Here is a 144,179-nt window from a genome sequence, read left to right as displayed (position 1 = left end):
GGCATACTCTAGTGACACGTAGAGAAGCAGATGCAATGCCAGGCAGGGCTGAAAGGAAGAGCTCGTGAAGCATCCATGACTAGGGAAGTCCAACAGTGACCAAACTATTAGCTATTTCCTTTTTGTCCCTGAATTTGTATACCGCCGTGTGCCTTCCTCACTGACTGAGTTCATCCCGAGGATAGAGCTTAATAGAATCTCTGTTTACTATGTTGATTACTCAGATATTTTTAAACATTCACTTATTTTTATTGGAAAGTCAGATATACAGAATGGAAGAGAGACAGAGTAGAAGATCTGCCATCCGCTGATTCACTCCCTAAGTGGCCTCCATGGCCAGAATTGAGCCAATGTGAAGCCAGGAGCCAGGGACTTCTTCTGGGTCTCCCACAAGGGTGCAGGGTCCCAAGGCTTTGGACCATCCTCGACTGCTTTCCCAGGCCACAAGCAGGGAGCTGGATGGGAAGTGGGGTCTCCGAGACATGAACTGGAGATCATATGGGATCCTGTTGTGTGCAAGGTGAGAATTTTAGCCGCTAGGCTACCACTGGGCCGCACTCAGATGTTTGATCCAGATTTCAGAAAGATGAAAATTGAATGCTTGAGATAAAAATTCTAAGGAGAAGTAAAATAATCTTACTAGGGAACAGCTCATGGTATTTGGATCTCCCAAATGCCTTGGAAATTGAGGGTAGAATATATGGCTATATGCAAGTGGATCGATGTGACGTTTTGTTGGAAGACTATAGGTAAGCCAGGTGTGGCAAGATAACTACAGTTTCTTTGAATCCCACCCCAATATCAAGATTCCTTCTCCACAGAAAATGAAACCAAAGAACATAAACTCTGGGATCCACAAGAGATGGGTAGCATACAAAACTACATATGAAAAAGATGGCAGGTAGGTGAATGTGTTAGTACCGTACACCCCATGTGTTAAGATGAATCATTACATCAAGGATTCTGGGGACAACGGTAAAACAAATATTCTAATTCGGAAGGTAGTGTGGGAGAGAGTAGGTTATAAACAATGTTAATTTTAAGTTACTATGATAAAGGAGCACTCAATCCAAATTTTCAGGAAAAAAGTAACAAACTTAAAATTCTGTATTTGGCAAAAGTAACACTTAAAGTTTGGGAGTCTTGAAGAAATGTTCAGGCATGAAAAGTTCAAAATACTTAGATTTCATATGCTTTTTATCAGCAGATTGCTGGAGAATTCGCTGTATCTAAACAATGAAGTAATCCATGGCCCTGGGATCTAGCACAGCAGAGAGTGTAAGGGATTCCAGGGTTGACGGCAGATGAATTCCATGGAGACAGAAGGGAACTCAACCAGTCCTGGCAGGAGAAGAATAAACGATGCTCTTGTGGAGTCATTTGTAAGAAAGAAGAAACTGGTGTTATTGACCATAATAATCGATGCTTTATAGCTTTTCACAATAAATGAAAGCAAAGTGATTTCCACACATTAAAAAAAAAAAAAGAATCGAACAAACAATTCAATGTTAGTTTATTGAAAACTAAAACAAACAAAAAGCCACACTGCTTATTTATGTATGCATGTTTGTTTCTTTATTTGAAAGGCGGAGTTCCAGAGAGAGAGAGAGAAGGAACAACAGAGAGATCTCCCATCCACTGCTTCAATCTCCAGACGGCCGAGAAAGCCAGAGTGGGGCTGGTTCGAAGCCAGGAGCCAGGAGCTTCTGGCAGGACTTCCATGTGAGCGCAGGGGCCCAAGTATTTCACCGAAGTTCCACTGTTTCCCTGGCACATTGTCAGGGACTTGGATTGGAAGTGGAGCAGCCAGGACTTGAACCATGACTAATATGAAGGAACAAAGAAGAAACCAACAAACAAACAACTGGAAAGCATCCATGAAAGGACAATAAGGGGCTGGCGCAGAGGTCCGTGAGGCCAATCCTCCGCCCTGTGGCTCCTCCGCCCTGTGGCTCCTCCGCCCTGTGGCTCCTCCGCCCTGTGGTTCCGGCATTCTCTATGGGCCTGGCTTGTGTTTTGGCTGTTCCGTTTCGGATTCTGCTCTCTGCTATGTCCTGGGAAAGCAGAGGATGATGATCCAAGTTCTTGAGATCCTGCATCCATATGGGAGTCCCAGAAGAAGCTCCTGGCTCTCTCACTTGGGATCAGTTCTGTTCTGGTTCTTGCAGCCATTTGGGGAGTGAATCAGTAGATGGAAGATCTTTTCTATTTCTCCTCTCTCTGTAAAAATCTGCATTTTTTTCAGGTAAAAATCAATAAATCTTAAAAGAAGAAGAAGAAAGGACTTGGTGTTGAGGTAGAGTAGGTTAAGCTGACACTTGATGCTAGCATTCCTTCTCAAAGTGCAGATTTAGTACTACTCTGCTTTTGATCCAACTCACTGCCTATGTACCAAGGAAGGCAGCAGAAGATGGATCAGGCAATCGGGCCCTGGAAGCCCACCTTGGAGACCTGGAAGGTGCTCCCGGCTCCTGTCTTCAGTCTGGCTGTTATGCTCATTTGACAAGTCAGCTGTGAATGGGAGATGGCTTTCTCTGTATTTCTCTTCTCTGTCTCTGAAATACGTATTTTGTAAAAAGAAAGAACATTAACTCATGAAAAGTGCTTAGCTTAATAGTGTATTCTTTTACACAGCCATAATTAAGCAATCCCTAGTTACTAAACAAATCAAAATTCTGACACACATTGGGAGAATTAGAACTGGTGGGTGTGGAGGCAGCAGGTAAAAATATTGAGTCTTCAACTTCCTTCATCAGGCAGTCAAAAAATAAGTAAGGTGCTAATTGGGTGCCTCGCTTTTACACATTGTTTATGATACGCTGCATTTTGCTTGTTTTCCAGGCAAAACTCCTTCCCACGTGATTTGGAGCAACGTGACCCCGCGCACAGCTCCAGGGGCAGCTTCATGTATTACGTAGTACATCATTTGCTTATGCATGTAGGTATTCGCCAAGGAAAAAGCGTTACGAATTTTGGACTCCTGAGATCAAAATAGTGTCTGGAATATGGTGTGCCTTTGGGAACACTTCGGATGCTGAATGAATGAGCAATTGCATATCTACCTTAAGGAAATCATGAAAAGGATGAGAGGAAAAAAGGCATTTTCCATTTGAATAAATGTGTTCTTACAAAGTTTTGCTCTATTGACTCTAGTGAGAGTTATTTGCTCATTTATTCTTAGGCTGTAAGTTAAAATCACCAAAAGGTGAAATACTTCGAAGGCAGAATTAGAGAATTAATTTGATGTTTCCTTTTTCAGAATTTTAACAATTTTGAAGAAAAAAAATTATGTAAAATTTTTCTTTAAATGTCTACTTTCCATATATATGTATATATTCACAAAGAAAGGCAATATATGTATTGCCTAAAACTTTTTCTTTATTTGGGAGATAACGGCAATTCTTTGTACCTAAAAAGTGTTTTTACTTTGGAATAAAATTGGTGTTAGTTATCTCTAAATTGTGATTTTTTTTTCTAAAGAATTACAGCAACCACTGAGGGGAAATGAGTACCTACGTAGTTTAATGCAGGAACACTGCAGCGGTCATCAAGAAAAACACCATGTTTGATGTCAAAGAGAAATTAGAGAGGACCCGGCAAAGGATGGCATCTTGGTACCAAAGTGGTAGGATGGTAATGTTGGAGAACGCATGGTGCCTACGGGGGGGTTCACTGAATATTCCGTATGCAGTCAGCAAGTGTATTCTATTGTTAATTGTTAATACATTCATTGTTAATGGTAATCGTCAAGAAGCAGGAAAGCAGCAGATGCAATAGCCTAGTGGCTAAAGATTTCACCATGCACGTGTGGGATCCAATGCGGATGCTGGTTTGTTTCCCCGTGGCCCCGCTTCCCATCCAGCTCCCTGATTGTGGCCTAGGAAAGCAGTCGAGGAGGGCCCAAACCCTTGGGGACTTACACCTGCATAGGGGATCCAGAAGAAGCATCTGGCTCCTGGATTCAGATGGGCTCAGCTGTGGCTCTTGCAGCCACTTGGGGAGTGAATCAGAGGATGCAAGATTCTTTCTGTCCCTCCTTAAAGTTTTAAAAAGAGAGGAGAGAGAAAAAGAGAGAGAAGCAGGGAAGGACTCTGTACGTTGTGCTCTTTGCCTATAATACAGAAAATTACACTTGCTGTAAACCACCCCTTTTGGAAACACATAATGGCAAATATGACAGAGGCAACATGTAATTCTGAGGTCCTATATGATTCATTGGCCAGCACCAGGCTTTTCCGTATTTGCGCACCCTTTGAAGTAAATTCGTTCAGTGCTATTGCAAAAATACTTATTCTGCTGATTATAACAGAACGTACATCCTTGATTGTAGGAATGACAGATTAAGAATAGTATTTGCATTTTTATGGTCTATTTCTGGTTAATATTTCCTCTAAAACCAAAGCTTCATAATTTTCTATTATCCTCTCTTTACAGTACTTATGATAGCAGAGTCATTTGCATCTGCTTTCATGATATATCTTGTGGATTTTCTCAGGTAAACTGTGCTTCATTGCAGGTTAGCATTCTTTGAGGACTAATGATGTGGTCGTTTCACACAGTTTTCCACTAAAAGCATTCTGGTTGGAGCAGATACGTGGAGGTCAGACCTGTCACAGCTAGCTCTTCAATCGTATGAACGAATGATGAGAGTCAGTGAAGGCTGAATCCTGCGTCAAGACCTGCAATGAGACACTGCACAGCAGGTGGCAAGGCAGGAGACCCCAGTCCCAACTAAATTAGGATCCAAGTAAGTGACTAAGATACTTAAGCCAAAGCATAGAAGCAGCAATCTCAGGACAATACAGTAGGAAGACACTAGACTCTGAACCCATACATTCAGGCCTTCCTTCCATGCTGTGTCCAGGGATTATAGATTCTAAACGCTGTATATATTTTCTACACTGATGGAATAACTAGGTTGTAGATTCTAGGAGTACACAAGGACTCAATCGAATTTCAATAGGAAGTTAAAACTTATTTTATTCTAGGATCTTTAAGGGGGAAAAAATGAAGAATTATAAGTAGAGAATATGACAGAGAAGTGAGCACTTATTTAAGAAAAGAAAGCCCAGCAATCATTGGATTTCTGCAGCGCTGGCCTCTGGGAGCTGCTTCCCCTACGCGTCCCCCGACCCACATTTCCATAGGCAGTCTCTGAGAAATTCTTGCCTGGGGACTGTTGCTGTTTAGAAATTGGCTTTCTTCCCGCCTTCGGCTACCGTACACCTCTCGGGCTGTCTCCTAACACTTACAGAGGCCCTGAAAAGTGAGGCACACTGGCACTTCAGCTCCATCAGCTTCCAGGAAAATGTGCCTCTGGGAAGGTTGATGCTAGTCAAAGGAGTTACACGTTCTCGAGAAAGGGAGAGTGAAGCATGCTCACAGAGCACCCCCCCAAAATCACAGAAGGCATCACTGAACAAGGATGCTTGAGCATAATACATATCATTCTGGTATTACCTTTGGGAACAAGTATGTCATAGCAACGAGCTTTCGTAAAACATACCAGGAAGTCGGAATACAGACACCACAAATGTCGGCTAGTGACCCTGCCGCCTGGTGACTCATGGCCCAGACAGTTGTGTCCCAATCATTTCCAAGGCTCATAAAACATCTGTTAAAGGCATCCTCAGACTGCTGCTGTGCTCCCTGGCTCTCTCTCTGCTAGTCTGGCATTCTCTTGAGACGTTGAACTTGGCTGAGTTTAGTCTTTACATCTGACATCATTTTGCTAGGTACCGGGGCTTCACAACACACATCTGCCCTAGGGAAGGTTCCGTAGACCCATGCTAAGACGACGAACACATACAATAGCGTTTACAAAATGGTACCAAGACAGAAGTTAAACTTCTTATCCCTTCCCACAGTTAAATAAGAAGTCAGGGGAGTAACAACCTTCAGTCAGCTGTTATCCATCCTTTCTGATTCCCCTGCCAAATACCTAGCTTTTGTTTGGGAAGAACTCGATTTCTCTGTGTAGAAGGTGGGTTAGTTAAGTTTTCTCCTATGGGATTTTGCTTGAAAGGATTACATCAAAAGCACTCCCTTGGCAGACGATTCTCTTCAAATTACAGCTTTTTCAAATTATAGCATTTTAGAAGAAAATGGCGGGGCCTACGGGGCCATAAGCCTCTCACCCATAAAACAGCTTCAGCTTGGCGGTAACTTGTTCCCTCTCAAGTTAGCAACGCCTCTCTGATGTCTGTAAAAAAAAAGGCCCAAGGAGCACAGGCCGCAGTGCTTCCTTCTCGGTGCCTTCCACATGACCTTTTGGGTCCCTGAGGTTTGTGCCCCTTTGTAAAGTTTTCAACTTACACTCATGCTCCAGTGCTAAAAGCAACGGGCTCTCAGATTCCACCTGTCTCCCAGACCTCACGTTTGCAGGCAGGTTTTCCATTTCACTGACTACAAGTCTCCTTTGTGAAACTCCAGTTTCTTCCCACACTCACCCCACCCCCAAATGACCTCTCCTGGGCATTTCAACTCTCCACTGATGGTTGCTCTTTCTAGCAGTTTTCTCATCCTTGCTGCCACTTACTCCTTCTCCAGGTTAGCACAAGTGTTGCCCAACCTTTACTTCTCATTCACTCAACACACATACACCAGATAAATATTTTATGACACTGTGTTCTTTTTTAAACTCACGTTCAAATCATGCTGGGTGTGCATTTAAAACCTATCCAGGAACCGACTCCTTTTAATTGTTACCAATCTGGTTGAAGCCGTAATCATGTGTCTTCTGGATGCTACCGCAGCATCCAAACTGATCTGCATGCCTCACCTTTTATCTTCCCCACAACCCTCCCATCTAACCTGGCAGCTAGACTCTGTAATCCCTTTCCAAACCCATCTTCAGGTCATGCCAATGCTCTGATTAAAACCATCCATGTGGCTTTTCAATTCCTTCAGAGTAAAGGAGCAGGTTGTTAGCAGGCCCTCTCATTACCACCTCATCTTACCTGCTTCGATCTACCCTGCTTGCTATCTTGGGTTTTCTTGCTTTTCTTATCCACAATTTTTGAATGTTAATGGCCTCTCTCTCTATATTTTTAAAATTTGTTGTGTTTTCTGCTCACAGGCCAGGCAACAGAGAGAAGGAATGATAAAAAGAGAAAGAGATATTTTCCTCTGTTGCTTCTCTCTCTAATGATCATAGAAGCCAGGGAATAGGCAAGGATGGTTTTCAGGCACTAGCTCTCCCATGCGGGTGAGCAGGGGCTGGCCCGAATGCTTAGTCCTCCCCCACGGTTTTTCCACCTTGGATGGGACGTGGAATAGCCAGGACTCTAAATAGGCTCTCTGGTATGTAACGGCAGGAGCTGTAAGTGGCAGCTTAACCGGCTGCACTGTAACATCACCACATTCGTTGGCTTCACACAACACCCCACACACATTCTGGCCTCAGCATCCTTGAGCTCAGTGTGTCTCAGTTTCCGCACACAGCATGGCTTGTTTGTTCTCTCACCATCTTCAGTGTTGTCTTCCCAGTAATTCCTCCAAAGAACTCACTAAACGTTTAGCATACCCCTTTCCTTCCTGGACTGTCCCAGTTACCTGTTCAGATTTCTTCTTCTCTACATCACAAATTACTCTTATGTTTAAGATCCATCACCTGAGAGTAAAGGTTCTGTAAAAATACCGTCGTTTGCTTGGTTGCCACCAATGTATCTGCTTTTGCTAAGGTTACAAATAGTGCTTAGGATAGTGACGCAGCTCGTGTTTTCCAATGGACAAACGTATGAATACATAGGATGCTGTGCCAGTTACTCAGTACACAAAATGAAAATGACCCGGATCCTGCCCTCATAAACAAACTGGCTTCTAAAAGTTGTCACAAAAGAAAGGGATTTACTGAAGGAATCAGAGCATGATGCAGCCATATAACCTGGTCCTGTACTCCAAGTTTGACTTCCCGTGGGAGGTAGCATCTGAGCTGCCTAGAACATGTTTGTCAGCTCATTTTAGACAGAATTAACACGAACAAAGGCATGGCAGCTGGGGAACTGCCTTGCAGGTTTTGAGCATGCCCGGTTCTCAAAGTCAACCAAGGGCTGCTGTGCCTGTGAGCACTGCAGACTGGGAAGGCCTTGAAATTGAGTATTTTCCATCCCATGAATCAGTGGCTGCTTGGTGTTGGTCGAATAGAGACTCCAAATTCTCTGGCTTCTTTCAGGATATTTTGGAGTGGTGTATTTTACACCAAATTCGTTGGATTAAATTCATTATAATGAATTTATCCATTCCTGGCTGTACTCCCCTTTCTGTTTAACTTGACATTCATTTACCCCTGACTCCTCACAAACATTTGTTCTAGATTCTTGGCTCAGCGATGGTTTCTGGAGGAGCCCAACAGAATACAATGATTCTTACCCAAACTCTAAAGAATAAATACAATGAGGAATTTTATCTGCTTTGGGAGATAATCAAGCAAACAAAATTTGTTTGATACGAGAGCTTAGTTTGATCACAGAGGAATTTGAATTCTAGGTTAAAGGATTTGGATTGTTATCTGTGTGGTCTTTGAGCTTGGGGAGAAAATAACAAAAATAGGATATTTTGAATGCAGCTGTGGCTTATATATTAGTACTACTGTCCCATTGGCTTGGAAAAGTGAGCACTTAGCTAACAGTTATAGTATCATTGGAGTATATTCACGGTTTCCATGAAAGGACCGTAAGCAGAGGGAGTAGCTGGAGACAAAATGTCAAAGGAAACAATGCAAAGGTTTGACTCTAACCCTCTGACTTGATGGTGTGTGTGTGTGTGTGTGTGTGTGTGTGTGTGTGTGTGTGTGTGTGTGTGTGTGTCTGGGGACCAGCACTATCACTAAGGGAGATTAGGATGTCCTCGGTGGGATAAAGACTGGATGAGTTAGACATGTAGAGCTTATGCCAGTGGAACATTCAAGTAGAAATGTGTAGCAGATGGCTGGAAATATAAGGTGGCAGGAAGGATCTGGTTTCAAAACCGTGGAACGTTCAGTCTATAACAGAAGCAACTGTCTGTTTTGACAATTTCAAAGATGCACTTGCTTTAGACAAGCCTCATTGTCCTGACTATCAGAGCAACCTGCAGTTAACTGGTGGGTTTTGCACTTTGAGCACTTACCCTTTTCAGTGTCCAGAGGGGCAAGAGAGCATGTGAGAAGTCACAGACCTCAGCTGTGGCCATCCAAGTCATGGAAAGTTCCAGAAAACCAGAGAAGCAAGGAGTCCAGTTCATAGAGTTTGGCAGAATGTGGCTGGGAATTCTGGAGGCTGAAATTAGGCCAAAAGACCAGCCATTTCTAGCAGAGGCTGCTGTGCTGGTCACTCGTTCAGTTTTTCTTCTTTAGATGAGCTAAATCTTGTTTCATCTTTGCACAGGTCAGACTTTCCATTTCTTTAATTACTTGTTCCAAACTTATTCCAGTTTTCCTCTTCTGAAAAAACAACTTTCAAAGCACAGTTCTTGGAATAGGAAACAATTCTTTCTGCAAAACGTCACCTCCTGGACATATATACAGGTATATGTATACAGTTTTTCCCAGCTGCTAATGCTCTCATATTTTGATTTCATGTTAATTTCTGGCAAAATGTTGTAACAGCAGAATATATCTTTTTCAAAAATGGCCTGGTTTAACGTCATAGACTCTAACTTGGAAGGGTCGTTGGCTCAAGTAATTCTCCCGCCTTTCATTTGAGGCACAAGATTCCAGAATGTTCTCAGGCTGATCATCCTTCTTCCATAAAGTAGCTCAGGTTGTGAAATGAATGAGACAGCACTGTAAAACCTTCGCCCCAATTTCTGTGTTTCACCCCTTTTTGCTTCAACAGATTCAACTCCGGGGCTACCAAAAAAATGTGAAAAGTCACACAGAAAGGGATTTGTTTAGAACTTAGTCAAAAGCTAAGCAGTCGGGGACGCGCCCCAAGGAGCTCCGGAGATGGCCCAGACTCCTGCCCTGGGAGTACTTTTCCATGTGGGCTAGTGGCAGCCGTTGTAAGGCACAGTCCCAGGTTACACACGCTGGGCTCCGATTCCGCAGGATTTAAATGCCTCATTACTGGAAAGAGTCTCCGGTTCTCCTGGCACTGAGCGGTGGAGGAGAAGTGTTCAGCGGACAATAAAAACTTGGGACTTACAGGGTGGGATAAAAACATGGCCTTGATTTTTTTTTTTTTTTTCTTGACAGGGCGCTAAAACCTTCTCCCTTTGAAATAACAGACGGCGAGACAAACAATTCCGCCGCAGGGTCTGGCGGGGCCGCACCCAAGCCAGGGCAGTGGCGGATCTGCAGGCACTCAGGGTGGAGGCGCAGGAGGACGCAGGTCCAAAGGGGACCGAGTTCTCATCCTCCCCCAGCTGCTGATGGGAGCCGGGACGCAGACGGGAGCACCGCCCGCCCTCCCCTTTCCCGGCCGCTCCTCCTCCTCCCACTCCCAAACCCAAGTACAGCCTGCCCTGTTCCACCCAGAAGCGCTGCGTGAGCCTCTACACGTAGCCGCAGACAGCTCCTTAAATAGGGTAGCGGAGGTGAGCAAGAAAGCCCAGACTTGAGGCGGCCCCGGGCGGCGAGCGCGGCGGGCGGCAGGGGCGCACGCAGGGGCGCACGCAGCGGCGGCGGGTCAGCAGGCGGCCAATAGCCAGGGCGCGGCCCGCCCCGTCGCCTCCCCTTTCGGGGGAGCCTATAAGTCACCCCGCTCCACGCCTTCGCCTGCAGCCGGTCCCGCGCCCACCTCAGCCGTGTGTGTGCCGCCTGCTGGCGCCTTTTCCCCCTCGGGTGGATCTGGAGGGGGATCCCTGCGCTCTCGCGAGAAGTGACGGAGGGGGTGCCGGAGCCGGCGCCGGCCCTCCCGGGGTCGAAGATGCGTTGGGACGCGCTCAGGTCCGTGCTGCTGCTGCTGCTGGCTCTCGTCGTCCTCCAGCCGTGGAGTCCCCGCGCGAGGGCGAGCGCCGAGAACCCCTCCAGCATCCCTCCAGGTGAGCACGGGGCGCGATTCATTCATCCGCCGGCCCTAGGGGCGCTGCCCACGGAGCCCGGGGCGGCCGGTGTAGTGCCTGGACCGCCGGGCTCTCCACCCCGCGGCGCTGCGCTGCGCTCAGACCCCGGGACGAGTGGGAGCCCCCTCGGCGGCCTCGGCTGCACCGGCGCTCCCGGGTTTCCCTTCCGAACGAGTTTCGGGGGGTTTCCTTTCGATACTGCAGGTTCCTCGCAGCGCTGCGTTCTTCTCCTTTCCGGGAGTTGGCACGGTTTATCCGCGTCAGTGCTCTGCCCCTGTGACCTAAACACGGGGGGGGCTCAGTGCACTTTCTGATGAATGGTGACAACATTCCTGCCAGGGCCCCGGGAAGCAGCCGGTAGAACACCTATCTCGAGCCAACAACAACCTCAGAAACCTTGTTTTCAGTAGGGCTCCTGGTTACTCGGGCAGCCCAGACAGAACTTTTCGTCCCCTGGGACTTCCTCTACAGCTTCCCTCTGGGCCACCCTTTTCCTAAGCCCGGTGCTGCTGTTGGCTTTCAGAAGCTGGAACTGCACACAGGGTTTAGTCAAGTTCCTGTAAAACAAACTTTCTACATTTAGCCAGATTAAAGAGAGTCTCACCACATGTTTGCCCAAACAAACTCTGTTTGCCAGTTGCTGCTCAAGAGAACTCCTGGGGATTCTGTGCGTCTGTGCTTTGTTCCCGACTCTGAAACTGAATCTCCTATTTAATTCACTGCTTCTCTCGTATTCTCTCTCTTCCCTCTCCTTCCCTCCCTCCCTCTGGCTTCCCCCCCTTCCCCTTTTTCCTCCCCACCACTTCTGCATCTTCCTCACTGTTCTCTCTCCACGCCCCTCTCTCTTCTCTTCTTTCATTAGCATCATTTTGCTATGCTTTCTTTTTATCCTGTAAATTGCGTGTTTTTTTTTTCTTGAACTTGAGTTGAGCAGAAGCTTCTATTGCAAAGTGCATTCAGAAGGTGCTGAGTCCTGAGAATGCATGCGGTAGTAGTTTGTCCTCCTTGTTAAGTGTTTTCCAGGGAACCGTGCACAGGACAGCTGCCTATCTTGGGCACGTTTCTGCCAACAATGCTTGCTTTGTTACCTTGAGACGCCTGGGCTGCGGATGCGCTCCTGGCAGTCATTCCACGCTTGCCTTTCTTTCAGGTATCCTCGATGACTTAATGGAACCCTGAGCCTGTGTGTCTAAATGTGAACCCCTTTTAAAAAGTCGTTTAGAAATCTTGTAGCATCAAGCAAGTAGACTAGTAAATGCCTTAAGCCTATTTGAGAATGTAAGCCTTAAAAAAAAAAAAAGTTTCTCGTGAAAGTGCCCCTGTTGAAACTCCCAAGGAAACGTTGATTGTAAGTGAGCTAATTTAAGGCTTCCGCAGTTTCGGAAGGGACTCTCCAATGTACATGTGTTTGTGTGTTTTATTCTCCTTTCCATGGAGTTCTTGCAAATGTTTTTACATTTACCGCCAAAAGTTCTTGTTTCCCCTCTGACTTTTACATTTCATGGAGCTGAATAGCAAACTTTAAATGAAGTGTGGTGTCAGCGAAAGGGACTTTCAGATATAAATGTTTTCCTCGGAAGACCCTATTAAACCTACCTTTGGAATCTCAGGACACCTCTGGCAGGTGGGCGAGGGCGATTCCTGAATGTGCCACTGTGTGTGTCTGCTTGGTGGAGGTGAGTGTTAGTAGGCTCTCTGATGGGCTAGCCGGGGGAAAGGCGTGCACAGCGACAACGTGGCCAGACTCAGAAAGTATGATTTGCTTCATCCCATAGGAGACTGCTTCAGCAAGCTCATGGGAAAATGGAGTTAAAACAGGACGTGCCTCTTCTATGAACTTTTTGCAGTCCTTGTATTATGACTGACAGTGTCTACTTGAGATTGTTTTATTTATTTATATAAAGTTCTATAGGGCTCTGAAGAAGATGTCGAGCGTAAGAGATTTTGACCGTCTCTTACTGCTTGTGTTCGTCAGCCAGTCCCTGCTAGCTACAAATAAATGCATTAGATTAGAAGCTCTTGGGTTGACATTTCAGTTGTTGTTGGGGGTTGTTCTGTGCATTGGATGATGTTTAGCAGTGTCCTCAATGTACAGTCAGTTAAGAGGCCTGTACCACTGCTGGGAATGAAAAATGAGGAAATGTTCCATGATGGGTAGAATTGCCCGTTGTCGAAAACCAGTGAATGAGACAAACCTCTGTATATGCTAGAAGCACTGGCACGTTCTAAAAGGGCATTGCAGAATTTCCGGCAAAACGCTGTTGGAAGATGCTTGCCTAGGCGCGTGCGTTTTTTTGAAGTATCTACGTTGTAGTGCTCGCGTCGGCAGCACATACACTGGAATTGGAACGATACAGTGAAGTCTGTACATTGTTTTTCCATGATGCACAGTTGGAGTCGGCTCAGCAGTAATTTTGGATTAATAGCAACTCTGTTGAAAACAAGTCACTTTAGTGAGTTTCCATCTTTCCCCTGTGGTGGGGAATGTGCTGTTTGAATCTCGCCCAGTGAGTTTGGAGTGCCGTTTTTCCTAGCTTTGGTGCTGCGTGTTGAGACCCCAGTTTTTCCTAGCTTTGGTGCTGCGTGTTGAGACCCTTGTATTTTGTCACATTCCTCAGAGTTCTGCTGTGGAGCTGGGTTGATTCTTTTCTGCTTGTTACTTTATGCTTAGTATAGAAAGAAACCAGCAGAATCTCAGTTTAAAAAAAATGCCTTTTTTTCCCCTCCTAGACTCATACATATTAATTGGATTTGAAAATTACATCTTTATGGAAGCTTTTACAGACAGAACCCTGTTAGTCAGTGTCATGAAATCAGATCTGTAGCTTGAAGTTACTCTCTGTTCTCTAGATCAAAGTGGTAAGGCCTAGCTCTCTGTATTTCTGCCAGTACTTTTTTTTTTTTGTAAGGTTTATTTATTTTTATTGGAAAGTCATATTTATAGAGATGAGGAGAGAGCAAAAGATCTTCTGTCTGCTGGTTCATTCCCCAGGTAGTTGCAACAACCGGAGCTGAGCTGGAGCCGGGATCCAGGAGCCTCTTTCAGTGTCTCCCTTGCCGGTGCAGGGTAACAAAGCCTTGGGCCATCCTTGACTGCTTTCCCAGGCCACAGGCAGGGAGCAGGATGGGAAGTGGAGCTGCCAGGGCACAAACCAGTGCTTGTGTGGGATCCTGATGCACGCACGGCGGCGAGGACTTTAGCCACTAGGGCCTCGTGCTGGTACTTTGTCAGCTGGTGGTGCTTCAGACCTGGCTCTACAACTGTAGATCTATTTTCCTTGGTGCTTTGAATGTACAGTGATCTAAACTGAGCAGAAACCCAGATTTGGCAAAGGTGAAGGAAATGGTTTCAAATGTTTCTTTCAAGACCCGTATTTTTTAACCATGTTCCTTTTTCAACTCTTTAATTTACTGTGGTGCATGTAAGGAGAAAAGGAAAGATTTATCGCTGTCTGCTGGTGCAAACCAACAATTTTCAGGGTGGAGAAGGAAGGAGCAAGATGCTGGAGAAACCGTTAGATGGGAAGAGAGAGGGGCTTGTCTGCATTTTCTCTGTCCTGTGCCAAGCTACCCTGGCTGGCATATTCATCCACAGCAACGTCTATATGAAATCAGGCATCAGAGCAACTCTAGACTGGCAAGGAATGAATCTTGAACATGGTTTTGCTTCTGTCACATGGGGCAAAGCATGCAGAAGGTTTAATGCTGGTCCTATCAAATGGCATGAAGATGATCTCTCAAGCTGCAGTGGAAGTGCAGTGTCTTTGGAGGGCCAATTTGATAATGTTTAGCGGAACTTAGAAGACACAGATCCTGTAATTCTGAGAAAATGGTGAATAAATGTTTTTCATTGTTTAAATCTCTTCAGACTTTCTTCCCTTTGTTTTCTTTTGTTTGGCTTTCTAGTTTTTTAATGCAGTTGTTTTAGGCAAATCATGCTTGCTTTGCATTGTGGGCTTTTGTGTTTAATACATTATAAATTATTTGAAGGAAAAGGCTGAGTTTTATTTATTTTCATCTTCTCCATGGTGCCTACCCTGTTTTCCTTGTTGATGTTTGTTTGTTTGTTTGTTAGACATTTGTTTGAAAGCACAATGACAAAGAGATGGAGAAGCACAGAGAGAAAGAAGTTTCCCATCCTTAGTTTATTTGCTTAATGGCACAGCCACCCCCTCTGGGCCAGGCTGAAGGCAGGGGCAGGAGGGTCTTTATTCTGGTCTCTCACATGGGTGGCAGGGGCTAACACATTGTGCCATCTGCTGCTCTCCAAGACCCAAGAGAGAGGAGCTGGATCCGAAGCAGGGTGGCTGGGTGTCGATCCAGCACCCTGACACGGAATGTCAGTCTCCCAAATTCTGGGTTAACTTGCTGTCTGTGGTGGCAACCCAGACCCCATTTCTTGCCACAAAGAGATTCTCTATGCTGCATTTGACCTACTTTTAGAAGTAATGAAAATTGGCGTGCAGTCAGTCAGTGAGTGTACTAGTTGCTCTTCTTGTCATGACTGTGGGTACATTCCCTTGAGCTCTGTAACAATCACTTCCTCTGTGTGACCTGGTGAGTTATCGGTCAGGAAAGGCCTTGATTGTGAACTTCACTTGGCAGCCGTTCCCCTCCGGTGATAGTTCCCGCCTGCTCACTTGGCTGGTATAAAGCATCCCTTTCACTTTTACTGTCAGGTGATTTTGTGCCGTAGTTCTTTTGCAGTGCCACGTGGAGATAATTTGCCTAAGGTCAAACAGAAAGCACCAGAGGAGGGCAGTAAGCTCTGGCTTCCAGTTTTCAGAATATTTTTCTTAACGTCATTGTTAGGATGTTGAATTTCTGAGTCCTGTATGAAAGAAACAGAACGGGCAACCATGACATAAAGGAGCAAAACAACAAGAACTATTTCTGCTAAAAGCAGAAAAAACACACTTTTAGGCTTGTATGAATGAAAAGAAAATGATTAGTCACAGACTGAAGGAAAGCTGGGCCCAAGGTTAGGGTTATTGACTGTGTATGGCCCTTGTGCCAAGTCCAGTAAGCCGAAGCCAGCTACATGTTTTTCTTTTTTTATATGGTCTATGAGCAGGCAGGTTTTTTTTTTGTTTTGAAAGTTTCAGTGGTTAGGAAAAACAAATAATGTGTCATGATCCCTGACCGTGATGTGAAATGATAAGGTCTGCTGAGTTACTGATTCCTTCATTGCTTCATGTATTGCCTACGGCCACTTTGACACAGAAGGTAGAATCGAGTAGCTGCCACACAGACTAACGTGCAAGGCATTTACTCTGAGGCCTCGTACAGAAAGCTTCGCTGATCCTTGCCTTAGGAGTTGGCATTCCCACTTAGGCCGTGGCTCACGCTGATCTTCTAGAAGGAGCCAGATCGCGGACAGTAGCAGCTGGCTCTGCGCATTACAGCAGCCTGGTTCTCATTTTAGACTTTGTCAAAGATTACTCTGGTATTCTGGATTCGAGCGTCAGGCATCTCTGTTACAGCTTTTAGAACCCGGCATTTAAAGCTAATAAGTTGTGTTCTTTGGTGTAAATAGTGTTATTATCAGACATTATTCAACTCTGAAAAGAGATGCTTCTTCAGAGCTTATGTAGCAACGGTACTTTATGGAAAAGAATAAAATTCATTTTAATGCAAATACATTTTGAAATCTCTGCATTGTATGTTTTCCATAATAATGAAACTTTTTGAAAATCCCTTGCGGTATAGTAATTTGCTCTGGAAATTATCAGTCCTTTTATCAGTTAATATTTTTATTCACCTTCGAACATTGTTTTAAAATTGTCAAAATTGAGGAACTGGTGGCTTTTAAGCAGCACATATTTTAAAACAATTTTTTTGAGTTATTTGAGAAATGAATGGTAGAAGGGGGAAGGGCTGGAGAGAAAGAACAGAGAGAGAGAGAGAGAGAGATGAATGAGTCCTCCTGTGCACTGGTTTGCTTCTTGGATGCTGTCAGGGACCGGGCTGGGCCAGTACTGGGTGGAGCTGGCAGTTGGAAACTCAAGCCAGATCTCCTATATGGGTGGCGGGAACCTGCGTCCTTGCACCACCATTGCTGTCTCCATGATTTGCAATAACATGACGTCACAACCTGAAATCCCGGCCTCCCACGTGCTGTTGGTAGTCTCAGCTGTCCTGTTTATTGCTAGACTAAATGACGGCCTCTCTCTATGTATATGTTTTGCTTTCTATTTTAATGGTTTGCATTCGCTTTGGAGTGTTTCCCTCACCGTGCTAAACTTTTTAGAGCTAGTTTCCAAAGCTATTCAATTTGTAGTCAGCCAAGAAATATTTATTTTTTAGATCTTCATTTTACATGATCATTTTAAAATTTATATGAAGTAGATTTCATGTTTTTCGTAATACAGACTTGAAAGCACAGGAGTTCCTCTTTTCATTTCTCCTCCTTGTTTTTATCCCAAATTATTATGATCACATGGTCATTTGCTTCATGATAACAAGCTCAACTTCCTGATATAGAAAGTATAGTGACATAGCAAGTATAGGACAAAGAAAGAACGCAGGATTAAAGATATAATAAGAAGCAGAAATCCTACCGTTACTTAGGAATTGAGAAGCATGCATACAATGGCAATTTATTCCCAGTGTGCTAATTTCAATCACAATGACCAGGTTTACCGTGCTCTGTGTATTAATTGTCACAGATCAGAGAGAAGTTATGTGATCTTTTTCTTTCTGAGACTGATTCATTTTGCTAAGCATAGTGGTTTCCAGCTGGGTTCATTTTCTTGCACATAATTAGATTTCATTCTTGTTTATGGCTGAGCAGTAGTCCATAGTGTATGTGAACTACAGTGGATGGGCATATGGGTTGCTTCTGTATCTTGGGCATTGTGAATTGCACTGCTCTAAGCATGGGCTTAGAGGAACCCTCCTCACATGCAGATTTCATTTCCTTTGGATTTATTCCCAGGAGTGGTATGACTGGTTTGTGTGGCAGATCTGTTTTCAGATATCTGAGAAGTCTGCCTGCTGTCTTCCACAGTGGTTGGCCTGGTTTGCCGCCTTTGCAGCAGTGGCATCCAGGTACTGTTTCGTCCAACATCCTTGACAAGAGTGGAGGAACAGGTGGTTCAGTGAGTTTTTCTACTCCCTTTGCTCCTGTGGGCCTGCATGTGTTGCAGGGTGTATCTGAGAAGGAACCGCTATGAATGATTCTGCAGTACAGGAGTGATCGCTCCCATCACAAGGCTTCCTCTTCAGAAATATTCTTTATGATTTCAAAGAACAGTACGTTCAAGTAAGCTTTGATGTTTTCCACTTCGGAAAAATAAGGAGCAAAGATTTATTATTTTTCAAGACTTCTGTAAGAATTTGATCATATATTTTTGTGTGTATTTAGAGAGGGGATCTGCTTTTATTAAATGCTCATTTAATATTTTTTAAAAAAAATCTCATTTTAAAAAGTAATTTAGATTAATGTTTTTACATATTTGGCAACTAATAATTGACTTGTTTTTTTCCCCATTGTGTTAGTGGCACTTTGTAGCAGTTTGGGGAAGACAGTGCTTTTTTATTATTATTATTATTTTGTGAACATGTGTATCTAGCGTCAGTTAATGCAGATAGAGATGGTTAATTTCTCGTCTATTCTGCCGCAAAGTTTTAGTTTAAAATTTAGTTTGTATAGGTTTAAATTCTTTCCAACCGGGGGAAATATTTGAGTTGCAAGCGGTCAAACTTTTCTAAGTCATTTGAAGAGCAGTCAACGCTTCAATCTCTTTTCCTTTTTGGATTGTTACTTTTCTTGTTAAGTTTCTGGTTGATTCCATAGGCTTCCGAGGGACTGACATTGACATCAGCAAGTCTTTCTATAGATCTATAGACTGGCGACTTTGTTTATGAAGCACTACTGTGCTTATAATCAAAATAGTCTCTAGAAATGAAAAACAAATTCAATTTGAATATGATTTAAAAACATGGCGATTACTGTGTACTTAAGAAACTTTTATTTAAAATAGAATTTTGTGAACATGCAATAAAATAAACGGGTAAATGAAGAGAAAAAGGGCAGGAAAATTGAAAATATGCCAAGGTTAAAATTAAATCGTATTTGTAATATTGTACTTTTAATTTTAATATTTCTTTGCCTTGAATGCATAAAGCATTTTAATGTTTTATTACATTAAGTGTCCCACCCTCTGATTTGATTTTACGTTTGCAAATATTTTAAGTGGTATTTCCCCATTTGCTTTCTAGCAACTGTTAACTCATTTTGGATTTCCTTCCAGAAGTTAGGGGACAGCGAGTGTTTGTTTTTTTCTCTCATATAAGTGCTCAGCACAGCAGAATGAGACAAAACAATTGCAATTTGCTTTTAATCCTTATTTCATTTTCTTAGAGAGAGAGAAAGTAGGAGATATCTTCCATCTCCTGGTTCACTCCCTAAGTGTTTGCAGCAGCCAGGACTGGACCGGGCTGAAACTAGAAGCCAGAACTTTCTGCAGATCTCCCACATAGGTGATAAGAACCCAGCAGTTAAGTTACTGTCTGCTATCCCCTCCCCCCGAATCAGGGTACACATTAACAAGGGGTTTTCATTGAAAATGGAGTGCTGGAACTTGAACCAGCCACTCTGATGTCCAATGAAGGCATATCAAGTGGAGTTAACCATTGCACCAAACACCCCAACCCATGCGTGCAGTTGATGTTGTCTTCATCAGTACTGTGGGTCAGTTTCAGACACTCCAGTGCACTAAGTAAGGAGATACTTAACACACAGCTTGCTACACAGGTTGGTCCTCCCAGCAGCAAGTAGAAAGAGGTATTGAGAGCCTGCCAATCTTAGCTTCCTATTACTGGGACATCATTCTGGCCTAGAGGACGCAAAGCCAAGAAGCAGTACTGCATTCCAGCCTCAGTGAGCAGTGTCTCGTTGGCAAAGCGAGGCCATGGATGAGTCTGTTGGACTGGTCTGATGCCACAGGTTTTATGGAGCCCTAGGGAGCTACTTAGAAGCGCTACCCACAAGGGGGCCAGTTACTTTTACTTTTAGACACTTTCAGGTTCGTTTTCTAAATCTTTCCTTCTTGCTTCTTGCAACATATGAAACATTAGCAGCTATTTTTATTTACTTAAAAAGTCCTGTATATATAGGATTTACGTTTCCTAAAAGAAGTAAACTGGAAAACAAACAAACAAAAAAAAAAAAGAGAGAAAAGAAACTGGCTAAGAGTTTTGCTGGCAAACTTGAATGACCACCCTGATTCAGTCGTCTGGCAACATTTTACAAGGAGGTTACACAGAGGTTTTTGGAGATGATTTTCCAGTTGTTTCTAAGCAAGCACTGGGGGCCTGGTACTCCCAAGATCCTCTTCTCCCTCCCAGACTGCTGGCTTTCCCCTGGCCTCTGACGGGCAACACAACTGTGAACGGCTGCTCTGTGCGTCTGGCCTCCGCGCATTCCTGCGGGCCACGGCTGGAGGAGCACAGCCCTCTCTTTCTTCGTGGTGGAGTTTAGACAAGGTTGGAATTTTTTGAGCAGTGACTTTACTAGGTAACCAAGAACAAAACAAAACAGAATTCCAAACCGGAAAATCACCAAAGCAAAGAAATGAACACTCTTAAAGAGTGGTGATCTAGACTTGTTAGTCTATTTTGACTTGAATATAGCGCAGTTCCCAAATACCTGGCACATTCTCGGAGATTTGTAAATTCTGTGCCCATATTCAGCTTTTCTTTTCAATTTGATTTTGTCAAGGCATGTTTTAATTTACTTACAGTGATTGTACATGTTTATTAATTGTACATATTATATTTATAATATTTACATACATATTTATGTATTACATGTATAATTCAATATATGTATGTAATGTGAAATGACCAAACTAGGATGGTTAACTTTCTGCCTCCTGCAGTATTTTCTTTACCTACCTACCTGCCTTTCTTTCTTTCTTTCTTTCTCTCTCTCTTTCTTTCTTTCTTTCTTTCTTTCTTTCTTTCTTTCTTTCTTTCTTTCTTTCTCTCTCTCTCTCTCTCTCTCTCCCTTCTTTCCTTCCTTCCATCCTTCATTCCTCCCTCCCTCTTTCCCTTCCCCCTTCCCTCCTTCTGCTTTTTTTCCTTCTTTCTTTTTGTGTGTGTGTGTGTGTGTGTGTGTGCTTGGATGCCTCAAACTGCTCTTTTGGCTTTAAAAAAGTTATGCTAAATGCTCAACTTCAGTCACCCTAATGTGTTGTAGAAGTTACTTATTCCCTCTAAGTGTATTTTTAGACTTGTTATCTTGTATTCTTTTAATTCTTTTATTTCTCTTCTCTACCTTTGATAACCTCTAATGATCACTACTCTATATTTTGCTCTTATACTCTCGTAGTTTCTACAAATGAACAAGAACATGTGGTGCTTTTTGTTTTTTTGCATATTACACTGAACACGATGCCTTCATTTTCGTTCTTATTGCTCCATTCTTTTTTACGGCCAAGTAATATTCCATTTTGGCTTATATACCACATTTTCCTTATTTGTTCAAACACTGATAGCCACCTGGGTTGATTCCATGTCTGCTCTGTTGTGAATATTATTGTAGAAAATGTGGGAACACAGGCGTTTCTTTGGAATACTAAATCATTTCCTTTGGAAACGTATCCAGAAGTGGAATAACTATATCATGTGATAGATCTGGTTTTATTTTTGCGAGGAACTTCCATGACGTTTTCCATTACGTTTGTACCATTTTACACGTGGACCACCAGCAATGTGTAGGAGTGCCCTTTTCTCTGCATGCTTGCCAGCATTGCTCTTTTTGTCTTTTTAATGAAAATTGTTCTCACGTGGGCCAGGTGGTATCACATCATGGTTTTGAATTCTGTTTCCGTTGAGCATTTTTGCCAGTGATATCTTTTTCCACTTTTCTCCATTCATTACCACTTTTTTTTTTTTTAAATGTAGATAGTGCTTTTCCATGGTTGGACCTGATAGGGAGCTTGTGTAGCTTGAAAGTCTGAAATATTTTAATTGATTGACTTAAGAGGCAGAAAGGTGGAGAAACAGAGAGAGATGGCCTGAGAGAGGTCTTCTGTATGCTGATTCATGTCCCCAAAGGCCTGCGACTCCTGGGGCTTTGCCAGGCCGGAACCAGGAGCCCAGAGCTCACTCCAGTTCCCCACAAAAAAGTAGTGAGGCCCCAAGTGCATGAACCATTGCTCACTGCATCTCATGTCCCATTTATGCGTGAAGACAGGTCAGAAGCAGAGCCAGGATTCATTCCCAGGCACTCCGCATGTGATCTGCCGTTAGACACGTTACAGGTGAAAGTGCTCATATTTCTGTATTGCCTTCATTGTTGGTTTCAAGTTGTAATTTGCATTTGCTTTTGTGAGTGGCATATTATAATACATCTTCATTTCCGTAATTAGGTAAGTCTCAAGATTTGATCCTTCATGCACTTTCCCTGGTGGCATTAACCAGAGTGTATCTTAACAGATATAAATGTATGCCAGGAATAACTCATTGTGTAATATTAAAAATGTGACAATATTTCAAGATATAATGCATTTATTGAACGACTCTGTGCTCTGTTGTCTTATGTGGAAGAAAAATAGAAAACGAAAATAAACTGATTATGCCTGGCCCTATAGCCTGGTGGCTAAGTTATCACTTTACACACTCCGGGGTCCCATATAAGTACTGTTTTATGTCCCAGTTGTTCCACTTCCGTCCAGCTTCCTGCTTGTGGCCTGGGAAGGCAGTAGAAGACGGGCCAAGGCCTTGGGACCCTGTACTCCCATTGGGGATCTGGAGGAAGCTTCTGGCTTCTGGCTTCAGATCAGCTCAGCTTTTAGCCATTGCTGTTGCTTGAGGAGTGAACCAGCGGATGGAAGGACTTTCTCTCTGTAAATCTTCCTTTACAAGAAAAAAAAGTATTTTTAAAAGAAAATAAGATGAATAATTAAAAAAAGTAACATTTGGTGCCTTTTTCTTTACTGTAATGAAGTTTTTATGTCCTAATAGAGTTAAAATATAGGTAACACTGAAGAAATTGAAGATGTGGGTAGGAGAAGCAGCCTGAACTCTGGGGAGGAGCCCAAACAGCTGTCGTCCGGGGCACTGCACCTGAAGTTCAAGTCTCCACTCACCAACCTGAGCCGTTTAATGAGCCTCTCTCTACTTGGGTTATGTCACACTTTTCGGATTGTAAGTGTTAGGATGAATGACAAACACATGGTGCTGAAGTCATCCGAAAAGAGACCTCAAGGAAACTTAGCCTGCATATATTGATTAGGCCAAAAGAGGCATGAAGGCAAGACAATTTGTATTTTTGAATGCTAATTTTGTTTTAGAAGTTAAACGTGGCCAGAACTTGATACTACTTTTTTCCCAATTTGCTTTTGATTTAAAGATCATCAAGTAGGGCCAAGAATAATTAGAATTAAATTTCGATTCCAGTTGTTTTTAACGTGAGAAGAGAAGCGTGTTGTTTATATGAAGCGATCTTCTTCTGAGGAATCCTATTCTCTTCACGTTGTTAAATGTTGCAAACTTTGTAAAAGTAAATTTGTTTCTCTGCTTGATACTGTTTAATTCAGTGTATTTCTTTTTGAAAGGCAGAGCAACTGAGAGAGATGGAACCATGGAGATAGAGGTAGGGGAAGGGAGGGAAGGAGGGAGGGAGGGAGAGGGAGGGAGGGAGAGAGGGAGAGAGAGAAAGAAAAGCAGTTCTGAGCACCTGGCCACCACCTGCTGCCTCAGACCCCTCAACAAGAAGCTGGCTTGGAAGGACTTTATCCCAGACACTCCAGCATGGAGCATGTATGTCCCAGGTGGTCTAACCACTGTAATGCCTGCCTTCTGTTCTTGATTGCTGAAGTCATATAGATTAACAGAAGTCATTCCAATAAGTCTGGGAGTTTTATTTTGTTTTGAAAAAAAAAAAAAAACCTTTGTGATATGTGCTACTGAAAAGTTGCTTACGCTCTCTCAGGGTTGGCGCTGTAGCTGGCTAAGCCCGCAGCTGTGGCATCAGCATTCTATATGACCACTGTTTGTTTTAATAAAATTAAAAACATATCAAAGGCTCCTCTTTAGCACATTATTGAAATAGCTGTCAATCTTCTGAATGTGTCTTTCAGATTTATGAATGTCTTTAAAGTACGATTGAATCATTGCAAGTTAAAATGAAGTTAACTTGAGGAAGCGTTTATGTGTGTTCAGAGGTATTTTGTAGTCACACAGATTATGCTTTTAACATGAAGAACTTGAACTCTTTTTGGCTAGTTTATTGGGCCATTGTTACCATAGCAGACATTTTTTCCCGTTTGTGTCTCTGGAGTTGAGCACAGGTAGTGATTAGCATGGTCTTAGGCCTGGTTATTGAAGGAAGACGGTGCTATCTGATAGGAAATTATGCATATAAGATTTGAATGATTTAGATCAATAACTGGGAGAAATCCAGCAATAGAAGACATTTGCAAGTGTTTGCTAAGGGGACGTTTCCTAATGTAGAATTGGACACTTCATTCTTTCCCAGGCAGAAGAAGTACAATATGGATAGTAAATTTGTCTGAGCGGTGCTAATTTTAGTGGTAGCGTTTCATCTTCTGCAAAGGGGCTGTACCAACTGTTCTTGCACTGCCAAGCCTCCCAGCCTGTGGTGCCGTCTTTCCTTTTCAGTTGGTTGTAAGAAGTCCGCTGGTTGCTTTGGTGACTGACAGATGTTCTGGAACGAGGCTGTTCCCTCTAGCTCCCTGCTGCCATGATGATGTGTTTCATTGCAGGAGGAGCCTTCTCATCCCTTGGTATTCCTGAGAAGTTGAGGTGCATTTTGTGTGCGTGTAGAGAGCCGTGCGTTTCCACTTTCATTCTGATTAAGCATATCGTAAAGCCATTCAGGATGATGCTACTTAAGTTTTAAGTATTGGGCAAGTACAAATAAGAATGTTTGCTTTCCGGGAATAGCAAGAGGCGGGTCACTGTGCAGGAAGGGAGGACTGTATATGTGTATGATGTTGCTTGGCTTACTGGAAGCCATGCTTTATTTTAAGCCTGAATAGTTGTAAACTGCTTGCATGCTAATTATGAGAGGTGACCCGTGGGAGACAAGTTTCGTCTAATTGTTAAGAGTTTGAAATACTCGGCCTAAATTTAAACCCCATCTCTACTGCCTATTTGCAGATTGTCAGATTGAGTAATTTAACTTCTGTTAGTTTCTCTGCCATAGTGATTGCCTGGTAAGATTGAACTTCAAGATTGAATGTGATAATCGCTAGCATAGTGCCTGCAAAGAGAAATTGCTCAACAAAGGCTGCTAGAATACGTGCAATCAATGACTGTGTTGTGATAACGGGAAGAAAAATGTAGACGTTCAGCGAATTGTGGAAATAAGCCGTAGCAAGGTCAAATGTGCATCTTTTGTTATAAAATTTATAGGAAGTGCCTAACGAAGCCAGTGGTGCAGTTGTAGTTGCTTTGCCGACGCTCTTGGACTACTTACTCAAATTCAGATAGTTAAAGTCTTTTTTGTTACTTCCTCTCATTCTTGATCATCGGATATGTTGTCAGCCATTTGGTCACTATTTCATTTATTATGGAGAACAAATATGTGTATCAACCGTTAAATTTCTCGAACAGAATTCTTTGGTATTTAATCTTTTTTCTCTTAAATATTTATTTATTTGAGAGAGTTACAGGGGTGGGGAACTGAATAAAAGAGAGAGAGAGAGTGCGAGGGAGAGAGATCTTGCGTCCATTACTTCAATCTCTAAATGTCTGCAACAGCTGGGGGGAGGCTGGCCAAAGCTGGGAGCCAGGAACTCCATCTGGGTCTCTCATGTGAGTGACAGGGACCCAAGAACGTGGGTCATCGTCCACGGCTTTCCCAAGCGCGTTCAGCACGTAACTGGACGTGAAGTGGAGCAGCTGGAACAAGCAGTGTCCATATGGTATGCTGGTGTCACAGCGGCAGCTTAACAGGCTGTACCGTGACACTTGCCCAGAATATACTGTTAATACTGTGACCGCACTCAGAGTGACTCATTAATGTCGCTTAATATGTCCAAATTCACTGTTGCTCACTCGATTTAGAAATGTCTTGTGGCGGTTGGCTGATTTGATTGGGATCTATTCATTTCTCCCAAGTGCGCTGTCAAGCTGCCCTCGTGGCAGTTTCAGGACTCTGGCAGCCTGAAGGATAAATCCAGTTTGCTTGTCATGTTTCAGGAGACTCGATTTCAGGCTCTTAAGAACAGAACATTGACACGAAAATCAATGTTTTGTTCCCTTGGATGAAAAGAAAAGGCAAGCCTGGCAGCCCGAAATTTGCTTCTCACGTGGTGGCAGCAGCCGGGGGGCCCTGGGGCTGCTGTCCTGTAAGTGGTGTTTGTGTTCCTCTGGCTGCTACAGCCCCCACCTTGCCCCTTCACCGATGAGCCATGTGACCCCTGGCCTGGGTGTGAGCTGAATATTATTACTTCCTGGATTATTTCTCTTAGTTCCTCAGGGTAGATGCTGCTAGCATCCTGAACAGCCAGCCTCCAGAGCTGCTGAAACACCTTGCACCGCACTGCGTGTCCACCACCAGGAAGAGAGATCGAGCCTCATGTCAGCTGGGATGGGGAGGCAGCCTCTGTCTGAATGCGTCTCTCTGATTTTGCTGCGCTACTTCCTGTGCTTTGTCCATTTCCAAGCGTGTTTATGATTATCTTCAAATCGGTCACTTCCCCAAGTCTTTACTGTCACAATCCTACACACCATTTTCACGATGTCCTTTCAGCCCATTCATGAAATCATTGTAAGGCTAATTTCTCATAGTACTTAAAAATTTATTCTATTAGAACCAAACATTTCTTTAGGAACTACTTTAACCTTTTTCTTTATCTCAGTCCCTGTGTCTTCATTCCTGGAGGCAGAGTTGGAAGGAATTTGAATATTTGAGCTTTTTCTTATCCTGACTTTTTTCCTGCTCTTTTGTTCTCTCCTCCCTGCTGGCCCCTACAATATTTTGTGGTAATACATAATCTCTGATTTCCTTAGGGATATACTAGGATCTTCTCAGTATTTTCCTGGGAATTAGCCTCCTATTCTTGGCTGGATTTTAATTGGAAGAAGGCAGAGGCAGCATGTCTTATTGCTGGATAAGAAGCCTGTGTGTACTGCTCTGCTTCAAGGAGATTCTGGAAGCTTCAGTCAGGTCACTGCAGTCACTGCTTTTGAGAAGTGTGAGAACCCGCATCAGTCAGGTCTCCATTTAGGAACAGGGATCCGTGTTAGGTAGGTTGCACAGAATGAGATTTAACAAAAGTGAGCACAGGCTTATAGAGAAGGCTTGTAAAAGAGAAGGTTTTCAGCTGAACCTGTAGCAGCAGCTTACACAGTAGTAGAGAGAGCTGCCCGAATGAGGAGGCCACAGTCTCTGCCCCAGTAGTGTGGAAGCCATCCCAGAGGCCACCATTAGAGTTGCTGAATTCACAAATAAGTGTCCTTCGTGGCTCAGGATCCTGACGCCATGGACTGTGTAGACTCAGCAGGTTGTTGATTGACTGGTCTCCAGTCTGCCTGTGGTTTGTATTTATCTGTTTCTCTTCTTGCTCTGCCTTGCTCTGCCCTTTGCCTTATCATTCACAAACTGAGAGACTGACCCTGGAAAACGGATGGAGGAGAACCTGGCATCTATCTGACTCTTGTTACCTATAAGAATAACCCAAATCGGGCAGGGGTCAGATGCCTTTCACATCTCAGGAAGATAGGTTAAAAGGGGGCAGCATTGTTATCCAGACGCTCGGCTCCAATAACTGTTGTAGAATCTCAACAAATGACTAAGTCACTTTTGAATTTTATGGACGACACTTAGAATTTTATGGAGAGGCCCCGGTAGGAACTCAGCGCTGTATGCAAAGCCTATGCTACTTGTGAACTTGGACCTGTTGCGTTAAGTACTGATATTGAATGCTTTGTCAAGTTTTAGAACAATTGCTGAGGAAAACAGTCAAGTAAAAGTGTAAAATAAAAGCAGCTAACTTAGAGATTTCTATCTCCTCACCCCCCACTTTTATGCCAGTGGATCATAACTTATGTGAGGGAAAGTTTGGTGCGGCTTATCCCCCACTACAATCTTACAATGTTTGTTTGACTTTGCAACTGTTTACTCATTGTGTTGTTATCTGGTGCTCTCATCAAATACAGTGTCCTGTTAACTTTCACTAACTACTCAGCTGAGGAAAGTCGCTTTTCTGAGATGAAACAACTGGGGCTTGCTGCAGGCTCTGGGATTTCAAGAGATAACAGAGGAAAATTAGGATCCTTTAAAAGGAAGGCTTTCATTGGACTCAGCTTGTTAAGTATTCATGAGAGCAAAACTACAAAGACATACACTGAGAAATACCGTTGAAGGTACTGTGTAATGATAGATTGGTTCTTAATGATTTTTATTTGAGAATTTGCTTTTCATGTAACTGGCTTTTTTACTGTTGCAGTGTCTTTGTTCCTAGCGGAGGCTATCATTCGGCTTGAGGCTGAAACTCCTGCTGAGCGGCTCTGTAGAGGAGCAACTTGCCTTAGAATTCTGGTTTGTCCTCCCAGCATTGGGGGTCGGCCTTTGCCGCTGTGCCTTTCTTTTGTTTGGCTCTTCTGGCTTCCTCCAGCCTGCTCCGCGGGGCGTTTATGTTAAAGTTCTCGTTTATTTTGCTTGCTGTTATGACAGTTCCAGGTGGCTGGCAGATATGCTTCAGTGTTAAAATGAACACACGGAACTAGTTTGGGGATGCACTGGATGAAAACATTCCAATATAGGTTTGGTATGTTGCCATGGAAATTTCTAGTTCTGTGGTTTGTGTGTGTGTGTGTGTGTGTGTGTGTGTGTATGCATTTTAAAATAAACATCTGAAAAATGTTTACTTTCAGCTTGATGAAGATAAAAACAGATATTTGATGAGTCTGGGTTTATTTTGAAAACATGTGTCTGATAGGCCAACATGTACTCCATAAGTAGTTTCCATTCATAAATCGTTCTGAAGGCTCTGGTTGGAAATGACAGAGCTCTTGCAAGAAGTTTTGAAGTACAAGTAGGAGTTCATGACAAAGATATATTAGTTTTAATAAAGATGCTATGATTTCATTTAAAAATTATTTTTTTGGATATATAGCTAAATATGAAGACATGAGATAAATGAATCTCGTCCATGTGCCCACCCTCAACAAGTGAACCGTGTAAAAACATTGTGATATTTTCCTTTTGTTCCTATAGCCTCATGTGTGTTCAGCATAAAATTATTGCAGGCGTGCTGTTGACGTTTGTGAAAATGAAGCTCTGTATTCTCCTTTATTCAAAACACATTATATTATAAACATTTTTATGGCATTCAACACTCTTGTAGTTGTAAAGCAGCCTTTCAATATCTATCAAAGGATGATACTGTCATTTGTAAATCAGTTCCAGACTATTGATTATTAAATGTATTACTTTGCACTGGCAGAAATACTGTGAAGATACTGTTGAAACTAAAATTTGCATTTTATTTTTACTTATCTTAATATGATATATTAGGAAGGAAAATACATCAAGGAAAATGAACTCTTGAGTATCTCTTGTTCATTATTATCATGTTGCTGTCAGAAGATTGTATTGGTGTCTGTACCAGTAGCGTACAAGATGATCTGTTGGTGAAATTGCGTTTTAAATGTATATGCTTCAGTGTGTAGGGGTGAATCATGTGTGTCGCTTTGTTTCTTAATTTTACAGTTTTGCTTTACTTATTCATTTACTTGCTAATATATATATATATATAAGCAAACAAATACATACAATATATGTACATGTAAATACATATACACATGTGTTTTATCCATCACCGTGTCCACTACACGGAAAATGGCCTGTTGATCCTCCTCTTTTGCCACCACCATTTCCACTACTTGGCAAGTTGCACATTTTAGTGGAGTAAGTTACGTGAAGAAAAATAAAGCGATGTTAGGGCAAGCGTGCTGAGATCAGGCCACGTTCTCTTGGGGAGAGTGATTCTCCTTTATCTGGAATTTCATTTTCCAAGTTATCAGTTACTGGCTGTGAACCACAGTCCAAAGCTGTTCCATGGAAAATTCCAGCAGTAGATATTCATAAGTTTAAAACTGTGTACACTTCTCAGACGCATGATGAAATCTTGCCACGGGCAGCTGGGACATGAATCACCCCTTTGTCCAGCTTATCCACGCTGTATATGTGGGTCTTGCGCTTGTGTTTTGGACCGATTCTCATGATACTGTGGTGATTGCATTGAAGTCACTGCTGTCTGTATAATAATGATCTGCAAGTGTGTGAGCGGCGGTGCTGGCGATTCTGATACTTCAAAGAGATGATTCAAAGGCGATGGTTCTCAGCCTCATAAGGAAAAGAAAAAAAAATTGTATTGTTTCCTAAAATTTACAGTAAGCATTGATTTTCTGTCCATGAAATCATGCAGACGCATGAAGAAATTTGAGCTTGCTGTGCTGTCTCATACAGGTTGCGGAAGTTGTGGCCACATTATGTGAGATGTCCTTATTTGCATATCTTCCTGCATCTTGTGACATAGGCATTTTCTTACGTCATCACAAGGAATCTGATTCAGTACTGTGAGATATTTGAGGAGAACATGTTCACTACAAACACTGATTATAGAATAATTGTTTTATTGCTAGTCTTATATCATGCTGAATTAATAAGTTAATCTTTATTGTAGCTATCCATGTATAGCTTCTTTCTCTCCCTCTCTTTTTTTAATCCATATGAAAGCAGAATTACAGAGATAAAAGGAGAGACATTTGCTGTTTAACTCCCTAAACAGCTGAAGCAACAGGGCCTGGGCCAGGCCAGAGCCAGGGGCCAGGTGTCTCTTCCAGGTCTTCCATGTGGGTGGTAGGAGCCCAAGGACTGGGATCATCATCTGCCACCCCCCTCAGGCACACCAGCAGGGAGCTAGGTCGTGTGCCCACATAGGGTGCTGGAACCACTGTCCACAGCCTAACCTGCTGTGCCACAGCACCGGTCACCTGCCAGAAATCACAGACAAGGTTAGATACTGTCCAGCATTCTGGGCTTCCATTAGGCATCTTGCAATGTATTCCAGTGGACAAAGGGGTCTGGGAAGGCAATGGTCCTGTTTTCTGGGGACAGCTTTTCACATGTGGTAATATCTGAACAGGACTTGATGGACGAGTAGCTTCTGGGAGAGAAGGGTCGTAGGCAACAGGAACCACACTTGCAGAGACTCTGAGTGAAGGATGTGTTTGATGTGTCTGCTGTGCAGCCAGGAGCCTAGTGTACTTGGAATGGGGACAGGGAGCTGGCAGCAACTGCAGAGATCTGACTGATGTTTAAATCATATGACTTTTAGTGGATATGGTAACGTGTGTTGAAGACAAGAAGGAACAGCTGTTGGAAACATTCACATCCACAAGAGAAGATCTGTTCTGCCAGCCAGAATTAGTTACCCAACGTATGGTTGGAGAACATAGTTAAGGCTAAACTTCAGCTCCATTCTGCCTACTGATGGGTGGTTCTGTGCAATGCAGTTACGAAACCCTGAAGAGTCATGGCTGTAGCCATCCCATTCTTGCAGCAGCGTGAAGAATACATGGAAGAGGGCAGGGATGAATGTGTGGAGAGCCTATAGGACATGATTTCAGCGGTCCCGAGGAGAAATGGTGGTACCCTGGTTTTATTTTTAAAGATTTGTTTATTTGAAAAGTAGAGTGAGAGTGAGATGGACAATGATCTTCTTCTGGTTGGTTCATTCTCCAAATGGCTGCAGTGACAGGCTGGCCATCCTGAAGCCACTAGCCGAGAAACCCCATCCGGGCCTGCCATGTGGGGATAACGGGTTATCTTCACTGCTTTCACAGCCATGTTAGCAGGAAGCTGGATCAGAAGGAGATCAGCTAGGACTCCAACGGGTACTTGTATGAGATGTCGGCATACAGGCAGAGCCTTAACACTCTGGGCCATAACACCATATTCCAGTAGGTAAGTTTAAGCCACACACAAAAAAAGGAGTCAGGATAGGGTAGATTTTTCCAATATTGATAAATTTCCAAACATTGGTTGGTAAGTGTGAAAGGAACATAGGAGTTAAGAAAGACCCCAAGGCCTGGTGCAATGGCTCAATGCTAAATGCTCACCTTGCAACTGGGATCACATAGGGACACTGGCTCATGCCCCAGCTGCTTCACTTCCTATCTAGCTCCCTGCTTCTTGCTTGGGAAAGCAAATAGAGGATCGCGCAAAGCTGTGGGACACTGCATCTACACTGAAGACTCGGAGGAGGCTCCTGGCTTTGAATCAGCTCAGCTCCAGCAGTTGTAACCATTTGGGGAGTGAAACAACAGATGTGAGATCTTTCCCTTTGCCTCTCCTCTTTAAAACTGACCTGCCTTTTCAATAAAAATAAATAAATCTTTAAACAAATAGAACTCCAAAATTTGTTCAAGACATTTTGCATGTTATGAATCTGCAACAATTAAGGGGATATACTATGCTTATTGTTTTGTATATATTCTTACAAGTTTCAATTGGACACATTTTTAAAAAGATTTATTTATTTTTATTGCAAAATCAGATATATAGAGAGGAGGAGAGAGAGAGAGAGGAAGATCTTCCGTCGAAGACTCACTTCCCAAGTGAGTGCAACGACTGATGTTGCATCAATCCGAAGCCAGGAGCCAGAAACTTCCTCCAGGTCTCCCTCATGGGTGCAGGGTCCCAAGGCTTTGGGCTATCCTCGACTGCTTTCTCAGGCCACAAGCAGGGAGCTGGATGGGAAGTGGGGCTGCTGGGATTAGAACCGGCAAAATGGGCACATTTTTGAGAGCTTTTGATGACTATTTTACAGATTTCGTTAACCACTGAAGTTACATTTAGTCTGCTGTATGAGTCTTAAGGGTTCTAAATGAAAAACAGGTCCCTGCAGCAGAAATTTTGCAAAAGAGGTTGCAGCATCCGAACTTTGGAAGAGTGCCAAAACAGCTGTGATGATTCATTGAGCTGTGAATTTGGGAGAGAGCCTACTGCAAAATGTTAGCTGTAGTGCTGAAAAATTACAGAGCAGTTTGACACAGATTTCCTAGTTTCCCAGAAATTGTCTTGTAATCCAGTCAAGACGATGGGGAGAAATGGAGGAGCTCTCTGGCTGCAGGCCTGAGGTCACTGCGTGGGCAGGGGACCTGAGTCAGCTGTGGTTGGTGCCAAGGCATCAAGTGGATTCAATCTGACAGGAGGTTGGAATGTGCTGATGATGCTTCTCCTAAAATAATCCAATCAGTATATTGGTTAAAAAGGCTTAGTTGTTGTTTATCGTTATTTACTGTGCTTAAATTGTGTTTAAAGCCAAGGACTGTGAGGTTTATATTCCTGGAAAATATTGCTCGCTCACCCCACTTTGTATTTAGGTACCAAAAAAGTTCTGCCTGAAATTGAAGAGGTTCGGGTGTGGTGGTGCTCTGATTGATGTCTTTCACATAAAAACACAGTGTCCCTGGGGTTGGAAGGGGCTCCCTAATGCTTGTGTCACATGAGGTCTTTTGAGTTTTCAGAAGCCTGTGAAGGAACAAAAGCTGGGAAAAAGCCCTAGGATGAGTGTTCAAGGAGATGACACCAAAGGGAGCACGGGTCCACGCAGCTGGCGATTTGGCACGGCACCTTCTTTTTTCTTGCTTGCACATGGAAATTTGTCGGGTTACATAATTTTCTCTTTACTAGAAAGAAATGAGACAATATTTTTCCTGGTTGCTCAAAAATTAATGACTTAATAAAGAAAATTAGGTAACAGTAGACAGTAATTTCAGTTTTTTGGAGACACTTTCATAGGAAGAAGTCATTTTTTCATCACCTTTTTCAAAGTATGGGATGATGTTAAATTGTGACTTGGCGTTTGCTTCTCTGGCTGGACAGTGTGCTGATCGGGCAGACAGCCAGGCATGTTATCACCAATCGTCTCACCTTCTCGGGACAGACGTGGGGGTCCTGAGACACCAACATTACTGGCCTAGAATCTCATCTGCTTACATGCAAATTTCTTCACTTGCTGAGTATGTGTTTTCCTTCAGTGTTAGTGTTAACTCCTGAGTATTCTTTCCTAGTCTTTTCAGATGAAAACCACTTCCTCTGTAACAATCCCTCACTTTGCTTTTATTTTCAAATCAGACTTTATCAATTTCCATTTTACGTGGTGCAATTATTCACTTGCCACGTGCCATCCTCCCGTGAACGTAAGGTCTGTGAAGACAGGGCTTGATCATTCCAAAAATGCTTGCTGAGCTCCTCCTGTGTGTCCACTAGAAAGAGGGGATGGAATAGAAATGATATCCCGTATTCCAGTCCCTGACTCATGTCATGGAATGCTCCCCTTCCCATACAGATTCCTGCTAAAGTGCCAAGGCAGCAGATGGTGGCCTTAGTACTTGAGTCCCTGCCTCCCAGAAGGAGTTCCTGGATCCTGTCTTGAGAACCTGGCCTTATTCTGGCACTGCAGGCATTCGGAGACTGTAGCAAAATGAAGAGCTTTCTTTCCACCTGCCCCGATTGCCTGTTGTTGAAATACATGCATATGTACGCGAACCCTATGTTCTCTTGGGATGTAATACTTTGTTTACCATTGACTTCAGCATATGCTGTAGTCCTGACTCACAGTGAACATCGATACGTGTTTGGTAGAAGGGCGAAGTTGAAAGCTGCTTGGGGATTGGTTGTGCAGCTGAAGGACGGAGCAGAGGCAGGAGATAAATCCGCAGGAGAGGAATGCCAACTTCACCCCCTGGTGCAGACTCTCTGCTAGCATTTCCGAATGTCTTATCCAGGCTCATCTCTTCTGCGGGTGGAGCTTTCTCTCATCTCAGTGGTCTTCCTGTCTGAAAAGGGAAAGTCATTTAGCTTAGACATGCTGAAGAAGTCATTTCTGGGAGGAAAGTCCTGGACAGCTGTACTGAAAACATTTTCTGTATGCGTTTAGTCCATCATTTGACAAAAGAGAGAAGAGTATGGAGTTTGTATGTAGAGCTTCCTTGGATGTTTCTGGTTTTGTTTTGGCAGATCAAGTTATATTTAGGGCGTGGATGTGTGTATGTGCTCGCGTTTGTATCTCCAGAAGAAATTTTGCATTTTCCTGTGCTTTTCTGTTTGTCAAGGCAGAACCATTTTTGAACAGACACGGTGAATACCCAAGATTTTTCACTTCTTTCTGGAAGGGTTTTAGGTCAGCTTGACTCTTTTTATTTATTTATTTTTTTCTGTTTTTAAACTAGAAGCTCTCTATTGTAAGAAACGTAAGTTGCGTTTGGTATAGCATATGAAATATTGCTGAACGTTTGTGGAATACAGTGGTTTTTAATGCTGATTCAATTAACTTGCTGCTTTCTTTGCTATCGTCAATCTAAATATCCCAGTAGTTTTCAAATTGAACTCATGATTAAAAATAGACAAACCGCAGATTGGCGTTAAGCCACAGTGTAAACAAGTGAGTTTTCTACCGCTTCATGCATAATATAAAAATTGTAATGGAGCAGAGAATGAAGAACGCTGCTTATAGAAGCAGGCTGACTGACACTCAGACATGGAAACAGGACCAAGAAATTAATAATCTGAAGCCATATGTGAAACAACGTTCTGTTTGGGCTGTCTTTGAGATAAACAGTTCTGTGGAATTGGGTGTGTTCCAGGGGATTGGTGTTTCACTGGAAAGCACAGGAGGAAGTGTGTTTGTTGGTGTTTGCCATTCCTGACTTACAATACTTTACAGAACGGCTTATATTACAGAGTGTTTAGTGGTAGAGCAAAGGCAGTAACTGCACTGGCATATGACTTAAAATTCAAAGTAATATGTGAATTTGAGAAGCCCTGTCCCTATTTTCGGCCATATTGGCTATTCATGCAGTAAACACACACATCATAGTTTAGTTTAGAATCATCTTTACAATGATAGAATAGTTCGTGAAGTTGCTGTGAGTTCCCTTCTGTTCGGAGAGATGTTGAGATAGTGAGGGAGAGTACTGGGAGAAGTCACTGATGCTGAGAACATCCGGAATGTTTATTGCTCTGTCTAGGTCACGATGAATTGAAAATTCCCCGGGGAGCGTTTCTGTGATGAGTAGGGCCCTGTGTCCTCTGAAAGGTGGGCCTGTCTGCTTGCTCCGTAGGACACAGGAGTGCTGGAGAACTTGGAGTTTTGGAGGATTCCTCGGAGGAACTGGTCCACGAGGGCACCTGTCTGAGCCTTGCAGGGAGGCAGGCTTCATCGCTTGCTGTGTAACTTCCCTGCGTCGCTGCTCTTGCAGATACAACCTGAGCCAGTTCCCAGGAACAGCCTGCCCTCTGCGGCGTTGTACTGCCGAGATCAGATGGCGTTCCCAAGAGCTGTGCTGTGAACATCTGCTTTACATGTGTGTCTTGGTTTGGACTCCGATTAGTGCCTTGCAGTGTTTTTTTTTTTTTTTGTGGCGTTGTCGTAAGGGTTGAAGAGAAGTTGTAATGTGTTGCAAGTAGGAATTGATTGAATGTGAGTGTGTAATCACAGCGACAGGCTAAGGGGGGGATAGGAAGGCGTGGGAGAAGGACTGTGTCATCTCGTTCACAATGCCCCATCCCGGAGTGCCCTCCCTCTGCCTGGCAGCAGCTAATGCTTCTTTCTCATAGTTGCCTTTCCAAATACACATTCTAATCCTTGTAAAAAAATTTCTTAGTGGCCTGGCGGCGTGGCCTAGCGGCTAAAAGTCCTTGCCTTGAATGTGCCGGGATCCCATATGGGCACCGGTTCTAATCCCAGCAGCTCCACTTCCCATCGAGCTCCCTGCTTGTGGCCTGGGAACGCAGTCGAGGACGGCCCAAAGCCTTGGGATCATGCACCCATGTGGGAGACCCGGAAGAAGTTCCTGGATCCTGGCTTCGGATCGGCATAGCATCGGCCGTTGCGCTCACTTGGGGAGTGAATCATCAGAGGGAAGCTCTTCCTCTCTGTCTCTCCTCCTCTCTGTATATCTGACTTTCCAATAAATAAATCTTCAAAAAAAAAAAATTTCTTGCTAGTAACATAATGAGATGCTATTTACATAGAAATGTGCTATTGCTTGCCTACTCTACAAATTTGTTAGATAAAAAGTTTCTACATATAGATTTCTGCTTAACTCCGTTTAAAAACCTGGATACAGTATTGTGAAATGTAGAAAGCTTCACACACTAGGATTAACTCAGTCATTTTTCTGTTTTAGACGTTATAATAAAACACTTAATATCATAGTTAGATTGTCTGCGAGTTGATGTCCATAACTTTCTCAAGAAAAAAATGCACATCAATATTACAGAGGCTGCGTTCAACTTCAGTGTCAGGCAGGGATACGGTGTTTGCCTTTCTTAATGAGACTCACAATACTCATTGTTAATTTAAGCATATACTTATCTGAATGTTATGCTTCTAGCAGACTTGCCATTCACAATTAGTCATCTTAAGACTCCTTCCTTTACTGCTATTTTTTGAAAGGTTCGTGAAGTCAGTTTTGTTTATTCCTTTTGAAACGTATCCAAATTGATGATCTTAACCTTCAGTGCTACCCCGTTGCCCACATCAGTGTTGTCTCTAGTTTTGCCCTTGACTATTTTTTGGTGTTAGCAACCAAAGAAATCCTGTGAAACCTGAGCCGGTTATGGGACAGATGATTGCCCAGAACTCAGCAGCATGGACCCTGGAGCTCGTTCAAATCTGGGCCCTGCCATTGAAAATATATTGAACCGTAGACAACTTGCTGAAATAGGAGGTTGAAAGAGCAATAGTGTTTGAGCATTTCTGTGGCAGATGTCGTGGTTGTTATGATCTTGCCTGTTCTTTGCTGAACATTCTGTCATAGTTTCCTGTTGCACTCGAAGTAAAGCCCCAGTCTTTGCAGTGACCTACTAACAGCACGGACAGTCGCTGCCCGTGACCTCTGCCTTGGTGTTTTCTCGTTGAGCCTCAGCTGGGGCTCTGCGTGCCTGTGGTGTCCTCGCCTTGCTTCTCGGCCAACACATGAGGCCTGGGAGTTATTCTCATTCTTTGTGTCTGCTGTTCCTCTCACTGGAAGGCTTTCCCCAGATATTTGCATAGCTCACTTCTCCGCCTCCAGGCCTCCCTTTTACTAAAGCCTGGTTATGAGACTGGAAATTCTGATACAGCCACGACTCCTTGCTTCTCTCTCTCTCTCTCTCTCTGTTTCCACCTCTTGTTTAGTCCTATTAGATGAAACTACTTTGTTTGGCTTTTATTCCCCAGTGTTAGAATACACATTTCGTGTACACATTTTTGTTTCATTTGTTCACTGCAATACTGAGCCTTCACTCCTCTCTGACATGCAGTAGGGATGCAAGAAGTATGGAAGGAATGAGTGACGTTACAGCAGTTTCAGGATGTTCAAAACCTCACATGGCAGCATCTTCCTTACTGATCCCACCCTCTTTGCTATGATCTCTGCGGTTTGGCTCTCCTGGGTTTCAGTCCACTCCCTCACAATTCTACATGGGGATTTGGAATGATTTCTTGTCTGAATGCTGAAATGACTGTTTTCCCCATTCCATTTCTGAATAGCTACATCTAACCCTTTGGGAGCCACTTGAATTTTTTTCTTTCTGTAATATTACCCCAAATAGCAAATTTGTCTTCTCTGTTTCACTTCCTGGTTGATCTGTAATCAAGGAATGGAAGATAGTTACTTGTGTATATTTCTTGGTGTACCTGGGAGAGCAGTTCCTAGGAGGTGGTCCCTGTCCGGCACCATGAGATCTTCTCAGGCTCACGTTGGATGCCTCTCTTCCCCAGAAGCTCCTCACACATATGACATCAGAAATTCTGAGGATGAGATCTAGCAATCTGAGTTTTAACAAGTCTTTATGTAAGTTTGGCAATGTTTTGGAGCTACTGAATGATGGGATAGCCATGTGACATTAAGGGTCTAACTGAGGCCTCCTGGTCCAGTAACTCTAAAGGATGGGGGGAAGTGAAGTAGGAGTGGGGGGCCAATGTTGGAATGTTACATGAAGGAGTAAATGAAATGTGTGCAAAGTTTGTCACACACTGGGGAACATGCCCAAGGGCAGGAGTTATTAAAATGGAGATGTTAGTTAATGCTCAAGTCTGTGATTCAGATTCGCTTTTTCTGAGTACAATTTGAGTAGCAGATGGTTGGGAGAGGCCTGGGGAGCTGTGAAGATTCACCTTGGGTCACTGTTGGGCATGATGAGCTGTGGGCTAAGGAAGGGAGTGTCTGTACTCTGTCCTGGACGGCAAGTGTTTGAGGTACTCATTCCAACACTGGAATTAAGCAGTGAGTCTGAAAATCAGAGCCCGGTCCTTTTTTGAAAGAAGGTGGCATGAAAATGATCTGAACATTGCCGGAGAAAAAGGGAAGGAAGAGCCACAAAGCAATTCAACAAAGATGTACATCTCCCTAGAGCAGCCTGAAATCGGAAGAACGCAAATTCTAGGAACAGGGTCAGTGTGTCCTCCTGAACACGGTTAGAAGACCTAAGGTGCAGTGATCAGAGGCACGAAATGGTTAGGTTATGGCGTGTAATCAACAGTCAGTTTTCTTTTGTACGGTACATATTTGATGAAATATTTTACTAAAGGCAGGTTTTGTATCTATAATAGGCTACTCTATCTTTTTGGTGCCTAAAGATCATAGATTAAATGTCAACACTTGAGTCATAATGTCTTTTTTACATGTACGTAACTGTTTTATTCTTCTCTGTGTATATAACAGGTATTACCGCTTGACATTTCCGCCCTTAACTGTGGATTTGACAGCAAGTGTACTTTCCAGACTCTCTAGATGTGCCTTACATCTTCTGAGCCCCTTGTTGAGGTGCCAGGCTTTAGTAGCCCGTGCCCTCTCCAGCTCATGGGATTGGCTTAGCTCTGGAACTGTAGTCCAACCAGTGCTGGAGTGACGTAGGCTGTAATCTCAAAGTCTAGAGGTCATCAGAAATAAGACAGACTTGGTTAACAATAAGTTGTTTTTGGGAATACTCCATGAGAATGTTTGAATGTCTGACTTGACTCAGGTTTCAAGGGAATGTTTGTTATCTATTAAGGGAGGAAACACAAATGGAAGAAAATCAGGCATTTTAGTGAGGGGGGTCATTATTTTTCAGAAGTTAGACCTATTTGTTCAATCAGGGTAGTGCTAGTTTGCCTCAATTTAAGAGGAAAAACAAATAGGATTGTATTTTTTTTTAGTGCTTTTAGAATGTGTATCTTTTAAGACGTCTAAAATACATTTTGGTTAATTCTGTTTTTTCATTTTAAAAGTTTTTTTAATAGGTGTTTTTATTTGTAGTTGAAATGCAGAAACAGAGATCTCTGATCTCTAGAAGCTTCTTCTGGGTGTCCCTAGGGAGTTCAAGGACCTAAGGACATGGGCCACCCTCTGTAGGCTTTCCAGGCTTGATCGGAAATGGAGTAGCCAGAGCTTGAACCAGTGCCCACATGGGATTCTGGTGCTAAGCCAGTGTGCCAGCCCCCAATTTTCATTGTTGTTTTTAACTGCACGTCATCTTGAATGTGGTGGAAATAAGCAATGTTGCTCATTAAAAATATTCACATGGTAATGTGAAATTCAGAGCAATGTTTAAGTACTTCATTGCTTGGAGTGATACACGTAAAGCTTTGGCAAATTCAAAACTTACATTGATCAGGTGTAGGGTATGAAAACGAGACCATCAAAATACTAGAGGGGAATCAAGCAAAACCATTTCACAGAGCATGTGGAGAGTCTCAAGTGTGAGGCATAGAATCCAGAAGAACAATTAAAGACTAAAAACAATACATTACCAAGAAGCAAGTCACAGAGAAGAAAGCAAATCAGTCTTGTTTAGAAATCTGTATTTTGAAACTTTAGCTGGGGACAACACACACTAGAGGATTCCAGTGTTTTCTGGAATTACTCCAAAAGAAGACAAAACATCTTACATGAAATGAGCATTTATGACATATTATAATAGAAAATGATGTCATGTTTTTTTTCATCTTATAATAACTCATAGCGATTACATTCGGAGTTGGTTCCAATCATCTACATTTAATTTCATGTTCAAAAAGGATCTAGTAATACTGATTCAATTTCAAAAAAAATTGATACCTTACGGTAGTTTTAGTTTGTTGAATAGTACAAAGAGCTACCAAATTTGGGAGGAAGGATTCTGAGTTGCCAAAATTTATGACGTCGAAATTTCGAGGCTGTGTGGGGGATAGGCTTTCCCTAGTTTCAATGTACTCATTTTGCATGAGGTAGGTAGAATAGAAAGCCCTCTATAGTACATGTTGTCGTAATGCTTAATGGTGGCGTGGAGTGGAAGAAGCAGGTCTCCGACTGTAAGTGAAGATGACAGTGGAAAGGTTTAACTTTTCTTCTCTCTCGTTGCCATTTCCGTCATCCTGTATTTATCAGATCTTGCATTCTATCCTGTATTATAATTCCTTTAGATTGGGCAGATTTGGAATTTTTTAGTTTCATTCTCTCTTGTGGAGAAGTAAAGGTTATCTGGTTCAAGCACTGTATCTTTCCAGCGTTTCTCTTAGAGTAGCTTGCCCAAGCACAGATCTCACTCAGTGTGGCCTTTGCTCCAAGGACCTTTTGCTTTTAAGATTTGCTTTATTTATTTGAAAGGCAGAGTGAGGGGAAAATGAGAAACAAAGAGATGTTCCATCTGCTGGTTCACTTCCCCAATGGCCACAACAGCTGGTGCTAGACCAAGCTAAGCCGGGAGCCACCTTAGTGACAAGGTGACAAGGTCACAAGGTCTTGGACCTTCTTCCACTGCTTTCCCAGACTTATTAGCTTTGAGTTGGATGAAAAGTGGAGCAGCCTGAATTCAAACTGGTGCTCATGGGATGCCCGTATCACTTCCATGGCTTAACCCCTGCACAGCAGTGGCCACGAAGGGGACAATTCTTGTTATGCAGGAATTAGAAAAACTAGATTACTTCAACTTCTGCAAATTTGTCCTTGTTCCTAACTTGACTTTGATATCAGTTGCATAGTCATCTAGGCACTATTTTTAGTACCAGTGAAAAAAGGGGGAAAAAAGACTAACAGATTAAATGTGTTTCAAAAAAATGACGTGACCTTAGTGCCAGATTTCTGGCAAGCTGTTCTGCTAGTTTCTGATATAGCATTTGGTCAGCAGATGGGTCAGCTGATCCGATTCGCAGGAGATTTTCATTACTGTACATCTTTCTTTTTTGAAAGTTGTTGAAACCGTTGAACTTTGGGAATTCCACAGATTGCTGTCTACTTTGTCTGTGAAGGCGACAGATCTTTTCTCCTTTGGCGTTAAAATTCTATCTAATGTGTACATTGATGACGTTTGAGTAGAGAAGATGTTCTTTCCAAGTCATGCGTACTGAAAAGTAATCGCATACCGCTTCGTTTTGACATTTGTAAAGCTAAGAAGCCTAATGCATTTTCAAGATAGTCCTTTCTTCATTTTTATACATTTGATTGTGCTCATTTAACGTTTCTGACCCTACACCAGGCAGAAATAATATTAATGGACATTTAAAATTTGAAATGTGATGGATCACTTTTTCAAGTGGGAAGATCCCAATCATTTAGCCATTTATATTTCGTATGTATTTAACATGTTCATACTCATTACCTGTATGTATTTAACATGTTCATACTCAGTACATGTGTGACTTCCAGACCTCTCAGCATGGTGTTCTGATGCCATGTCTATCCACATTCCCCATAAGGTAGCATATCAAATGGCTCCTGATTTTTCCACGCATGGGCTAAACAGCTTACAGTGAGGTCGTCCTTTCTCTTGTTAGGACTGCCTTTGTCTTTGGCCTGCTGTCTCAGATATTGGCTCATTTGTGAGCTCCTATAGAGATATGGTGCAAAGGGCTCCATGTTTCTTAAAAATTTTAAGTCAGCTTTTACTTTTACTTTTCTTGATTAAAGTGTTTTTTGACACAGCCATTTTTTTTTTTTTTTTGATGTTTGCGTTTTACTTCCCCTTCTGATCTCTGGAACGTATTTGCTGGCACTCAGTGTGTACTTCTTGGCTGACATCCAGTTTTTACATTTTTTTTTTTTTGTCTCCATGCTTACAGAAAGGAATTGGCATGGATGTAGAGGAGTGAGTCTCTTTTGTGTTTCTTTTTATTGTTTAATGCATTTTGACTGAGTTCTTCATATTCAGGTCCTGGGCATTTGTTTAGATTATGTGAAAGGGTGGAGTGGCTCTAAAAGAGAGTTTACCCAGGAATTCTGAATCAAATGTTGTTTACATAATGAATGAATGATATGGTTTACACCACACTAGCTTTCTCTTTAAAAAAAAAATGATTGATTTATTTGAAAGGTAGAGTTAGAGAGAGGAAGAGACAGAGATACTGCATCTGCTGGTTGCTGCAGCATCCGCCAGGCCAAAGCCACAAGGCAGCAGCTTCTTCCAGAATTTCCACGTGAGTGCAGAGGGCTGACGTTCTTGAGTCATCTGCCTTGGCCTTTGCAAACACATCAGCTGGGCACAGTGAGGGCCATATGGTCTGGCTGCATCACAGATAATAGCTTTACATTCTGTGCAACAGTGCTGCTTCTGATAGGTTAATGAGTGGTTGGCGGTTATCATTCTTTTTTTCCAGAAATTTTAATTTTTGATGATATTTTACATAGTTGATCAAGGTGAGAAGGATTGAGGGTTGGGAGAAAGTGGGTGAGTTGTTTCCAAATTTTCAAAGCCATACCCAGCCTTCCAAACACCCAAGTACCCAGGGATGGGGAATGACTACCCGATACCAACCCGGGGTACCCCATGTGGAGCACATTCTGAGGGTCCCCTGTTTGGAGCACACTCTGAGGGTTCCCCTGTGTGGAGCACATTCTGAGGGTCTCCCGTGTGGAGCTCACTCTGAGGGTCCCCAGTGCGGAGCATACTCTGAGGGTCCCCCGTGCGGAGCATACTCTGAGGGTCCCCCATGCGGAGCGTACTCTGAGGGTCCCCCGTGTGGAGCATGCTCCAAGGGTTCTGCTTCAGTGGTTTCAGTGGTTCTGAAATGCTGTCAGTCTTGTGGATTCAAGGATAGGGAAATCCTTTCAATGTCATTGGCTGACAAAGTCCACCTTAAAGTTTTCATTTGCCCAAATATTTGCTGTCATCGCTTGGTGAGGGTAGTTGTCCAATTTGTTCTGCTCTCCTGCCTCTGCTCTGGTACCAGATGTCCTCTGCAGGCCCCAGTGGACTGCCATATCCTCCATGTGTATCTGGGCCTGCCATCCACTGTTACATCTTTTCCACTGAGGAGGGTGCCTACGCCTGTCCAACCAGGGTCCCTGCAGACCCCCATTCCGTGGATCACAGACCTGGCATTCACTGTGTGGTGAGCCTAAGGATCCAGGCCAGGCAACCAGGGCCCTGCTGGAACCCCTATCTTCAGGGCTCATGGACCCAGCACCTCTCTGCCACCCCCCCTTTATTTTTAGAAAAAAAATATTTATTCTGCATTCTATATGTATACAGAATAGGCTAGGTAACTATGCTGGCACACTGGTATGGTTACCGCAGATTTGGCATTAACCAGGCCCAGGATGTATGCCAGCTGTTAGCTGCTTTTCTCCCGGTTTGTAACACCTGCCTAGGTACAGGCAATCTAGGCCATTGACCCACAGCTGGGGATCATTTCTCTTTAATCATTTATTTTCCTTTTAGAAAAAAAAAGGAGCACCCAAGGCATCTCCAGTATCCTTTTTAGGTTTTCTTCTTTGTTGCAATTGTGACAGGGATTGTTCTTGAACAACTTTGTCTCTTGGGTTTCTTTCAGTAATTCCACAAAATCAAGCTAGTTTGCTAGCTACCTAGACTCTTCGGATTCAGTTTGTCAGAATGTTTGGGTGAGTCAGTATAAACAGCAACAAAAGTGTACATAAACCGAGGAAGTCAAATTTTCTGGTGATTAGAAATCATGAAATAGTCCCGGATGGCTTGTTCCTTAGCCACCTACAGGAGCCTGGAAAAGTCTTGGTTTATCGCCAGATCCTAGTTTCATCTTTCACAAATGACTGTCTTCAAGTTCAGTTTACAAAGAGATGTGTCTCCCTTAGTGGAGGGCATGAGTGCATTCTGTACCACTACGTACGTTCTCTGCTGGAATCTCTTGAGAATCTTTTCTAGGTTTTCCTGGTGTAGCTCCCACTCCTATTTCAGCATCTGTACCTAGCCCTGTATCACACACATGACCTCTTAGCCCCCAAGTACTTCTTTCAAATACGCTTACTGCTTAGAAGAAGTGTAATATTTCAAGCGTCTCCAAGAACACACCCAGGTTCAGTGACTCACTAGAGCTGGCAGGATTTCGCACATGGTTATATTTATCTCTATTACAACAACAGGCTGTGAAGACAAAATAAAAATTAAAAGAAGAAAGACACATGAGTAAGGTCTGGGCCAATAAAACAAACTTTCAGCTGTCCTTTCCTGCCAATATCATGCAGGATTTTAATTCCCTCCGAAATTGATTGTGTCAACACATATTGAGGGAATCTCATCGAGGACTCAATACTCAAATTTTTCTTTTTTTTGCACATAGACAACTTCTGTACCCAAATTCCAGGCTTCTGAAAGGAAGGAATGCTCATGGTTGGAATAGGCCTCATTGTCTGACTTAGGCACCATGAGCCATTCTTATCGTGGAGTGATGGGAACTTTTCTCATTGGAAAGCCATCTGGGAACTATCTGGAAGTCCAGATGCCCACCTGGGACCAGCCCTGCCATCAGGCCTTTCAGAGGAAGGGGCTTACTGCTTGTTGTCTTGTTTTCTGTGTATGTGGCAAGCCTCAGCGTTGGCTTTTGGTGTTTTGACCTCTTGCCATCCTGTGAGGCCATATGAGACACTGGAAGAAAAACATGGACTTTACAGAATACCTCTGAAGTTTCAGTGTTGGCTTCAGTTGTTAGGTAACTTCAAGTATGTTGTTGAAAAGATTTAAATGGCACTTTCTTCACCAGCGAAGTTTACGTAATAATGGTTAACTACATAAGAATTTTGCTAGACACGTGGCATGGCTTGTCCTTGAATCCACTCATTTGATAACATATAAAATGTGCATTAAGATATTAGTATATGCTACATGCTGTGCAAAACTCCTGAAAGTCTAATGTTGAGCAAAAGAATGTCCTGCTTTTCTTGGGTTTAGAGTATCTGGGATGAGACTTTAATTTCAAGTAGTAACTGGACAAATTAGCCTGTGGTTACAGTTGATGGGAAGTGCTCTGAAAGAGAAGCAGAGTTCACTGGCTCGCCTGTCGAGCACATCAGAGTGCCTCCTTGAACAAATGTGATGTATAGGCAGTGGTTAGATCAGGAGGTCGGGGAGGGACATTACATAATGGTCTGGTTAAGCTAATTTACTCTATGTAATCATTGTTTAAAAATTAAAACTAAACAAATCCGTGATTCAGAGATCCAAGCAACACATGATGATAATGGAGCTCGGACAGTATCCTACAAACCGTGGAAAACCATTTAGGAGCAGTTCGTGGTGAGGGAACAGGGTCAGATAGCTAAGTGTTTTTGAAAAGGTTACCCTGGCTGCTCTGTAAAGATATAAATAGTGAGCAGAGTGAACTTAGGAGGCTAATGCAGAGACCTGTGCTAGTGATGACTCGGAAGTAGGGATACATATTGCAGTGTATCTTCACATCTGCATATGGTAGTCTGTATTACTCCATCTCTATGCGTTCCCTTAAATGAGAAGCCATGAAATAAAGTCAACAACCGGTATGAAGTTAAAGCAACACCAACAACACGAAATAATCACAGCACCATAGAGTTGAAAAAACACACCACTGAATAACCAACGCATGGGCGACGAAAAGAAAGCACAAAAGCTTAATTTGCATGATGGTTTCCTTGATTAAGGGACATATTGGTATTTTGATCCTTATGGATTGCTAATTTCACTGATGAAATGTCACTAGTTGGTACCACTAATTTCAAGTGGTATGATTTCATTCTTTTAATGCTGAGTAATATTCCACGGAGAAGATTACACAGTTTCTTTAACCACTCTCTTTGGATGGCCATCTGGATTGCTTCCATGTCTTTGCTATTGTAGATTGTGCTGCTGTAAATATGTCTGTTAGCCATATGAAAATATCTGTTCTTTTGAAAAATATCATTTTTTTCAAAAATGTCTTTAAACTCATGGTTTATTTTTGAAAAGACATTAAAAATAAATGATTTTTGATATTTGATCCAAATACCAATGGTTATTTTGAGGAAAAAGAAACTATGTTTAGTAGTACAACCTTCTTTTTGACACCAGAAATGTACATTTTTTACTAAAGTTTTTTACTAAGGGAGAATATAGCATATTTTGGGCATTCTAATTAAATTTACTATTACATTTTTGGCGAAACTCTAATATTCATGGAATTCTCACTGATAGTAAAGACGCATTACCACTTACTGTATTGCTTGGTATTTTGGCAGACTATGCAAGAATGAATATACAAGCTTTATTTTGATTTTTATCATACAGTGACTCTCATTTGATAAGTGGCTACTGAATCTACCATACCATATAGTGTATTATGTATTTCTTATTCATGTCAATATTATTCATTTGTTTTTTAATAGAATGACTAGGTAGCAGGAGTTGTTACATGTGATTGCAGTTGAGCCTCTGCTTCTTTGTAGCATGATGTCATGCAAAGTAATCTTCCTGTAACCCAGAAGGTAATGACATGGTCTCCACGCTTGTAGATTGGTTCTAGTAGCAGCCAGTTGGTGTCTATTTTTGCACCCACATCTCCTAGCTTTCTGGCACTGTTGTATAGCAGGCTGATCCTCTGCATGCAGTGTTGGCATCCCATGCAGGGTGCTTTTTCACATCCCAGGCTGCTTTGCTTCTGACCCAGGTCCCTGCTTATGACCTGCAAAGGCAGCAGAGAAGGCCCAAATCCTTGGCCCCTCCAGGCATGTGAGAGACCCAGGGAGATGTTGGTTCTATGCTTTGGACTGGCTCAGCTCTGGCCATTGTGGACATTTAGGGGGTGAACCAGAAGATAGAAGACCTCCCTGTCTGTCTCTAGTTTTCTCTCTAAAATGCATACTTCAAATAAAAGCCAATTAATATTTGGTAAGAGTATATGGCTTAAGGTGCTAATTGTAGCTATTCGAGTCATAATTGATTATTAAATCTACTTTATGTTTTTATTTATAAGATTGAGAAGAGATAACAGTATTCACTAATTTTCTGTCATGGCTTTGTAAAGTTAGAGATGTTGCATAAAATTGGACTCTCTGTTGATCACAAGAGTTTTCAGACATGTTCAAAATCCATCTGGTTTCAGCAGTCATACGTATTCCTGTGGCCAGTTCTCCTTCATTGCCTCCCATCTTCCTCGAGTAACTGAAGCAATACTTCAGTAATATGTCCTTAAGTATAAGGGATCTTTTAAAACCAGCTTATTGCCATTAGCATGCTAAAAATTAATTCATTTCTTTTTTTTTTAAGATTTATTTCTATTGCAAAGTCAGATATACAGAGAGGAGGAGAGACAGGGAGGAAGATCTTCCGTTCCATGATTTACTCCCCAAATGAACGGCTGGTGCTGTGCTGATCCGAAGCCGGGAGCCAGGAACTTCCTCCCGGTTTCCCACACAGCTGCAGGATCCCAAGGCTTTGGGCCGTCCTCCACTGCTTTCCCAGGCCACAAGCAGGGAGCTGGATGGGAAGCGGAGCTGCTGGGATTAGAGCCGGTGCCCATATGGGATCCTGGGGCGCGTTCAAGGTTATTTGTCCTGTAAAATTTCAAAAGTCCTGGATTTTACTGATGATCTGTCTTTTCCTTCATATGTTCTTTTATTTGTGATTTAATTTGTCATGAAATTGTTCATAAACTGTAGATTAAATTTCTCTGAGATGCATTTTTGAAATTTGCTTTTAAGAAAGTTGGATTCTTGAATTATGTGGCACAAAGTTGTTAGTGGTATATGTTGGCTATTTCTTTTGCTTTCTTTAAAATTGCTTTTCATCACAGTAATGCTGAGGCATGCTAGGTTAAAATGGGCAGCTATTTATACGTCATGTCACTGAGCATTATTTTCAACAAAATGTCTATTCAGGTTTGGTTTATTTGGTGTTAGACTCAACTACCATACTGAGATAACGTGAGTCCCATTTTTGGCATGAGACATTATGAGAATACACATTTTCAAGTTTTAATTTCTGAGTCTGGATTCCATCACCTTTTTATCTCAAGTTCTGGCCAGCATTAATTTTGTTATTAAGGGCAATGAAATATTTTGCTGTTAATTTTATACTCGAAGTCTTAAATGTTGAATCCTTATAGTCCCAATCTAAGTCTATAGTTAATTCTTCAGTTTATGTAGGAAAATTAAGTGAGAAAGTGAACTTTAAATGGTCATTTTATTACAGAGAAAAGATTTTAAAATATCTTATGCTTATATGGTAAAATCTAGTAGTACTTGCTTTGGAAATTATTATGGAAGTTAAACATTTTATTTAAGCAATTAAGTCCCGTTTTAAACCATAACAAGACTTAAAAAAAAAAGAATAGCTAATTTAAAAACTACATAAAATACATTTGCTTAAACCTTGATAGCTTTAATAAAGATGACTTTATTTTTCTATAATATTTTCCTCATACTAAAAATTATGATTATTACATAAATTTTTGGAGAAATCATCTTGAAAAAGATACATAAGAGTGTTAATATTTGCCTTTAGGGAATTTTTTTTTTCTTACTTTGGTTTGATGGATAAATTTTAATCTATTTTTTATGTGTACGGACAGTTTAAGCTTTATTATTTGAGTTTTTGTGAAAATGGGATCTTGGTTCTTATGAAATTATTGTGAACTGAGACTCAGTTTTGTTGAGGCTGTGCCCAGTGACGATTGCTTTGGTGACACTTTTTACTACTTTCTTGATAATGATGGATGAGAACAAAATGATTAAGGATGTCTCAATAAAATTTGCAGGAGTATGAAAAGATAAATTGAGTTTGATACCCAGAACATCTGAGATCCTTGAAGTTTTTTTTTTTTTTATGCTGTGCCTTTACTATGGTTTTTTTCTTCAAGTCTTATTTATTTGAAAGAATCTTCCAGAGAGATGGGGAGGGAGAAGAAAAGAGATTGTCTTGTTAATTTCTCAGGTGGCCACAATGTCCAAGGGCTCTCCCTGGGGCATTTGCATTGTGGCAGGGGTTCAAATACGCGGACCATCTTCCCCTGCTTTCCTAAGCCATGAACAGGGAGCTGGATTGAAAGTTGAACAGCCGGGACTTGAACTGATAACTGTATGAAACGCTGGCACTGTAGGCTTTATGCCACAGTACCGGCCCCTCCTGTGCCTTTTTGAAGAATGTATGTACATATGTAATTTACTCCTAGCTGAACATCTTTTAGCTCCATTTTCCAAGAGACAGTTTGAAGTGTCCTCATGTCACTGAGTGTTCAAAATACTGAAAATCTTTGTGCCAGAATAAAAGGTCCCACCCCTTTATCATTGGCTGATGTACTTATTTTTATGAATTCTCTAGGATGCCCGTTCCTAAGACGCAGTATCCCTAATGGTTTCCATACATAATTGGAACTGATTCTAAAGTCTAGTCAATTTCTACTCAGAGGATACTTTATAATGGTTTGAAAAGCACAGTTTATCCTAAAACGGTAACTGACATCTGGTGATCTGCTGGGGCAGCATGCGTTTTGATTCCATTCCTTTTTAAAGTAAAATGAAAGACTGAATAAATGAATGATATTAACACCAATGGTCTCCAAAAGTTTATGGAAATACACATTTAAAAAATATACATTAATTCTAAAAAAATCAAAATATACAACAATTAATGCTATCTTTTCATGAAAGCTGAAGGTGGTGGCTTTTCCCACTATGTCACAGTGCCACCTCTTGATAAGTCAATTGAGAGAGAGGAAGGGAACATGGAATGGAGAGAAAGAGAGAGAGAGAGAGAGAGAGAGAGAGATCTGACCTACTGGTTCACTGTGCGTCTGTGTAACGGTCAGGGCCGAGACAGGCCGAGGCCATCAGCTGGAAACTACCCAGACCTCAGTGGGTGTCCAGCAGCTTTCTCCTTGAGTAATTACTACTCAAGGCGCACATTGAATGGAACCAGGACCTGGAAATAGAGCCAGGCGTTGAACTCAGACACTGTGATAGGGGTGGAGGCCCCCATCCGGCCATGCAACAAACGCGGCAAATGCTCACCCTAATTCCTTGAATGTAGAGTGATGTACAACCTCACTTGTGACAATAGGGAGGAGGGTGTTCATCTTTATAGCTTAAAAACGTGCATTTTGTAAAAGGTTTTTTTTTTTTTTTTTTTTTTTTTTTTTTAATCAGGAAGTCAGATATACGGAGAGGAGGAGAGACAGAGAAAGACTTTCCATCTGTTCATTCACTCCCCAAGTGGCTGCAATAACCAGAGCTGAGCCAATCTGAAGCCAGGAGCCTGGAGCCCACACGGGTGCACGGTCCCAAGGCTTTGGGCCATCCTCCACCGCTTTCTCACGCCACAAGCAGGGAGCTGAATGGGAAGTGGGGCTGCAGGGATTAGAACCAGCACCCACATGGGATCCTGATGTGTGCAGGGCGAGGACTTTAGCCACTACGCTACTGCGCTGGGCCGGCAAAAGCTTTTTAAAATGAAATTGATATACTCCAGGCGGGACATGATATTCCCTTAGAGGTTAATGTTTTTTTGTAAACTTTGTATTCAATGGTTCATGATTTTGCGGTAATCGGTTTGAACTAATTTTTTTTTTTCCCCAGCAGCATTTTGTTAAAATTTTATGTAGATTACCAAACAGGAACATTCTTCTGGATTTAATGCAGAATGAGTTGTAAACTGTTCAACGTTCTCAAGTTATTTCTTTCTGTCTTTGCAGATAAATTATTAGTCATAACTGTAGCAACCAAAGAAAATGATGGATTCCATCAATTTATGCAATCTGCCAAATATTTCAATTATACTGTGAAGGTATGATTATTTTTTGATTTCTGGAGATGTTAGAAATATTAGAATGAGCACCTAAATACAAGTTTCATAATAGTGCCTATATGGTCTGCATTGCACACAAGGGCGATAAGATGTGGCTGTATTAGTTGTAGTTAATTTACTGTTTATTTTAGCATTGGCCATGGACTTAGCCACTGAGACACTTTTCTGATGTTTGTTGATGCTTTATGTGCTCATCTGGGGGCTCATGTAGTAACGTAATACAACTGAAGTTTACCAGTAAACATTTTTCCCTGACTTGAATGATTTTTCACAGCTTTACCTGTCATGGAGTCCCTTTGTTCATGGAAACTTCTAAATGTGACTGTGATGGATGTGTCGTTTGCTCTGCCATTACAGATTGCTTCCACTCTTTCCTGATGGTTAGAGGAACTTGTGGATGTGTAAAAGGGTTTTAGAGGAGTTAGCAAGAGAGGTCATCTCATTGATAAGTCATGAGAGGAAACTTGGGGAAGTGGGGAGAACTACTAAGCTAAACTATGAAAGGCCTGCCTGCATCATTTAATTCTTGTTTTAAGTAGAATGATGAGGCATGTAGGTAGCAAATTAATGTAAAAATGTCAAGCAGGAATAAGATTGCTTCCTGCCAGGGAAAAAATTGGATGTCCTAGTATATAATATAGAAAAAAAAGTTAATGTTTGTTATATACCCACTGGAAGATTAGGTACAGATATTAAAATAGGGAAGCTATTAAGGAGGCTGAAATTTGCTTGGGGAGAGATCTAACAGAAACAAGTAGCTATTTAATTTGAGAGAAATGAAATCTATATTAGATTTCTGTTAAGGCAGGTAGCAAACTTAAACAGCCTGCCCTGATGGGAGATACTACGGAAGCGATGGGCAAATCAGGATAAAGAAATGCTGAAGCCTGTGGGGAGAATCTTCGGGATCAAGCCGAGGAGAGAGAGCAGCTGCTTTGTAGGAGCTTGAGCTGTGCGGTGCTGTGACTCGTGAACCATGTAAAGCAGTTAATACTTCGTTCATGGGCGAGGAAAGCTTGTCTTGGGGGACACAGCCACACGCTGTCAGATATGGGACCCCAGTTCCGTTTGATTGAGGTCCTGATCCCCCTCCTGTCTTCCTGCTGTTTAATGTGCTGGCTTTTAAATCACCAAATCAAAATCCCCCACCACTGCATCACCTGGAACTGCATAAAACACTAAGGTTTGACACCCCTACTGTGGTGTGAGGTCTGCAAAGTGCAACCTTCCAGATGTGCCCAGGACTGGGGGTTCTGGAAGGGCTCTGGGACAAATCACAAAGCTAGAGGATACCACATTTTAGGACAGAACTATAGAATTCTACTAGATGAGCCCCAGTTGAATTTCCTGGAAGATTGTGTATCTTGGAACCCTCAATCTAGACAGCGATGAAGCAAAAGCAGGCGAGCGTTCAGGCTGGGAGCCGCACGGGCATTGCTGGACAGATTTGGATTTGGATCAGCACTGTTTAGTTTCTAAATTGCTTTTATCCTTTCCTTTGGCATTTTCTTTTTAGTTTTGTTCCCCCTTGCTTCCTCCAGATCTCCTAGTGCATAACTGTTATGAGTATTTCAGTCTCGTGTTTTGCTAAAGCCAAGATGAAAGTCAGGTGGAGCGGGCGTTGCATGTATTACATGTACTTCCTGTTTGCTTAGAGCAGGTGTGTCAACAGCGTATTTCTGACTTAGGTGGCATCTGCTCAGCTAAGGCAAATCAGATAATGCAGACACGGGGACACAAGTTTGTTACTTGCACTGATAAATTTTTAAGCGGATTTTTCTGAACTTGTTCCCCTCTGCATGCCCCTAATCAATTCAAATTTGCTTCAGGGCCCGATTCAAAAATCACTGAGCTGCCAGGGGTTTCAGTGCTCATCACACAGAGTTCCTGCCAGATTGAGGTGAAAAATTGTTAAAGGTTTTTTTTTTTCCTTGTTCACTTTAGTCTGCACAAATAGAAATTTGATAATTAACTATGATAAATGCTGAGTCCATGTACATGCATTACACTCAACTTTTAAAGTGATAAAATAAAGATAGAGGTGGAGTAACAATTTAATGACACAGGAAAAGAGTGCTTGTGATACATTATTTAGACTTTCAGGAGTTTATGACACCATTAATTTGAATTTTGCTCAGTATGAAATGTTGATTTCATTTATAGGTGCTTGGTCAAGGAGAAGCGTGGAGAGGTGGTGGTGGAATTAATAGTATTGGAGGGGGCCAAAAAGTGAGGTTAATGAAAGAAGCCATGCGACATTATGCCAGTCAAGAGGATCTCATTATCTTGTTTACAGAATGGTAAGCAAAATATCTGGTGGTCTTTTATGTCTCGTTTGAATTCGTTTTTAAAGGAGCTGGAATTTACACCTGCAAGTTATGTGTTAAATTGCTGTATTCACAAGAGATCATTGTTTAAAAAAAACGATTTGCTCATTGTTGTAAACCATAGTCTGATATAAAGCTGTGATCTGATGCAAATGGATGAACTGGCATAAACACAGTCAAGGGAAAATATGGGCTGAGATACGCTTTCACATTGAGGTGAGATAAACACCACATCGAGTTTTTCTGTTGAGAAGGATAACTCAGTGGATTCTGGTCAATATAGGGACAATGACGGTGTAAAAATGGCACTACAGAGGGGACAAATCCTGGGAGAGATAAAAATAATAAAGAAGAGCCTGTTTTTTAATGTGCAAATTGCTTTTGGTAAGCTGTTTTCCTGTCTTTCTCAAAGTTAACCACATATGAGCCAAGAATGTCTTTAGAATCTCAAACATCCCTTGGGGTTTTAGGAAAACGAATTTTCTCTACCCTTAATCGATGCCCCGTGAGTTGGTCCAGTCTGTGACGAGAGAGATATGGGTGTTGGGAGATACTTGAAAGTTTCAATGGAAGATCTAATGTCCTCTAGGTACTATTAGTACCTGGATATATTAGTGGTTACATTTCTACAAATCTTCTTAAGGTTTCCTTTTGTTTATCCCAAAGGAAGAGAGGCAAAGAGCAAGGGAGAGTCAGAGAGAAAGGTTTCCTGCCCTTACTCATTTCAAACATGACCACAGGTGCCTGGGCTTGGCCGAGGAGCCTGGGACATCACCTGGTCCTGGCAGGGGCGCAGGTGCTTGGGCTGTCTCCCACTGCTCGCCCCGGAGCTTCAGCAATGGGTTGGATCAGAAGCGGAGGCCTGGAACGTGGCTGCTTGGACAGTGGAGGTGTGGGACCAGTGGCGGCTTCACTTACTGACTCTTGTGCCAGTAACAGAAACAATTTCCCTGACGCTTTCTCCTGCAAAAAAACCAGACATTCGAAAGCGTGAATTACAACTCAGCGAAGTCAGCGCTCCATATTAGGCATGAATGTTTTCTCCATTGTCACCCACAGTGACTAGGGAAAAACCCATAGGGAAAAAACCCAGGGATGGTGAGGAACTAAGACGTGGAGCCACGGGGGCCTTGTCTCATCTCATCCTGCTGGTTTTTTTTTTTAAGACTACGCTTTTTTTTTTTTTGTATGTCTGAGGATTAAATATGGTTAAAAATTTTTTCTCTGTCACCATTCTCAAACAATGGCACTGCTCTTGCTTCTAATTTTCGCCTAAGTCTTCCCAAGTCTAAAAGAATCTATGTTTTTAAAACAATATACTTACTGCAAACTTGTGGCATATAGAAACCTTCCTGTTTGTTAACATATTCGTTTAAATATGGTTATGACTTTGAGGATAATATAAGGAATTGTATAATTTCATCTGAAGATAACAGTAAGTAAAATTAAAGTTAGTAAGAACTAGAATGGTATCCATTATCTCTGTAGAAAATTTGATAGGGATACCTGAAAACATAAAGGAAAGTCTTAAAAAAATTTTTTTAGCAGTTTTGTAGGTGTTTATGCTCTCAGAGTTGGTACAAGATTAATACACATTGACAAGAAAAATGGAGCCATTTCAACCCACAGATCCATGCTGCTGTCAGTGTGACTGGTCCCATTGCCTGTGCATGGCGGACTCCTCCAGTTACAGACTGAAACTGTGTGTTCTGGAGCCTGATGCGGTAACCTAGTGGCTAAGGCCCTCGCCTTGCACATGCCAGGATCCCTTTTGAGCGCCGGTCCTAATCTTGACAGCCCCGCTTCGCATCCAGCTCCCTGCTTGTGGCCTGGGAAAGCAGTTTAGGATGGCCCGTAGCCTTGGGACCCTGCACCCGTGTGGGAGGCCCGGAAGAAGTGCCTGGCTCCTGGCTTTAGATCAGATCAGCTTGGGCCGTTGTGGCTGCCTGGGGAGTGAATGAGTGAATGGAAGATCTTCCTCTCTGTCCCTCCTCCTCTCTGTATATCTGACTTTCCAAAAAAAACAAAACAAACAAACAAACAAAACCTTAAAAAAAACTTAAAATGAAAAAGAAAGAAAGAAAGAACCTGTGTGTCTCACACATTGGAGCTGAGTGGTGCTGGACCTAACCCATATTCAAAGTAAAATAACAAGGAATACCTAGTTGTTAAGGGTAAATTCTATATCAGGGAGAAGCACACCTTGCCAGGGGGAGATTTATGGTGGATGTTTTGAAATTATTTTCCAAACTTATTTTGTTCCTTGGGAGTAATAAAATGGCTTCTTGGGAAATATCTAATTTTCTTTTGGAGATCAAAGGTTGAAGTTATTTAAAAATGGAATTTTGAACATCGGATTGGGCTGTGAGTACCATAATGTGCCTTCCGATTGTTCATGCACCTGCCGATGTCTGTTTCTTCTGCCTTCTAGTTGAACATTATTTGGCTGCAAATGGAAGCTCCGGGAGCGAGCTTTTCACCTTGTGTTTATTGAGCACAGGATGCGTTGCAGCCATTGAACTAAGCACTGTGGACAAAGAGAGGAGCACATCTCACCCTTTAGGGTTTCGAACTTATGTCACACCGACTCTATAAGCAAAACACTGCACAAAACTAATACAGAAGAAGAAGGCACATCTTCCAAGAAACTTGAATGCTGGTGTAATTTCTTTAGAACAGTTTATTTCCCCATGATTATGAAAGGGCATATCAGATTAGATCACTTTGCTAACGATTCATAAAAACAATGTTTTAATTTTGTTTTTTTGTGTTGCAAAAATGCAATTCACATGCAGTGTTCTACAGATGAGCGGATCCTAGGCTATTTGTAGCTCACGAAATAAACATCTTCCATCTCGCGATTGCGATTGCCTACCCGGTATTCTTGCCTTTTATATTGTCTTAACATACTTTCACAGATGACAGACTAAGCATTTCCTGAAAGCAGAGCTTTCCAAATACGACATCTATAATTTGACCTTGCAGTGGCAGGTTTATTTGTCGGTCTCCTCCTCCCTGGCGATGATGGCAGTTTGAGTGGGCCGACGCAGGGAACGTAGTCATTAACCACAGACAACATTTCATTATTTGGGGGTGAAGGAAAGCCAAAACATATCATGCTTCCTTGCTTCTATACCATCTCTTTCTTGCTTGCTTTTTTTTTTTAATTTTGTTTTTTGAAGATAAGATTGACATTCTTAGCTGTCGCTTAAATGTAACGCACTGCTCGGCAGCTCATCCAACCTCACGCACAGTGGAGGGATTCAGCCCAGAATAAGGGATTTTTTTGTTTTTCTGGTTTCAAATTGTTCACGTTTTCTTGTTGGGATTTACTGTTAGTAGAAGCGTTGGAATGCAGGTGAGGAAGGCGACACACACAGGAAGTGATGGGTGTTCATGTCTGTCTTACACGGATTGATGTCCGTATGTGGCGCCTGTGGGATTTCCTTGGCCGTGTTCCTGTGTATTCCCAAGTGAGACTGTCTGCTCCTTGCATCTCACTCTTTGGTTAGCGAACGCATTATTAATTATGTGTTACACGCAGGATGTGATATCAGCTGCTGTGGTCGGTGGCCGACTAGGACAGAAACCTTGCCCTCTGAACACATTTGCTTTTCAGCTGTGCTGGATATGTTTTATCTGCCAAAGCTGACCTTCATCGTAATGCTAGCCATTAAAAAAGTTATTTCGCCATTGCTTAGATTAATACTTGTGCAAAAGTGTGTCCAAGCGCTGACAGATCTTATATTGAAGAGACAAACATAACTGTCCTTTTAGAATTTGAGAAAAAAAATTTATTTTTTAAAAGACATTTAGTTTTATTGGGAAGGAAGGCAGATTTACAGAGAAGAAGAGAGACAGAGAGAAAGATCTTTTTTTTTTTAAGATTTATTTTTATATTTTTTTATTGGAAAGGCGGATATACAGAGAGGAGAGACAGAGAGGAAGATCTTCCGTCTGATGATTCACTCCCCAAGTGAGCGCAACGGCCGATACTATGCCGATCTGAAGCCAGGAGCCTCTTCCAGGTCTCCCACACGGGTGCAGGTTCCCAAAGCTTTGGGCCATCCTTGACTGCTTTCCTGGGCCACAGGCAGGGAGCTGGAAGGGAAACGGGGCTGCCGGGATAGAACCGGTGCCCATATGGGATCCTGGGAGTGCAAGGTGAGGACCTTAACCACTGCGCCACCGCGCCGGGCCCAACAGAGAGAAAGATCTTGAATCTGCTGGTTCACTCTCCAAGTGGCTGCAATAGACATAGCTGAGTTGGTCTAAAACCAGGAGCCAGGAGCCAGGAGCTTCTTCCGGATCTCCCACGTGGATGCAGGGTTCCAAGACTTTGGGCCATCTACTGCTTTTCCAGGCCACAAACAGGGCCCTGGATGGAAAGTGGGGTCACTGGGATTAGAACCAGTGCCCATATGGGATTCTGGTCTGTACAAGGCGAGGGCTTTAACCACTTAGGCTACCGTGCTGGGCCCAATTTTATTCAATTAATATCATTTCACAACTACAGAGGCTGACTGGCTGAGAAACAGATGCCAATTCCTGGCACAGTGGATAATGAGGTGTGCCCTCCTCCATCTCTGCTGCTTGCACTCTTGCTGTACTAGTGTTTCAGCACTTTGGCTTCCATGAGAAAATGGTCTGGAGGAAATGAGCCATAACTGCCCAGTACTCATTGGCTCTTCCCGTGCACAGTCTCAGCAGGTGGAATCAGATGCCAGGCAGAGGAAATCCCCGAAGTCATGCTTAGCTCCCAACATCGTATCTATGTGATGCCAGAGAACTCGTTGAACAATTCCCCATAAATTCCTAAAAATAAGCTTAGTCATTTCCACTGTGATATTATTGTCATCTAATCCATTTGATGACGAAATGACTTGAAGTTTCTTTTGCTTATTTTTTCATTTGGTTTTTTTTTTTTTTTTTTTTTCTGATGGTTTCCTTGTGTGAGAAGTGATAACCCTGTCCAGCATCACGGGGAGATGATGTGACGAATGAATTATGGGGGGGGGATGCGACTTCTCTTCTTCTCTTTTGCGAGACTTCATTCAAGCGTTCAGAAGCCAGCATTGTTTATTTAATTACAGTCGTTTGCTCCAGTGTTTGGAACGCGCTGGAAGAAACAACAAACTAGGGCACTCTTGTGGCACTTTGTTTATTGGCTCCTCGGTAGCTTTGGCTTCATGCGGAGGCTTGGGATGATTCATGCACTCGATTCACTCATTTGTTCAACAAATATTTAGTGACCGATTTCAAAATACAAAAAAGATGAATCAAGACGTGAACCCGCCTAGGAGAGGGATAAACAAACACTCTAGTAAAAGATTGACACGTTGCATGAAGAGCAGCCAGAGGGATGTTTGGTTGAATTCGGAGGAAGGAAGTGACCTGTTCCTGTGATGCCGATCCACCAGGAGTTTGGCGAGAAGGACACGTTGGAAATGGGCCTGGGTGACAGATGCTGGGGACCCAATTAGAAAAAGATGTGTTAAGCAACGGTGACTTCACTAGTAAAGAAGGCATGGATGGCAAATCTGTTTTGGCTTTAGATCCCGTTATTTAATGGAAGCGTATTAATGCCAGGCTGACTCACTAAAGCTTTATTTTGCAGGATTGGGGTCAGTAGCTGTTGCCAAGCCCACTGTCTGATCTTGGTGAATGGTTTTGTAGGAACCCATCTCTGCTCATTTGTTTACATACTGTCTGTGGCTGCTTTTGCACCGCAGGGGTGGAGTTGAATCCATGCAACAGAAACTATCTGTGCCTCTAAACTGAAAAGAGTTGTTTTAAAAAGGGCAGAGGGCTCAGCGCCATAGCCTAAAGTGTAAAGACCTCACTCGTACACGCCAGGATCCCATATGGGTGCTGGTTCTAATCCTGGCTGCTCTGCTTCCCATTCAGCTCCCCACCTGTGGCCTCGGACAGCAGTCAAGCACGGCTCAAAGCCTTGAGTCCCTGCACCCATATGGGAGACCCAGAGGAGTTCCTTGCTCCTGGGTTCAAATTGGCGCAGCATTGGCCGTTGTAGCCCCTTGGGGAGTGAGCCAGTAGACAGAAGATCTTTCTCTCTCTCTCTCCTCCTCTTTGTAAATCTGACTTTTCCAGGAAAATAAAAGAAGTTTTTTTTTTTTTTTTTTTTTTTAAACATAGAGAGTAAAGGTTTATTGAATGTTTAGACCCGTGTTGGAAACCTGAAGATTCAGTGATGGATATAGCATGTCCGAAAGTCTCAATGAGATGCGGTGAGGGGCTGGATCGTGCAGGGGCCTTGTCGGGTTTCCCAGTGAACCCGGTACAGGAATCTAGTGACTGGAAAGGATGTGGATGCTAAATAGATTTAGTGGGTGGAATCAATAGAATTTGACAACATATTTGCTGAGAGAGGTGATGGAAAAGAAAGCCTGAGAAGCTGAATGACAGATGTTTCAGCTGATGGACGGCTCGCTTGATGGCGCCCCCACAACAGAACGCAGCAGGACGAGCGTTTGGCACACATCCCAGTGACCTGTTGGGGCAGGAACGCTGGTGAGTCTGGCAGAAGACTCAGTAGGATCACATAAGGTCTAATCTTGTGGCTTTTGGGGAGCCCAGGAAAACTTACCACAGCAAAATGTGGAAAATTTTATTTTACACTTAGTGTTTAAATGTACTGAATTCCTATGAGAATTATTTTTATAACCCTTCTGCATATTTTCAATTGGCTATTAGAGCTTTGGTAGCCAAAATAATTTTAAGTAGAAAAACTTGCTTGCCCTTTGAGAACTTTTAACTTAAGTTCAGAAGACTTTTTAAAAATACTTAAACATTGGGTCTGGTGTGGTGACCTAATGGCTAAAGTCCTCGCCTTGAACGCGCCAGGATCCCATATGGGCGCCGGTTCTAATCCTAGCAGCCCCGCTTCCCATCCAGCTCCCTGCTTGTGGCCTGGGAAAGCAGTCGAGGATGGCCCAAACCTTGGAACCCTGCACATGCATGGGAGACCGGAAGGAAGCTCTTGGCTTCTGGTTTCGGATAGGCTCAGCTCCAGGCATTGCGCTCACTTGGGGAGTGAACCATCAGATGGAAAAATCTTCCTCTCTGTCTCTTCTCCTCTCTGTATATTTGCCTTTCCAATAGAAATAAATATATCTTTCAAAAACATACTTAAACATAGATATAGCAATGGTACTAGAATGGAATGGAAAACCTTACAGTAACCTTAGGATGGTATTCAAAGTCAAAATCTTTTTTATTTCTAGATGTATCTATTTATTTGAAAGAGTTACAGGGGAGGGGAGAAATGGGACATGAGGGGGAGAGAATCTTTCATGTACTGATTCACTTCCTAATCGCCAAAATGGCAAGACGATGAAAACATGAGCCAGGAGTTTCATCTAGGTGGCCTACGTGAATGACAGGGGCAAAGAAATGTTCTTGGCCCATCCTCCGCTGCTTTCCCCAGGCCATAGGCAGGGAGCTGTACTGGAAATGGAGCAGCTGGGACATGAACCCCTGGAGGGCTCAATTTGTGAATAAATGCAGTGCATGTAATAAGTGTAATGCATGCTTTACACATATTATACTTTTAATGTAAAACTTGCCACTAACATGTCTTTTTCAAACTACTGACTTGTTTATTAGTTGTTTACGATATACCATATATTTATGTATGTGTGTGTGTGTGTGTATGTGTATATATGAATGAATGAATCTTATGCTCAGGTTGAATTTTGAATATACTATGCTTCCTGCAAGCTTCTGAAATCAACAGCGGTTTGTTTCCATGGCAAATTCTGCGACATAAATACGCTCTTTTACCCATAAATGGACATTGCACTTGGGGAATCTCTGAAGCTGGTGTTGAGAGTCTCTGAGAATTTGGTTTATTTGTCTCGTCTCCCATGGCTCATTTACCCAGTAGAATAGCCATTTGTCCTATTGTGTAATATCAAAGAAATTGTCAACAAACTAATACTCTGGAGGGAAAAATGCTTCTATAGAAGAAAAGAAACTTGCTGATGCTTTACATTGTTAGTTTAATACAACGTTTAATAGATGTGAAAGTTGGTTTGGAGTTGCAACAGTTTTATTCTTTCTGAAGGTTTTTCCTTTGAAAATAATTCGGCTAAAAATAAAATTATTTTAGCTACCATACTGGCTTATAATAGCGTGTTATCCTTTCCTTTCTTGTATTCAGTCCTCGTTGATAATCCTAGTTTTTGTTAACTTTGTTGGTTGTAAACAATGATAGGTGCTGTGAATTTTTAATTATTATAATAATATTTTGATATTATTCCCTCCTATTTTTTTTTAAAAAAAACTTTTATTTATTTGCAAAACAGAGTTACAGGGCCTCCCCAGTTTACAAAGAAACCGAACTCTATCAGGATTAACTAGTCTCAGGTTATCGTTGTAACAAGTGGCAGAACTGGAGTTTGACAGCTAATTGACAGACTTCAAATAATGGGCTGTGCATAACTTTTAGGATTATGTTACAATTTCTAACTATTGGTTGTAGGAGGAGAAAGATAAAACCAAGTAGCCACATCTGTCTGCCTGTTTAGGTATAAAATTATGGATATGTTTTGATTGCAAATTATTTTTTGTAATTGAAATGAAAATAAAGGATGAAGTTTAAATCCACTGAAGTCCAGAGCAATGTGAAATAAAGGATTAGTCTATCTCTTACTGATTTGAACTCCATTTTTGCCAACCTTTTTTTTAACTTTTATTTTTACCAACCTTAAAAAATAGTTTTTGCAATTACAAAGTTTAGCTGTTTGGCATTAACCTTGTACCAGTGTGTTTTTTTAGAAAAGATTTTTTTAATTGTAAAGGCAAGGTTAGAGGAAGACTCTCTCCTTCTCTCTCTTTCTCCCTCTCTCTCACACACACACAGAGAAGTGGGGGGAGAGAGAGAGTTATTTTTCATCTGCTGGTTTACTTCCCAGATGGTGCAACAGGTAGAACCATTGTGTTGTTTTGCTAGGTCCCTCGGTGGAGATATGGCTCATAAGTAGAAGAGCTGGGATTTGAACCAGTGCTCACAGGCAGTGACTTACGTCACAGGATGAGCACACTGACCCCGGTTCTTGTGTGTGTGTCTGTGTGTATGCGTGTAACTCGGAAATGTCCTATATGATGAGAGCATAAACTCTCCTTCACCATGCAGAGGGGAGGGAGGAAGTGGAGAGCAGGTAACTTTGTGACTATAGGTTGCTGTACCTTACTCTGCTCAGGTTTTCTTGAACAGTACTAAGCCTGCCTTACCTGTAGCTCCAGAGCAGCCCTGTGCCTGCCTACGTGGCAGTGATTCCGTTATCAACGATGAGAGAACTGACTGGGCATGTATCTGCATCACTGCCCCAAGTCTGAATAGTAACAGCAGAGATGAGCAATAATGTGTTTCATTTTGATAAATTAATTGATATAAAGAAAGGTAGTGAATCCTGCTTGGTGTTTGATAACTGGCCTGGCATACTAACTACCTCCTTGGGAGTGAATTAACTTCTCTAGTCAGAAATCATAGCAATATATCCAAAGTTTTGTCTCTAAGAACTTGGGTGGGGGGATTGTCAAGAGCTTTAGTTTAGTTAATACTTATCATCTGGAATATTAAATCTTTGAGTGGTTTTCTCTGTAAACCTTGGCCTTTAGGTACACAGAAGTGAACAAAAAAAAAAAAAGTAAAAGAGTTTGTGATTGTAATAAATAGAGGACTTATTACCAATTGGAAACTTCTCTGATGGTGCTTTTTAACTTCACATTTTGTTAAATCATTGTAATTTTATGATGAACAAAGCCTGCAGAAAAATCAGTGGCACGAAAATGATACAATTCTAGTGTTAATTTCTGCGTTTTTCAGTTTATTGATCTTTTAAAAGGTACAGTTTTCTGAACACATGTTCTTATTTTTTAATTGCAGGCTGAATGGTGATTTATGTACTGAATGTAAATTGATGACATTTAGTAGCTAAAAACATTTTTGTCAAAGATAATAAAATCTTAAGAAATTATAATGAATTAACTTGAGTTGAAATCTAATATAGTTTTGATGGGAGCTTCTGCAAATGACTGTGTTTGAATTACTAAATTATATTAGCAATAATTGTACCTTGCATAAACTATGTTGGCTACAATACTGCTACTTTACACACATTGGTGCAATTATATAGCAAACAATTAAATTTCTAATACTTAAGCATTGTTTTAGAATATCTATCTTAACGATAAGTGATCATTTTATAAAATTAAGATTGACAATAAAATTTTATTTGGACTTCGTTTGCTAATATAAATACTAATAGCTCAATACAACTGATACAACTCAAGTGGAGTGAAGTTTGTCTAACGTAGTATGTATTTAGTAATATAAATCTTGTCATGGATTCTAAATTCTGGCTTTTACTAGCGTTCTTTTCTTGGTTTATGTGCCTAAATTCTGATAACTCTATTTTTAAACTTCTTCTTCTATTGTTATGTTCAATAGCTTCCATGTCATATTTGCTGGTGGTCCTGAAGAAATTTTAAAAAAATTCCAAAAGACAAACCACAAAGTGGTGTTTGCAGCAGACGGACTTCTGTGGCCTGATAAGAGATTGGCTGAGAAGTATCCCATTGTGCACAGCGGGAAACCCTACCTGAATTCAGCAGGTGGGTAAGGTGCTCACTGAGACTTTGTGCCGTTCTAATGTAGGGCCACTAATGGGAAGACCTTCCCAGCAGAAGTAAAAAGCTGCCAATTCAAATCAACTTTAAATGTATTCTATTTCAGCCAGGGGAGGGGATGTAATATCTTTCATAGCAAGCTTTTTAATGTGGCAAGGATACCAGAAAATTTTGATCTAATGATTGATTTTTGTTATATTTTTATTTTGTCTTGCATTTTCTTGGACCTATTTGTTTTACTTCTTCTCCTAGGAAAAAAAAGTTTGATTTTCTTTTCCATTCGCAGGAGTAATACTGGCCCAAATTTGAATAGTATTGAATATCAATGGAGCATTGTAAACGGGCTGCTTTTCTTAAATGTAGAGGACAACTCGACAGGAAAAACGATCTTGTTGCATGCCTGTTTATAGACCGTTATTGGCCGACTTGATGCTTGAGCTCTAATGCCAAAAGGAACACTCCAATTTTAGACTTCCCTTTTCCAGACTATGACTTACAGAACCTAGCCAGAAAATGGTTTAGCAGGCACAGTAATGACTGCTTCAAGTAATGGAAAAAATTCCCGAAATATCCCGGATGTAGGATGTGTTTGGGATGTTTGCAGGCAGTGACAAATCCGACATTCCTGAGATGAACCTCTTCGGCATGGACGTGAAAACCACAGTGTTAAGGATTTTCTTTCAGAAATAGTGAATCTTCCGTGTAGGATCCCAAAAGAGCATTCCAGATCAGAGGGGGGAAATTCTTCATTTTACTTTCTTTCTTAGTCAGTCTTTTTCTCTTAGGAATGTTGGAAAGAATACATTTGTCTTTTAGGTCCAAGTTAGGAATATGCTTTTTTTTTTTTTTTTCTTAAGGAGTCTCTGAGTGTTTCTGTGTTCAAGTTTGTAATAACACTCACTCCGTACAGCTTATTCAGAAAACAAAAGGCAACCAATAACTTCTTTCACAATGAACTCTGAAATCTCTAAGGGAGGAAAGAGTCTCAACTTGAGATGAGTGCAATTCATTAGAGCTGGACTTTGGTCTGTGAATTCTACATGTTTTTTTGACACTCTCTCTCCCTGCTTCGTTGCAGGATTTATTGGCTATGCTCCATATATCAACCGAATAGTGCAACAGTGGGCTCTCCAAGATAACGATGATGATCAGCTCTTTTATACTAAAATTTACATCGATCCTTTGAAAAGGGTAACAGCAAATGCTTTCTAACGATTTGATTGTTTGCGCCGCTGTTCTTTTGTATTATGTTAATGTGAAATTATTCAGAACAAAGTATTTCAGTGGTAATTGAAGGGTGATAGGATTTCTTACAAAGGTGTTTGGCCTGGCAGTTTAGATGCTATTTGAAATGCTCAAATTATGCATCTTTGCACAGGATGTTCCAGCCCTTGCATCTGTATTGTGGTTAGCTGGGAGATAGAATAGTAGACATCATGTCTCTGTCTAGAAAATTCTTATTGCTTCCTCATGCATTTTTTGAAAAAAGTATGTTGATGTGACTACAAGGATTATTTTGTCTTTTATTTTAAACATACAATAGAAGAATATTGAGGATTTGAGTTATGCTATTTAGGGGAGAATGTTGGGGACGGTAATCATTTGCCCCATTCCTGGAACTGATTCACTTGAAATTTTGGAAAAATGTTAAACAAAATTTTCAGATTTGATGGAAATTTTATCTATCTACAATACGTTGTTTCATAGTTTACTATGACAGACACTGTTGTACAATTTTTTAAAATTATGTATTAAGCGATGTTTTACCGTGCTTTGAAATTCGCTAGACTTGTGTCTTATCTAAATACTTCAGTCATTTAATTATTTTCATTAGACACTTAACATATAAGATTTTTAATCTTTTTTTTTAACCATGAAGAAGAGAGTTTATTTCAAATGGTCAAAAATTAGTCACTCAATTTAAAGCAAAATCATCTATACAATAGTTTACCTTAATGTAGGAATGTAAGAGGTTACATAACGCCCAACACACACACTAGGATACACATGCCTTAATTGAATTAATATAAATTAGAATAAATTACACCCATTTTCTCCTTTTTTCTAAAGAAATGATGCATGGAATTTAAAATACTAATAAATGTTTAGAACAAGTGTCATTTCATTAGCAGTATGTTGAACTTTTTTTGTTTTTCTTATTGTTTTTATTTTTATATTTTTGTGTGAATGATTATTTAGTATTATCACCATTTTGTGATGCAGTTCCATAGACCCTGGAATTTCCCCTGTCCCCTCCCTAAGTTCCTTGTCCCCCTCCCCTATATTATTACTATTTATAGTTCTTCATAAATAGTCAAATGCCCATCATTGCGGGCATGGACAATGGCAGAGACCAACATCCTATTGTCAAGATATAGTAAATAGTTTCATTGAGAATCGAGCTTTGGATTTTTAAACTTTAAATTCCTTTAAAGAACAAAACGTATTGTCATGATAGTGGTAAGTGTTTTTGTTATTTTGTCCTTTTCAATATTATCTCCATTCTTATTTTTGTAGGAATCTTTTAACATCACATTGGATCACAAATGTAAAATTTTCCAGACTTTAAATGGAGCTGTAGGTATGTGCTTTCAGTATGGGGGTTGCTGATATCCATAATCATTACCTGTGTTTTCAGCTGCTTTTCCTTTGTTATATTCAGTTTGGATGTATGGTAAGGTTACAGGATAGATATTGCAATCCTTGAACTAGCATTGATCTTGAGTTGAACTTAATATAGTTTAGTATAATCAGTCAAAATCATTTGATATTAAAACTATTTTGGAAATGATATCCCTCTTGCCTTAAAGTCTAGTGTCTTCACCACTTGTGGTTATAGATAATACATATGTGTTGCACAGTTTTCAAGGTGAGGTGCTTGTATTGAGAATTACCGAGGAAGAGTGGATCCCGTTGAAAGGTGTAACAGTGTAGGCCAGCAAGAAATACCTGGTAATGAAGTTCTTGTCTTCGCTGCAAGAATTTATGAGCGAATCAGAAGAGTGAATAAGAAGCAGAAAAACATTTCATTGAGAAAATGAACAGAACACATTCCAGAGGGAGAGTGTGGCTTCATCTTCAGTGAATATTGTATGGACTGTTCAATGAAAGAGGAGACACATATGTGTAGGAGGAAATAGTATTCAGAATTTTTTCTGGAAAGTAGATGGAAATTTCTCAGACTCTAACCACCCTCTGGTTTTTGTCCCTATGTGGTCTAATGTGTCCTGTTATGGTGGCTGGCGGGTGTGTTGCTTAGTGTACAAATATGTTACAATGAGTATGCAGTGAGCTGTGGGTAATTGTACGTCACTCTTACCCTATGCTGGCATGAGCCTGGTTTAGGCACTGGGTCTGTTTATCTCCAGAGCAGCAAGAGGATCCAGACCCATATTCTGCAGGTTCTGTGTATATTTCCCTTTCGCTCTGTGTCTCAGTGCCAACTAGACAGGTAGACTCTGAAATTGTGCATATGTATGTGTGTATGTGTTCGTGTGCACACTGGCAGTGTATATATGCATGTGTGCTTGTGCGTGTTTTTGCAGAGTTACATTGCACACATATATTTTTAAAAGATCTAAATTATTTATTTGGAAGATGATGTTGTAGAGATAGAGAGAGAGGGAGTTGGTATGGGGAGCCCTCCCATCCTCTTGTTCAGTTCCCAAAGGGCCTCGGCAGCCAGGGCTTCATCACAGTGTCCAGTGTGGGTGCAGGAGCCCAGGGACTTGGACCATCTTCTGCTGCTTTACCAGGCAGATGAGTGGGGAGCTGGACTGGAAATGGAACAGCTAGAGTTTGTACTAGTACCCATGTGGGATGCCAGCATTGCAGACAACATAAGCCGTTACACCACAATGCCTACCCTAAGATACACATATCTTGATAAAGCAAATTAGCATACAAAACACTATTAGAAGATCTTAATTCATTAATCCCTTGAAAATTAAAAATATATTGAAATTCAATACTGTTTGGTACAGTTCATATGATAAAGTGACTCTCAGAATGAAAAACATTTATTTGAGCGCCAAGGAAATATGAACAAAGGAACCTGGGAAGAAAAAAAATAAATTCTCAGAATTTTGTGTTTCTGAACAATTGGAGCATGTCCGAATTTTGGAAAAGATGTGTGTGTTTATTTGCTTTATAGGGACAGAGAGAGGGAGAGAGAGAGAGAACACAGGTTTCCATCTGTTGGTTCACCACTCAAATGCCTGGACAGGGTCTGGCTGAAGCCGGGAGCCTCTTACAAGTCCCCTACATGGATGCGGGGGTCCTCACACTTGGACCATCCTCCAGTTGCTTTCCCAGGTCATTGCAGCAAGGCAGATCAGAAGTTCATTGGCCAGGATTTGAACTGGCATGTATAAAGGATAATGGCATCACAGTTTGAAACTTAACCTGCTACACACTGTCCCGTAGCATTTCAGCTATATCGTGTGGTGTAGCCTCAATAGAACTGGCACTTCTGTCGTTGTAGCCAATTGTGGGAACCCTGCCTAGACCAAGCAGTGTTCTATTTACTGGACATGCATTGCTGCTGTCTTCCTAATAACCTGGCAATGTAGACACCAGTAGACCTACAGATGAGAAGGTTCAAACAACACTGTAATGTCTGTGCATCAATTTACTGTCAACGAAGAGAAGATGGGTTCCTCGTACCTGCCAGTGCATGGGTGGCACCGGGTGGGATGCATGGGGGAGGCATTCTCCAGTCAATTTCGGTGTCTGTGTCACCGCCAGGGTTCCGGTTCATAATGGCTATCTGCTGACTTGGAGAGGACAAACATTCCCCAGATACAGAGTATAACCACTCTCACGCATGCGTGTTGAAGTTTTTTTCTTTTGAACCTAGATGAAGTTGTTTTAAAATTTGAAAATAACAGAACCCGAGTCAAGAACACATTTTATGAAACATTACCAGTGCTGCTTAATGGAAATGGACCCACCAAGGTGAGTCATAGTCACTGCTTGCCTAGCCGTGCATTTCTGAGAAATACACTCTACACAATGTTGTCTTTCATTATTATTTTGTGAGAATTGACGAAAAATGCTTTCCTTTGTTCCAGTTACTTATTGACTTTTTTTTTTTAACAGCGTAACGTCTGGTTTAATATTAATTAATCACACTGATGATTTTTGCTCACCGGAGTACATAACACATTATTTTTCACCTTGGCAAATTATTTAATAACAGCTGCTAATGCGAGAGCCACATTTTCCTTATGTAGGACACTTTCTCTGATCATTTTGAATGTTTTTCCGTGTCATACCTCTCTGTCCCTTCCTCCCCTCCCCTGCCCGTCTCTCTCTGTGGTTGAGCTTGGTTCAAGTGTTACTGACTGGAAAATTTACAGATGAAACACTTGCCTTTTGCTCCTCGGGTCTCCGGGTACTTGTGTAGCTTTCTGGCCTTCATCGTGATGAGATTTAGTTGCTTATCCTGTCGGTCTCCCTAATCAGGCCTTCAGCCCAGAAACAGTAAAGCAGCCGTGGTGAGGTTTCTATTTGCGTTTTGCCTATGACATCATCATTACAGGGAGGCAAAGGATGCTCCATGCAGAACTTCCCGTGACAAGGCACTGTGCTCCTCCTCCCTGGGAATGTGAGGATTGAATCACATTTGAATTTGTGTGTAAGGAGAGTGGAAGTGATGTCGGTGAGACGTGATGATGAGCAATTTCAGTGGGATTATCTTGAAAGTTTCCAGGATGATGTTGACTGAAGATTTATGTGAGAAATTACAGAGGTGATCACGAGGAGCCCTCATCTTGAAGAATTCACAAAGACCTGCAACAACAGAATTTTCAAATATAGAAAGTATTTTACTTTAAGCTATCACTGTTTCTGGTGTTCTAGGCTCTGACAGCCCATTTTATCCCAAAGCACTGACATGATTCTGACTAGTCCGCGTTCTTATGATTATATTTCATAATAAAATAGAAGTAAATTTCAGACATAATTGGGATAATATAAAATTCTGAGGAAATTACAGAAACATTTAACTAAAACTATTTTTTCATAGTAATACATTAAAATTCAATACATTGGGGTAGCTGGCCTAATAGCTCCTCCTGTAAGTTCTGGCATGCCATGGCTGCTATGTGTCCTGGCTGCTCCACTTCCATCCAGCTCCCTGCTTCTGGTCTGGGAAAGTAGTGGAAGATGGCCCAAAGCCTTGGGACCCTGCATTTGCATAGGAGCCCTGGAAGAGGCTCCTGGCTTCTGAGTTTGGATGGGTTCAGCTCTGGCCATCGTGGCCACCTGAGGAATGAATTAGAGGATGGAAGATCTTTCTTTCTCTCCACCTCTCTGTAAATCTGACTTTCCAATAAAAATAAATCTTAAAAAAAAAATCCTTGTACTTAAGTCACTGTGACCCTGAAAACTTGGATGGTTTTTAAAAAGCAAGGAAAAAAGAAGGAAAATGGTTGGAAAGTTTCCCTGCCAGTAAAAGTGGCAGCAATGTTGGAAACATTTGGTACTGTGAAAGAATCAGTAAAGTACCACTGCCTATAAGCTGGGGCGCCTGCAGAATGGCGTCAACACACAGCTCTTTGCACCTGCTAATGCTGCCAGCAGAGGTGTCTGCAGTCATAATGGAGGAAACAGATGTGGATGGAGGGTGGAGAGAATAGATAACCTCTGTGTGGAGAGATCTAGAGGAGGGAGGTTTCCAGTCACAAGTAATGCTCCAAAAATGTTAACTACCTGCGAAACAAATTGAGTAAGAAGCAGAAAGTAGCAATGGTACAGACTCAAGGTTTCAACTGAAGACTGAGAGTAATGCCTTGGTGTGCTCTACTTTTAAAGGGATGAGCCTTTTCATATGTTTGTAGGGATTTTAAAGAGATTAATGAATAATTCATAAAATAATTATTATATATCTTACACTTTCTAAAATGGGGAGGTTTTCATTGTGTGTGTGATGATGATTTTATACGTGATCTGCTGCTTAAGCTATTTGTTTCATTTCTTATTATAAAAATCTTGCCCAGAATATTTTGAACAAAACATTTCATGATTGCAGTCGTATTTCTCTTTGAAATATTTAAAATGAGGGACCCCTGTATAGATATCTGTCTTTGCTTAAAAAAAGGATATACTTTGAAGAATATTAATGGCTAGTTAATATTCGTGCTTTTCTTTTGATAAGAAATAGTGACACTCCTCCTAAATTTCAGAACTGCAAAAGGCATAATACTTTACTCTTTGTAAGTTTGTTTGTTTACCGGCAAAGGAGAGCAACAGGAGACAGAGAGAGAGATGTCTTCTGTCCACTGCCTCAGTCCTCAGATGTCCACAACAGCCTTCTCTTGCCCGGAATGAAGCGTGGAGCCAGGAACTTTGGAAGTTTGCCATGGGCTCCTCCATGAGTGGCAGGTGCCCACGCACTTGGCCCATCCTCTGCCGCTTTCCTAGGCTCGTTGGTAGCAAAGCAGCCATGGTCCAAACTGGCATTTGTACATGGGATGCCAACATTATTGGCTTTCCCTGAACACCAGTTATTTTATTTATTTATTTTTTAATCAACAAATCTTTTTTCAAAATTTCAAACTCTGGGTGGGTAAAGATTTTCTTGGATTTGGAGGAAATCTTAGTGTGTTTACTCATCTTCCCCATCACCTTCCTCTCACCAGGCTGGCACTCAGAGTGGAATACAGTCCACTACAGACAAAATGCATGTCTCTTGATGCACAAGGGAGGAGGTGATGGGTTATAAAGAGGTTGGGAGGCCTGAACGGCATGATGGGAAAGCAGTATTTCCCAATAGGCCAGGTTTTTGTTGGTGTTATTATTTGAAGGACGGACATCTTGCATCCATGATTCACTCCCCTAAAGTTCAAATGGTACGAACCGTGCCAGGTCAAGGCAGAAACTCGGAAAGCCATTTGTGTCTCCCATATTGTTGCTGCCACAGAGTACACCCTGTTAGAGAGCTTTGTGGGAAGAGGAGGCGGGCCGCACACCAGGCACTGTGACAGGAATCTGTGTTGCAGGCACAGTCCTAGCTTGTGGTGTCAAATACTTGGCAGAGCTGACTGATGGGAGGATTTGAGTAACTGTAATTAGGAGCGGCACTCTGTCTTACTGAATCATTGCTGAGAACTCTACGGTAGCCTAATTCTGGGGGGAGAACTCGGTGTCATTTCATGATCAAGTTTAATCAGTGTTTGGTGCTGAGCATAGTTGCTGAGAGATTACATGCTCTGCTCTCCCGCCCCATCCCCGAGGAGCATAGGGTCTTAAAAGTATATTAGGTTTGGGCCCTGCGCAGTGGCGCAATGGTTAAGGTCCTCGCCTTGCACGCCCGGGACCCCATATGGGCACCGGTTCTATCCCGGCAGCCCCGCTTCCCATCCAGCTCCCTGCCTGTGGCCCGGGAAAGCAGTCGAGGACGGCCCAAGGCTTTGGGACCCTGCACCCACGTGGGAGACCCGGAAGAGGCTCCTGGCTTCGAATCGGCACAGCATCAGCTGTTGCGCTCACTTGGGGAGTGAATCATCGGACGGAAGATCTTCCTCTCTGTCTCTCCTCTCTGTATATTTGCCTTTCCAATAAAAAAATATAAAAATAAATCTTTAAAAAAAAGTGTATTAGGTTTTACGATTATATGATGTAGATCATGAGCAGTCTGACTCACATCGATTGTTGGTCCGTTGGTTACATCACAATATCTTATTGCATGAGATACAGGCTGTTTGGAGTGGAAATAATATTACAGTTTACAGGTACTGTTTTTTGGAGTGATGTCATTTCATGTTAAATTAAGGCAAACCTGTGTTATCTAACCTTTTGGAATGGGCTCATTTCCCTCAGCATCATGATGCATTGTCATTCCCTCATTTCTCTTGGTGTCTGGACTGGGCCTATAAACATGCTTATTAACCCATGATTATTCACATGGCATCCATTTGGCTCTTGTGCTTGCTAATCAATTTCGTTTGTTCCTTTAAAGCTGTGTTTCACCGACGTGTTTCTTGTTGACTTTTCTAGTATTATTTCTTACGAGATGAAATGTGACCTTTAAGATCTGTAAGAACCGTTTTGACTTGTGTAGACACAGTTTATTCAACTTTCTAACATGAAGTCTGGGGCGCTGTATTCAGTCAGTATCGCCATATGAAAGGGAGTATGAGACCTAGCAAAGGAGTGCACATCATGCAGAAAATACAGTCCCCAGTTGGATGAGCCAAGACCAAGAGCTCCACGACATGAGGGCTTTCCCTTGTTCACACTCTGTTCCTCCTTTACCAGATTGTCCTGAATTATTTTGGGAACTACGTGCCTAATCTGTGGACACAGAGCACCGGCTGCTTGCTTTGCGAAGCTGATACAATTGACTTGTCTTCAGTGAATGTGAGTAAAAATGTCAGGAAATGCAGTGATGCATGAAAAAAAAATGTCAAATTATTTTTATAGCGTTAACTGTAATGGATTGATTTATAGTATAATGACATATAACTCAAAACTGTTAGATTTGTGTATGTCTGAACTGTTTTTGGAAACAGAGTAGCTGATAATTGAGCCTAGTTATTAGCCTTGGTTATTAATATTTAATAGCTTGCTATCGCTGGGTTGTTTTGTTGTTCTTCCCTGCTGACTTGGCCGGATTGCTAAGCACAAATTCTTTTGGTGCTTCAGTATTTTATTGGATAATGTTATCTGTGTTTGATTTTTTAAAAAATTAGATGATTGAAAAATAATATTTGATTGTATAAGGACTGTTCTAAATTCTACATATATAGTAATAACCTATGACTCAGTTGTAGAGGTGAGTAAATGGAGGGTCCATAACTTCCTTAAAGTTATACAACTTTCAATTATTTGGCAGGACTTGATTTCAGATCATGTGATCTTGGCCACTATTGACTATCTGAATATCATGTGAATAGCATGTGCCAAGCACAATGCTAATTACCCCCTTACACAGAGAAGTATAGCACATAGTATCATTTATCCTTTGAGAGTGATTAAGGTGTTGGAAATAGTTGTTTATTTCAATTTCAGGTTTATAACCCTGTCTTCTGTCATTAGAGCAGATTTAAGGTTATCATAAAGCTATTCTGCTAACTTGGGAGACTATTACATGCATGAGCAATTGGATTTCAGGGAGTGTTTTTTGCCCTGCAGCCTGATTCCTTCATTGACGCCAGGGTGAAATACCTGTGCACACAGGGGAAAAAACACACCTCCCAAGTGTACAGTTGAGGCACCCTCTGGACTCAGGCAGATGCAAAACACCCTCAGTGTGATACACCCAAGCTCCTGAAAGTACTACTTTTCAAAAAAAATCACTGTCCGAAAAGAAAATAAACAGCAAGTTACATGCATTTAGGAGCTTCTGAATAGAGTTCTACTTTACTGGAAAATAAGATATTTTGGCCAGTCTCCCTAATAACAAACTGAATGTCCCCATCTGGAAAGAAGACTAGAATGTTTAGTGAAGCTGCATCATGAATATAGGTGAAATTTATCAAGATCTTTTGTTGTTTGTTTGTTTTGCATAGAGGAAGTGTTGTCCCATGCAAAGGAAGTTGATCATTTCTGTCTGCTTCGTTTCAGTTTAACTTTTTGGTTCAAGAATAGAAAAATATTTAAATGCTTTTTGCTACAAGTAAATCATTAAGTTCTTAAGTTACTTTGTGTTAACTTTTCTTAAAATGTGTAAAGTAAAATATGATTTCTGTTTGTGGGGATATAGAAAATCTAAATTGTCTAGGTAATTGAGATCCCAGGCCTAATCATATTTTTAGGTAGAATCTGTCTAAGGTTTAAGTTACACTAGACATGGAGATGCGGCATGTTGGATCAGAGCTTTTACCTCCTTTTGCAGGTGTTTGAGTTACCCAGCCCCTCATCTCCCATTCTCCTTGCTTGTGTGTGTTGACATAATAAGTACTTCAATAGCAGTTACAAAGTTTGAATGAAACACATCCTCTTATTTGATAAGGGGAAATTGTGATCTGTCTTTTTTTTTTCCTAATACATTTATTGAAAATCCCTAAAAGACGGTTTAATTCTTTGTTTATTTCTTTGTTTATTTCTTTAAGAAAATGTTTGTGGGCAGGGATGATCATTGTGGCACAGCATGTTATGGAGTGGCTAGAGAAGCCTGTATCTCGTTTCTGAGTGACAGGTTCAAATCCCTGCCTCCCTGCTTCCCATCCACTTCCTTCTGATGAACCTGAGAAGTAGCAGGTGATGGCTCACGCACGTGAGCCATGCATGTAGGAGACCCAGGCTTTCAAATCAATAATTCTTTCATAAATGAAAAATATTTGGATGAGTGAGTGAATTGATAGATACACAAAGTACCACGGTATACAGTTTGATGAAATTCGTATAACTACGATTTTTACAAAGTGGTTTACCTGTGTTTCTGACTTTTGCACCCAATTATAAAATTTTTAGTCCAGAAGCTTTCATTCCCTTTCTTAAATGTTACTTATCACAGCACTGGCATATATAAAGTCTATTTCAGAAATTTTTATGTAGTGAATGTAAAATGTACACACTAAAATGTATGTAACGAAGATGAAAGAAATATGTAATAATAGAAGCAATGCATTAAGAAAATACATGAGTGAAAGAATATGATACATAATTTCAGTGAAACAAAATAAATGCTAGCAGTAAAATGATATTAAAGTGGCTATTCAAGCATGGAGATGAAGCTCCAGGCATTGTCTTATTTGGGCTCTGTGAGAAGTGCTGAATTTAAATCATTAAAAATAAAAAGGAAAGTACATTTAGCTTTCTGGTTTCTGAAAGGATGCTTTCAAAATAGCATTCAGACCTGAGTTTTTTTAAGGTCCATTACAAAGGAAGTATTTGAGTAGTGGGAGTGGTCTTAAACTTTGTTTTGATAATGAATTTTCTAAGTTGTAATGCCAAGATATATTGATAAAAGCCTCTGATGGGATCATCCAACCTGTGCAAGTCCTGGAGAACTTTAAATGCTAGAGAACTTCCATGAGGCACTCCAAGTCAGATGGTATTGAGTTGACGTTCTATTTGTTTTTTAAATGTATTGCCGATTACTGTGATGAAACTGAAAATAATGGCCATATTAAGCTTAATTTGTTCTTATGTTTGATATAACACAAAGGTCCATCCAAATGTAACAATAGGTGTATTTATTGAGCAACCAACACCTTTCCTACCTCGATTCCTGGACACATTGTTGACACTGGATTACCCAAAAGAAGCACTTAAACTCTTCATTCATAATAAGGTAAATATTTGGGGAGATGAGGATTTTCTGTGATGTTTTTGTTTGTTTATGTGTTAGTGTATCAGGGCTATTGGTTACTTATGACAAAAAAAAAAAAAACCCACAATTTTCATTGGACCAAGTTCATTATGATTGCAGAGCAGCCATTTTCATGTTGCTCGACATAAAAGAATGAATTATCAAAGGGCCTTCCATCCCTTGCCTTTGGGTTGGTCCTAACACCTTCTTTCACAGAACTGGCCAGCGAGTTTTTGGTACATTGGTGTAATGCTACGAGCTGATTCTGAAACAGCTTCCAGATAGCGTGTTGTTTATATCAATCACTTCAGGTAAGCTCTTTCCCAAAGGATTTTGACACTGCCATTTCCATCAGAAATGTCTGGAGCCTCCCACTCACCTCCCATGGCAGTCCTAGTGTAAAGTCATTTTTTCTTTCAGCAGTATCCTGGTATTTGTATTATCTGAAAAAATTCAGTGGCTTTAAATGATTTCATTGTCTCGCTTCAAGCCTCATATGTGTGTTCATCATTTTTCTTTTTTCCTAATGTACGTGTCAAAACCCAGCTTCATTTAAGAGTGAGATAGTGGGTGTTTTGTCAAATGCATTTGAAAATATCTAACACAGAGAAGTATTTTCTTTCCCATGCTTCCATGGGGTCTCCAATCCTTATTGGTAGGAGTTTTTGTATTTATTTAAGATTAAATCTGCACAGCTTGTGTGATCAGTGATTTTAACAAGCTGGGAAAAGCTTTTCAGGAGATTTGAGGTTAGACAATGGCAAGCTCCCCAGTGCTCCAGAGATGGGGGTGAGATAGTCTGAATTTTAGCAAAGCTCAATCACAGTGAAATGTTGGTGACTTTATCGTGAAACTTGCATGTCAGTCAAATTTTGTTTAGCTTCTGTTTTCTAAAAACAGAAACCTTATGTGAGCGTTATTTCTCTTTGTCACTTCAAGAAATATTGTTAATGTTTTCATTTGCACAATATGGTTTCTTATAGCAGGTACTAATATCTATATGACTTAATTTGACATCTCAGGAAGTTTAACAACATACGCTTTAAATTCGCAGGCCACATTTTTTTTCTGTTTAAGTGGTTTTAAATGGTTTATTGCAATAGATTGAAGTGTTTATAGAAGGAAGGACCCGTGGAAAATGTAGTTTATGCAAAAACTTAACTAGATGTCTTAAAAATTCTGAAGTCTTTTTTTCCCATGATATTGATATGTTTGTCCCATGCTTTTAATGACTATTATTCTGTCCATAGTTGGATAAATACGTGAATTGTGGGCTGCACGACTTGGTGAAGCCCCTGCTACATGTAAATAATTCAGCCATCCTTTTGTCTTATTTTCTCCAATTTTCTTTTCTTTTTTTTTTTTTTTAATATCTTACAGGAAGTTTATCATGAAAAGGACCTTAAGGTATTTTATGATAAAGCTAAGCATGAAATCAGTAACATAAAAATAGTAGGACCTGAAGAAAACCTGAGCCAGGCCAAAGCCAGGAACATGGGAATGTAAGTTTACACTCATTAGAGTTACACTACTAAAGGACTGTGACAGCAATATTTCGTTGGAAAATTAATATAACACAATTGGATGTTTCCTCTGTGTGTGTGTGTGTGTGTGTGTTGTATTCACACACAGTCATAGCCCACCCATACACTAGGTTTGTGTATTTATGTAATTATATATTTCACTTGTAAAGTGTCATGGAAATTACTGATCTTGATAGCTAGGGATCAATATTGTAAAAGAAGCAATGAATTGAATCTAGCGAAAAACTGAAACAAGAAGGTTAGGAGGTGACTGCTAACAGCAGTGACGTGCACTGGAATTTATTGTCTGAAGTTTATGAGGAGACAAACTGTTGGAAGAAAGGCGTGTCGCTGTTCCAGTTGTCTGCTGAAGTATTTTAGCACGTTTGCCACTCATACAGCTTCTGAATATTCAATACTGTGACAATAATCAAGACAATGCTCAGCTAGGAGAGTGCTGGTTGAGGATGTCAGGCAGGGTGTGGAGTGCGGCTGAGTAGCAGGGCTGACGTCTCGGTAGCCTCTCGTCAGGAGAAGGGCTGTGGTCTAGCGGCGCTCAACGCCTTGTGTTGTGGAAGGACAGGCCAAGAGCCTATGAATGGTTCCTGGCCAGTAGCTTAGAAAATTGTGATGTACGGATGCATGGTGACAAGAGCGGAAAGTGATTGCGGGGAGGTGAGTGCGCAGAACTGAGGACTCGGAAGGAGGAGAGTTCCAGATGTAGCTTTTCCGTGACATCATGGGGTCAGCAGCGAGTTCCTTAGAATTCTGCTGATAACAGTTCAGACTCTTCCAGGGTGCTTGCTGATGGAAAGACAGGGCGGCAAATGTCTCAGAAAGAATTCTAGGCAAATCTGGTTTCGAAATGTCTAGAGTCGAGGACACTTAGGTCTCCAGGACTCACTTCAAACTGACATGCTAGAGCTGCATGATTTGCATCGTGTGTGTGAATGCAAAAGTACTGTTGTTTTTGGAAAAAAAAAAAAAAAACCTATTTACTAACTCTTATTAACAAAAAGAACAAGGCATAATATGAAATTACAAATTGAAATTTGGGCAAGATGTTTTATGCCTTAAAATGTTTGGCACATTGAAAATACATTTTACCTGCCCTGAACTTTTAATGTAGGTCTGTCCGAATGCCTTTATGTTAGCATTTTCCACCAGCAGATGGTTATTTTATCTCCTATTTCGTTTTCATTTTCCTTGTCAGGGATTTCTGTCGTCAGGATGATAAGTGTGATTATTACTTCAGTGTGGATTCAGATGTCGTTTTGACAAATCCAAGGACCTTAAAAATTTTGATTGAACAAAACAGGTACTGAGATTCAGTGTTATAATAATTTTCCACATCTCTATACATACACTGTTTGCCACCGTTACATAAGTTGAGGGACCTTGTACTACTTTATGTAACTTTAAATTCTTTCTCTTTTTTAAGAAGATGTATTTGTTTATTTTAAAGGCAGAGTTAGAGAGCAGTACCCAAAACAGAGCAACTTTCCCTTTGCTGGTTCACTTTCCAAATGGCTGTCACACGCTGGGCCGAACCAGGCTGCAACCAGGAAGCTATAGCTTCTTCTGGGTCTCCCACGAGTGTGTAGGTACCCAAGCAAGCGGTGAATCTTCCACTGCTTTTCCCAGACCCATTATCAGGATGCTGGATCGCACATGGAACAGCCAGGTCGCAGGTGGGCTGCTGGAGTCATAGGCACGTGGCTTCGGTGCTGCACTACCAGGCTGGTTCCTCTGGCTTTGAATCAATCGTCGTTAATTACTGTCAGTGAGTCATAGGGAAAGCAGCCTGAAGACAGCTTGAACTTTTTAACATGTATACTCTTAGTACCATAAATAGGATGTTTGCCAGTTTTTCTTGGCAAGTTTTTCTATTTCAAGTTAGATGAAATTATGATATAACAGATACTCATGAAGTTTAGGGTTGTTTTGTTCTCTGTGGTTGTTTTAACTTAGAAGGTTGCTGCAGGTGCAAGTGTCTAGCTGAGAGGTTAAGATGCTGATTACCGCGTTGTGCTTTCCCTGGGTTCAGTTCCCAATTGCAGCTCCTGGCTTTTAGCTTCTTCCTGCTGGAAACCCTGGGTGCAGCAGTGATGAGTCAAGTAGTTGGATTTCTATCTTGCACGTGGGGGACTTAAATTGCACTCTGAATTTTTATTTCTGGCACTGGCCATGCATGGAGATGAACCAGTGGATGAGAGATCTCTGCCTGCCTTTACAATAATTATTTTTAAATTCTTGCATACAGAGCCATTGTTCATCGTATCTGAATGGAATTTTAGTCTATAAGGCATTCCAAGCCGGATTTGTAGTTTTACTCACTAGGAACGGGTACTGCTTGTTCATACTTAATTGCAGTGGGACAAACACACATGTCAGCTTGTACTCAAGTTGTTCATTTGTTATCACCACTGCTAAACTCTGCTACTATGGCTTTCCATAGTTCACCTTTGATGAGTTTTTATTATGTTTCAGATTGTGTTTTAAGTATATTTTTTTGTATTAAAGAACTAATTTCCATAACAGGTATATATGGGAAATGTGCTATGTTCTCTTCATCCACCCTGAAGCAATTTGTGAATTTGAGAATTCAGTTTTCACTTCAAGAGGTTGGCCCCCTTAGTATGTTATAATACAGGACCATCGTTTTATCTTTCTGTGGATACTTAACCTGTCTCTAACTATCTTTAAATTACAGGTGATTTTTTCCAAGGTTGGTGAATAAAATCTTGGTTACTTGACAAGAAAAAGCAGTTTGGATGCTGTAGAGATAGGGAGCAGAGTATAATTTGTAATTTTTTAAAACTACTGAAATTCAGTTTAATGTTCTGAATTTGCACCGCTGATCTGTTATTTTGAAATGCAGCAGAGGAATGCATATCCGCTTTTCATATTGACATGTTTTCATTTTCTGACTTTGTGGCAGGCACTGATTGTGAAATAGTTAATGAATGTATGCTATGTATTTAACATATATCCCCTGCGTAAGTTCATTTAATGCTTTAAACCTTCTGAAAAAAAGATTTCCTTCTTAAGGCGCTCAGCTGTCATCTTGGTCCCTTGCCCTTTGGAGAGCTGGTAAAATGCAGGTGATGTCCCGAACTCCACGTGTTTCTGATAATGATCACAGGCGTGTATTCATGTGATGCCTTAGAGTTCTTCCCTCATTCCCAAGCATGCTGTTTCCCTGAGTTACGTACATAAACAGATACTGCAGGAATGTTGAGTCTGCTTGGCTAAAGGACAAAGAATGAGATGCATCTTGGGCATGTGGCTTTCCAGTACCTCGGCTGCTGTCTTTCTTCTTGTCTCATCTCTTGTTTCTGCCTGGCTTCAAGTTTTTACTCGTTCCGTGCATGGTACAGTTCATTCTCCAACTGCTATTCTTACGTTTCTGTTCTCAAGGCAGAGAGGAACTCGGCAGATGGATTTTCACTTTCCAGGTTTTTTGGTCCAACCCTATTTCAAAGGCACCGTGTTTACAAACTTTGAGCTTTTTAACTAAATATTTGATCCTGTAAGTTATCAACTTTGATTAATACTTTCCTAAATTAGTATATATATATATATGTATATATATATATATATATCTTAATGCATGGTATTCTAAGCCAAGCAAGATTTGTGTTTCTAGGTTAGTATCTTAAAAAAAAAAAAGGGAAAAATGAACCCAAATTGCTATTTTGCATGTTTTGAATTTATCTGTTTTATTTAATTTTTATGTAGAAAGAGACCATCTGGTCTTCATAAGACCAGTCATGGTGAAACAGTTTTTTGTTTTTATTTTAACTTTAAAGAATGTTTGATCTATAATCTCTTGGAGTAATTGGCTAGCTGAGCTTTTCTTAAAGAAATGAGTGGCACTACTGAACTTTAGAAACTAACTCTATAAGAATCTCAGATTTTATTATCTCATTTGGAAAATATTGAAATTATCAGTTACATCTCCCTAAGGAGAAGCCTTGAATATTTTGAATTTGTAACATATGGTTGTCTTTAAAGAGGCCTTTTTTCCCCTGCTCCTAATGAGACAGAACACGAAGGCAGTGGTTGTATATGCTTTCTCTTGCTGTGACAAAAACCCACACATTGTATAAGCCAGTATCAGTTGAGATTTATTTGGGATGTGGCCTTTAATTTGGGCCGTCCAAGGGCCAGCCGCTGCATCTGTGAAAAGGCCTCCGTACTATGGCCTAACTCATTCCTACAGTGGTCATGCATTTAGGAAGGGACTGCTCACTTCATAGTCCCTCCTCTCACTGCCATCACAGTGGCAGTTATAGTTAAGCACGAGCCTTAGGGGAGACATCCAAACCACGTGGCAGGCAGTTACTTCCTCTTTTATCTTATAAAGTGGTTGCAGAACCAGCATGTTCAATGTTACTCGGGCTTAGTTAGTCTAACCACACCTGTTTTAAAAGGAAAAACAGCAACAGAGAAAACATACCTTAGAGTCATTTGGGGATTAACTTGAGGAAAACTGGTGTACTTACTAAGATCTGAGCCCATTTCACTCATATTGTTTCTGTTCAACAAATACAGATTAGATATTTTAAAATACCAGATGCTGTTCTGTCTGCCCATTAACTGTGAAGTATTTGTTTTGACTTAGTCTAATAGTTACTTGAATGAAATTGAAGCCAAATTAAATAATTTTAGTAATTTCATCCTCTTGGGTGTGAGGTATCTTTAAACATATTTTTATATTTTATTAGTCTTTTCAGTGAGTTCTATTTTTATTACTCTTACTTGAAAAATGATTGAAAATTAGTGGTGCACTCATGTAAGAAAAGATACTAGCAATACTTTTTTCTTTTAGTTTTTGGATTGACTTCATGTGTTAAATGACCTTTATGTGTTATTTGTCATGCTGAGACCAAAACACTTGATTCTGTGCTAATTCAAAAACCAGTAATGGCACAGTTCTTTCTCTCTCTCTCTCTCTCTTTAGGAAGATCATTGCTCCTCTTGTGACTCGACACGGCAAGCTGTGGTCCAACTTCTGGGGGGCGTTGAGTCCCGATGGCTACTATGCTAGATCTGAAGATTACGTGGACATTGTTCAGGGGAAAAGAGTGTAAGTCACTGGCCTTCACTTTTTGAAGTAAAACAGCATCATCTAAGGATACAGCATCATTCATAATGCTTTAGCTTTGTTGTTATTTATGTCCTTATATGTTTAATAGAAATTATTTAAAAACATGGGGACTACTGGAGACCCTGAATTTTTAAAGAAATTTTTAAGAATTTGTTTTTATAATGGAATAAAACTGAAAAACTGCTTAAACTTCTAAGTCTTTAAAGGTCTGAATTCATTGTGGGAAAGACTAGGAGACCGTAGACATGCAATATGCATTCCGTGGCTGAGAGAGAAGTGGTACTCTCCAGGTCACAGTTTGGAAAGGACATTCAGTTCAGCCAACATTTTTTAATAGCCTTGGTGAAGGGTTGCTTTAATAGCTTTAAAAATGTATAAGTAAATAGACAATAATAGTACCAACCTCCGAAGCTTGTCGCTGTTCTCTGAGCCTTCTCTCTGAAACAGCTGATGTTGTGCTGTAAAGACAGATTCCTTCAGCAGTTTATGACTTCTGTTTCTAGAGATTATGGAGTCTTTGCACTCCACAAAGAAGTAAGACTTGTTTATTTCTCAAATCCACATTGGATAGTTTTGAAACAGAAATATAATTACAATTGAAGTAATTTGGTTAATAAAAAAAACTGGGGGGGGGGGTGTGTGGACATCATTCTTTTCTCAAACCAATTTGTACCACAGTGATAGTCTGTATGCTGCAACCAAAAACCCCAGAGATACCACCCCTAAATTGGCATTTATAGAGAGGGGCAGAGACTTGCCCCTTAAACTCATCAAATTATGGTGAACAGTCTCAGGTAGTGTCAGATATTAGACGTGCTGTTGATTCCTGAATTTATACACATAAAATTTATCATAGAGATACAACACAAAACAATGTGGCATCTTGGAATGTGTTCTGTTCAATTTCAGAGGGATCTGGAATGTCCCCTACATAGCTAACATATACTTAATTAAAGGAAAGACACTCCGCTCAGAGATGAGTGAAAGAAATTACTTTGTTCGTGATAAATTGGATCCTGACATGGCTCTTTGCCGAAATGCTAGAGAAATGGTAAGGGAATCAGTCATGGGGGGCTTGAACGCATCGTATGGCTTGCTTTACCAGTGGGCGTGTCACTGTGTTTTTAATGCCTTTTTCTTTCTAATTTGTAAGTACTAGCCAATTTTTTTGATTCTGTATTGAAAACTTGAGAACAATTTTGGAGAATAATTTGTGAACATTTACCTTGGAAATCATTTGAGGAGGTCAACTTAAATAGGCCGACTTGTAGGCAACCCAGTGGATTGAGGTAACAAAGATAAAATTGGTACAAGAGAACTTTGCTTTTAAAATACATTTTTGCTTTCATTTAAAATTCTATAATGAAAATTGAACTCATTAAAATTAGTTTAAGCTTGAGTGAAATAATCATTATACATTTAATCCTAAGTCCCAATTGTGCAAATATTTAAGTGATACAATATTTATCTCAGAGTTACCATGTGCTGTATTTATAAAATGTAATTTGTAAAATCAAGTAAAAGTTTTAGATCTAGATTGATGGACCTGATGGGTTAAAAATATGTTTTTATTTTGAAAGCATTATCCATATTTTCTGAAATTAAGCGTAGTGTAGTGTATATCATTAGACTCCAACTATCAAACAACAACAGCAACAACCAAATGGTTTCTTTACTACTATTCTGAGACAGGGGCTGAGATATAGAGTATATTTCATCTGTCTGAAAACATAATGATACATTACTCTTCTAAAAATATATATTCATTATACAATGTAAATGAAGGAAACATTTCTTTCAATGTATAAATATGTCTTAAGACGTATTTATATGATTTGCTGTTGTCGAAATGATTTTATTTACAAAGTTATGTGGACAGTTCTGGCTTCTGGAAAAATCAGAAAAGTTGGCAAGTATTTTTTTCCGTAGTTTAACAAGGCATGTTTTGTTTCGATGTTTCTTTTCCTGTAAGCCTGTATCTGTTATGATTGTTATTGAATCTTCTCAGTGCCTTTGAGTGTATTTTGTGCTCAAGTTTGGCTGTTTGGATTCTACAGCGCATCCTGGAATGGCCTCTCTCACTTATGTTTTCTTTGTCTTCATGATGTGTCTAATGAGAATTCTACTAAGGAATGAGCTTGAGTTTGTGTGCAGAACTGCCCCCTCACCAGCACCGCCCAAAATAAGGAAATAAATAAATAAAAAGGGAATGAAAGAAGGGGCTGACAAGGCTGGGGTTTCTGTGTGTGCTCTGAGCTTTGCTTGTCCTGCATGTTTTTTCTGAAGGACATTTCAGAATGTCAGCTTTTGTTCAAGAGCGGCTTTGTACCTGGCGAGTGCGTGTACCAATCAACTTACCCAGTGCTTCTCTTCATTTTAGACTTTACAAAGGGAAAAAGACTCCCCCACTCCGGAAACCTTCCAAATGCTCAGCCCCCCAAAGGTGTTATTTTTTTTTATTTATTTTTACTCATTTTCTTTCTTTTACTTAATGATAGATATGGTATGTTACCCAAAAGTTAAGATTTGCTGAAGAGTGTTCGTTGTGTCTATCTTGGTACAGTCTTGGTACTCATGATTAGTGCTCTGCAGTGAATGTGTGTGCGTTGTTGGGAGAGACACCTGGTGTGACCGCCAGTTCTGGGTTCTTTGAGCTGACTTCTGTTTTGTGGTTGACAGGTTTGAGTTAAATTCAAGTCCCTTTTGACTCGATTTTCTTAGTGTTTGATTTCTTTTTATAGGAGGAGAAGAGATAAGAATAGTTAATAAGATAAGGCACCTCTTGATTAAAATGAAACTTTAGTACTCTTCATCTTTTTTTTTTTTTAACTTGATCCCTAACTCCTTTATCATTAAACAGGCGTGAAAAGAAGCATCGTAATCTCAGTGCTCATTGCCATTAGGGCAAGGCTATGAGACCAGTTTGATTTAGATGTATTTATGCCGTGTGACTACTTTCTCTGTTTAGTCCTTATAAGCCACTTATAACGTAAGTGAAAGATTGATGAAATAATGTTATTTTGAATTCTTGTACAAAAGTAAGATATTGTCTTTGGAAGGAAAAGGAGCCAAAAGAGGTAAGGTGCATTGCGCTGCACTGTCTCAGAAGTATTTCTGCTTTCAAAGAGCATTATTTTCTAGGATAAGTGAGGAAGGGAAAAGCAATCCGCTCTTTTGTTGTTGTTTTTTTTCTGCAGTTGTGTCAGTACTACATACTGCAAGTTAGTTTTATGTGTGATTGCATACATGATCAAAATTGTGTTACTTTGATTCATGCATGTTTTACTTGACAGAAAAATTCATGTTCATGAAGGATGTGTACAAACTGAAATTAACATCTCTACTTTTTTTCTAAGGTTACTTTTACTGCTTGTATTTTTTCCTCTAAGATTAATATTATTATTTTTTGACATAGGGTATGTTTATGTACATTTCTAATAGACATGAGTTTGGAAGGATATTATCCACTGCAAATTACAATACGTCTCACTTTAACAATGACCTCTGGCAGATATTTGAAAATCCTGTGGTATGTACTTTGTACCCAACTTCATTTTTTATACCGATTTTTTTTAACTATATACAGTTAAAATACGAAATTTTCATTTAAAAATGAAATAACGCATTTGACGATTCATAAAAATAGATCTAAACTGAACTGAATTCAGATATATTAGGTTTTTGGGGGGACTTGCTGATTTTTATTCGTATTTGCTTTATGCATTCAAAAACAGTGGTCTAAGTTTTCATCGCAGTTTCAGAAAAACTTTGTAAATACATATATGTAATACATTTTATTTTTCAAAGAAAACTTAAGAAGGTAGCTTGGGAAAATGCTCGGTATAATTTTGTTATTTTTTTCTGAAAAAAAAACTTGAATTTACAACAAAAACCTGGAAGGGTTTGCAGAACAAGCTGTTCCGCACATTCAGAGTATTCACTTGAGGATATGGTTTCCTCTTAATCTCTAGAAAGTTTTTGTTGTTTTTGTTGTTGTTTTTATGCAACTTTAAGACATAAGAGAAAACTTTAAAAAGTTGAGGGAAGGTACTTATGATGAAAAAAGTGTGGATTTCAAGCGTTTATAGCCAGAATAAACTTTTTTTTTAATGTGAATTTTTTGAAATTCCTCGTATGTAATTTTCTCATTGATTTTGTTGTGTTTCGTTTGTGGGGGATTATTTTTAGTCTGCACTGAAGTTTTTTCTCAGTATCTCCTCATAGCTATATTTTATAAAAGGAAATCCAGAATTTTGTCTAATAGTCTACATTCAAAAAGAGATCATTTTAGACTTTCTTCCCCCACTCCCGAGATTTGTTTTAGTTATTTGAAAGGCAAAATGGCAGAGGGAGAACGAGATGGGAAGAAGGATGTGTCATGTTCAAGTTCGCTCCCTGAATGGTCCAGTTGCCAGTGTTGGCCAGGCTGAAGCCAGGAGCCCGGAACCCAGTTTGGGTCGCCCACCTAAGTTGCTCAGGTCCTTGAGCTAGCCACGCTCTGCTGCCTTTTCAGGCACATTGTTAGAGACTTGGATCACAGTCAGGAAAGCCAGGACTTGAACTGTTGCTCCAGTATGGAATGCCAGTGACACGATGTAGGTCCCTCATTTCATTGTTTTGATTGTAAATCATTCCATGTTCTAATGTATTACGTCTAAATACTGAATTTTAAGATACCCAGCAAAATAACTTTTTAGCTAACATTTCCAAAGCAAATTGAGATGTTGTGGTTTGTGGTTTATATGCCAGAGATGAATCAGAGCAAAGTTAAGTTTATACTAATGAAAAGGAATCATTTCTCAACATAAGGCCCTATACCTTCATTTTGTCAACTAAAAGAAGTTAAAGCGTTGGTGACCCCATAATCATTCTTTGATTATTAAAATCAGTTATAAGTGCAGAAATTAAGAGTTTGCTATACCGAGACAAGTAAGGCTAGTCAATGCATTAATTAAATTCCTCTAATTTATTGGTAGGGTTTGCTTATCATTTACTTCTAGTCAATAAATGCAGATTCGTGCAAGCATGCATGGTTGACGTAATGACCTAGTCTGTGAGATGACACAGGTTCCCTGAGGCATGCAGTACTGTATAAATAAAAAGTCCCTGCATTGTAGGATGGTATGAGCATATCCCCAAATACGGAAAACATTAGCATATTTAAAATTTTGAAAATCCCTATTTTTCCATCTTATGCTTTTTTTAAATTAGCCTTGAGACCCCCCCATATTTGCCAGATAAGTGTTTCTACAGAACGTATTTACTTTAATAATGCCCTTTTTTTTCTTGACAGGACTGGAAGGAAAAGTATATAAACCGTGATTACTCGAAAATTTTCACTGAAAATATAGTGGAACAGGTCAGTATTCAAATGGTTATGATAGTTGGAGCATTTTTGTTGTGTTTTCCCAAAGGCAACATGATTAAATTTGAAAAATATTGAGAAATGTTGTGCAACTAGAGAAACATCCTCCAGGTAAATTTTCTGTGATTTCGTTATCAGTTATGCACATTCAGAGATCATAATGTAAACAGGGAGGCTGTGGAGATGAACGGAAAACTTAAACATTTTTCGTTTTCCCTTAAGTTATCTCATTTGAGAAGCAGAGAGATGGATAGAGCAGCTGTGGAGGTGCCATTGGCTGCTTTGCTCCTCGGCGCTGCAGCACGTGGGACTGGCTCAGAACCAGAGTCAGAGGGAGAAGGAACCCCACTCCCAGCTTGTGGGGGCAGGAACCCCGTTAGTGAGCGGTTCCTTGTGTCTGCATGGCACGGAGGGAGTCAGGAGCTGGAGCTTTGGGATACTGGTGTAACTACTCGACTCAGCGTCAAGGTCAACTCTGAACTGAGCCTTTTTCTTTTTTAAGAATAATTTATTTTTTATTGCAATGTCAGATATACAGAGACGAGACAGAGAGGAAGATCTTTCAGCCACTGATTCACTCCCCAAGGGGCCGTAATGGCCAGAGCTGAGCTGATTTGAAGCCAAGAGCCAGGACTTGAACTTCCAGGTCTCCCACACGGGTCCAGGGTCCCAAGGCTTTGGGCTGTCCTTGACTGCTTTCCCAGACCACAAGCAGGATGCTAGATGGGAAACGGGGCCTCTGGAATTAGAACTGATGCCCATATGCGATCCTAGGCTACTGTGCTGGGCCCTGAATTGAGCCTTTAAAAAATGATTTCTGCCATGTATTCCAGCTTTCTGAAATCGTTAAAAATAAATCATTTACATTGCTGAGGAGTAGACTTCTATCAATGAAAATTTGAAAGAAACTGACTCATTTTTTTTAAAAAATGAACTATAATTTTGGGGAAGTTCTGAAAACCATTGCTGAGAACTTATATTCAAGGATACATGGTACCATCAATTCTGAGATGCACCGTTGTTTTATAAACGCTAAGAAAAATACCACAGCCGATTAAATCAGGCCACAATTTTTTTCTAGTCCTTTAGAAATATAAAATACTCTCTTTTCTCTGGCGATCAGGCAAGTCTTTCTCCTTTGACTTAAGATTTTGTGGTGAATTTTTCTGCGCATCAGAGGAACTAATTTTAGACTCAGTGCAGCGTGGGTGCTGTGTTCTCTCATGAGTGTGCCGTGTTTTACAGCCTTGTCCAGATGTGTTTTGGTTCCCCATATTTTCTGAAAAAGCTTGCGATGAGCTGGTGGAGGAGATGGAGCACTACGGACAGTGGTCTGGGGGAAAGCATCATGTAAGTTGTGATTCCAAGTGAAAAAGGAGAGTTATCCTGCGGGACAAAGAATAAATAACCGGGGAAGGTCAAGGGGCTATGTCTTTATTTTCGCGCCTCTCTGAGTCCTCAGACCAAATCAACGGCAAAGACCAGGACTTCCTGCGAACTCTGCTTTTAGTCTCACCTTGCTCCTAGCTGATTAGTACATCCTAACGAGTTTTAATCTCCCTGGACCTTGGGTTCTCAGTCATGCATCTAACTTCACGGATTGGTCAGCAAGGGTCACTGTGTGGAGGCTGGCGATGGCTGGAAGATGGATGCCCTCAATGGGAGGGGCTTGTCTTTCCCAAAGCCACTTTATATTTACATTTTCACTGCAAGCTGTAGTGACAGTAGTAAGATAAAGGATCTTGTTTGCTGTCACAAGTACTTTCTGTTTCTCTGGCTACCTTTGGTGTGATTCAGTGTTGTGTGTAAATTCAGTGGCAAAGGTTTGCCAAGAAGTGTTCCTTGCGGTGCTTCAACGTGTTGCTTTTCCTGCGAGAACTCATGGATGCTGGCTGTGTACCAAGACAGAGGCATCTTAATACAATAGGATGGGATAGCATCACATCCGCTCCAGGGTGTCTCTCCACAAGTTAGCTCATCAGAGAGTTCATTCAAAGATTCAAAGTATGAGATAAACTTGAAGTCTGTAGTCTTTGGAATAATGTAAAGCAGCCATTAAAGGACTTTGAGCATGACAGTAATAGGAGTGAAGAATGTTCCTGGGGAAAGGTCATTTTCAGTGACTGGTGATTCAAAGGGCAGCAGGTGGACACTACCCACCCACAGCTAAGGCTCTCTGGATGGCCACGTAGAAGACAGAAACAAAAGCACCCTGTTTTTCAGGAGATGTATAAAAACCTAGCAAAGCCAATGTATTGTTTAATTAATTCTCATGTATTCATTTAACAAGTAGGAAAGGAGTCTACTGATGCCGCAGTATTTTGCTTTGTTGTTGGTCCATTTGCACAGCCATGATAGCTCAGTTATTTTGATAGTTTCCCAATGAACGTAGATCGTACGCCATAGTTGAACAACGGCTAAGTTTGATTGTCCGTTATGATTGCTGGTTGAGAAAAAAAATGCCAAGAGAGCGTGAATTGCCTGTGGGTTACACTCTGAGTTGTCACTGACCCTGTGTCTAGGATAGCCGCATAGCTGGTGGTTATGAAAACGTCCCCACTGATGATATCCACATGAAACAAATTGGTCTGGAGAATGTCTGGCTTCACTTTATCCGGGAGTTTATCGCGCCAGTTACCCTGAAGGTCTTTGCGGGATATTATACAAAGGTAACGGACGGTCCTTCTGACACCCCCGCCTGCTCCCTACCAGTGTTTAGACAAATGGGTTTTATTCTTGTCTTTCTTGTTAAGTGAATTCACTGGGTTGTTTTGCTTTTTTTTTTTTTTTTTTTAGGGGTTTGCACTGCTGAATTTTGTAGTGAAATATTCCCCTGAGAGACAGCGTTCTCTTCGTCCTCACCACGACGCTTCCACATTTACCATCAATATTGCGCTCAATAACGTGGGAGAAGACTTTCAGGCAAGTGTTCCAGTTTTCAGAAACTTCTTACGCAAAGGGCCATTGTCTTAGCTGCTTCTTAAGATTCTCTTCAGGAGGCACGTTTGGACTTTTGTCTCTGATCAGCAATTAAAAACAGTGAGCTGACAAATTTATCTGTTTTCACTCCTGCAGGGAGGCGGATGCAAATTCTTAAGGTACAATTGCTCCATTGAGTCCCCGCGGAAAGGTTGGAGCTTCATGCATCCCGGGAGACTCACACACCTGCACGAAGGACTTCCTGTCAGAAACGGAACAAGATACATCGCAGTGTCCTTCATAGACCCCTAAGTTATTTGCTTTCCATGGAGTTGAATTCTCTTTGGCAATGAATGACTGGCGTGAACATGGCTTTGAAGGTGCGCCTGAGAAGACCAGAGGAATATTTAAATAACTCTTAACGGAACAACTTCACTTTGGGACAAACATTTGAAAAACTTTTTTTTAATATAAAAAAAAATTGTTTGAAGTTTCTTTAATATCTGCTCTGAGCCTCAAAACGCAGGTTGAAGAAGAGAGAAAAAAAATTCAAAGTAAATATTTATTTCTGTGCTTTACTGTCTCTGAGAACAGTGACAATTTCCTGAGATTTTTTTCTTCAAGTTGATAAAATGTTCAGGTACAAAAGGTCAAGTGACAAAGAAGTTTAATAATATTTTCTTATTTAAGAGTTGGGAAGAATTTTATTTATCGACATGTAGACAAAATATAGATGCAATGGATATAAAATGAAAATTAATGAGTTTTGCAATCTTGAGACTTTGATCCTGACTAAATTTGCATGCAGTTCTGTGAGTACATTTTGATCACGTACTCAGAAAGAACTTTGCAGTCGTTGCCATGGGAACATACGAAAAACATAACCATGTTTTTGCTCAAGCCAATGCAAACACAAGCAAGAAGCATGTCTTTGCAAAGGTCTTTGTTTTGAGTACTAGGCCGATTAACTTGCAGTTGTGTTAGGAATGAATCCCCAGTTCCTGTAGGAGAGCAATGGACCTTAGCATTCCTTAAAGCTTATCAGGTATCAAAAACTAGGTTTATTTTTTTTTTAAATTCCTTCTGCTTTAATGCTAGGAAATAGTGAGAAAAAAATTTCATTGAGTTTAAGAAAGCTCACATGTTTTTTTTTTTTTTTTAAGCAGTACTTGAATTTTGTGTTAGGAAAATAAAAGTGTTGAGTCTTACTTTTTTTGCTCTTTCCCTTTCCATAGCTTCTTTTTTGGGGGTGGGGTTCTGTTCTATTTTAATCCTTTGGAGTCTTTTATTATCTTCCCTCCATCCCACTTAAAAAAATTATCCAACCAAAAAAATGTGTTGATCTTTTTTTTTTTTAAGACCATTTCTCTGAGGTTTCAGATATCTTTATTGTAGCTACTGTTTTAATTTAAACTTGAAAGTAAGTTTTAATTATGGTGCCAAAATCCATTTTTTCTAACACTATGTGTTAGAAAATTATGAAAAATAAAATAATTTAAGATAAGCGTTTGTTCTCTTTTTGTTGATGATGTGTATACGAAGTGTGTGTATTATGGGATATTCACAATTTGTCTCGATGCACAGGTTCTGATATTTTCTTCGTTTTGCTCGGCAGGTTTCTGACAACCCCATTCATTTAATTATAAATTGAATTGTAAAAATGTTAACATAGAATGACCACTTATTTGATTCAATTCATTTACAATTGAGAAAATAGAGACCATTCTTTTTTAAAAAAAATTTTAAGGAATTATTTATACTTTAAGGCAGGGTTACAGAGAGAAGAGAGAGAGGGAGAGAGAGATCTTGCCTCTTCTGGCTCACACCCCAAGTGGCCAGGATGACTGATGGGAGTTCATGCAACACTAAGAACCAGGCTTTTCTTGCCTGTCTCTCCTATGGATACAGGGCCCAGGGACTTGAGTCTTACCTCTGCTGCTTTCCCAGAACTGGATGAGAAGTGGAGCAGCTGGGACTTGAACTAGCACCCGTATGAGATACTGGAACCTAAGGTAGAAGTTTAGCCTACCATATGATGGCACAGGCCACTATTCAATCTATGTATTTAGCACTGTTTTCTGAGTCTCTGCTTTTAATCAGGTGCATTTGCAGTAATTGAGGATGACATTGCAGTCCCCAGAGATGGACTGGAAGAATAAAGAGTTTGGATTCTGGTGACACTTCACACTAACATAAATTCCTACCCATCCTGTAGGGCGAGTAAAACATTATAGTGATGACTTTGAATTCTAGTGTTGTATTTCAGAGATTGTATTCAAAATATAGAACAGTTGGTATTGAGTGTCCACTCCCAACCACTCCCAACAGACCGTGATTATAAACCATGCAGACCAGCAGAGAATCCCCTGTGTGCAGCTCATGTGAAAAACAATTCCCAGAGCCTGGCTCTTTTTCCTCGTGATGTACACATGTGGTCGGTTATTGTGACTCTTCATCTTACGCTGTGTTTCCAGAAACTGGATCTGCGCCATCAGTGGGCACATTTTTTTTTTTTCATTTTCTTTCTTATTCCGGGTTTTCCATGAAACAATTTAAGATGTACCTTTAGAAAAAATGATTCATTATTAGTGAAAGAAAATGAAAGCATTTTCCATAATTAGAGAATCTGAAAGATGGAAAACAAGTAGCTGGACTGATGGAAAAAGCTTCATGTTGAATTACAATCATCTTAAGAGTGTTTCATGAACCGCTTCTGCTGTGTGAGTCAGTCATCGTATAGGATGCCATGTGGTCTTTCAAAAGAATTGTGTGTATTTGTTTACATATCTAACCAAAATATATAGCAGTCATTTTTCTCTAATGAATATGACTCTCAAACAGTCAGCGCGCTCACATTACATGGAATATCATGCCTTATACATTCAAAGCAAAATCCTATGTGTCTAGAGAATTTTGTGGAAATTCTTAAGAAGCGAACACACGCTGGGCATGGGGGTGATCTCTGTACTCCTGGAATCTTTTGAAAATACATTTGTGGACCAACTGTTTCAACTGAAGAAGAGCATTCTTGTAACTAACTTAATTTGAGTTCATAGAAGTTGATGGATGTCTGTAGGAAGCACCCGTGTGTGTGTGCGCGCGCGCGCGTGTGTGAGCGTATTACCAAGGTACTTTAAGTGCTTATTATGGTGCCATTTTCCCCTAATTTTTACTGCACATAGGAATCCATATAAATAATTTCCCCTAACACAGATATGTCCACAGTAGTCCAGTCTACTGATTGTCACCATTCTGCTTTGTCTTTGAAAAATACTACTAATTTCCTTGTCACTTACCCGCCTATAGGCTAAAAATATGGAAAGTAATAACCAAGGGAATTGGGTGCTCCATCCTGGTGACAGATTCACTTTCTAGAGTCCCTCCTCCTATTTGCCTGTCAGTTTTATGGACTTCCTAATTGCCCTGCTTGCTAAGTAGTAAAACCCATCTTCTGTGAGATGGTAGGATCTGTCACTCATTTCGAGTCTCAAATGGTTTATTTCACAGGAAAAAAAAAAGCAGTTGAATTTTTAGTCATAATTTATTCGAGCTGTAAATAACTCTTCGCAGTTATGGAAAAGCAAACTTCTTCAGGCTTCACAGAAGTGTCTTTGTTAAACGGCGCTTTTCTGTGGTTTTTCAGGATAACTAGCTATAGATTTTTTTTTTTCAGAATAACTCTATTAACGGAAAAATCATTGGGGAGAAAAATGAATTCTTTGATGAGAGCAATGCCTGCAAGTATCAATTTATTTTCACTGGGGAGAAAAAGATCGAATGAGTCATTCCCTGAATGCCTGCAACGGCCAGGGAGTGCAGGGCCAGAGCCAAGAGCTTGGAACCCAGCTGGGTCTTAGATGCAACCCAGGTACTTCAGCCATGATCTGCCACGTCACGGTACACACATTTACATGAGGCTGATTGGAGAGCCCAGTCGGGACTCCACAGGTATCGTAACCGCCACGCCCAACTCCTGCCCCGTGCAAGCCATGACCTTCAACGTGAAAGTGAGGAGTATAGTTAGTGATTTGCCTCAAGAAGATTTGATTTTCTTTTCCATTTCTTCAGCGATGCGTTGATCATTCAGCGTGTTATTTAACTTCGTGTTGTAATTTTTTAAGTTTTTCTTCCTATTGTTTTATAGCTTTTCATTTAGTCACACACAGATGTGAAGATACGATGTAGTATGCATCTCTAATTCCAAGTTTAAAAAGTGGATTCCTATCGGAACCGTTAAGTACTTGACAATAGGATGCAGGACTCTGCCACTGTCCATGCCTACAAAGTCAGGAAACACTTAAATAGCAGAGTGATGCACTTATGACTGTCTTTGAAGAACTATACTGTTGTAATGGTATAGGGGAAATCACTGGGGGAGGGGGATACAGGGAAGGGATCAGAAATTCCCCGAGCCTATGGAACTGTATCATCAAACAATGACATCAATAAATTAAAAAAAAAGTTAATCAGGTAATCAGGTTGTGTTGATAAAAGCAGCAGGGAAATTGGAAAGAGGAACACATAGGTGAGGCTTTGCAGGAGCCTAAGCCTGAGAGCGTTGTTTTCTGTTTTTAAATACTAATACTAACATGTAGTTCTGCTCCTTAGTTGATTGAGGTAGCTTAGAAAGCAAGTTTTTAGACAAATGCCTTCATTTCCAACACGTATTTGAAGAAGTGGTATTTTTTTTTGATACATTAAGAAATGTTGATCCATTTGCTGTATTTATTATTGAAAAATCACCGATCATAAATCCAAATACTTCTGCTCTTCTTTTGTAAATCACAAAGTTATTTCCACCTGTAATAATACAAAGCACAAAATACTTTTCACAGATGATAATGATTATGCGTATTATAAAGAAAGTACTTCTTTTCAAATCAGTCTCACCTTAAAGTACATATGAAAATAAACAAGATCAAAATGAAAGAGGAGAAAGCATCATTTTGTTGTCCTTTATAGTGCTTAATTATGAATGTGAAATAATCTCTAATGGTGTTTCTAGTGCTGGTTTTGAATGTGGAAGTGCAATTGTAAAAATATTCCAGTGGTATACTGCTCCTATTCAGGACATACATTGGGCCAAATTCACTAACTTCTGTGGCAGTGCTGGAAAAAAATTAAGGCATGTTATTTCCTAATGAGTATTAATATTAGATAACTGGCTAATTGAAAATTGTAGATTTGAAAGCAGATTGTCACAAGCTTATTCATCTGAGTTTGCATAGTTTCAACGATATATAAATCTTGCCAAACTATGACATCACAGCCCCACCTTGTGGTGAAAATAGATAACTAGTGGAGTTTAAATTTTAACTACAGTGCAAGAGTTTTTGTTTGTTAATCACTTTATAAGGAATTCAGAGCCAGGCCAGCATCAGGGTAGCTGATAAAGCCACAGCCTGTGACACTAGCTGCCCATACAGCTGCTGCTTCCTGTGTCGACTTTCCCATTGTCCATCCAGCTCCCTGCCGATGACTCACTGACGCAGCAGGAGAAGGCCTGAGTGTTTAGACCTCTGTTGCCTTCCACATGGGAGACCCAGAGGGAGCTGCTGGCTTTGACCTGGCCCCACAGTGGCCATTGTGGTCATTTAAGAGAGTGATCCAGTGGATGGAAGATTCCTTTTTCCCTCTTTCCTTCTTTTTAACTTTGATCATCAAATAAATAAATCTCTAAAGAATTTGGATTAACAATGTAATATTTGTACATCTTTATGAAATACAGTGCAATATTGCAAACACATATATGCATTCCCTCCAGGAAATTAACCTGCCAACTTCTTTACCATGCATGTGGAGATCATGTTTTTCTACATTTTGTTTAATGCCTAATACATATTAAAATGGTAAAAAAAAAATTGAAATAAGGTATAATTAGTGTATGTCCATTTAATACTCTGGAGCCTTATGTTTAACCTACTTTGTAAACTGCTATTCTATGTTCAATATGAATATGTGCCTGCATCCTTTTTTTTTTTAAAGATTTATTTATTTATTGTAAAGTTAGATATACAGAGAGGAGGAGAGACAGAGAGGAAGATCTTCGTCTGATGATTCACTCCCCAAGTGAGCAAATGGCTGGTGCTATGCCGATCTGAAGCCGGGATCCAGGAACTTCTTCCGGGTCTCCCACATGGATGCAGGGTCCCAAGGCTTTGGGCCGTCCTCGACTGCCCTCCCAGGCCACAAGCAGGGAGCTGGATGGGAAGTGGAGTTGCTGGGACCAGAACCGGCGCCCATATGGGATCCCGGCGCGTTCAAGGCGAGGACCCTAGCCGCGAGGCCATGCCGCCTGGCCTGCCTGCATTAATTCTAAAGTCAGTTTAGAAGCAGATTGAATCCATTACAATTGAAAGGTTTATTGGATTGAAACAAAGTAACTGCTATGTTACAATAACAGTGCCTTGTGGCCTTATTCATAAGCAATATTATTTCAAAACGATGTGTTTTTCTTTGTAATCATCACAAGACTGGTAAGTGCAACCATGAAGACAAGATGCCAACGATACAAAAAAATCGGGGTGATTCATACACTGAAAGTTATCATTTTTCATCTAGCCTTTTGAAGATTAACTGCATTTGTTTCCACTGAAGTTGTTGAAGGGAGGTACACTAACGCTGTTCTAATGCATATTCCATGCATACTGCACTATGTTACTGCATATTCAGTGTTTATCACATATCCTTGATTACTCTTATCCCTCTGGGTCTGCTTATACCATAACTGCTTGGGTGAATCAAGGAGATCCTCAATTGACTCTGACATGGCATCTTTAATGTTCATAGTGTCCCACAACAACTTCCCTGTTGTTCTATGAGCTAAGAGGAACAAGACTGAAAACATTCAGTGTTGGGCTGGGGTAGTATTGCAGTGGTCTAAACTGCTGCCTTTGACACCAGCATTCCATACGGGCACCAGTTCAAGTCCTGGCTGTTGCATTATTTTTCAGGCCAGCTCCCTGCCAATGTGCCTGGTAGCAGAAGATGGCGGAAGTACTTGGGCTTTTGTCACACACACGAGAGACCCAGATGGACTTGCAGGCTCCTCACCTTTGGCCCGATGCAACTCTGGCTATTGCAGCCATTTGGGGAGTGAACCAGTGGGTATAGGATCTTTTTTTGTGTTGGTACCTTCCTCTTTCTGTCTGCCTTGCAAATAATTATGTTTGTGTGTGTGTGTGTGTGCCATGTCATTTCACATACTACATACATATACACATCTATCTATCTATCTATCTAGTATATCTATCTCTATATGTTTCAATATATAGATATCTAGAGAGAGAATTGAAATGATTTTGTGCTTGGAACCCCAAGTCTTCTAAGGTGGTCCTCAGTGAAACAGGCCTCCAAAATTTAGACTGCTTATATTTATCTCACACACTTCCCTCATGAGTCCTGGTGAAGCTTCTATGGCTGTGAGAAGAAATGATTGAATAAATTCCAAATAAATTATGAAGACCTTGTGGCTTTGATCTCTTGGAACACCTTAGGCCACTCTCTCCAGCATCTAGGCACCATGCTGTGAAAAGCTTAGGCCATAGGGCATGTATTAAGACTTAGCAGCTGAGCTCTTTTCAACTGTCACCATGAAAGTGAAAGATTCAGCTATCAATTCCAGGCAAAACCTTCAGATGAACACACTTCCTGTCAGTGTCCACCCGTAATGGCATGAGATTCCCGTGCAGCCAATGCACTGGGCTATGGAGAGAAAGTCCACTTCAGTCACTTAGAGCCTTAGCGAGCAGAAGCAGGAGTAATTGTGGATGCTGCACTTCACGCAGGCTGTCCTTTTCTCAGCAGTCAGGGTGCTAGATCGATTCTTCATCTTTCAGCTCAGCAATGCCAGGGCTCCGGAGGGCAGGAGCTTGGTCTGACTCACCCCTTTCTGTTCCTAAAGCATGGCAGACAATCCGGCTGACAGTAGGTACTTGCCTGTAAATTAGGAATGGGAGTTGGTTTTGTTTGAGGTTTTATTGTGTTTGAGTCAAAAGATTCCCAAGGGGGAAAAGGAAAAACAAATTTAATTTAAATTATATGATATATATATGTATGTATATACACTATATATATATTTATCATATAAGTGTTTTATACATATTTTAGTTATGTGATAATTATTGTACAGTTTGTTCTAAATAGAGATATATTAGTGGTTTCGAGCTGCATAGTGATTGAAGAGTGTATTGCAATCTTGAACCAGGAGTATCCATGCATTAATTTATGCCTGCTCCAACTGGTTTTGTCAATGTACTGTATCTCGTAGAGATTTTTTTCATCATTTTGGTTAAATTGACCCCTAGATTTTTTTTTTTTTTTTTTGGCATGTGTGTGCGCATTGTGAATAGGCTTGCTGTCTTGATCTTGTTTTCCGTTAATTTTCCATATAGCACATAGTGCTACGGAGTTTTTCAATTTGATTTTTGTATCCTGCAACTTCCTTTTGTATATTTTCTTTCTAATGTTTCTTTCTGGCAAAAATCTTAGGGGTTTTCTACATTCAGATTTTGTTATCTATGGTGATAGTTTTGCTTCTTCCTTTCCAATTTGCAATGTGTTTTATTTCTCTCGCTTGCCTTTTAGTTTTGGCTTGGATTTCCCGTACTCTCTTGAAGAAAAAAAATAGGGGAAATGGGCATTTTTTTTTAAAGACTTAGTTGTTTTTACTGGAAAGGCAGATTTATAGAGAGAGGGAGACACAGAGAGAAAGATCTTACACCCTCTGGTTCACTCCCCAAGTAGCTGCAATGGTTGGAGGTGGTGCTGATCTGAAGCCAGGAACCCCCTTCAGATCCAAGGTAGTTGCAGAGTTTCAAGCTTTGGGACATCTTCATCTGCTTTCCCAGGCCACTGGCAGGGAGCTGGATGGGAAGTAGAGCAAGTGGATCAAGAACAGGGGTCCAGATGTAATGCTGGTGCTTTCAGGTGAAGGATTAGCCAATTGAGCTATGCACCGGCCTTGGAAGTGGGTGCTCTTGTTTTGTCCCTGGTCTTTGGGAGAAAGGCTGCACCTGCTTCCTTTTCAGCATGCTGCTCTCTGTAGAGCTGATTATTTGTGGCCTTTGTTATGTTAAAGTCTATACTTTTTGCACTTTATATTTTTTCAGAGTTTTTATCATGAGATGTGCTGGATTTAGCAGAATGTCTTTTTGGTATCTGTTGTGATGGTTATACGGCTTTTGTCCTGCATTTTGTCTCCCACACCGTTGTCAGGAGCCCAAACTCTTGAGCTGTACTCTGCTGCCTTCCCAGGTGCATTTGCAAGGAGATGGATTGGAAGTGCAGCAGAAGACCAAGGTTGAGTTCCAAGTTCCTGGCTTCATCTTGGCCCAGATCCAGCTGTTGCAGACATTTTAAAAGTGATCTCTCTCTCTCTCTCTCTCTCTCTCTCAAATAAAATTCAAAAAGACATGGAGTAATGGAAAAGAATGGAGAATCTGGAAGTAAACATATACATCTGTAGTCAGTTTACCTTTAGCAAATCAAAGGACAGTCTCTTCAATACATGGTGGTGCTGGGGTAATTGAAAATTCCTATGGAGAAGTGAAAATCTAGATGCCTGTCTCTCATCAGGTCAACATCGATTAAAGACTCAAACTTAACACCTGACACTACAACACTACTGGAAGGGAAATACTTCACTCTGGACATTGAAGTATGCAAAGAATATTTTTTTGTGGTTTGTTTTAAATATGGTCCAAAATTACAGGAAAAAAGCAAAAATAGACAAATCAGGATCATCAAATTAAAAACTTGTATATAGCAAAATAAACAATGAAGTGAAGAGACAGACAACTTATTGAATTGGAGATCTTGCAAACTATACATGCACGAAAAGAATTTAATATCTAAAATATAGAAGGAACTAAAAAACAAAAAGAGAGTAACACAATTGAGTGATAGTTCTAAATCCCCAGAGAAATACAAATTAAAAGCACGGTGAGAGGTCCCCTGGTTCCAGTCAGAACCCCTGTTACCACAAAGACAAAAGACAACCGTTGGCACCGAGAGATTTAGAAATATACAGTGTTCAAGGAAAAGCAAATGAACAGAACCACAGCGGGAAAAGCTTGAGTGTTCATCAAAGTTAAAAATAGAACTACTGCACGATCCAGCAACCCAAGTATTTTGTATATATCCAAGGGGCAAAAACAGTTGGTTGAGCGGTCTGTACTCTGCGTGATTATTCACAGTAGCTAAGAGATTGAAGTAACGTTAATACTCTTCCAGTGCTACGTGAATAAGAACCTGCGGCACGGATCTCCGGTGAAATACTACCCACCCAGAAACATGAATGAGAGCCTTTTGTTTATGACAACACATGCAAGCAGAGCTCACTGTTTTAAGTGAAATAAACCAGACACAGAAAGACAACTACAGCATGAAATTCACTCATGCTGAATCTTAAAAAAATTGAACTCTGCGAGCTGGAAGAGTGACGGTCATCAGCAGACACTGGGTGCACTGGGATGGGGAGAGGGTGTGGAATGAGTGGGATGCTGATTAAGCAGTACTGAGCAGGAAGCCCTGCTCTGCCACTGTCCCATACATTGGCTATAAACACTCATACGTTACTGAGTATCCTTTCCAAAATCCAGAAGAACATATTTTAATATTTTTACCACAAAGAGGTGCTAAATACTTGGGGAATCAGGCTTCTTGGCACTGATTTCTTCTGTACACACACGTGTAGAAACATCACATGGTACCCCATATATTGTACCATTTTCAGGTACCAATTATAAAAAAAAGTGTAAATGTTGGCTCAGACAGGCATGCTGGCTAACCAGGCAGACATGAGACAGTGTAGTGCAGTGGCTCCAAGGGACCCGCTTAGTGTTCAGACTGGAGTTGGGGTACATCAGGGTGTTGCACTTCCTCCACAGCCAGCCATGCAGCAACAGGACTCAGCCTTGTGCCTGGGCAGCAGAAGTTATATTTTTCTAGTAGAAGACAGCTACTTGTATGGGGCACCAACTCCTCTTGCATCCATGTTGACATAGCTGGCATCCTGCTCTGCTTTCCCAGGAGCCGTCAGTTGTGTAGATCCAGGCCCTTGCATCCCAGCAGAGCCCCAGCTACAGGGCCTGGGTAGGACTGGGACCTTTACTCAGGGACAGCCACGAGTTTGTCCCTGTCATGGGAGGCAGTGCCAGATTTGGACCTGGCTGCTGGGCTGGTTTGGGAGTGCCAGCATACCTAGGATGAACAGCTGCTAGAATGCCGTTGGCCTGTGCAGAGGGCAGTGTTTGAACTGTCTGGTGATCTGTAACCTGTCCTTGCTCTAGCTTTACTGGTCGGGACTGTTCTCTGAAGCAGAGCTCTGGGGCTCTTTGCCTTCAGTGTGGGCTGGTCGAGGACTCAGAGGAGCCTCTGCTCAGCCCTTCAGTAGGACCATGCCTGCTTCCTCTCAGAGGTGGTAGAGCCAGGGCTGCTTGCAGGGAGCACACACCACACCGTTCCTTGCTGAGCCAAGGCACTCAGGGCAGGAGACAGCCAGACCCTGACTGCCGTGTTGCTGTTCCTGTGTTCCCAGAAGGCCTGCTGCCAAGGGGCAGTGGCTGCAGCTCAAGTCACACCCTGACACTATGACTTTCCGCAGATCACCCATGCAGGCCATTTATCTCCACATGGGGACTGGAGGAGTAGCAGCTGCATCACTGCCTATGTCTGGGCTAAGCAGGGGACCCTCGGTCCCGATAAATGCTGCATCGACTAATTAATAAACCTCTCCTAAGAAATAAAAAATGAATGCTAATAAAAATAATGTTGATAAAATCAGATATTAATAAAATGGTTCCTAAATAGATTAGTGTTTTAAATTTATTGATTTGTTTGTGGTAAAAAAAGAAAGAGAGAGAGAGTCCCACTGACTTAAAATGCATTCAATTTCTGAGACCGGGTTGGGGTCAAAGTTGGGAGATGGGAATTTGGGTCTCCCACATGCGTGACAAGGGGCACTGCTGCCTCGCAAGCTCTACATTAATACAAAGCTTGACTTGAGAATCAGAGCTGCAAAGGACAACAGGCTTTGCAGGTATCATAACTGATGTGGTGGTTGGTACGCTGGACCTCCCCCAGAGATTAATTTTCCATGTTTATTCTTGAAGAAGAAAAAATAAAGTATTGAAATGTTTAGCAGTAATGGTCATAAGAAATAAGTTAGAAGGCAAGATGCATAGAATTGGGAGTGAAAAGAACAAAGCTGTGACCCAATACAATCTGCAGCTTATCGCAATACAACCTGAAGTTCATCAAAATAACCAGAACAACTCAGATGCCAAAATTAACTCATAATTTTACTGAATAATATAAATGATCAACTTTGACACTCAAAGTAGTAAGGAGTAGTAAACTTAAAACGTATCCGTTAAGAAACTTAAAAAAAAAGGATAAAAGATCAATAGTTTTTAACCAGCCTGTACTCTACAGCCACCCAGAGTAAATGATAGAGAATGTTTTATTCTAAGCCCTGATCCATTAAACCAGACTTTTGGCGGTTAGTGCTCAGGAGTGGCACTTTTTCAAAGTGCTGCAGTGATTCTAATTTACAGTGAAATGAGCTTTTTGCTCTTCACAGGACTTTCTCCCAGCCTGTCTATAAATACAATGCATGTGTGTGTGATGATCCAATCTAGCTCCTGCTTTGTTCCAGTATGGTTATCTGTGAGGGTATTTGTTTTAGCAATTCAGCTTAACTTTTTGAGGTTATACTTTAGTACAGTTAGAAAAATTCGGCTATCGTTTATGTTTATCCATATATACATAATGTTAAGAAACAATTTTGAAAAAATAGAGGTTAATTATGCTTTTTGCATTGTTGAATTAAATATTACATAATTTGATTATTATTATTTACCATCAAGTATTTTAAGATTGCACGATGAACAAACTTGCATGATTATCAACAGCGAATGGCATATGCAACTTCGTCTGCAAAGGATACTACGTTTGTTTTGCAATTTCTAGGTCTATTCAAATAATAGAAGTGTTAATGCTATGCTGGTTCTGTTTTAAGGGATAATCGAAGTGAACTAGTTTTCCTTCTTTTGGCTTTTGGTATCTTTCATCTGTTCAAAGAGGAAGTTTGGCAGACAATGTTGTTGCATCTAAAATCAATCACTACAAAGAATTAATTAGAACAACTGCAATGATTTAAATTTCAGTTTCTGGTTTTTTTGGAAAAGGTATCGTTCTTTCTCTTTTCTCAAAGTTTTTAAGATTGCCTGAGTGTTGCAGTATAGAGAACAGTGTTTTTAAAAAGTCACTGTTGCTAGCCCTTCATTTAAAGGCAAAGAGTCTTCATCACCCGTGTGATAGTCCCTGTTATTCTTAGATTGTTGAGTGCACTGTTGATGCTAAGTGTGATTTACAAGTTTTACTGACAGATGATAATTGTACATATTTATTGAGTACATTGGAATTTATTGAGCACTTTGGAATAAATCATCACATGAGTAGAATGTGACTGAATCATGATATGGCATAATACATTTCTATAAAGTATAGTACTTATTCTATACTATACTTATATTAATTATGTTATATTATATTATATTATATTATAGTATAGCATAGTATAGCATAGTATAGTATTCTGTAGCTCAACATCTTCCTCTGCTTTTCCCCTGTATTTCCTTGCCTCTACTGACCAGTATTCTACATCTATGAAATCAGTATCTTAGCTAACACATGAGGAGGATATGTGAAGGTATTTCACATTCAAAGTAGTAAACTTAAATAACACATAATTGTTAAGAAACTTAAAAAAAAAGGATAAAAGAGGAATAGTTTTTAACCAGCCTGTACTCTACAGCCACCCAGAGTAAAATAAAACATAACTGTTTATGATCTGAAATATGATCTGATAGATAACTGATATATGATCTGTCTTTCTATTCCTCGTTTATGTCAATGAGCATAGTGATCTCCAATTCTGTGTGATTGCAAAAAGCAAACATTTCTTCCTCATTGCCTTATTATAACTAAAACTTCTCTCCATTCCTTAAAGGTCTAACAAAATAATTGAACATAATTCACAATAACGTATTTTCCACTTTACAATGTCAGTGTGTTAATTTGTACTTAGCGCAAATAAGAAGGCATTAATAAAAAGTACAAAGAAAATCTATATTCTTTAAAAACGAATGACAATAAAGAATTTGACCTCTCGATGAAGTTTGAACATCTGTTTATCAATCATCTTAGAATGCAAATTCTCTAAAAAAACAAAATATTTCATGTAAAAAGTTACTGGATTATCAATGTGTCACAATATATGATGCAGCTATAGATACTAAAAAGTGGATGAACTTGTATCCACAGAAACTTGGACAGATAATCAACATTTCAAAAGATAATCATGCATTTACCACATTCTAATCCACTTCTAATCATGGATCCAGCTCACCATAATTCTCCCTGGAGAAACTGTTTGGCTGTCATATTCTCTTCCGGTGTGCCATGCAGCCCATCCTGGGTTTTCTATGTATGTATTTCTGAGAACACATAGTACCATTATTTGAATATTTACAGGATTGGGTTAAATAAAACAGAGCAGTAATTCAAGCTTACCCACAAAAACAACAAGGTCAAATTTGGGGTCAGGCTTAGATATGTCTTGCATCTGAACAACATCTGGCCTGCATTATTGAGAGATCAACTGTCCTTTCTCAAAAACAACAATTTATGGGCACTATCTTAAGGTTGTCTACAAACACTCTTATTTTTCTTTAAACAATTTACATAGTCTGTTTCTAAACTATAGTTTACAGCTTTTTTGGTATGGACCCAATTTTTTTTTAAAGAAAGGTAATAAACGCTGTATTTTGTGAGGAATATTTTCACTTCTAGACAATTTAGCTGTTTTGTTTTCTCACCAGCTCAAGCAACCATCAGGTATTGGCGTGGCTGTGCGTTTTGGTTGCCTGCAAAATACGCAATTGTTCTTTTTTCCAATATTGGGACTGGAAGGTGAAAACTTTCACTCTCTTATCTTCCCTGCAGGGGAGAACATATTAGCCCTGGATGAAAATCTATAATTCAAAAAACAAAATTCTAGGATATTGTGCAGCTTCTCTTGGTTTTCTGCCTCTGGCTACTGGGCAACAAAAGACACTGTGCTTTAAATTTCTCAGGATTAAACCATCTAGAAACTATTGCATTTTTCTTCGTATAGTAAATACTATAACATGTGTATGTGCATGTGTTTCATATAAAACCACTTTATATTTATTTTAAAAATCTCACTCAATTTACATTGCAAGTGTTTAGAAGCTAATCATATGGATGAGACACAAGATGTTTTAGAAAGAACTAGCATCAGAAAGCAAGCTGTTTTAAGAATTTCAGATTGCTTAATTCAGTCTTTGCAAAACAGACAAAACAAGTGCCTTTTTATTTCAAGTACAATTTATAAAAAATCAGAGATATGAGGCTGGGATAAAAAAGCCCTTTTAATTTCAAAAATTTTTTACACCTTTATGGGGTTGAGTGTCACATTTAAATGCATGTATGAAAAGTATAATGATCAAAGTATAATGTATAAAAAGTATAATAATCTAACTTAAACACTCTCTTGACATCACTTCATGATTGGTGCTTTGGAGCTTCTTTTATTTGCTCATAGAGTATTCAGTATGTTACCATGCCTAGAACCTCCCACTCTGCTGTGTGTAACAGTGACTTATTCCTATGAATGGCTCTGATTTTCTAGCCATCATTCAAACTTCCCTCAACAACCCCTCCCCAATGTACCTGGCCTCTGGCAGTCACTATGTGGTGTTCAGATCAAGCTTGCTTTTACTTTTCACTTCTTAGGCAGAGCAGGTGGTATCTACCTTTTTGGCATCTGGTTTATTTCATTTAAGATGAGGTCCTCCAGTTTAATCAATTCTGACACAAATGAGAAGACTGCATTCTGTTTATGAACGAATACTATTCTAGTGTGTATGTCTGTTTGGGAGTGCATTATGTTTGCTTTGCCTATTCATCTCAGGACAGACATCTTTATTCATCTCATATTTAGGCTATTGTAGACAGTGTGTTGTTATAAGCATGACTGAAAAAATAATTTCACGTCTTTTGGATATGCATTTAATAGTCGTTTGCTGGATCACATTGTAGCTCTACTTTCAATTTTGAGATAAACCCAACATGCTAATTTCCATTAAGATTGTATTCATTCATATTTTCATATGTTCTCCTTCATCTGCATACTTGCTTGTGTTTGTCACTTTCGGTGTGCTGATATAAGCCATTCTAACAGGCATGATGTGATAGCTCTGTGTGGTTTTCTTTGCATTCCCCAGATAGCTAGTAATATTGAACATGGATTTGTTGGCTGTTTGTATTTCTTCCTTTGAAGCTTGTCATTTAGGTTATTCCTTTGCCTGTTTCTTAACTGGGAATTGGTTGACATTTTTCTCCTGGGTTTTTAAACATTTTTATTTATTTATTTGACATGCAGAGTGACAGAGGTGGGGAAAGAAAGAAGGGGAAGATCTTTACTTCTGGAAGCTTGTGCCCCAAGTGGATGCAAAAGCTGGATCTGGATTATTCTGAGCCAGGAAATCAGAAATTCCATACTTGTCTCTCTCATGGGTGACCAGGGTTCAAGGACATGAGGCATCTTTTGCTGTCTTCCCAGGAGCATTGCCAGGATGCTGGATTAGAATCAGAGTAGCAGGAACTCAAACCTACAATCTGATATGTCATTGTCGCATGTAGTGGCTTAAACTGTTAAGAAACAATGGGAGCCCCAAATGTTGTTGTTGATTCTCTTACATGTTTTTTTGTATTAATCTTTTATTAGGTGTGTATCTTACAGATAGTATCTTTCATTTAGTAGAATGTTTCTTGAGTCTATTGATTATTTCCTTGGCTATACAGATGCTTTTGAGTTTGGTGTAATTCCATTTGCCTAGTTTTTTTTTTAATTACTGTCTATTCATTGTGATTTAAAAAATTGTGTATACCAATTTACCAATGTGATTCTCTTGCTTTCTTCTAGTAATTTTTAGGTTCAGTACTTCCATTATGTGTTCAATCAATTTTTATTTTTCTATATGGTACAATGTAGAGACCTAATCTTATTTGTTTGGAATGTGTGTGTCTAGTTTTGCTATGATTATTTATTGAAAAGACTATCTTCTATCGAATGCATTTTCTTCACATCTTTGTCAAGCATCCATAGGCTTTATATGTACGGATTAACTTCCGGGTCATTATTCTGTGCTGTTGATCTATGTGTCATGCTTTTGCCAGTATCAGGCTATTTTAATTATTGTAGCTTTGTAGTATGCTTTTAGATAAGCTATTGTAGTGCCTCCAGCTTTTACAAAAAATACTTTTTCCCCCCCTCAGGACTACTTTGGTTATTTTTGGGTCTTTTATAGTTCCGTATGAATTTCAGGATAGCTTTTTCTAACTATGCAAAGAAAGGCATTGGTATTTTCAAAAGAAGCAGATTATTTCTGGAGATTTCTTTAGGTGGCATGGACATTTGAACAGTATTCATCCTTGCACTCCATCAACAAGGAACATTTCTTTGTGACCTTGATGATTTCATCAACATTTCATAGTTTGCATTGGAGGAATTTCTCACCTCACTGATTCAATTTATCTCCAAATATTTATTTTTACTCTATGGTGAATACAATTTCTTGCTTGATTTTATCTGGACCCTATAGGGGAGTGCAGGCATTCTTTTTTTTTTATTTTTAAAGTTGTATTTATTTTTTAGTATTTTACACTTTCATGTTAAAAGGATTTAATATTCTTTTTTTTTATTTATTGTTGCTTACATTGTATTATGTAGTACAGTTTTATAGGCGCTGGGGATTCCCCCCACCCCTCCCATACCCCTCCCCCCATGGTGGATTCCTCCACCTTGTTGCATAACCATAGTTCAAGTTCAGTTGAGATTCATTGCTTGCAAACACATGCCTAGCATAAAGTTCAGCGTCTTATTGTCCAGATAAGTTCAGTGGCCTCTTGGGGAGACCTTCTATCTTGAACTTACAGCCTCTAAGGTCACAGAGCTGCAGATTGCTATGTCGGGGGGCGGGGTCCTTCCCTTCCCACTGTGCATGCAAGGGAGATGCTGGACTTGTGCTCTGGTCACACAGAACCCCATAACTAACAATATGCCAAGGGGGACTTGCTCAGTTCTCTTACTCCGGGTATGTGTGTTGATTGCTGCTGGTGCTTAGCCCCAAGGAGCAGAATGGAACTCTGTGATTCTCACCAACGTCTCACTGAGAAAGCCAGCAATCCGTCAGCTGCAGGTGCAGTCGGCTACGCAGAGTGCCCTGACTGAGTAGGAAAGAGAGGACTTCTGGTGCCAACAGGGCATCCTGCTCTTCCCCAATACAAAATGAAGATTAGAAATCACACTGAAACAGCTGTGGGCTGGGGTTTGGTTGCACCAGGAAGTGATGTGATTTTCCTTCCTTCGTTTTCTTTCTTTCTTTCTTTCTTTCTTTCTTTCTTTCTTTCTTTCTTTCTTTCTTTCTTTCTTTCTTTCTTTCTTTCTTTCTTTCTTTCTTTCTTTTTTCTCTCTTTCTTTCTTCCTTTCTCTCTCTCTTTCTTTCTTTCTTTCTCTCTCTCTTTCTTTCTCTCTTTCGTTCCTTCGTTTTCTTTCTTTCTCTCTTTCTATAACACAGTTATACAGATACCCATCAGCTTTTCTACACTCCATTTGAAGCCACTGAAGACTGCAATTATGCTGTAGTTTATCCTATTGGCCTGTGACAGGGTGGGGATGTCAAGGATTACCTATTTACCTTTGCGTGGCAAGATGGGGTCCCCTGAGCTTGATGGCTCTCCATTCCTCTGGGCTGTATGGGCTTGAGTCATTTCTTTACTGAAAATTCCCCAAAATTCTGTTGAAATACAATCCATTTTTTGTTGTTTTGGTTCTTCTCTTTGCCAAAGGTGGACACAGGGTCTCCTTTTAGTTAGCTTGAATCTTGCATTTTAAAGAAAATAGCAACAAAAATGGAAAGTGATTAGGCTTGTGGATCAGCAATATCAACAGAGGGGCCAGCACTGTGGTATAGCAGGTAAAGTCATGGTTTGAGTGTCTGGCATCCCACACCGGCACTGGTTTGAGTTCAACTGCTCCACGTCAAATCCAGCTTCCTGCCAGGAGTGCGTCAGAGAATGGAGCAAGTGCTTAGGTTCTGGCATGCATCTTGGAGAGCTAGAAGATGTTCCTAGCTTGTGGCTTCAAACAAGCAGAGCTCTGGTCCTTCAGGTCTTACAGGGAATGAGCCAGCAAATGGAAGACCTTTCTCTTCCTCTTGATTCTCTCTTTCTCTTCCCCTTTCCCTTTCTTTCCCTTTCTCTCGTTTACCTTTTTTTCTATTTTAACTCTGACTTTTATGTAAACAAAATAAATCTTAAAGATATATTAGGAGAGAAATCAAAAGACTTTATGTAGGAGCTTTTAAAAGAGTTATTGGCAGTAATTCCTGAATTTATCCAAGTTTGATATTTCATATCCAGCTACAACGTACAAGTTTATTAAAATATGTAATGGTTATATCAAAATTCACCAAGGTATATTAAAATAAACTGGCAATTGAGATAGTAGTAAAATGTGAAAAAAGCAATTGCATTATTTTCTTTAAAAGTTTGGTACTGATTGTGCTGATTCGTTGCTTGGAATAGAGTATTATCTTTAGATGGTTGACCAGCACACATTTATCAGTAAAAAAGAAAAAAATTAGGAATGAGCCAGCAGAAAGGAAATTAATGTCTCCGTCTTTTGACTGAATAAATGAATCATAAGTGTCTTTAAGAAAATTTATTGTAATTTTTCTTCAGTTAAATGTATGTAAAGTTGAAATACGTAGGAGTTTTTTTGTGTTAGCCCATATAACCCACACGCCATCAAAATATAAAACTTCCATAGAAAGCTTTGAAAAAGTTACAGTGTGACTTGATAAGGAAAAGTAGAATGGACTATGCATGGAATCTTGAGTTCACAGACTGCTGGTGCTGGAGATCCAGCCCAAACTTTACGGTCAGTGGTCTTCAAGCGGGCAAAAGTCTGTGGGTGCAAATATGCCGTTGGCCAATGATCCAACACTTCAGGACTGTGTGCCTCAAGTTATCCTGGAGACAGTCACAGACTGACCTCTGTACTTGGTTCACACTGTTCCTTCCTGATCATCAAGCATTGACTAGTTTATGTCAATATGGGGCATAGCTATCAAAACGCATGCCATATGAATCGTGCAATTTGATTCCCCAAGCAGTTCAATTAAATGTTGAAGGAATGAGTCCTTTGGGGTGCTCCCTACCAGCATCCCGTGTTTGTAACCTTATTTTGTGTCTGAACCAGTTTCTATTTCTCTATTTCACATGGCTTCCCTCTCCAATCCTGTACATGCTGTAAAATGTTGTGAGCACCCTGGAAATTCTTCAGGTTCATCACTGTTGCTACGTCTGCGTCAAAGAAACAACTCTTCATGACGTCTGTGTTGCTTAGTTTTCTTCCTTTAAAACTTTGTACAAATGACATTGTTCAGTATTCCATCCCCGGTGTCTGGCTTCGTCGATTTATAATAATATGTCGAACATTTTGCCATCCATTCTTTTTATCAGTACTTTTCCCCATCTGGTGCTAGTATGAATATGGTTGGTATAAACATTCTTTTCCACATTTAATTGCAAACACATCATTTTTTTTTATAAATCCCTAGGGATGAAATTTCCGGGTCATGTCCATTTTGTAAGAAATTATCAGACCATTTTTTTCAGTAATTTTATCAATTTATTCTCCAGTGGTGTATGAACTTCAGTTTTTCCAAATCTTTGTCAACATTTAGTGTTCAATGTTTTCGTATTTAGGCTCTTCAGTGGGTATGTAATAACATCTCATTTTGAAACTCTCTCTATATACAATTCTTACTAAAAAGCCTAGGTAAGTCTTTCGCCATTTTAAAATCATATTTTTTGTCTTATTAAGTTGTTCCGTTTTTGTGCAAGCATTTTCTTGTAAATGACTTGTCTACTGAGGACCTTACCTTTTAAAATATTTATTTGTTTATTAAAAAAAATAGTAACACACAGAGAGCGAGAGAGGGAAGGAGAGATATTCTGTCCACTGATTCAATCTACAAATGTGCAGGCTGTGATAAACTGAGACCATGACTCCAGAATGTCCTGTAGGACTACCTAGTAGATAGCACGGCCCCAGGCACCATCTTCTATTGGTTTCTTAGGTTCACTAGTAGGCAACAGGATTAGAAGCAGAATTACTACTTGAATTGATGATCATGTTGGGTGCAGATGTCTAAGGTGATAGCTTAATTTAGTTTGATAAAATGCTGGTCCGTTTTAGTAATGATTTTTTAAAAAAATTGTGACCCACGTAAAGAATAAAATGCTGGAGTCAAGACTAGAGCTGAAGGCTCTTACCGTAAAACACAGCAGACAATGGAGAGGGGAGAAGAGGGAGGATGGGAAGGGATGAGGGAGAGAACCATAAACTGTTAAATGGAAAATAAGAATAAAAAAAGAAAAAAATTACGTAAAGGGCAAAGACATACACATACAGTTTAAAGAACATAACAAAACTTCCCACTCTCCCTCTGTAACTTGCACCTCCCTCATTCTTCTTTCCTGTTAGTTTTTGTGATGACATATGTTCAATTTACTTTCTAATCATAATCTTTTCCTTTCAACCAATGAAGAAGTAGCAAATAGTAGGCAGAACAGTTACTGTTTTTGAGGCATGTAGAAAAGGACTATAGACAACAAGTTTTAAGATGTCAATTCTCATAGATAGATATGTTGCTTTTTTATATTCTATATATTAGTTACCATAAATCAGAGAAAACATATTTGTCTTGGGGGGACTGGTTTATTTTGCTAAGCATAATGTTCCCACTCACACATGTTTTGTTGCAAAAGACAGGATTTTGCTTTCTTTATGGCTGAGTAGCATTCCATTGTGTGTATACATATTTTTTCTATTGCTGTGTATGTATGTATGTATTTATCTATGTATCTGTTATCTATAGCATGCTTTCTTTATCCAGTCATTAGGTGATTGGCAAGAAGGTGGACATCCTATTGCAAATGTATCTTCCATAGCCACAAGGCTAAGATAACTCTTTAATATGCTGAGTTCATTTTATTTGGGTAAATTTCTAGGAGTAGGGTGTCTGGGGAATATGGGAAGTCCATTTCTATATTCCTGAGAAATTTCCCTACTGTCTTCCATAATGGTTGTCCAAGGTTACATTACCACCAACAATGGATTAGGGTGCCTTTCACAATCCACCTCCTCATCAATCATGGCTACTTGGTAATTCCTTTATGTGTGTAAAATTTTTGAAGTTTGATGCAGTCCACTATATCGTTTTTTCAAATTTATGGAATCATCAAGCTTTTAATTCAAAGTTAATTTTTCCATGACTTGTTTTAACAGATAATTCTAGATATAGAAGCCTGGTGAGATATGTAGGGTTTAGACAACTGGACTAGCAATAGGGTACTGTTGAAATGGGCATGATCAGCACTAAGGGTCTTAAAGCTCAATTTTCTACCACAATAAATTCACTGTAAAGGGCTTAATAAAACATAATGAAGCAACTCCAGTCATGATGATATTATAATAGCGTGGGAAGCATCATAATTCTCTTTACTTGAATGTAAAGAAAACTTTGAAGTTTCATGGCTGGTGAAAGTGCTGAATAAAGCCACAATGCATAGTTTATTGCTATGGAAAGATGAGGGAGAGTAAGACATAAGAGACAATGCTTACAGCCGTGCTCTGTGTTGCGCAGGTGAGTGGATTTGTCTACTTGGGTGGAACCATCTCTGACTTCAGGTGGGGTTCATGAGCTTGTTCTTCTCAGATGAACTTGACTTGCCTCTAAGAGTTAGACCAATGGAGATCTTCAAAATGTTGATGGGAATCCATATTATTAAAACAAGTATTGTTTTCAAAGTTTTTTAAAAAAATAAGCATGTGTTGTTTTTTTATCTTCTAATAAGTTTAAATAATAGCACTTGTGTGAAATTTATTGGCGGGGCAATGGGATGCCTTCCTAAAATTAACACAGGAAGACTTTTTAGCACAACATAGTATTTGTCTCCATGGAGTTAGCTGACTTTCCTGCTCCAGGATTGTTGTCAGAGGGAGGTAAAGCACCCGCATGTGCAATCTAACACAGGGTGTGGGGCAGGCCAGGCCAGACCAACTCATGCAAAGGCCAGGGCAGATGGAGTAGACTGCCTGGGCTAGGACAGGTTGTAGCTTCTGAAGGCAAGGGTCAAGACAGGGGAGGGGCTATGCCAAGCTGAGTCAGAGCAACCGCTGACATGCACATGATATGTGGCTAGGATCAGCTCTAGTTGGTTATCTAAGCAGGTGCCCTGGCTGGGATGTCTGTCCCACTGGTGATTACTAAAGCTAGAGTGGAGGCTGTGGTCTGGTCTAGACATGGCTGCAGTCACCCTCAGCAAAAGTGTGGTCTGGGTCAGGCGTGTGACATACTGGGATAGACTAAAGCACCCACTGGTGCTTGTGAGAACCAGGATTAGTGTAGAATGGACTGGGCTAGGTATTTGTCCCTGATGAGCCATATGTGAGCTGTGTTTGGGTGTTGACTATGCTTGGCTGGGCATTTAACACCCAACAGTAAGAAATGGAATAGGTGAGGGCCAGTCAGGAAAGGCCACCATACCTGCTGTGACTAAGTAGGACTGGCCCATGGACACACCAGTATTCACGAGATCTGGCATTGGGAGAAGTTCTGATGGAGGAGCTTGGCAACTCCTCTGTTAGGACACAGTCCTTACAGGTGAGCGTGGGAACCAAAAAAGGGAACAGCCCAGACCAGGCCAGGTAATGATACCAACAGGCTCATTATTGGCTCTAGTCGGGAGCAAGCAAAGCTGGACCAGTTCACATCACCCACTGGCAAATCCAAGAACCAGAATAGGGTGTGGGTTATGCCAGACCAGTCCGCAATACCAGCTGGTCCACATTAGGGCTGAGACTGCGGGCTGGCTAGACTTGGCTAGGCTATAGCCTCCACCAGCATGAGCTGGAACTGGGGCGAGGTCGGGCTGGACCAGGTTACAGCACCCACTGGCAAATGCTGAGGTGAGGCAGGCCATAACAGTCAGGGCCACAGCACCCAAAAGCACATTTGAGACCTGGGGGAGAGTGGGCAAAGCAGGTATGGGGTCTGTGAGGAGCGCTGCTGCTGGGCCACTATTCCCACTGGTGAGAGTCATAGCTAGGATAGAGGCAGAGCAGACCATGCGGTGCTATAACACCTGTTGACCTGCTTGTAAACTGGATCGCGCACAAGCCAGGCTAGGCACTCTGTACCAACTGGCACATGCATAAGCCAGAGTGGGAGTGGGTTCATTGGGCTTTGCTGCAGGATTAATTGGCAGGTGCTGGCTCGAGAGGCAAACTCTGTGGAGGTAAACTGCAATAACATCTGCAAGATTCAGGAGTGGGAGTGAGCCAATTAGGGCAACAGTGGGTGCCTCCCATTTGTGTTGCCACTCCAACTGATGAGCATGAGACCCTGGACTGGGACAGGCATGGCTATAGAAAGTGGCACCTGCCGGCACATGTGTGGACTGGATAGGGGGGCTGGTTGGGTTGAACCAGGCTTCAATGCCAATTGACACATATGAGAGCTGAATGGGATGTGGGGCAGACTGGACCAGTCTGCTGTACATACTGGCAAGCATGGGAACCAGGGCAGAGGGTAGGCCTGATGGGGGTTATTGTGTGTCACTCCTACTATGCTACAACTCCCACTGGTTTGTATGGGGGTCAAGTGTGCAGTTGGCAGGATCAGGCTAGGCTACAATACTCATTAGTTTGTGTAGAAGACAGAGTTGGAGACAACTGACCCAGCAATTGCAACTAACAGTATGTGGGAAGGCCAATTTGGGCAACTTGGGTGACAGACTGTGCCAGACTCTGTATTGGCAAGCATACACAAGAATCAGCTCTAGGATTACCTCAGATGAAATTTCTTTAGGGATCCTCCCACATGAACCGCTGGGCTCAGTACTGCAACCATGGACAAAATTGCAGGTTCTGTAGTCTGACCAAAGAATGCATGTGTCAGAGCTGTGCCTCCTCAACGGCTTAGACAGAGCAGTGGACAGAGTATCCAGATGCACATGGAGGATATGGCAGTACACTAAAGCCTGCAGAGGAAACCTGGTACCACAACAGAGGATAGAGGACAGGACAAATCGACCAACTACCCCAATGTTGGCAGTGAATATCTGGGCAAGTGGAGTTTCTAAGGTGGACTATGTCAGTCAGTGGATTCTGGAGAGATTTCATCGTGCTTGGAATGGTGAGATTGGTAAAAGTTCAGAACTGTTGAACTATCGAAACCACTTGAGCAGGACCCTCACAGCATGCCCCACATCGGAAACCCTGGGATGGTTGGGAGGCTGGGTGTGGCTTCTCCCCGTATCTCTCCCCTTCCCCAGACACAGGAAGGAAAGAAGAGAATGTTAAAACAGTGGTCTCACACACTTTCCTCTAGACCTTGACCCTTCGAATCCTAATCAAGTATTTAAAAATTATCAAAAGTAAAAGTTATGCAATTTTAAAAAACTGAGGGAGTCAGAGCTGGTACCATGGCGTCGTGAGCTAATTCTCCACCCACATTGCCGACATCTCATATGGGCCTTAAGTTTAAGACCCAGCTGCTCCTTTTCTGACCAGTCCCCGCTTAAGGTCTGGGAAGTGAGGGAGGATGGTCAGGGCCTTACACCCCTACACTCAAGTGGGACACACAGAAGAATTTTCTGGCTCCCAGCTTTGGACCAGCTCAGCTCTCACCACTGAAGCCATTTTGGGAGTACACCAAGAGGATGGAGATCTCTCTCTCTGTGTCTCTACCTCTAGCTCCAAGTCTCATGTAAGAATACATAAATCCTTGGAAAATAAATAAAACCGAGGGAGGCAAATGAAGATCAATTTAATCAATTTATTTTACATAGTATGAATAAGTAGTCTGCTTTTGAATAAGTAAAATAATTTCTACGCATATGATTACCAAAGAATAAGTAGGGTATGCACGTGCTTCAAGACATGGAACACAATATTACAGAACTCCAATACACTTCTTTCCTCCTACCTCACTTTCCCATTGAGGTAGCCTGAAGTTAAGCCTGTGTAGAGGGCACAGAGCTTCAAACAGTGGTACAACTCTCCTTCTAGCTGTTGAATCACCAATATTGTCCCCCATCCCACAAGTTTTTGGCCACCAGCTTCCATAGGTTTCCATAGGTTTCCACCAGGTTCCATAGGTTTGGGCCCATTTGTCCCCCACAGAAGCCATTCCCGGACCTGGTTTTCTTGCTTATTTCTTGGTGTCAAGGCCCAGTCTGATATGACTCATTTATTGAACTGACACTCACTTTAAGGTACTGGGATCAAATCCTGCCAGACACGTCGCCAGCCATAACTTGCATGTGCACTGGCGTGTGGTGGTCAGCCATGTTCCATGCCAACAAGTTCAACCCAGGACTCCCATATGGGCTGGTGTATCAGTCTGATCCATAAAGTTCCTCAGGTCTTTCCTCTCCAAAGCACCACATCTTAGGCCTCTTGCTTACCTGCAAGCACAGTGGCTTTGTCATTGAATGTCCGCAGGATTCATTCCATATAGTGGCCTATCCATGGATGTCTCAGGATAATAGTTTATGCCCCCGAGACCTCAGAGCTCACGGCTGGACTGCCAGCAGGTGGAGTTCAGAACCATTTGGTGCTCTGGCTACCCACAAGCCCAGGACCTTCTCCTACCCAGCAGGGGTAGATGGGAGCTGGGATCCTCATCAGGCAACTAGGCACAGCACTGGTTTTCCCAGCCACAGCCACATGGCTGGGAGAGTAAGGTACCCACTCCGCTGCTCAGATTTACCTGGGTTCCACCCACCAAGATCGACTCCCTCAATTTGAATTGTAAATGTAAAATATGTGTCTTACCAATTCCCCAAATTTTGGGGTCCTATTGACTAATGTTTTTAACCACAAATATTTCTATTTGGCTAGCAAATGCAAAACGTATGAATGATGTTTAACAACATTTCTTTGGTTGAAAGTACATGAAAAACTTCTCCGTTTATACATAGCTGCTTATTGCTTTTGTTGAAGTATCCAAGCTTTTGAAGGAGACTGCTGATGACAATGACCCCACCAGCTCCCCAGTGGAAAACAATGGTGAGTATCAGAGATCACAAATTATTTTCCATTATCTTCAAATACCACTCCTCCTCACTGTGTCATGTGCTTAAATAGTAAACCTCTTTGAAATAAAGCAGACATAAAGCAAATATTTGTAATTCATCCCAGCCATAATTCTTAGCCATGATTTTGTGTGCTTTCTGCAGTAATTCATGAAGCCACGGCTGTGTAGAAGCCTTTTTTTTTTTTTTTTTTGCATCATTGTGAGTTTCAATAGTGAAGCATCAATCTAGGGTTGCTAAATCAAATCCTTCCAAACAGGCAGTCAGACATGCTAAGTACGGCTCAGGGTGGCATCGACGACTTGCTGCAAGAAAACTTTTAGGTCAAACTAGACTAGACAAGTATAAAACTAAATTCATCATTTCTTTGATGAAACCAGACAACTCTAGAAACAGGCCATCCAGGAATGGAATTTCTGGACCAGCATCGGGTTGTGCCAGTCATTCACCCATAGATCCCATACTCTATGCAATATGTCTCTAACAGAATAAAAAGTACAGACCCCCACATAGTTGTGAGGTCGGGCTTTTTGACCATGCTGTTGGATAATGCGGCTAGTCCTTTGGAACACACAAGATGATCTTCCTCGTAGCCACCTTCAAATACCATACTACAGACAGCAAGAGAAGACTCCCTATAGCCAACCAGCTTGAAGCAAACAGCAATAGGACATTCACATATGGTTCCCCATGGCATTGTGGGTTACTTCTCTTGAAAGGGACATATTAAGGTATCAAGGTGGGTATTAGCCTATGTGTGTGAGCCGGCCTGAAGAAGGTGAGACATTGGGATAGTTGAATGAGGAGAAATGTGGGAATAAACTTTGGAAGCTGACCAACATTTGCATAAATATGTCTTGCTCTTGTTTGATAGCCTTCCTGTGAGGTGGGAGGAGGGGTTTAGGCCTTTCCTTTGGAGACCCTGGAGGAACATTTGGCACCTGTAGCAAGGGGCCAAGTTCTAGGAGGAGTTTCAGGGCTTCGATACCCAGGAATGCCCCATTATTGCCATATCCAAGAAAGGGCATGGTGAAGAAGAGCTATGGTATCCTATACACAGATCCATAAAAACCTCAGTGCCGTGTGGACTAGGCTCTCAGTCCCTTCCTAAGCTGCTTGTCTGGTCTGTTGGGTGTACTTTCTTTGTTAAAACTTTGCTGGCATGCTTGTCACTAGCAGAAGAAAAGTGAAAAGTAAAAGTATAAGCTATATCGCTTTTTAAATTACTTTACATATTCGTTTTTCAAGCATTCTTCTAAAACTGCCTTTCCTTTGTGAAACTGAAGGTATTCTGAAGAATCTCTGTTGCAAAACACCTCTGGATAATTGTATGTATAATAAAATAATATGACTCCAGAGTAGTATCAGATTTCTATTTTCTCTGGGCTTACGACTTTTCCTTCTCACAGTTCACTCCCTTTGTCTACCTCTGACCTTGTGAAGTCATCATTGCATGCAGCTCTTTTACGCTTCTGACTGCTTACAATTGTGTTGTTTTCAGAGAATAGTTGATGCTGCACAAATTAGATCACAGTGTTTTAGAAAGAAAACAAGATCATTGATACGTCTTCATAATATACCTGGACCAGCTTTTAGCTTCAGCACTCTGTCAACACTTTGCAAATGTTTCTTTAGAAGGAAGAAATATGAATTCAAAACACGAAACTCAGCGTGGAGTAAAAATTACGGTTGTATCGACCCCAATTCTTAGATCCTCCATAAAACATCAAAAGTATTTTACTTTCTTTTCTGACTTGTTTCCCAAATGCAAGGAATATTTACGTGATGGTCCAGGGCAACACTGACCTTGGGGCTGGAGTTACTCATGAGACTTTTCAGCCAAGCTGTTAAAAAGAGGGAAGGACACAGTTAAAGCCATTGCCAAAATCCATATAAATTTCAGTGGGAATCTGTGAGCAAATTGCACTCCTCCCAGGCAGACACTGAGCTGGGAACAAGAAAGCTTGGTCTTAACATAACCTTGGCTCTACTAGCAACTCTGTGACCTTGGCCAAGCCTCTTCCTTTTCTGGGCCAGATTCCTCAGCCTTGAAAATGCTACATGGGTTCACAGCTCTTGTAACCAACAGAAGTGATTTACTGATTTGCGTAACACACCTCCCTCCATTCCTCCCTTTCCCTCTCTGTTCCCTCCACCCCCCCTTTGCCTGCCATCCTTCCCTCCTTCCTTCCCCCTTGCTTCTTTCCTTGCTTCCTCCCTTCCTAGTTCCTCTTCCCCTCTTGCTCCCTCCCTTCCTCCCTCCTTTCCTTTCTTCTTTCCTCTTTTGTCTTCCTTCTTCCTTCCCTCCCTCCCTCCTTCATTCTTTCCTTCCCTCCTTCCTTCTTTCCCTCTGTCCTTCCTTCCATTTTTCTGCCTCCTAACCAACCTTCCTTCCTTCCTCCCTTCCTTCCTTCCTTCCTTCCTTCCTTCCTTCCTTCCTTCCTTCCTTCCTTCCTTCCCTCTTTTCTTCATTTTTCCCTTCTTTCCAGCATTTAGTCAAATACCTTTGCGCAATTAAAAAGTCAGTTGTTTTATATATAATTTGTTTCCAGCTTTCCAGGAGAAATGAGAAGACTGGCAATAAAAAGCTTATGATAGAACTAGCTGGAACTAGACAGTGGCACAGTCCCTTTTACCTTCTGTGCCAACTCTCTTGATTGCCACCATGCCCACAGGCCACCCTGCAACACTCATGCCTCTGACCTCAGTAAGCACTTAGGTTTGTGACATAAGGCATTTTAGCTTTGAACTCTCTCAGATCCCTCCTTTCATCGCAACAAGTCTGTAATTCTCAATGAACAAACTGAAAATTACGCTTTATTTATATTGCCATGTCAGCAGCCTGGCAAATAAGCTGGAAAACCTTCGTACATGACCAGACTTAATTAACTTAACCATGCTTCTTTTCTTCCCTAGATTTTCCTTGTAGGTGGCAGACTTCCTACATCACACATCTATCCACATCTTCCTTTGAAGGCACAGGCGTTCCCTTTTAATCATGACATCCTCACTCCCAGACAGTGCACTTTAAAAGAAAAATTGGGTCTCTGCCTTCCTTTGATACTGGTTCCTCTCAAATGGACAAAAGTGTAACTTTCACATTTGAACTGCCATATCTTGCAAATTTAACCATTAGCTGAAATAAATCCTAAAATTATTGCTTAATCTTCTAGAGAAGAAAAAGTAACACAATTTACAGGCTCCCCTGCTCCATTTTCTTTCTTCATTGATTCCTCTACTTGTCTGCTCTCCCAGTTTCTATTTCAATCACTTCGCCTTCTCTTCTCCATCTTCCTTCCTCTTGTTACTGCTGGTTAACCTTCGTTCACCATGCCGTGTCTCTGCCTAGCTTCTCTCCTGTCCATTTTGCCTTCTCATCTCCCTAAACAGAGAGCAAAAAAGGCAATTATAGATGGCCTTCCTCCAAAAATATTTCTTTTTAAATTTCAACATGCTAGGATTATTTAATGTAGTGTATTATGTTTCTCACCAGATAACATACCCTGCAACATTGGAAATCTAATTGAATTAGAGTTTTGTACAGTATGATTGAAGGTGAGACAGTTTTTTGTAATCATTTTTCAAATATGCCTTAGGGAAGAAATCTGCACAAATATGAAATAAAGCCTGCTTCAGGAGGCGGGGTGAGCGTTTATGACTTCAGACCTCCATGAGACACCCTCGTTTGGAGACTGTCGAAGGCTGCTACCCTGGTTACGGGCATTCACTTTTTTTTTTTTAAGATTTATTTTTATTATTTTTTTTTATTGGAAAGGCGGATATACAGAGAGGAGAGACAGAGAGGAAGGTCTTCCGTCCGATGATTCACTCCCGAAGTGAGCGCAACGGGCCGATACTATGCTGATCCGAAGCCAGGAGCCTCTTCCGGGTCTTCCACGCGGGTGCAGGGTCCCAAAGACTTGGGCCCTCTGACTGCTTTCCCGGGCCACAGGCAGGGAGCTGGAAGGGAAGCGGGGCTGCCGGGATTAGAACCGGCGCCCATATGGGATCCCGGGCGTGCAAGGCGAGGACCTTAACCACTTGCGCCACCGCGCTGGGCCCAGAATCCCTCATTCTAAGCCGCAGCTTGGGAGAGCCCGCACATTAAGAACCTACTGGAAAAAGGGATTTTAAATGATCCTAATAGTGGTACTGCATTAAAAATTTTTTTTATTTATTTAAAAGCAAGAATTACAGAGAAAAATGGAGAGATAGCAAGAGTTCCTCCATCCATTGGTTTATTCCCTAAATGGCATGGCTGTTCCAAAGCCAGGAGCCAACAGTTTCTTTTGATCATTCCTTCGGGTACAAGAGCCCAAAGGACTTGTGTCATTCTCTGTTGCGTTCCAAGGAGGAGTTAGATTGGGGGTGGAGCAGCCAGGACTCCAACTGTGTGGGATGCCAGTATTGCAGGGGGCAGCTCTATGTACTATGCTATAGCTCCAGCCCCATTTTTTCTTTAGTACAGTATTTGTGAAAGAGCCAGGCAAAACCCCTGATCTAAGCTTGATAATTAAGACTCCTGTTTAATAATCAGTCACCTTGGGAAAGCCATAGGTTTGTACCAATATGTAAGCTAAATGTGGAACTGTGCTAATGCTGTGTATCATTATGCCATAAACTATAATACTATTTTACAGAAGAAAAAACAAGGCTCAGAGAGGTTAATAAAACTTTATACCTAGCTTATTTGTAATATACTTTGTGGATTATGGGATATTCATTTCCTACATTTTAATGAAGGCAACTGTTGTTGATTCACTATTTTTTTCCTACAAATCTGCAAACACAGGATAAAGTTCCTTAACAGGCTCATTTCAACTTATTTCAAAAACGGAAAGTGAAGTTCTGAAATGCTCCTCCTTTATTTTTTTTCCAAAAAAAATTAGCCAATTTTCTTTTTGCCTGATCTAATTTGATAAGCACCATTGTAAAACTCAACTGTTACTCTATTCTACATGACCACTTGCTTTTCCCTTGCACAAGCCAGGTCGAGGACTCAAGTAAAGTTACCATCATTCTGCTGGTGCTGAATTGGCATCTTGGCTTTAAGACTGACAATGGTTTTGATTCCTCTCTTAATTTATTAGATGTTTCCCCTCTTTCTAACCTTACCATGAATTGCAGAAATCTACCAGCTTTTGTACATTTGAAGTTAATTATCCAATGCAAAATGACCTTGGGTTGCCCCTTGAAGAATGGGCCAGATTCAATGCAAAAACTGCTGACTTGACCTGGCATTGGCAGTTTTGCTGTAAACAATGTCCATTTACAAGACAATTATGTAGTTTAAAGTGAATAACTCCATTCAGGGAATAATTTATCAATGGGAGTAGTTCAAGTCAAAAATGTCCAATTTTCAGATGCTGGAGACAATTGTGTGTACTCTTATTCAGAGTTTGGAGAGCTAATTGTATCTTTCAGAACCTGTTTCATAGGATCAGAGATTTGCTATCTTATTTTTCAATATTGAAAATACTTTATGATGACTTTTAGTCCATAGGAGGGCAATGTTGAGCTGCAGGAAAATCCTTCTGGTAGTATTGAAAAAAGAACATATAGAAATTGCTAATTTATAATTTAGTGAACTGCAGGGTATCTAAGCACAGTACAAGACAGTTATGTAATAATGTTGCACATTGAATAATGACTAACTTCACGGCTGTTACACTAATAACTAAATTTGTTATCCATGTCATCCAAAGCCAAATCATTTCTATCTTTTTGGAGAAGGCTGCATACTCCTTTTTCTAGTTACCTTTTGTTGTTTTTAGTTACAGAAGGCAAAACTGTCTAACTTATTTTTTATGGAATTGTTACTTTTTACAATTTTTTTGATGATTTTAGGGTCAAGGGCTAGAGGAAAGTGGGTGAGACCTTTGTTTCTGCATTCTCTTTTTTCCCTTCCTGTATCTGGGGGAAGGGGAGAAGTAAGAGGGGAAGCCACATCCAGTCTCCCAACCATGCCAGGGTCACCAATATGGGGCACTGCTCATGTGGTTTTGATAGTTCAACAATTCTGAATTGCTGTTGATCCCACCACTCCAATTATGATGAAATCTCTCCAGAATTCACAGACTGACATAGTCCACCATAGAAACTCCAGTTCTCCAGATATTCCTTGTCAACGCTTGACCGGGGTAGTTGATCAATCTGTTCTGTCCTCTGTCCTTGTTAATAGTACCAGGAGTCCTCTGCAGGCTCCAATATACTGCCACATCCTCCAGGTGCATCTGGATATGCTTTCCACTGTTCTGTCTAAGCCATTGACAAGGCCTAGCTCTGACACATGCACTCCATGGTCAGACCATGGAACCTGCAATTTTCTCCACGGTTGCAATTCAGAGTCCAGTGGTTCAGTTGGGGGCAGGGGGAATCCCCAAAGAATCTTTGAGGTGATCCCAGATCTGATTCTTGTGTTCTCTTGCCAATACAGAGTCTGTCACAATCTGTCACTGTCACCCAAGTGAGCTTATGCACATGCTGGTGGTCGCAATTGCTGGGTCAGTTGTCTCCAGCTCTGTCTCCTGTGCAAGCCAATGAGTGTTGCAGCCCAACCCAACCCTGCCCACTGCACACTCAACCTTCACACAGACCAGTGGGAGTGCCAACCTAGTTGGAGTGATCCCTAATAGCCCCCATCAGGCCTGTCCCCTGCCCTGGTTCCCATGCTTGCTAGTATGTACAGGAGACTGGTCCAGTCTGTCTCACATTCCATTCAGCTCTCATGAATATCAATGGCTATTGAAGCCTAGTTAATCCTGCCCACGCCCACTCTCCAGTCCATACCGGTGCCAGCGGGTGCCAGCGGGTGCCACCTTTTGTCTAGCATGTCTGCCCCTAGTTCTAGTTCTCATGTTCACTAGTTGGAGTGGCAAACCAAGAGGGAGGTGTCCATTGTTTCCCTAACTTACTCATTGTTACTTCTGGGTCTTGCACTCTCCAGGTGGTTCTGTAACTTAACAACAGAATTAGCTCCCAGTGCCACCATCTGCCAGCTGACGCTGCAACAAAGCCCAACCAATTCCCACTCACTCTGGCTTATGTATGCACCAGAAGGTACAATCAGCCCAGTCTGGCTTGTCCCTGATCCAGCTCACATGCAGGCCAACAGGTGTTGTAGCCCTGCCTGGCATGGTCTGCCCCTGAACCTAGCTCTTACTCTCACGAGTGGGAGCAGTGGCCCAGCAGGGGTCCTCTGTAGTACTGCCCCCGAGCAACTGAGTTTGCTCTGTCCCCCTCAGGGTCTAATGTGTACTGTTTGGGTGCTGTGACCTAGTCTGGCATGTCCTACCTCACCTCAGCATTTGGCAGTGGGTGCTGTAACCTGGTCCAGCAAGGCTCACTCCCAGTTTCAACTCATGTTGGTGGGGGTTACAGCCTACACCAGCCCAGCCAGACCCAATCCCAACCCTAATGTGAATCGGCTGGTATTTCAGCCTGATATGGCATGACCCATACCCCATTCTGGTTCTTGGATTCGCCAGTGGGTGATGTGAACTGGTCCCTACTGGAGCCAAAGAGAAGCCTGTTGGTATCATTACCTGGCCTGGTCTGGGTTGTTCCTTTTCTTGGTTCTCACGCTCACCTGTAGGCACTGTGTCCTAACAGAGGAGTTGCCAAGCTCCTCCATCAGAACATCTCCCAATGCCAGATCTTGTGAACACTGGTGTGTCCATGGGCCAGTCCTACTTAGTCATAGCAGGTATGGTGGCCTTTCCTGACCGGACCTTACCTATTCCAGTTCTTACTGTTGGGTGTTAAATGCCCAGCCAAGCATAGTTGACACCCAGACACAGCTCACACATGGCTCATCAGGGGCAGAGACCTATCCTAGCCCGTTCTACACCCACCCTGGTTCTCACGAGCACCAGTGGGTGTTGGAGTCTACCCCAGTCTGGGGCATCCCAGACCCAGTTCACACTTGTGTCGAGGGACACTGCAACCATATCTCTAGACCTGACCACAGCCCCCACTCCAGCCTTCACAATCACCAGTGGGACTCAACCAGGGTTTCCCCATAGCTTCCCAACCAGGCCTATTCTGAGCCACAGATCTCATGTGTGCCAGTGGTCACTTACCCTGCTTGGCATAGACACTCACCTGTCTTGGCCTTTACCTTTGGATGCTGCAGCCTGGCCTGACCAAGCCAGCCCCTAGTCCCAGTTCTTGTTGGCAGGTGCTGCAATTTGTTCCCACTCAGTCTGCTCCAATCCCTGGCTCATGTAAACCAGTAGGTTTGATAGCCTAACCTGACATGACCTGCACTCCAGGCTGGTTTCTGCACTTGTCAGTGGGCTAACATTTTGCACGATCATGCCTGGCCAACCCTCTTCTAAACCCAAATCACACACTTGCTGACGGATGGAGCTACCTTGCCCAACCTGCCCAACACCCAGGTCTGGACCATGTGCTTATGAATAGGAGTTGTGGCCAACTAGGGGAATTTCCCAAGTTCCCCCATTTGTCCTACTCTCAGACCCAGATCTCATGCATGCCAGCTAGTGCTAGGTCCTTACCCAGCATAGTTTGGCCCACTTCATCCTGACCTTTTTTATGAGCTGGTGGATGTTGCAACCTGGCCTGCCACACACCCATTTTAGGGTGCGCATGTGGGTGCTGCAGCCTGGATCTGCCCAGCCTGTTTTCGTCCCCAGTACCTGTGACTGTCAGCAGGTTTCATGGTTGTGCCTAGCTCTGCCCATCCTCATCTCAACTTATAAGTTAACCAGCAGAACTTGTAATTCCATAGGCTCCCACGGGCTCCCTGGCGCTCCCCAGCTTGTGGGTCACCAGGGCAGGAATGGCTGAAGGTTGCTGTTACCCAGCTGGTGGGTCATCATGGCTATGACTAAAAAATTGCATAAATTCTTTTCAAATAGGATACTCATTTTTTAAAAATTTGTCTTTGTATTTGGAAGTCTGAGTCATACACACACACACACACACACACACACACACACATGTTGAGTGTGGGGTGAAATAGAGAGGAAAGGAGGGTAAAGGGGGAGAGAGAGCTCCTTCATCTGCTCTCTCACTCTTTATGTGACTGCAGCCCAGGCCCAGGCCCAGGCCCAGGCCCAGACTGGTACCTTTGTGGGTTGCTGGAGTCACAGCAGTGCCTTTATTTGAAATGCTGCAGTGCTGGAATATTCTTTAACATTTCTATACATTGTCTGCTAATGGTGGTACTGCTTCAAGAGGCAAGACTCGCCATTCACATTTAAAATCTTCTGCAATGCCACTTCTTGGGGTAGCGTTTGAGGCTGTCCTTGACCCAATGTCACGGTAAGCATGTAGAGCAATGAGTTAACCAAATGCAATTCAGGTTGGGTCCTCATAACGATGGCAAGAATTTAAGTAAGTTAGTCCCCTGCCCTTGCCTCTTAGGTTGCGCACGCACATCATCTGCAGAAAACTGGGATCGGCAGTGGATCCAGGATTTAGGGGTGTCACAAGAGGTGTCCCTTTCATAGGCCAAATGCCCAATCCAAGATGCAACGTTTAAGGTGAATTATAGGGAAAAAAAGTTCAAATTATAACTAAATTTAATGAAACTCTATCGCATGGAAAACTTGTTTCCCAATAAATGACCAATGTGATAAACCAATGTCACATACAGCCATTTTTACCTCCAGTGTCAAGCAAACAGCTTTGACCTCTTTGAAGACATTATTGTGAATAGAATTTAAATACAAATTCTCTGTGTGTAGAACAATCATACAATAATAAGTTTTATATCACTGTGAAAGATTCTTGGGAAAGTCTTATTTACCACAACATTGTAGATATTGCTGCTTTAAGGTGCAGTTCAGGCTGCTGGAGCAGGAGGCATTTTGCCTAAAGTTTAACCTCTGACTCCACAAAATTAAACATTCACTGGGTCAGTATTAACAATAATATCCATGTTTATTGGCTCCGTAGTAAATCCTTACATTTCTTGTCTAAATATTGCTAGAAATGATTTACATTTTGCAACAATATATTAAATTCCATTAATATAGTTTACAAGATGAGGAACTTGAGTTTCAGAATGGGTAAGCCATTTGTTCATGGTCACAAATCTTAAGAAGAGGATCTAGGATCTGTCCTAGGAATTTTCCTTCTTGTCACTTTGTAGTTCAAGGTAGAGTGGATGAGAGATCGGTAGCATGATGTGGATGCTATTTCCAGGCAAAGTGGTAGACAATAAGCCTGAGTATTTTCTTGATTGTTTTATTTTTAATATAATGCTTTGGGTAGGTGTGGGTACACAGCGTATCAATGAGAAACATCATCATGGGATTTAATGTTCCAATAGGCACACATGTCTTACTATTTTTGATTCGAATTTTTACTCTTTTAAAGTGATGTATATACGATACAGGGGAATCTTGTTGAAGAGCAGACATTGCAACTTACAGTGTACTGTAACTTTTAATCTGACAGCACGTATAATACAACTTCCAGTGCAACCTCTGATACAATCCTCTATCTGAAAATGGGATCTGAACAACTTCTGCTTATTTTTCAAAGATGAATAGTTTGTATCTGAACCTCTCTGGATTTTAGATCATGATTAGATCTGTCTTTCCATCCATTTCTACCTATTTGTATGTTAAAAATAATTTCTCATTTCCTAGTCTGAATACAAAGATACTGTTAATATTTGAAACCTGCAGTATTTTTCAAATGGACTTTTTTTTTTTTGAAAATCCTAGATACCTCCATCTGAGCTTGAGATGAAAATTTAATGGTTTTTATGCAGAAGCAAGTTGCATTTATAGAATCCCTGAAAATTTTCAAACACTAAATATCCACCTCAGATTGGCTCATATTCGTTCACATTATGAAGTATGGAACTCCACATACACCAGGATCCCTATGTGTGCCAGTTCTAATCCCAGTTGCTTCACAGAACACCATTCATTCCAATCAGCATGTAAAGCAAAACATAGATGGGGGTGAGAACTTGGTCCCACAAGTAAGAAGCCTGCAACCCATAGGGCTGTGCAAGTGTTCAATATCATTCTCCACTTGCTATTCCAGACTTCCCAGGTAACCCTGATGCTAGGAGGTAACAGTAAATATCTTGCCACCACTGTGGGACACCTGGATTAAGTTCCTAGCTTGTGCTAACAGCCACATGGAAGGCATCTGGGGAGTGAATAAAAGATAAGCTTCATCTGCATCATTCTATCAATCTCTCTCTCTCTCTAAAAAAAAGGAGAGGAAAGAGGAGAGGGGAAGGGAGGGAAGAGCAGAGGAGAGGAGAGGACTAACGAGTCTAAATCACTTGCAGGACTTTTCAAAAGCAGATAGGAAGAGTGGACTAAACCTATAGGGACTATTCAAGGGAGTGTGTGATTTAGGGGAAAAATAGACGCAGCCAGACAAGCTGGGAGAACTGAACAAGTGCAAGCACCCACGATTCCAAGTGAACAGAGAAAAGATGCGAAAAAGTTGCAGAGAGGTGGAAAAACAAAGTTTGGCCAAGGCTGCAGAAGCCCTCAAACCAAAGCAGGCTGTTAGGGGAGTGCCATGACACTCTGACTTCAGAATCCACTCCTCCCCCGGCTCAGCCCTTAGGTGAAAATAGCCTGCTGGGATGAGAGCAGAGCAAAACACAGCAGCTGGGGCCTTTCTGCCATCACATTCCTATTGCTGCAAAAGTACGATTTGTTCTGATGCCCAAAACAATGTCCTTCTTCCCAGATTAGAGTTGTTTAATATTACAGCTTAGAATGAAGCTAACGGTACATTCAAATAAATCTTTTTGGGTAATGAAGATTTTAAGAGTGTGTTAAGTATGAAGACAGTATTTGCCAAACGATTGTTCTTTTTCTCATCATATCTTCAAAAATAAGGCAACACACCAAGTTGTACTCTTTTCATATAAACAATATTTATATATGAACATATTTACTTGCCAATACTGTTATCTCCTAGAGTCAGGGTTATCTGGGAAGTCTGGAATAGCAAGTAGAGCTCAATATTGAACACATGCAGAGCGTTGTGGGTCGCAGGCTGTTGGGAGCCTTGTCTTGGTGGAAAATTGTTGGCATCACAAGGGAGCAGGACAGTGAAACATCAGCTGCTGAGATGGACAGTGGTAACAATGAGAAATTCATTGCATATGGGTAGAATTGAACCAGGCCTGGCATGGTAGCCTAGAGGTTTAAGTCCTCACCTTGCATTTGCTGGGATCCCATATGGGAAGCCACCCTGCTTCCCATCCAGCTCCCGGGCTGTGGCCTGGAAAATCAGTCAAGGATGGCCCAAACTCTTAGGACCCAGAGGAGGCCTCTGGCTCCTGGTTTCGGATCAGCACAGCTCTGGCCGTTGCGGCCACTTGAGGAGTGAATCATTGGACGAAAGATCTTCCTCTCTGTCTCTTCTCCTCTCTGTCTCTCTGTCTCTTCTCCTCTCTGTATATCTGACTTTCCAATGAACATCAATAAACTTAAGAAAGAAGGAAAGAAGGAAAGAAAGAAAGAAAGAAAGAAAGAAAGAAAGAAAGAAAGAAAGAAAGAAAGAAAGTGTGCAGAGCAAGAGCTGTGTTTGTGTGTGTGTGTGTTTGTGTGTATGTGTGTGTCTGTGTGGTCAATAAAAAGGAATCGAACCAAAACAGATACAAATGAAGGATTAAGAAGCCCAGGTTTCTCAGTGTGAGAGGTGGGAGCTATAAATCTGCAAAGCAAGAATCTAGTGTGAAATCTGTCACGTTAGACTTCAAATTTACGGATCAATATAACTGAGCAGCCCTCAGAGTGGAGAGTTTGTTGTAATTGTGTAAGCAGAGAACATGTTCTCTACATTTATCTGGGTGTAGCTGTCTTAATAATACTGACATAGCTATTGCGCAGATGCAATGTATTTTAGTACCTTTCTCAAGGCTGGTGAAAATGTACTAGAATTAGTAATGATGAATGTACAACTTAGTAAATATATTAAACAATCATAGAACCAAGCTTCTTAAGATGGTGAGTTTCAGAGTATGTGATTTAGAGGTCAATAACCAAACAACATATGGGACAAAGCAAGCACAAAATTCCAATATGCACTAGCTGCTGTCAACATATTATTGGGAGAATCAACTTTTAATTATAACCTAAAGAAGCAGATACAATTCAGTATTTTTCACTTTATATTACATTCGAAAATAGTTTCATTGTGCTATTGTAAAATTGTACAAGTAATCTCCACTTAGAACTTGCAGATATTTTAGAAGTATGGTGAAGTTCTGCATTTTTCAATTTAAAATTGACGTTCAATATTTTTTCTCTTTGCTATATGGATGTGTAGAATATTCTTTATTTTTATATTATGATCAATGCAAAAGTTTCTAAGTTGCCAATATTACTAAATTAGAAATTCTAATTTGAGTTAAAGATCATTATTTTTTACTTTCAATATTTAACTTTTACATTGATTTTAGTAAATTTAGAGACGTAGAAAAGATTGTACAAAGGTTCATAATATACAAATGTACACATCAGCATTTCCACACTCACTTTTAAACGTACACATAATTTCCAAATAATTTTTTGTCAGCTTAAAAATTATCATGTCGATTGATGTCTATACTTTTCTGCAAAGAATTATAAGCTACTCCTGCAAATGACACTATTCCCTTGGGAAAACTAAAAGATCGGCTACGTTAGTAATTAAAATACATTGTTATTAACATTCATTACCGTTTGACTTACTCTGTAGTATATAATTACTTTAACCTTTACATGTAAAAATCTCTCGGAATTGGATTGCCAAGAAATCAAGGACCCTGACTTATTTTTGTAAGTTTTCACGACACATGTGTCTAGATGTCTATGGAAAACTGAAACCTGGGCAAAAATGATCATCAGCCTCTTGGTTCAGCTCTGTACAAAGCTCTCTAAGTCACTACAGGGAGCATCAGGAATTTAAATTTAATGGCAGCATGCCTGTGTTGTTTAAACTTTTTATTAATACCGGGCCAAGCACAATAGCCTTGTGGCAAAATTGAGTATGTGGACATCCCATATGGGGACTGGTTCATATCCCAGCTGCTCCACTTCTCATCCCAGCTCCCTGCTTGTGGCCTGGGAAAGCAGTAGAGGATGGCCCAAAGCCTTGGGACCCTGCACCTGCGTGGGAGACCAGGAAGAAGCTCCTGGCTCCTGGCTTCAGATCGTCTCAGCTAGTGCTGCTGTGGGTGTTTGTGGAGTGAACCTGAGGACAGAAGATCTTTCCCTCTGTACCTCTCTCTCTCTGTATATCTGCCTTTCCAATAGCAAACAAAAAACTTCAAAAAAATCTTTGTTAATATAAAGAGAGCAATTTGCATGCATTTCATCAGTACAATTCCTCCCCTGCCTTCCATCCTGTCTTCTTTTCTTAAATCATTTCTAAAATCATGATTTTAATCCTCTGTGTAATCACAGCTCATTGAACCACAGTCATAATATTTAATAAGTAGAACATGGAAGGTTCACAGCTTTGTAAGAATATAAACTAGAGCTTAAAACAAATGTTCCCATTTCATTCCTATAGACTTTCTTTATTCTGTATTATCTACTACATACCAGAGCAAACATTTGTTTCCAATTGCAGGATTTGCTTCTTTTTCCTGCTGAGTACTATTCTACAGTGTATCCAGAACTGTGTGTTTGGTACAGTGTATACCACATTTTCTTTATCCAGTTTTCAGCTGATGGACTTCTGGCTTGATTCTAACTCCCAACCATTGTGCAATAAACCTGGGGGGACGGTAGCTCTTTTATATACAAATTTTATGTCCCTTAGGTAAATTCTAAGGAGTGGAATTTCTGAGTCTTATGGTAGATCTATTTTCATGTTTCTGGTCAATCTACATACTGACTTTTACGATGGTTGTACTATTTAGAATCTCGACAACAGCACATTAGTGTGCAATACCACCAACCCCTCCAATACACCTGCTCACCAACACTTACTATTTTTTGAATTAAATAAACCATATTTAACTTAATTTGAATTTTGAATTAAATAACCTGTATTTTATACAAATGACAGCCATTTTATCTGGAGTGAATTATAATCTCATTGTGATTTTTATTTGTATTTTCCCGAGCCTGAGCATTTTCATATGTGGTTTTAGGAATTTGTATCTTACCTTTTGAAAAGTTTCAGCTGAGATCCTTTGCCAGTTTTTTAAACTGGATTGCTGTTTCATTGCTAATTTTCTTGAACTCATTATACATCTTTTTAACGAACCCTTTATCAGTGACATGGTTTGCAAATATTTTTTCCAGTTGTTTCAGTTGTCTTCTCATTTTGTGGAGGGTTTATTTTTTACTGCAGAAGCTTCTTAGCTTGATGTTTTCCGTTTGTTTATTTTAATTTTTATTGCCTGTGCTTCTGGGGGCTTGTGCAAAAAGTCTTTGACTATGATAACGTCATGCAGAGTTTCTCTGATGATTTCTTCAAGGAAATTGTTGATATCAGGTAGTAGATTTTTATTCTCGGCCAATTGTAAGCTGATTTCTGTATAAAATGTTTATTCCTTTTCCTCCACCCCATTTGTTAAAGAAACAGTCCTCTTTCTAGGGACGGATTTGAGCTCATTTGACAGATTGGTTTGTTGTTATTGTGTGGCTTTATATCCCGGATTTCTGTTCAGTTCTATTGGTCTACGTGTCTGCTATTGTGTCAGTACTACGGTGTTTTGATTACACCTGCCCTCCGGGATGTCTAAAAATCTGATATTGTGGCGTTCTGGTTTTGTTCTTGCTGTTTAAGGTATTTAAGATAGTTTTTACTGCTCATGTCTTTTGTGTATTCATATGAATTTTAGCATTGGTTTTCTCGATGTGAGAAGAATTTCTGTGATATTTTGCTTGAGATCATATTAAATCTGTACATTTCTTGGGTAATATGGACACTTTGATAATATTTTATTTTTCCAAAAAAACAAGAATGGGATAATTTTGCTATTTTTGTGTTTCCCAATTCCTCCTTTAGTGTTTTATAGTTACAATTAAAGAGCCGTTTCAAAATACTGATGAATTTGTAAGTGTATTTAAAATGCTTGTAATTATTATGGAGGGTATTGACCATACAAGTTCTTTCTCAGTTGTGGCATTGCTTGTGCATGCAGATGCTATTCATTTTTGCTTGTTGATGTTATATCCTGAAACTTTACCAAATGCTTGAATGAACTCTGACAGTCTCTTGATGGAGCCTTTCAGTTCTATTAATATACAAGATCATATCATCTGTAAACATAGATGATTTCCTTCCTCCATTCCTCCTTATGTCTGTTGCTTTCTCTTTCCTTTGGATTCTGGCTAAAACTTGTCAAGCACTACATTGAACAGCAATTGCTAATGTGGGCATCCTTGTCCCGTCCTAGATCTACTAGAAATGGCTTAATTTTTTTTTCTCATTTAATATAATGCTGGCTTTGGGTTTGTTTTATGTTGCCTTGATTGCTAGGAGGAATGTCACTTTTACGCACAATGTGCTCAATTTTTTTTTTTTTTGCTAATATGAAAGGATGTTGTTTTCTCTACTTTTATTTAGATGATCATTTGTTTTTCATTCTTCAAGTACATTTGTTTATTTGTGTGTATTGAACCATCCCTGAAAACCCAAGTTTTGGTCCAGATAGATGATCTTTCTGATGTGTTGTTGGACTTGAATAGTTAGTTTCTTGTTTACAATCTTTGCATTAACACTCACCAAAGATATTGGCCTGTAGTTATCTTTCCAGTATATTTTCCTGGTTTTGAAATCAATGGGATGCTGCCTCTACTTTTAGTTATTTTGAATAGCTTAAGAAGGATTAGAAGAATTGGAATCATTTTTTCTTTAAAGGTTTGGTCAAATTTAGCAGGGAAGCATGTAGTCTTGGAATTTTCTTTGGGAGGGTCTTTTTTTTTTTGTTTTTACTGATTCAACCTCCATCTTGGCTTACTGGTCTATATAGTTTTTTTATATCATCATGACTCAATTTTGTTAGCCATTTGTAATAATTCCTGATGATTGTTTTTAGATTTTTTGGTAACATCTCCCTCTTTATCTCTGAGTTTATTAATTTCTTCTTTTAAAAAGATTTATTTATTTTTATTTGAAAGACAGATATACAGAGAGAAGGAGAGACAAAGAGGAAGATCTTCTGTTTGCTGTCTTACTCCCCCAAGTGACTGCAATGGCTGGAACTGAGTCGAACTGAAGCCAGGAGCCAGGAATGGCTTCAGGGTCTCCCACACACAGGGTCCCTAGGCATTGGGTCGTCCTTGACTGCTTCCCCAGGCCACAAGAAGGGAGCTGGATGGAACTTGGAGCAGTTGAGACATGAGTGGGCACTTATCCTGGCATGTGCAAAGAATTTAATCACTGTGCCAGGGGCCCTATTTATTACTTCTGTAAATCTAATTATTTCTCCTATTACTTTGGAATTTGGTTTGTCCTTGTTTTTCTAGGTCGTTGATCTGCCATATTAAACTGTTTATGTGATAATTTGCCTATCTCTTGATGTATATGCTAAAATGCTACTCAGTTTCCTCTTTCGGAGGCTTGGCCAGGCCAAAGGGAGGAAAGAGGAGATTCCTCCAGTCTCCCACATCGGTGTGTGTGCTCAAGCAGTTGAGCGATATCTCTCTGCTCTTCACAGACCATGGGCAAGAAGCAAATCTGAAGTGGAGCAGCTGGGCAGGAACGGGATCCTGTATTGTATATGTGTGTGCTATCTTCACCCAATAACTGGACCCTGCATTTTCTCCTGAACATCGCTTTTGCTGAATATCATAAGTTTTGACATGTTGTGTTGTCATCCTCAGTAGTTTCTAAAAGTTTTTAAGGTATTCTTTGGATTTCTTCTGTGACCCACTGTTCATTCAGAGCACGTTGTTCAACCTCCGTGCATTTGCATTCCTTTCTATAGTTCCTTACTTATTAACCCCTAGCTTCATCCGTTAGTAATCAGAAGATCTTTTCTGATCATCTCTGTTAGGACTTCTTTGTGTTTCCTGTGCTTACATGTGCGTTTTACCAAAGTAGGGAAGTTCTTGGCTATTATTTCACTGACTAGGTTTTGTAATCCATTTCGTATTTCCATACATTCAGGAACTGCTAAAAATGTGTTTGACCATTTTGGCTCCTTAAATCTTGGATATCATTTGCATTTTTTCTGATTTACACATTTATTCTTTCTCTCTTTTTCTTCCTTCCTTCTTTCCTTTCTTCTTCTTTCTTTCTTTGTTTCCTGAAATTTGTCTTCTATTTTGGAAGTTGTTTCTCCTGTCACACCACAGGGTTATGATTTTGCACTGTAATTTTATTTGATATTTCAATTTTATGGTCCATTAATCTTTCTGTCTCTTGACAAAATTTTTCTTTCATGTCATGTTTGCATTTCTTTAAGTCATGTTTTTCTTCTCTGTGTTTTTGAGTATTCTTACGATTCTGTTTTAATTCCTTTTTTCTGGCATTTCGCCAATCTGTTTGTTTTCATATTATGGTATTAAAATGTCTTCATGTTTCTTTAGAGGCATCATAATATCCTCTTTGCTCATGTTTCTTATATTTCAATGTTGTCTTGGTGGAGTGAATTATAGAATACTCACAATGCTTTGATCACCTAATTCACAGGGGCAAATGGAATACACAAAGGATTTGTACATGCAGAAGTGTGAGGATTTAACTCTGAGGATCTAGGAAAGTGATTGCCCAAATACTTACCCACATGTTATTGCACACCCTGCTTTACACTCACAGATCTCCCACAGTTTCAGGAAGTAGGATATCCACTCTCAGGCCCATAAACCTCTTAAGTCCAGAGAAAGAGCAGTGATATTGCTAGAGCCTGGTGTCAAATTGACAGAGACTGATGGGTATTTTGCCTTGGCAAGTCAAGTTAGGGTGTCTTGGTAGAGTGAGGAGGAAGAGCTGGTACCTTATTCCCTGTCAAACCTGCAGACCAGTCTCAAGGTCAGTGAGGCCACAGAACTATCCCACTAACGGAACTCCCCAGCAGCAGGTGGGTGGCAGCAGCCGCTGTGCAACCTGTGAAGATCAGCTTTTCTCTCCACTGGCTTTCAGACATCCTGCTTTAAGGCGATGCTTGTCTCCTAGGATGGCCAACTGCAGGAGTTGCTGGCGACACCCTTTTTGCCGCTGCAAGAGTGCACTGCTTTTGCTGATCCATAACAAGTCTTTTCTTTGTAGAAATCCTACTGCAAACCTCTGTCCAACTGCCCCCTGGGACTGCAGCTCCTTACCTTTTTTCTCTGTTATGTCCTGGGGTCAGAATCAGAGCATCTTCTGTTTCAACCACCATGGGTCTCTTTTTGTTTTCGTAACAATTTTTTTGAAAACATTTTTATTTTAGTTGGCATTTGTTTATTGGTTAAGATACTCTTTAAAACATCCACCTATAATATTCTTGCTCCTGAGTTTAATTTCTAGCTGCCTATGTTGACTTCAGCTTCCTGCTGCTGTGTGCTCCAGGCGAGAGTAGGGATGACTCTGGTGACAGAATCCCTGGCAAAGGCATGGGAGATTTGAATTGAGCTTCCGGCTCCTTGCCTTCAACAGGCCTGGCTTTTAGAGATTGGGGAGTCAGCTGATAGATGGGATCTGTTTCTTTCTCTGCCTCTTAGAAAAAAAAACTGTTAAAAAATCAGTTTTGTCATTAATTTATTTGGAACATACTCTTAGGAAATTATTGCATATGCTTTCTCCTCTCCATGGAGAGCCAACTTTTACTAATGGCTTTATAGCATAATATTCCTTCTGCCACAAAGTTGTTATTTTTGTCATCAGCCAAAATACCATAAATATTTGAGCCATTCTTGCTGTGGTTTTCACTGGTGATTATGTTTACCAAACTGTAGAACCCTCTCACGACTTCCCTCATTTCCCTTGTTCTTGGGCACCACCTGACAAAGGAGAGTAACACTGGCAAGCCCATCGTGTATTATTAGAAAAGAGATTAAAATAGGTGCAAGGCAAATTGTGTAAGTTTATTGAAGAGAGATTTGCATGACTGTGTTGATTGCTAGTCTCAATAGCCAGAAATAGAAACAAGGTAACGGTTCATAAAATAATGGATGGATTAATTAAAAAAAAAAAGCATAAACGTTATACACACTGGGGTATTATTCAACCACAGGAAAGAATAAAATCTTGTCTTGGTAAAAAGGGAGGTCGTTATGTTAAGTGAAATCAGTCATGATGGAAAGATGATGACACATCATCTTGTTCTTCCGTGGAGTCATAAGCATTGATCCCCTGTGAGTTGATAGAACAGAGATTACCAGAGGCAGGGAGGAGTGGTAGGGAGGGAGGGTTAGGGAAGGGGTTATTTATGTGGTATTATACTGTAACTTGACAGAAGTACTGATCTTATAGCTACAGAGTGACTGTAGATAATCAAAATTTGTAAATACACTTAAAAAGCTAGGAAAAATAATTTTCAATGTTTTCATCATGGAGACATGATTTACATTTGATGATATAAACACCTGTTTGCTTGGCTGCACATTACAAACTCTATGTATGTATTACAGCAGTACACGGTTCTCATTAAAAATGTATAGTTTGTGTGTCAGTTAAACATTTGAAATTCATTTGGAAAATTCTAAAGAAAGATAAAATCATTGCTACAAATTGTCAGAGATCTTTGATCGCAAAGAGCTTGTTTTAACTCAGTACTGGACATATTCGTGTATTTTCAGTTTTCCTGGGTATGTGCCTCAGGGTAGAATTGATGTATGTTTGGTAATTTCTCAGAAGCTGCCAAAGTATTTTCTAAAGCAATTTCAACAGTTGTCCCCACTAACCGTAAGTCTATGGAAAACGGAAGTAATAGATAAGCTTATTTTGTTATAAATGTTTCTGAGGGTAGGTGTTTAAAAAGGAAGGCATCCTAATCTCACAACAAAGTTCATGAGCTTGATTTCAAACTCTGGGTGATGACATCAGTTCCTTATAGAATAAAAGTAGAGAGGCAGAAAAACTGGCTCAAGGAACTGAGTCTCTGCCACCCACATGGCAGACCTGGATTGAGATTCTGTCTCCAGCCTTTGACCCAAGTTCAATACCACCTGTTGGAGACATTTTAGATGAGAACAAACATATGGGGCTCTTTGTTAATCTGTCTGTTTTTCTCTCGATAATTTTTTTTTTTTAAATTTGAAGTCCACACACAAGAAGTATTCAAAACAGGCCATGGGGGTGAATATTGTGAAAAAAACTATTTCAATTTCAAAATTATTTTGCACCAAAGTTAGCAAAATTTTTATTCCGTTTTCATAAATAATTTGAATTATCCCTGTATGTTAGTCAATACTCCATGTCCTCACCAACATTTATCATTTTATTAAGAAAAACCATAGCCACCCCAGTGATTGGAACCGCTTTGTCACTGTGGTGTGAGTTTGCATTTCTCTAATGAACACTCACGTTGAATACACGTCATGTGCTTGCTGGCCATTTGTACATGTTAGTTATTAAGACGCCTGTTCAGATCTTCACTCATTTCAAAGTGCATTTTTCCTTCTTACTGATGATTGATAAGAATGTATAGGAATTCTCTCATACATTCTCACTACTGGAACGTGTTCAAACATACACTTGCAACTATTTACTTCCATTCTGTGAATTTGTTTTTTCAATTTCCCAATATCATCCTTGAATTAAAATCATTCTTTAATTATATTAAAGATAGAAGTAGAGAGAGAGAGGTCCGTTCAGTGATTCACTCCCCAAGTGACCACAGCTTCTGGGGTTGAGATATGCCAAAATCTCATGGCTGGAGCTCCATCAAAGTCTCCCGAGAGAGTGCAGGTGCTCAATCCCTCAGGCCAGCTTTTGATGCTGTCCAGGTACATTCAAGGGAAGCTAGACGGTAAATGCAGCAGCTAAAGCTTGAAGCAGTTCTCCTATGCTGTGCCGGCATTATAGGAACATTGTAGGTAGCGGCTTAAGCCACTGAACAATGACACTGGCCTGATGGTCGTCTGCTTATGTTCACCTGTTTGTAGTTTTGTCCCTGTGTTTTAAAATCTTGCAAGAGAAATTGTTGTCTCATTAGAGGTCACGGGGATTTATACAGAGATTTTTTTATGATTTTAGTACTTAAACTGATGTGGCTATGTCATTTTGAGTTAATTGTTGTACAGAATATGAGGTAGAAGTGCAAGTCCTTGGCTTTGCATGTGGTTACCACGCTGTTCTTTCTTTGCCTTTGACTTGTTACTGTTGTGGAAAAGAAATTGCCCAAAGTATTAAAAAAGCAGTTTATTTTCACTCTTACTTTAGTCAATGAATTTATATAACTATGTTTATGGTTTTAGGTTTTACTGTTTTCGTTACTAAAGCTGTGAGGTGAGTGCCGAATGGGGAAACATGCTCTTCAGCATCCTCTAAAGTTGTTATTCTTTATTAAGTTTGTTTTGGTTCTTTGGGATTCCTTGTAGTTCCATATTTATTCAAGGATCAATGTTAATTTTTCAACATGAAAACCAGCTGGGATTTAAAAAAAAATATTGTGGCTAAGACTACATGACATAAAATGCATCACCTTAATCCTTTAAGTGTAGAGTTAGCTAGTGTTAGAAACAACCAAACCATCATAAACACAACTTTTAGTGCTGTGGATCTAAAACCCTGTTGCCTTTTTTGCAAGACCTCCTTTTCTGCTGCCCTCACCAGCTCTTGAGAATCCCCATTCTACTTTTGGTTTCCATGAGTTTGTCAAGTTCAGATCTGAAGTCATGCAATACCAGTCTCCTTTTGTTACCAGTAAAGAGCTTCATGTCTTCTGAGCAGCCCACACTTCTCTGAGAGTGAGGTTTTGAAAGCACCCCAAAGCTGTCCTGCCAGCTGGACTGTTGATTTACAAAGTCGCTGTTAAACTGGAAAATTAGATGCAAACAAAACACATTAAAGTGTCACCAAGTTTGCTTTTTTCCTGCTCTTTTTCTTCCTAAACTGAGACTGAGCCACACATCTTAAATAACTCCTTCAGATTATTTTAAGTCCTTGGCTCATTTTCAGATTTCTGGCAAAGTTGATTTTCATTATTTCATTATTGCTTTTATGGAAGAGACCATTTTTAGAAGTCCACTCTTTTAGTCTACCTCATTTTTAAATATAATTTTTTTCTAAAAAAAATACAAATTTCATTATGTGATTTACCTCTCTGAAACATAGCAGTCAATATAGAAAAGTTAAAGATAAAATCCCTGCAAAAGTGATGCTAGGTATTTAATGTGACGAGGATGTTGCTTTGGAAAAGCTTGAAATCTTCTGTTCTATATTACCAATTCACAGGATATTTTTCAGTTATTCTTCATCCATGACTGCATAATAATCTTCATAGCTTCTAGCACGCCTGGACCCAAGTGTATATATGTGGATTACTACATGTGGCATCTGAAAATATCCACATGGGAGGTTGGACCACTAATGGCATTCCTAGAGTTTTAAGACATTTTGAATCATTTTTCTAAGTTTGGTTACCAGCCAGAAGAAATAAGAAATTGGGTATCTTACATTTCTCTATTATAGAAAATGTTCAAATCTAGAAAATTATTTGAAGTATTTTTTAAACAATAGAAAAGAAAACTTCACACACACTTATGAAGTTAAACATTATCTTCACTTCTGCAGATTAGTTTGTCCAAAACATCTGTTTAACAAATAAAAAAAATTAAATACATAGCTATCTAAACATGCTATACAATATTATATACAAAAATGCCTTGGAGATTGTTATGTTCATGTAATAGCTTCAGATATACAAAGGATTTATAATATATAATTTTTAAATTATTTGGTTTAGAAATTGTGTCATGATGTTCAATAAATACATGATTAATTGCACATTCAGGGCCAATGTGAACTTTCTAAAGCACTCCCTGGGTTTTTCTATCATTTTTCCTTTTTTTTTGCCAAGATTTGATTTGTTCATAGTTTTAGAGAACTGAACTCATCCAATCTAATCTTGATTAATAGTATTTTAAAATGTTGAAAATTTGGAGACTTTTCAAGAATCCTTGAGAAGAACTTCAACTGTGCTTAGTTGAAAGGCTTGAGAATTAAGGTTGACTTTTTCCAGTAACTTTTGGTAATAGCCGGATTTATTTTCCAGTATCACATCTGGCACATTATTGGAAAGCCTGACACAGGTTAAATTTACAAATGCTACAAATGCTATATATATATAATGTATAATGTATATGTAGTTTCTCAAATATATATGTATAAACATACATACTGTGTGTGTGCATATATATATATGTGTATATATATATATATATGTATATATATTCTACTGTTATAGGATTCCAAGATTTTTTTAGTAACCTCTAGGTCAGCTCAGGATAAAAATTAAGAAAAATAGAGGTTGCAAGACTGAATTGGCCTGGACAGAGAAAATTTTGAGAATAAACATGAAGTTTCTGTCGTTGCATGCAAAGCAAACACACAGTGCTCAGTCTATTTTTCCAGACTTTCTCAACTAAACCGCAAACTTTTCTGGCCTTCACATTTATACTTTAGCACTTCCAGTCAAAGTACAGCGTATTTATTTTGAAAGCAGGAAAATGTGCTTCAGACTGTAGGAAAAAGACAGCAATTTAAACGGACTGAGTTTCACTACCAATTCAGGTACTTTCCTGTTCTTCCTCCAAATAGTCACCAGTTTGATGACTAGAAAAGACGAGCAGTTTCTGGGACATATTTATTTGCAGGAATGGTTATATAAGGCAGAGAAGAATAAGCTTTAGCAATAAAGACCATGGTCACTAATGAACCGAATATTTCATA

General features: G+C 40.7%; 1 protein-coding gene across 1 annotated transcript; it reads left to right on the top strand.

Moving 5' to 3' along the window:
• The first annotated feature begins 41,254 nt into the window (after positions 1 to 41,254).
• Positions 41,255 to 93,039, top strand: PLOD2 (procollagen-lysine,2-oxoglutarate 5-dioxygenase 2). Its single transcript, XM_040974895.1, has 20 exons — positions 41,255 to 41,297; positions 51,873 to 51,964; positions 54,149 to 54,285; positions 64,787 to 64,950; positions 66,044 to 66,156; positions 67,483 to 67,546; positions 69,824 to 69,921; positions 74,227 to 74,328; positions 77,081 to 77,206; positions 78,605 to 78,726; positions 79,961 to 80,065; positions 83,714 to 83,839; positions 84,770 to 84,911; positions 86,241 to 86,303; positions 87,276 to 87,389; positions 89,154 to 89,219; positions 90,471 to 90,575; positions 91,748 to 91,894; positions 92,022 to 92,147; positions 92,301 to 93,039. Exons 1-20 carry the CDS (start codon positions 41,255 to 41,257, stop codon positions 92,454 to 92,456), a joined length of 2,211 nt encoding a protein of 736 aa, XP_040830829.1. The 3' UTR covers positions 92,457 to 93,039.
• The last annotated feature ends 51,140 nt before the right edge of the window (positions 93,040 to 144,179 follow it).

Source organism: Ochotona curzoniae, unplaced genomic scaffold (genome assembly GCF_017591425.1).
Source record: "Ochotona curzoniae isolate NIBS_2020 unplaced genomic scaffold, NIBS_Ocur_1.0 contig_2599, whole genome shotgun sequence".
Classification (NCBI taxonomy): Eukaryota; Metazoa; Chordata; class Mammalia; order Lagomorpha; family Ochotonidae; genus Ochotona; species Ochotona curzoniae.
Note: the sequence above shows the minus strand (reverse complement) of the source record. Positions and strands in the feature narration are given on the sequence as shown.

Excerpts from the sequence above, each read along its gene's own strand:
- PLOD2 (XM_040974895.1), top strand. The coding sequence starts at position 41,255 with ATGCTTAATGGTGGCGTGGAGTGGAAGAAGCAGGTCTCCGACT. Across the intron at positions 51,965-54,148 it reads ATTTCAATTATACTGTGAAG|GTGCTTGGTCAAGGAGAAGC; the intron begins GTATGATTATTT and ends TTTCATTTATAG. Across the intron at positions 54,286-64,786 it reads ATTATCTTGTTTACAGAATG|CTTCCATGTCATATTTGCTG; the intron begins GTAAGCAAAATA and ends TATGTTCAATAG.